Genomic DNA, 144,179 nt, shown 5'->3' on the forward strand with positions numbered 1-144,179 from the left:
TGTCTCCAAGGGCGGGAAAGCTCTGGAACGGCTGTGCGTAATATTTTGTGGAACAAAACCCTGCATTAGTGGATGCAAAGGTATGCAACAAAGAAAACAACATGCAGCAGAAATAGACGCTGCCACTCTGTACAACTGCGCCATTGAATGACGCTGTTGTGCCGTCCAAGAAGCTGCAATCCTCCTGGAGAGTACACTCTAAAAGTCACTGGAACCTGCAGAGGGGTACAGACAGAATGTTGGTTGTGATGCAGTGGCAAGAGACCACCTGGACCCCCCCCCCCCCTACGCTCTTTAGCGCTAGAGAGGCTAAAGGGCATTAAATTCCTGAACAGGAACTGTGCGAACATGAGCACAAACTACCTCCCGTCGGAGAAACGTTACACAAAATGAAGAGGCACAAGAATGATAAACCGCAATCCCTGTATTAGTGGGATGCAGTCACCAACCGTAAGAACCAATAGTGCCTCGTTCAACGCTCCACTAATTTTCTGGGAAATAAAATGAGTGAGAGCCATACACACTCTCGCTCCGGATTCCCTGCGAGATGTGAAATCCAAGGGAGCACCAACTCACTGAACCAACAACTCAATCCACTCGGTGATATCCAAAGGAGCACCATATACACTGAACTAACAGCTTAACTAACTCAGCGATATCTGAGGGAGCACTTATACAGAGAGCTAACAACTTAAATAATTCAGAGAGTCACCAGAGACCAAAGCAAGCCCCCTGATGACGAGAACTAGACTCCCTGGAAATACACGACCAACCAAAGGTGGGCTGAGCCTGAAGAAACCCCTAAAGCAAGACAACCTTCCGCTGAGCTAGACGGAGAGCCACGGGAGATGCCACTGAAGGGAGTAGGGCGGAGACCCCTATCAGAGCCAGCTCGTAAAGAAAACACTTTAGAGATTCCTGAATGGGACGTGAAATTAAAGGAATTTACACCAACTGAATATCGTTTCTAGCCCAAAGAGAACAGCTGAAGAAGAAGCTCTACGGCTGTATTGGAAGTAGTAACCATTGCCTGCAAAGTTTCTCTGGCCGTAAGGGTTAGGCGTCCGACACCACAGCGTCAAAATAAATGATGAAGAACAAAAAGGCCCAAACTAAAAGATGAGGCCGCTCTGGAAAGCGGAAAAGGAGGAACGTCGATCCTAGTCCCCCAAACCAGGAGAACCCTGCCTTGCGAGACACACGGCGAGCCACCAGACTATCTGGGATGCGCCCCCTCCTAGAAACTCTTTAGCACCCACAAGGAAATGGAACCTGTAATTAGCATGTACACCCCCTAAGTTCTAGGGAGACCCGACTTGGCTATGGAAAAAACCACTTGAGGGTCATTAAATTGAGAGCCGAGACAGAAAACAGGTTAAGATGTGAAAGGAACCTGGGCTCCCTCTTGGAGTGCCCCATAACCTAACCAGGAAGGCACAAAGGAATTAACCTGGAGTGACCCACTTTCCCTGGTAAATGGCTGATTGCTAAGGCATTCGGCCCTTAATAATAATACGTCAGAGTAACTTGGCCCATAGTATGGCACAAGGCTCGCTCCTCCGACCATACACAGGTCGACCCCTATTCTGCAATTAGGATAGGGGTATTCCATAAGTGCTACAGATATGCAACAGCCCTGCATTATGAGACCGAATCTCTACAGGTTTTCTGACCCCCTGTACAAGAAGGACAACTGACCCACTCAAGAATCATTGTGGCTAAGCACCACCCGAAAGGTAAACCAGTGGATCAGGGCAGAGGGATGCTATGCACGTCCAAAACAAGGAAGGCCGCTTCCCTTGATGAGAATCTCCCTGTTGAGACATGGGAGATGTTCCGAATGAGGAGAGCCAATGATACAACTAGAACCTTGGTATCCTATTTTGTAAAACAGAAACTCATGTTACTGAAAAGAAATTCTGCCAGGAGCATTCTGGAACTGTGTAGAAGAGAGATGAGTGTGTTCTTCGGTAGGAAGATACTGAGTGTTCCAGTCTAGAAGATGAGGCACAACGCTTCTGGTGTGGTAGAATGAGCGAAGACCTGGGAAGGTCCAAAGTGACCACCTGCGAACTCAATAATACAGCCCTGCTGCTTGCTGAGAGGCTGCAAATATAATATGCTGGCAGAAAACGTCTAGCTGTAAGCTAAGCGTTGGTTGTAATAAATAACTTCCACCTTCGGGGGATGTCCCCAGACCTATGGGTGTTTACCTGACTGCCACTGTACATGAACTATAAGCACCCTTGTAAGGCTAGGCCTGACTTGGCACTCTGACCTCAGATCAACAAAGAATATGAACGGATTGAACACGTAAACCTCATGGCCTGGTGTTGCTGGCATAAAAAAAAAAAAAAAAAAAAAAAAAAGGAAGCACACCCACCGCCAGAAGCCTATGGATACTCGTTTGTAATAGTGCAAACTGAGAGTTTCGATATTGGAATGTAGTTCTGTGAGCATGTGGCTAAGTAATGGTATCATAGCTGGATGGCTTTATGAAAACCAGCTATGACTCTGCTGGGTGAATACAAAACACCCCATTAACCCTTAATGTGAATAAAGGCTAGAGAACTTCTTCTGTCAGAGAGCCTCTAGATAAAACCCTTTACCAGCTCCTGCTCTGTGTAAGAGGACTTCTTTGTCTGCTCCCGCCGGGGATAGCAGAATAAGAGAACTGAAAAGCCACAAGGTTGTCACCAGAAGGGATTACTTCCCTTGTATTCACTCTAGCGGGAGAGGGAGGGGAGTTGAAAATTTGGCCAGTCTATTACTGTTTACCTGTTTTTTGTCAAAAGACAGACACTGACACAGACATGAGGAAAAACATATTTTCTCAACTAGGGTTTCACTAAGGCTTAGGTTGAGAATTGAAAAATAGACTGGTGTTTTGCAAATGCGAAAACTGTGTAAAGTTTAAGTTGGGATTATCCACCCCGTGAGTGTAATCAGAGGGAATAATGTTCTTGTTAGTAAAACAAGATGGCGATAGACATCCTCTGGTGAGGAATGAACTAATCCTTATTCTGACTGTGACAACAGTGAAAGATAAAATCCTGTCCCTCTGTGGAAGATGGTGAACAACAGTGTCTTTGTCCGGATGGTTTTATACCTGAATAGCGGAATGCCGCTTCTGTGTTAGCGGACAGATATAAGCTGTGTGGGGGCTTAACCAGCACATGACTTTAAAATCACCTTAATGAGTTCGGCCACCAGAAGCGACAGTGATTTAGGCCAGACCTTTTTCTGCAAAACTGCTGACACCGAAATGGGAGCACCCTGTTGACATTCGGGCTAGGCTGTGGAAAGGATAATTTAAAAATTACATTTCGCACCTATATAATGCCACTCAGACTTCCCAGTGGATTTGTCTGAAAACATAAGGAAATGGCAGGCAAGGTGACGGGAAATAAGTTCTTATAACAATTATTTGGAACACACACATATATAAACCAGCGAGTAATCTACTCCTGGAAGAGTCACCTATTTGTAGTCTGATACAATAGCAAGAAAGAAGACACAGAATAAATCTGTTCTATCTTTTTAACTAGTAATATATATGTGCTCTTAGGGGGATTGAACCCACAACACTATGTAATCAGAACAGTGTATATATCAGTTGAGCACACAGCTCCTGATGTACACATACATATATACATTTACACACACATATACATTGCTATACAGACCAACCAGCCTACCACAGGATAACACTGTATATTAATTTTGCGCCACTTAAATAGTGTAGAGCATATAAAACAGTGTGTTTATTACCCCTTGGGTAATTCCTGAGACATACCGCATATTTGGAAAACTGTATAAAAGTTAACCACCCACTGTACTTGGGAACACAGGCTAAGCGTAGCAAAAGGAATTTTATATATACGGAACTCCCTTTACTAGACTTATGGAAAATGTCCATCCACAGTCACCATATGGAATATTATACATATATATATATTTCCATATCAATATATATCTGCTTGAAAAGCAAAATATGTCACAGGAGGATAGGAAACTACCAATATTGTATAATAGGTAATCCTATGATATATATACATCAGTCACAGGACCCTGAAACAAAAGTCCCGACTGTCTGGTAAACAGGCTGACAATCGTTTAAAAAGAGAATTAAAAATCATACAACATTACCAGGTGAAGAGGGGCAGAGTTGGCAACAGCATGCACTGAATGTGTGTGCTCCGGAGTCCCAAGATGTCCGCCATCCGCACCAGGAAGCTGATGGGGAGAGAGAGGGGGGGGGAGGTGTACTCTCCTCCCTTAACATGGCCGCCTCTGATTACCGCCGCTCAGCCCATATCTTTATTATGGCTGCAGCCGGTGAAAGTGAGAACCGCTGCGATTCCGTGCCCAGGATTCATGCGGTCTCACTGACAACTGCATCGCCTCCACAGAGGGCGATTGTTGTCCTTCTCCCCCGCTGCTCGTTGTCTAGGGGCGGAGGAGGGGAGGGAGGCTGCCGGCAAGTCGGCGGGCAGAGAGGAGAGGCTGATACAGCTTCACTCCCGCCCGCCATGTCTAAATGCGGCCGCTATATGGCCGATTATACTAAAAATATGCCCCAAATAAAAGCAGCCCCTAAAGGCATACTTCAAAAACATGGCCCATTTGCTCTTTTTTTCTAGGGGAAGACTGCGGCAGAGTTGCGAGGGGAGCGAGCTAAAGAGCTGCTTACCTGCGCTAGGACTCGGAGTGAAGAAATCCCCGGGACTATTCACTCCTCTGGGTCTTTGCATGGAGTCCAGCGCTGCACCTGAAAGGGAAAACAAAATAAAAACCTGAAACCTAATACTAAACTAAGTATAGGCAGGAGCCTATACAGAAGTGACCTATCTCCTGAAGGCACTTACAACAACTGAAATCAGCTACAGAGGAGGGGCATAGTGGGGGAGGAGTCAGGGGAACAAACAAGTTTTATAAGTGCCTAACTCCAGTCCCACCTACTATACCCCAATGTATCGCAGTGTCCCCCAGTGGTAGGACAGAGAAATTTATTTTTCCTACATTATCTGATTACTGCTTTTTATTTAGTGCTTTACAGTGTTTTAAAATGCATTTGTTAATATGCTTACCATCAGTGGTCGAAGTAGACATTTAGAACTGGCAGTATGGAAATTCCTGTGGGAATGAAAATGAATGGAATGTGATGTTGCAATGAAGGCAGTAGGAGAAGTGGTGGTATGTTGTGGTAAGTGGTGGGGCAGCACGGTGGCGTAGTGGTTAGCACTTCTGCCTCACAGCACTGGGGTCATGAGTTCAATTCCCGACCATGGCCTTATCTGTGAGGAGTTTGTATGTTCTCCCCGTTTTTGCGTGGGTTTCCTCCCACACTCCAAAAACATACTGGTAGGTTAATTGGCTGCTAACAAATTGACCCTAGTCTGTGTGTGTCTGTCTGTGTGTGTGTTAGGGAATTTAGACTGTAAGCCCCAATGGGGCAGGGACTGATGTGAGTGAGTTCTCTGTACAGCGCTGCGGAATTAGTGGCGCTATATAAATTGATGATGATGATGACATACCACCGTATACACCACTGTGTATATATAATCTAAGTGACTGGAGTGTTACAATGAAGGCAGTAGGAGAAGTGGCGGTATGACATACCACTGTATACACCCCCACTGGTATAAAGTGACCCAAAAAGATTTTTTTCACTTTTATTTAATGTAATATTTGGATATACACATATTCATACAGCACTCTCCACATGGAACCTTGTTTCTCTAGGACAGGTACTTGTATTTATTGGTAAGAATGTGCTGTGCCCTGTTATTTGCCTGGTGAGGTAATATGTTTTTGTTTCTAATATGTTGTTCCAAGTAATAGTTTCCAAACTAAAAATCTCTCCAACACTGTTCTACTTTTGTTATTCAACTAAAAATGTCACAATACAGATCTTTTTTGCAGTTACAAGTTATGCACTTACATTTCATCCCATTTACCATAATGCTCTAGGCAACTTCTGTCTTCAGCTGTTGGGGATCTAAATGTCCCAGCATGCTCCCAAACATTGTTGGGACTTGTAGTGCCACAACAGCTGGAGAGCCTCAGTTTGCATACGTCTGTTCTAATACAGTCACAGGAAGATGATAAATTATAAGTAGTATAATCTACCTATGCGAAAAGAACTTGGGTTTAGCTGAATAGTGATTAGACAACGCACCCATTTCTTTCCTTCTGTTCCCCTACCTCACAGGTCCCCGGGACAGCAGAGAACGCCCGCTCTTGTGTCCGGGCGTATTTTTCAGATCTGCATGAAACGCTCTGCCGCCAGGAAGAGATGGCGCTCAGTGTGGTTGACGCACATGTGAGAGAGCAGCTCATCTGGCTGCGGCAGCAACAAGAGAATATGACTATCCTGTTATCGGAGGTTTCCACCGCTTGTCTCCATTGTGAGAAGGCTCTGCAGCAGGTATACTGTGGGGAGTGTGATTGGCCTTTATCTGACAACCTTTCAAACAATCGAAAATCACTTTAATATTGTGTATTGTGCTTATGTGGCCAGTATTCTACTCCCAATTGTTAAAAACTTTCACAAGAAAGATACTGTCCACAATTTTGTAGACTGTATAGGGCACACTGTAAATCCCGATCACTGAATAGAGAAATTGTAGTACAAAGAATTCTCTTGATTATCATCTAAGATGATTGTTCTTTAGAACATTCACTTAATTTCAACAGAAACAAATAATGTGTATGACCGGGACAAGGGATGAGCATAATGTTGCTTTAGGGTGCAGGCCGAGCACTGGAAACATGTGGATTATCCAAACAGGAAAATCACAGACTAAGAGCTGTGGTTTCCATGTGACGTCAGAAAGGCATATTCTCTACTGTTACATGGTTGTCATAACCAATTAGGACCATCAGAACATATGGAAGGAAAAATCATAATGCAGCAGTCGCGTGATAAGGCCATGTGTTAGTGTGGTGGCATCATTGTCCTGGGTGCTGAAACCCATTGGTCCACCACCACTTGTGTGACTTGGTTGTGTTCTCGCACAGGATGACTGCCGAGTGGTGCTGGCCAAGCAAGAGATCACACGTCTACTGGAGACTCTTCAGAAGCAGCAGCAGCAGTTCACTGAGCTAGCAGATCACATGCAGCTGGACGCCAGTATTCCTGTTACATTCACAAAGGTAATTCTGCAGATCTGGTGTCCTGTTGCCTGTAGATAGGCTCTACATAGAGCTTTACCTATGAATGTTTCCAGCCTAGCATAGACAATGCCTAACACAAAGGTGAAGAATGACGACCAGTGATTATGTTTTAGATACATTTGAGCAGAAGAGAATAAACTTGATACAAGATTATGTGGGTAACACGGTTGCTAAGTGGTTAGCACTTCTGCCTTACAGCACTGGGGTCATGAGTTCAATTCCCGACCATGGTCTTATCTGTGTGGAGGTTGTATGTTCTCCCCGTGTTGGCGTGGGTTTCCTTCGGGTGCTCCGGTTTCCTCCCACACTCCCAAAAAAACATACTGGTAGGTTAATTGACTGCTATTAAATTGACCCATGTGTGTGTCTGTTAGTTAAGGAATTTAGACTGTAATGGATGGATTGCGTTATCCTGCCCAGTGATGGGGTTTCCTTATAGGGGGTGGTGTTTAGTGAGAATCAGGATACAGTAGAGGAGCTTTCACTATTTCACATATCATTTTGCTGTTCTTAAGTGACTACGGAACGGCAGTCTTCTAGTGAATGTAGAGGAACCAGATAGAGAGAGCACAGCCCTAATAATGGTGCATTTCAGTCCAACTGTTCCTCTAAGAAAACTAGTAATTGGTTTGTTAAAATTCAACATAATAAAGAAAAACTAATAATTAAGGTCAATAAGATCATTTTTTATTGAATGTGACAAAGCACTGAAATAAGAATGATTACAGAGCCAAACTAAAAGGATTTAAAGGTGTAAAAAGAACTGTCTGACAGTGGGAAGCATACACATTACTGCTTGAGAAAAAACAAATGTAACAATATAACATTTAATATTCTTGGCACAGGGAGGGATGTCCTCTGTCACGGTTTGGTCACTTAGTAACAGCGATCTGCCCATACAGCTGGGTGACCCTGGCCCAACATCTCCTGGAATGAAGAGTAGACAACACAAGTGGAGATAGATTATCTGATGTGTCATTATGGAAACATGGGTCCTTCTGGATTAATGTAGGATATATACACTACAATAGTTTAATTCTGATAGAACTACAGTAGTGTTTTTGTTTTACAGGACAATAGAGTTCACATTGGTCCTAAAATGGAAATCCGTGTAGTAACACTCGGCCTTGATGGGGCAGGAAAAACAACAATTTTATTTAAGCTGAAACAGGATGAGTTCATGCAACCAATTCCTACAATTGGTGAGTATACAAATACCTTTAAATCCCATAGTGATGCTTTGAAGACATTGACTGTCATTCGGTGTACGGTGACTATACAGTTACGTAATTAGTAAGGTTGACAAAAGACACCGTTCCATTAACAGTTGCTGCTTCTAAGAGGAGGTGTGACTGTGCTGGACCTAACGAGGCACAAAGTGCCTACATCTCCCGCATGTTACTGAGAAACGTCCAACGCACACAGTGTTTCCCTTACTGAGACTGCGACTTTGACGTAAGGTCTTGTAAGGTTTTTTTTTCTCTCTTTCTTTTAACTTCCAAAGGTTTTAATGTTGAAACTGTTGAATATAAAAACTTGAAGTTTACCATTTGGGACGTTGGAGGCAAGCACAAGCTGAGACCCCTGTGGAAACATTATTACCTTAACACACAAGGTGAGTGTGACATATTTCAGTAAATGGCAGGTATATGATATGTAGCCATGTTACTGCCTGGTACCACATACCTCCAGGAATTTGGTTAGGGTTCTGGGCATCGGGCATGAGTTTGATCAATGTATGTACTAAAAAAAAATGGCATCAGAGCCCAATGACAATTGTCCATTTAATTTTAATCAATTTTATTGACTATATCAATGGCCCAACACATGGCTCAGATAATTATGGGACATTTTGGAAGATGACTGCTATTGGCTCGTGTGTGTGGTCCTGTTCCTACCACATTTGAGTCCCAGGGGTAAATGTATGATCCTTTGATTTCTGCACGTCGCCGGAAATGACTTTGCAGTGTAAATTTAAAGCGGCGATGGTTTGTAAAGGAGAGTTTGCCTTTACAAGCCATCTTGTCGCTTTAAATGTTCACTGCAAAGTCACCGATGACTTGCAGGAATTGGAGGACCATACATTTATTTCCCAGTGTTCGATAGAATTGATCCGGCCACTGAGATTATCTAATGTGCATCCTATATCAACTGATCAGCAATTGGCTTTCATTAATTTATAGACAGCCCGACAAAGAAAGCAAACATCTGGTTGTTATTGGTTACTGCACATTTGCCCCCTTTTTGTCACTAGCGCCCTCTAGTGTAGCTACTTTCCCTCATCTCACACCTTTTGAAACTCCGGTCTGCAGAAGGCAGCAGCTGACCTTATAATTGCGTCTGTCTTTTCCAGCTGTAGTATATGTAATAGACAGCAGTCACCGAGATCGAGTCACAGAAGCTCACAGTGAACTTGCCAAGCTGCTCACTGAGAAGGAACTGCGTGATGCCCTGCTCTTAATATTTGCCAATAAACAGGTAACGTAGATCAGTGAGAGCAGAATTTCTCTTGTTTCACAATTCCAGTTCTGCCACCTCTATGATTTTACTGCTCTTTACTATATGTTGCCAAATTGGTGGCCTCCACCGTGTGTATCTGCCATAAATGACATTCCAGCCATCAGAATGTACAAAGATATCCATAGGACCTTTTATGGATTAGAAGGGGGATACCCTATTTTACATTTGTATTTAGCTGAGCTCTCCTGTCTCATTCTATAGTTGTTTAATCTAAAACCGTACTGTGCAATGCCTTTTCTTTTATATGTGTTTCCAAGCCAAAGCATCTACATATATAGTACAATACAATGGAGAGCCTGACAAAATGAAGGTTAAACAGCACTGATTTTAAAAATAAAATATATGCTTCCTGGTTACTCAAGAATATTACTCTTATTGGAACATTACTACTCCTCCAAAGTTCCATCTTAGAAGATTTAATTTGTGCAAAACTGGTGCACTGCAAAAAAAGGGGATCCACATTCCAACCAATCAGATTATGTCATATCTAGTAGTTTATAAGCACCACTTTTAGTAACTTTTATATTTGAAGAATAACACATTGTCTCAGACTCTGTTATTACTACCCTTTAATAAATGATTTACATACTTTCGACATAACCATATGCACAAATGACATTTTTGTGTCTTTGCAGGACGTCGCAGGTGCTCTCTCAGTGGAAGAAATGACTGAGCTACTGAGCCTTCACAAACTGTGCTGTGGCCGCAGTTGGTATATCCAGGGGTGCGATGCCCGCAGTGGCATGGGGTTATACGATGGCCTTGACTGGCTATCCAGGCAGCTGGTAGCAGCCGGTGTGCTGGATGTTGCTTAAATGTGAGAGACCGTTCTTAAGTCAGTGAATTTCTCTGTTTATCTGTTACTTGCTCCTTACAGAATGTTTAACATAAACCTTGGCTAATGTCACATGGACTTGTGATAGTCCCCATATCATGAGCCCCAAGTACACTCATCCTCCTTATTTTAGCTTTAAAAGCTCCGCACAAAGCCCTATTCACCTGAGCAGAATGGGACGTTTAAGCTCAAGCTGCTGTCACACAAGCACTGATACGCTCTAGGAATGCTGCAGGCAGCATTAATAAGGTATATCAAAACCTGTGATATTATGTGCAGGTAAAGTAGAGTGGATAAGCGTCGAGTTCCTATTGCTGAGCTAACACAAAGCTTCTGTGTGACATCCTAAAACATATTTACAGTTTGAAATAAGCTCTCTAACATCACTCAATAAGTAACACAAATTATCGCTACAATCAACTAATATCTGTGAAGATTGAAATTCTAACACTCGTGTCCATCCTTAATATATTACAGTCTAATGTTTACACTACAGGCACAGTATTAATTTATTTCATTAGCAATGGGTAGAAATGTGAGCCCCAACAAACTCTGTCACCTAAACAGAGTGGAGGCGGACGCTTTGTGGGCCAAAACAGTGTTCAGCCTATCCATTCTATAGCAACTAGTTATATCTCTGAAGCATAAGGGTCTAAAGGTGTCACTAGTTCCTAGTGAGTGGATAGTCCGGTGTTCTCCTGAATTGGCCCAAAACATGGCTGCCTCCAATGTAAGTAGGCAAAAGGTACACTTTAACAATAGGTTTGGATCCAACCATTCACTGCTAGAAGGGGCCTTTTTGAGCACTGCGAAGGTAAAACATTTATGCTAGTGTATTACTAAAACTTGTTTTTGGGAAAAGGGTGTCTCTGTGCACAGTACAAGTTTAATCATGAAAGCAGTGTGCAATCAAGGTTTCCGTTTTCTTAGTGGGGTAGTGAAAATGTGATGTTACAGTATGTTGTGCAATTTACCAGCTGCATAAGACACAGGTGGAGTCTCCTCCTCCTGTCCAATGATTGGCTTCTGTATGTTGTGCAATTTACCAGCTGCATAAGACACAGGTGGAGTCTCCTCCTCCTGCCCAATGATTGGCTTCTGGTGAAATAACTGTTCTGCAGGGTTTTTGTTAGATAATTTCCTGTGGAGTATTTCTACCAAAAGTGCTTTATACAGTATTTTTATAGAGCGACTTTGTGGTATGACTTACAGATAATTTGGCCATAGCTGTAGTTGCATAACTTTACAATCTTACACCCGCAAACAGGTTCAGTTCACAAAATAACACATCGATGCACAAAGACCCAGCGCCTCATGAATATTTGGTCATTAAGTGCCTCTGTGATGTCAAGGGTTCTTGGTGATTTGAGAGGCTGCACGATCATGAATATTACTTCAATTCAAAAAAATGTCTGCTTCCACTGTGTGAAGGCAACAGGGGTCTTTAAAAGCTCTAAATAAAGCTAGTATGGTAATATCAATACACATGCTGTAACCCTTAGCAACCATATATTAGCTGTGATCAGCCTTATGCGGGCTTGTCCATCTCTTAAGCTGGCCATGAATGTGCGGATTCTGTTGTTTGTTGTCCAGTGCACAGTGTGGGGTCTCATCCTGACAAATTATAGGAATTGATCTGTCAGCCTAGAAAATGGGTCAGCTGACACCGACCCCATTGAGGTATTTAGATGAATTTTCACCAACGGTGGAAGAGTGGCCTGATTGCCTACAAAGCTGGGTAATAGGGCCAAAACGACCAAATTGCACCATGCATGGGTTGCTTTATGTCTGGAGGACCAGAGACAGAGCAGGACTTTTAGGACACATGCCAGCTTTTTGTGTAGTGATCTGTGTAACGGCTAATTGATTGCCTGTTAGTTCCAGAACTTGTAGAACACTGAAAGGAAGCTGGAGTGGACATCCTGGTCTTGTGCAGATTAGTGTTATTAATAAGTCATATATAATTTAAGGCACGTGAATTAACTTTATTAAAAACATTGACCATGTGCAATGTGGACACTACCAATGATAATGTGTATGTTTCTATATATATATATTATAGTGAAAACTGGATGTTAACATATTGTAAACCACGGGGTAACAACATTCGTGACTTTAGGCTCCATCACACGCCAGTCAGTTCTTAAAGCATTATGATTACAGATGTGTATTCCAGCAACAGTTACGTTTGAAGCAGATGGCAAGTAAACTTTGAAACCTCCAATAATGAACCGTCTTTTCCTTAATATCCTTTTGGCAGCAGGCATTACCATTGAACATTGCATAATCACATCCTTGCATTTAGTTAGACCTGTATGTGCTAAGCCAGGCCGATCCATTCACAGATGCTCTAAGTGGGGCTGATTCCATTCTTCAAAGTGACCCGTGGAATGTTCTGTACCCAAAGCGTTGCTGATTTTTCCTCACACCCTATAGAAATCGGATGTTTTGTGTACTATAATACTGCCGCAGATTGAGAGTCTCCTAGGGGACCTCGCGCTGAATTGCATTCTCCCCCATTGAATGTTAAAAACAGGGATTAATTATAGTATATGGTTTCAGTGCTTTTTTTTATGATACACATCTTCACTTTGTGGCACCTTAATTGTACCCACTCCCACATCCCCTCTTTGATATTCACAAGATAACACAAGTGATGGAGGATATAACATTAACACAAGGTGGTAAGAAAGACATTGTAACTTGTCGTAATAGTACATTTATTTGTTTTGCTGTGGCAGGGGCTTCTGATCGTCAATAATGCCTTAGTCAAGCACTGGTCATGTTGTAGAGTGTGAATGTCTTCTTAAGGTTGCATGGTCTGTGAAGCGATACGATCCTGGTACTGGTATTGTGTTTTTCATAAGCTTTGAAACCGTGTGTCTGACTTTTGTAAGCATATAAACACTTCCTGCTTATCATTACAAATTAAAATAAACTAATTGTCTTAACTTTGCGTGGTGGAATGATTTTTTGGGGGGGGAGGGTTGTAAGAAGTATTCTTAAAAAGTTCACTGGAATTGTTTGAAGAGCAAGAACTTCAAGACCAAATATGGCATCTTTTAATGACGCACCTGGAGCCGAGTTTTATATGGGTTAGAGGGGGGAAAAAAACACATAACAAGTGTTTACTAAATGTTTTCCAAATATTTTACCGACTTGATCGAAGCTTTTATCATTTTTCAAAATAAAGTAAATAAATTAATGTTTACGCCTGTAAGATAAATATACAATTTGCTTTTTGAAACTACATCCCATTACATGTGCCTAATAAATACCGTTCATATAGTACAAATGTTCAGGCTTAAATAAGATAACTGAAATGCGTACAATGCCATTGTCTCTCTGATTGTGATACGTGGACGTTAACGCCAACCAAGGAAAAGCAGCGTTTGTATAACTAAACCTTAGAACAGTGCCGATACAAACCGAAATCAATACACCTAACAGATGTATAATATTGAGCAAAATTAAATATAAAACTAGTAACCAGATACAAATGTAGCACAATATAATCATAAGTGAAGTATAATCTTAAAAAAGTACATATAAATCATACAAGTGGATGTTGGTGCTATAAAAATAACTTAATAAATAATGTAGCTGTAGATTTGAGAATAGTAGTAAGTATGAAACCTTATCTAAACAGCAAATTACATGTAATCTCTTAATACTAAAGTATTTTTGCAATACCTTAATGTCCAGTATGCCGGCTAGTGTTACAAAATTGTTATTGCAAAGTAAGCGAGTCATTTGGGAATATTTCTTTGTGCACTCACCATTTTTAAGGGTTTTGTGAAAGGTCAGCAGCTCTCTGTAATTAGGAAAATTACCCTTCATGTTTGTCACATAACTAATTTTGAAAGTGCTCCATAGTTGTGTTTTTGGTAAAGCTTTTAGCCATGTTGATATTGTAATAGAGAGTGACTATTACTTTGTTAATACTATGAATTATTGGTAGAGGAGGATTACTGGAAATGAGGAGAGGGCAGCTGCTAATACATTTTTTTTTTTATATATTATATAATATTGTTTCTACAGATTCCATTCTTCTGAATGTGTACATTTTTAAATATGCAATTACCTAATAATTTCCAAGTCCGTAAAATGTCCCAGGAATCTATATAGTGCAGTGGTTCCCAAACTTTTTCAGTTCGCGGCACCCTTAGAGTCTCCATAATCTTTTCAAGGCACCCCTCCAAAATCATTATCGAGCAGTAACGTGTTTTTTTTTAAGTATTTGAGTCAAAATAACGTAATAAGTATTTAGGTCAGGACAGAAATACTTAGTAAGTTGTTTGCAAAAATAATACACATAAATCCAAGAGAAAATATATTTATATATATTTTTCAATTATTCCGTTTATTAGCTGTAAATTATTCTTTGACAGAAATATAAGATCAAACAAAATAAAACGTACAAAAATCATCACACTGTCTGCCCCCTCTTCATCCTCACACACACACACACACACACACACACACACACACTGTCTGCCCCCTCTTCATCCTCACACACACACACACACTGTCTGCCCCCTCTTCATCCTCACACACACACTGTCTGCCCCCTCTTCATCCTCACACACACACACTGTCTGCCCCCTCTTCATACACACACACACACACACACACACACACACACACACACTGTCTGCCCCCTCTTCATCCTCACACATACACACACTGTCTGCCCCCTCTTCATCCTCACACACACACACACACACTGTCTGCCCCCTCTTCATCCTCACACACACACACACACTGTCTGCCCCCTCTTCATCCTCACACACACTGTCTGCCCCCTCTTCATCCTCACACACACACACTGTCTGCCCCCTCTTCATCCACACACACACACACACACACACACACACACACACACACACACACACACACACTGTCTGCCCCCTCTTCATCCTCACACACACACACACTGTCTGCCCCCTCTTCATCCTCACACATACACACACTGTCTGCCCCCTCTTCATCCTCACACATACACACACTGTCTGCCCCCTCTTCATCCTCACACATACACACACTGTCTGCCCCCTCTTCATCCTCACACACACACACACACACTGTCTGCCCCCTCTTCATCCTCACACACACACTGTCTGCCCCCTCTTCATCCTCACACACACACACACACTGTCTGCCCCCTCTTCATCCTCACACACACACACACTGTCTGCCCCCTCTTCATCCTCACACACACACACTGTCTGCCCCGTCTTCATCCTCACACACACACACACACACTGTCTGCCCCCTCTTCATCCTCACACACACACACACACACACACACACTGTCTGCCCCCTCTTCATCCTCACACACACACACACACTGTCTGCCCCCTCTTCATCCTCACACACACACACACACTGTCTGCCCCCTCTTCATCCTCACACACACACACACACTGTCTGCCCCTTTTCATTCTTTTGCCCCTCCATTGCTGTTTCCTTTCACCTTCCCCTCAGTTTCTCTACTTACCATACTTGGCCTTCTCTCTTCTATTTCTTCTGCCTTCTCTGCACTATGAGAACCTGTGCTAACAGTTTCATATAATCGGTTATAAGGACATCAGTCCCATAGTAAAAAAAATGCTTATTTTAATATGCTAAACAGTGTTATGCTCATTAATCTGACCGAGGAAAGCAAACTTCTGATTTTTATTGATGGCATATTGCACCAATGAGCAACTTGCCCTGCTTATTTCATTCATTTATACCAGTTATTTTGTAGAGAATTTCTTTCTTATAATAGTCATTTAGTATCGCAAAAAGTAACCTATTACACCACAGAGCGACAAATATTGAAAGCATAATTTTTGGGTTCTAAACAAGTGTTTGACTGCTGGAAGGAAACCTCGCCACAACAGGACCTAACGATAACTTGACAAAGCAACAAATCTTATTTTCTAATTAGCATTTTTGATCTGTTAACCAAATAATTTGCTAATATATAAAAACTGCTACATTTTACAAATTGGACTGCACAACGCTGGGTAACACTGCTAGTATTCACTTAATACAGTCATGTAACAAGCTATATCTGTGCAGACTGACACCTCTTTATTAGGGAGCTGAAATCTGTTTCATGATGCCGTCACATGAACACGTGCAAGGCAGACAGTAAAAGCTTGTAGCACCCACTACACTCATCTGCTTATATACACACATAATATATATAATTTTTTTTTTTTTTCACTCAACTGACCAGACACCTGTTTGGTCATTTTATTTCTGCTATGACAAACTTCGTGTAGTTTTCCAGGAACAAAGAAGAAGTTTCCTCATGTGCTAGATGATCTGACCAAATTGATAAGCACAAGATAATAAGGAGCAAAAAGTTTTGTTTTAACCTCAATGTGTAGTGAGGTTTGCTTCTGAGGCCACATGCACAGTAGGGTGCTGTATAAGCACCCTTAATTCTGGTAAACCATTGATGCTGTGCAACTTGTCTAAGTAGGCACAGAAGTCCATCACAACTCATACAGTATATGCTTCTTAAAAACTAGATCTTGGCTCTTTATCACCCAATTGTATCGCATTCGCTATCTGGGACCGAGCAAATACGAAGTTTAATCTTGCCCCGGCTCCTAGTCCAATTGTTCCTCTTTTTTTTTTTTTTTTTTTTTGCATCAATATTTTTATTGAACATTTTCAAAGATATATGGGGTACAGAAAAAAAAAATAAAAGAGGGGAAGAGAAAAATAGAAACAAAGGAAAACACATAGGGGGTCCCTACGCAGGGGGAAAGGAATCACTAGATTAAAATAAGGCACACTATATAAACAATGTACATTTAACATTTACTGATAAAAGAATAATTGTTCCTCTTTTTGATAACCCAGATTTTCCTCCAGGTCGTATAGTCTCGTCCTTTGAATTTTGGAAAAGGAACGATGTTTACTATCTTAATGATATGACTATAGACGCTTCTTTTCCCTCATTCGAAGACATGAAAACCAAATTCAATATTCCTAACACTTTTTTTTTTTCAATACCTACAACTAAGAAACTTTCATTCCACCACTAAGTTATCTTTAAGAATCAGGCCGTTGACCTCATTCGAGTCACTTTTTCTCCGGCGATCTTCTACCAATGGCCTTACATCTCTGCTATACGGAGAGCTGAGAGTCCCTGACTCAGACACCCAAGAGTCCCATGAGCGAGCCTGGGAGGAGGATCTGGGAGGTCCCTTGGATGGGGAAGATTGGGATGAAATAAAGGCCAACACGGCTTCTAGTTCAATCTGTGTGAAGCTGAAAGAAAATGCCTATAAGCTTCTTTATCGATGGTATTTGGTCCCGACCAGATTACAAAAATTTTTCGGACTCATCCAGCCCATGTTGGAGAGGATGCTCGTCGGAAGGGTCCTTCCTCCATATTTGGTGGCAATGCCCCAAGCTTGCCCCATTCTGGTTGGAACTACGGAACTTCGCATCTCAGGATGTGTGTGTGTGCGTGTTCACATTTTAAAATGACAAACAATACAACGGAAAACAAAACAAAACATAGATTAGTTAGCTGTCACATAAAACCCTGCTGTCTATTTGACAGCTATGTTCGCCCTGGTGTGACAGCCATGTATGGTTGTGTGTGTAAGTGTGGACTTTACTAGCAGCTACTTCAGTTGGTAACTGTGTCACTGTATAAAGTCCTCTATGTAGTGTCCTACTCATGTGCTGGTATTGTTAGAAAACGATTTCTCAGTCACCTCAACATCGCCCCCTATACTAGAAAAATTCTGACGGCCAATGTATATCAATCGATTTTCCCTCTGCCAACTCACATGCCATTCTCAGTACCTCACATTCAGCTACTTGACTAAGTGAGAAAGACAAAGGGGTCTATTTCTATAACACTTTCTTCAAATATAACAGTACCCAGTACATGTCTGTCTAACAGTAAAAAAATATAAAACACAAAAATTCTACATTTTCTAGGGTTTCACATTATGTCGTATCTTGTGGCACAAATCCTACTCCAATGTTCTATACAGAGATGCATCTCTGTATGCCTATCCTCTAGCAATCTCCTGTCCCCACCCTTTGTGCATCCATATAAAGGCACATTTTTGTACAGGAGGCACGAACCAAAACAAAAAAAAACCAAAACAGATATGCAATCTATAAAACATGAATCGTATTTCCACAACAGAACCTTTCTGCTTAAAATCAGCAGTTTCTATACACATGAAAACAAAACCCCTGACTGTTTCTGTAACTCATGCCAATCTAGTGTGTGTATCTCTGAATTTGTCTTATGTAAAAAAAAAAAAAAAAAAAAAAATATGTCTTAGCCCCATTGATGAGACTGTGTCTGTTTTTATCTCTACCAGAGCAGAGCAGAGAGAGAGAGAGAGAGAGAGAGAGAGAGAAAAGAAATATAGAGGGGTACTAGCATTTGTGTAAAGAATGAGAAATAAGAAAGCAATGAATAATGGGAATACAAAGATTTGAATACAAACATACATGTAGAAAGGGAGATTTTACAACACAAATGACAGCTGGATTGGACTCTATGGGAAAAGGGCTTTATTCATTCCACTAATCCCCTTAGCTATTTGCTAACTATGACCCCACCCCATACTTGACTAGGGGGGTCTTAACCGTGCAATCCAGTGTCGTCCGTCATTTGTTCATTAAGAACTCGGTATCACATTGACTACATACCTTTTCGACAGACTTTCCTAACTTATGATAGAGAAATGTAAAAATTAACTGTTGATGACTCATCTGAGATACATAAAACGATGAGCAAAATATGTACATACTTCATTGTTGGATAATGATTCTCAGCCAAACAAATTATCATGAGACACTGCAGCTTAAAACAAAGAGAGTTCCAATTGTCTATTGTTAATTTGTCTTTCAAGAGTTATTTTTTCTATTTTTCTATCCCACCCTTGTAAACACTAAGTCTATATTTCTTTCGTGTACCATTTATCTGTAAGAGGGAAACAAGATAGTTATCTCAAAATAGCAAACAAAACAAACATTTCCATTCTTTACTATCGGCCAGCGATTAGGAAAACAAGCATTTGACAACATAAAACAAACAAACAAAATCAACAAAGTATACCTTTTAAATCAGTTTTTTTTTCTTTCTAAACCTGCTCACCAATAATTACCACAGATTAACTCTAGAGTCGGCTATAGTTCTCCCCCCCAAAGTATTAGTTGCTATGGGGTGTGCAATCAATTGTTGGGGAACCTCTGAGACTTGTGTACGTCTCCTTTGTGGGTGTCTATATGATTTCCAACCCAGGTATCCCTTTTTCTCTCTACACAGTTCCTACTCCTGTGTCCCTTCTTAAGGCAGTAAAAACACGTCCTTGTCATGTCTGCACAATCTTTTGCTAGGTGTCCTATTTTATTGCATTGAAAACACTTCCTCAACTCATGTTGTTTCTTTGTGTTATTACACTGTGGTCGTGTGTGCAGAGGACTATTTCTGATGTGATTACTGAGTCCAGCTGCATGTTGGTGAGCCAGAATCCAGGAATATGTTGGTGAGCCTTCATTGATGTTCTCAGTGTCTAGGCTGTATACAAAGATACCCAGATAAGATCTTTTTGAAGTGTTTTATGTAAGTTTACACCTATATTGTTTTACAAAATAAATGTGTGGATATACAATATCACACTATGTGAGTCTCCTCTATTTTACAAATTGGTTACTGTGGACATATGAAGTGCCAGCTCTGTACCCCTATCGCTGTGTGAGATAACACCGACTTGTGAGAAAAATCTGAGCTCCTGACGACACAGGATAATAACAGATAAGCCTTAAAGATTTTATATCTGGTACGCATATTACATTTGTATGGTGCCGGTACCTTTGAGTGCACTTATTCTTTGATTCACCTCAACCTGTGTGTCTGTACCCACGTGGTGATCCTTATTTCTACTATTTGGTACATCAGTCTGTATTTTTACATACAGTATTATGCTATGTGGCGCCCCCTCTCGCTTATTTTGTTTTAGATTTTATCCAGTACACCATCTGGCCTTGTGAGGATTTGGCAGCCGCCTGAACATAGGACTTTCGCTTACCCAAAGAGACATTAAATCCATTCTTAATTGTCTACCTAGAGTTACGCGCTGTATTATCTATTGTATTTTGTTATATATATATATATATAGACTAATAATAAACCAAATACTATCTGCTCATAAATTACAGTGTAACGGAACCAATATAAATATGAATTATATAAATAACTAAATGTTGTAATGCGAGTGTGTGCGTGCGTATTTTACCGTGCGATCGCACCATGCCACGTGTTACATGGGGTACGGATCACAATCGCACGGCAAAACAATATTAACCAATATACTTTCGTTCATCCAATTATACGACTTCGACAACTGGAACAGAGATTGGGAGCCAGACCTTCTCGTCCAACATCAGTGCATGACCTTATATATGCTCTACAGAATGAATGGGCACAAATTCCCACAGAAACACTCCAACATCTTGTGGAAAGTCTTCCAAGAAGAGTGGAAGCTGTTATCGCTGTAAAAATGGGACCAACTCCATATTAAAGTATATGTATTTGAATACAATACAGACATCTAAGAAAAGTGTCTAGATTATACAAGTATCTTGCACAAAAAAAGTGTGAATTATGATTACCAATGATTATTTTCTTCAAAAGTCTACAGACAGGTTATATCTATATCATCATCATCAGCAGCTATTTATATAGCTGTTAGGAACCCCTCTAGCCGGTACAGCACAACCCGGAGTCTGCTCTGCCAGTCAGGTGTTCACTGGAGCCCCTAGTGGTGGGGACAGACTTGGCTGCAGACTAGCAGAGGGTCGTGAAGTGCGTACCGACTAGGGGGAACCCAGGTAAGCGGAGTGGAGTCAGAGCAGAGGTCAAGGGCCGGCAGCAGATAGCAGATCCGATAAACAAGCCGGGGTCAGGGGTCACGAGCAGACAGGATGGTCGGTATACAAGCCAGAGGTCAAGGTCACGAGAAACACAGGCAGGGTCCAAATCCAGGCAAGGGGTCATACACGGGTAGTCAATAGGATTTCCAAGAGACAGGAACAAGGCACAGAGCAGGTCAGCAGACTGGAACAGAAGCTATAACCGGCAGTGAGGCTGCAGACCTCACTGCCTTAAGAACTGAAGACCACCAATCAGAGCCTAGCTCTGAATCATGCACCGCCCCTGTATTGCTAATCAATCAGCCCACAGACTGATCTATTACACTTGCGCCCGGCTACTCAGCCTGCCGGAGCGCCTACAGCCTATTTTCGTCGTCCGGCCGTTGCCCTGGCAACGGTCGGCTCGAAAAACCGGAAGTGACGCCCCGGTCGTCATGGCGACGGCCGGGATGTCGAAAGAAGGTAATGACTGTCTAACAATAGCGGTACTAATTCCGCAGCGTTGTACAGAGAACTCCCTCACATCAGTCACTGCCCCATTGGAGCTTACAGTCTAAATTCCATAACATACGTACACACAGAGAGATAGCAGCCGATTAACCTGCTAATATGTTTTTGGATTGTGGGAGGAAACCGGAGTAAACACGGGGAGTACATACAAACTAAACACAGATAAGGCCATGGTCAGGAATCAAACTCATGACCCCAGTGTTGAGGCCCCTTCCCCAGCTATAATATATATATATATATATATATATATATATATATATACACATACACACACCTCTGGTGTGGAGTCTTTTGAGGAAAAGTTATTATTGGTAAGCATAATTTGCACTTTTTCTTTTCAGTCCTCCATGGCAGCCTTTACTCTGGAATATACTAAACCAATACAGTAGGGAAGGACACTCAAGTAAAACAAAACCAGCCATAGATGCTGCAAACGAAAAATTTATTTTGTGGCTGAGCTGAGAACATGTCTCCCAAACTGAGAATCTGTGGCGATTAAGACATCCAGATGATAAAGATTAGCGGAATTATGTATAGACAACCATTCAGCTGCATGGCACAGCTCTGCTGCAGAACCCTGATCCGTGCTTGTCCAAGATGTTGCCACTGTTGCACCTTACGCCCATTACTCTTGTATGCCTGTATAATAACTTCTCTGATCCATCTGGAGATTGTTTCGTTTTTTTTTTTTAGAGAGGGAGCAGATCCTTCCCAGCCAAAGGTGGATTCACGACAAGTTGTTCTGTGTTTCTGAATCCTTCTAACCTAGACAGATATATGAAAGTTTCTCTGACCAAGTGCAGCAAATGCAGTTTTCTTTAAGTTTCATGCTTTGGCTGAGGACAGAAAGATGGCAGTACAACATCGTGATTAATGTGGAATGTGGACACTACCTTAGTTACTGATTCTGGATGTGCTCTAAGCATCACTTTATTCATGTAGACATTGGTACAAGAAGCCATTTTTCGCAGTGCCTGTAATTCTCCAACTCTGCGAGCAGACGTTATTGCTACTAAGAAAATCACCTTCGTTATTAGTCATCTCAATGAAACCTGTTGCAATGGTTCAAAAGGGTCAGACAGCAGAGTGTTTAGAACTAAATTAATTCCCCACACCTGTCTGAATTATACCTTTGAAAAATACGGTGTTATAAACATCTTTAAGGATTATATGCTTACCACGGAAAAGGACTGTGACTAGTACTTTATCTCTAGCGGGTACGCTAAGCTATTAAGCATATGTGACAGCTGCCGATGGAGTTATTCATATCCTAGCACAGCACCTCCTACGTTGGAAACTTATTATCTTACAATCTTCCCGGACATGAACCGCTATCCACAGGCTGGATCTGAATGAAATTATTTCTTGTCCGGAGCGCTACACCTTCTTAAAGGAGTACACACATCCCGATATCTCCGTGTGTTGCTAAGGATTCATGAGGGGCATATCACTGCCAACAATCCGGGTATTGTATTAAGTGACTATACATTAGAGATGAGCGCACTCAGATTTTGTGAATCCGAGCCCACCCGAACCTTTCCGATCCGAGTCGGATCCGAGACAGATCCGGGTATTGGCGCCAAATGAAAACTTGAAACCGAGGCTCTGAGTCATAATCCCGCTGTCGGATCTTGCGATACTCGGATCCTATAAATTCCCCGCTAGTCGCCGCCATCTTCACTCGGGCATTGATCAGGGTAGAGGGAGGGTGTGTTAGGTGGTCCTCTGTCCTGGTAGATCTCGTGCTATGCTGTTTAGTTCTGTGCTGTGCTGTGCTGTGCTGTGCTGTGTTCTGCAGTATCAGTCCAGTGGTGCTGTGTGCTGTGCTCTGTCAATTTTGAGTTCAGTGGTGCTGCTGGGTCCTGTGCTGTGTCCTGTTCAGTCCAGTGGTGCTGTGTCCTGTGCTCTGTGCTTTTAAGGGCATAGTTATTTCCCCATTATTCCCAAGTGTTTTAAAAAATAAAATAAAGTTATAAAAAAAAATACAAAAAAATAATTACAAAAAAAATTAATTACAACAAAATTTGCAAAACCAATCCTGTAGTATAAGCCCATTGGTACTGCAATATTACCAAGTTCACACATTCAACAGTAAAAGTCCAGTGGTGCTGTGTGCTGTGCTCTGTCAATTTTGAGTTCAGTGGTGCTGCTGGGTCCTGTGCTGTGTCCTGTTCAGTCCAGTGGTGCTGTGTCCTGTGCTCTGTGCTTCTAAGGGCATAGTTATTTCCCCATTATTCCCAAGTGTTTTAAAAAATAAAATAAAGTTATAAAAAAAAATACCAAAAAATAATTACAAAAAAAGTTAATTACAACAAAATTTGCAAAACCAATCCTGCAGTATAAGCCAATTGGTACTGCAATATTACCAAGTTCACACATTCAACAGTAAAAGTCCAGTGGTGCTGTGTGCTGTGCTCTGTCAATTTTGAGTTCAGTGCTGCTGCTGGGTCCTGTGCTGTGTCCTGTTCAGTCCAGTGGTGCTGTGTCCTGTGCTCTGTGCTTCTAAGGGCATAGTTATTTCCCCATTATTCCCAAGTGTTTTAAAAAATAAAAAAAAGTTATAAAAAAAAAATAAAAAAAATAATTACAAAAAAAATTAATTACAACAAAATTTGCAAAACCAATCCTGCAGTATAAGCCCATTGGTACTGCAATATTACCAAGTTCACACATTCAACAGTAAAAGTCCAGTGGTGCTGTGTGCTGTGCTCTGTCAATTTTGAGTTCAGTGGTGCTGCTGGGTCCTGTGCTGTGTCCTGTTCAGTCCAGTGGTGCTGTGTCCTGTGCTCTGTGCTTCTGAGGGCATAGTTATTTCCCCACTATTCCCAAGTGTTTTTAAAAAATAAAAAAAAGTTATAAAAAAAAAATACAAAAAAATAATTACAAAAAAAATTAATTACAACAAAATTTGCAAAACCAATCCTTCACTGATTCAGCAGTATAAGTCCAGTGGTACTGCTATTACAAAGTTCACTGATTCAGCAGTATAAGTCCAGTGGTACTGATATTACAAAGTTCACTGATTCAGCAGTATAAGTCCAGTGGTACTGATATATTACAAAGTTCACTGATTCAGCAGTGTATAAGTCCAGTGGTACTGCTATTACAAAGTTCACTGATTCAGCAGTATAAGTCCAGTAGTACTGCTATTACAAAGTTCACTGATTCAGCAGTGTATAAGTCCAGTGGTACTGCTATTACAAAGTTCACTGATTCAGCAGTATAAGTCCAGTGGTACTGCTATTACAAAGTTCACTGATTCAGCAGTATAAGTCCAGTGGTACTGCTATTACAAAGTTCACTGATTCAGCAGTGTATAAGTCCAGTGGAACTGCTATTACAAAGTTCACTGATTCAGCAGTGTATAAGTCCAGTGGTACTGCTATTACAAAGTTCACTGATTCAGCAGTGTATAAGTCCAGTGGTACTGCTATTACAAAGTTCACTGATTCAGCAGTATAAGTCCAGTAGTACTGCTATTACAAAGTTCACTGATACAGCAGTGTATAAGTCCAGTGGTACTGCTATTACAAAGTTCACTGATTCAGCAGTATAAGTCCAGTGGTACTGCTATTACAAAGTTCACTGATTCAGCAGTATAAGTCCAGTAGTACTGCTATTACAAAGTTCACTGATTCAGCAGTGTATAAGTCCAGTGGTACTGCTATTACAAAGTTCACTGATTCAGCAGTATAAGTCCAGTGGTACTGCTATTACAAAGTTCACTGATTCAGCAGTGTATAAGTCCAGTGGTACTGCTATTACAAAGTTCACTGATTCAGCAGTATAAGTCCAGTGGTACTGCTATTACAAAGTTCACTGATTCAGCAGTATAAGTCCAGTGGTACTGCTATTACAAAGTTCACTGATTCAGCAGTATAAGTCCAGTGCTACTCTCCTGTGCCGCATATAATTTTTAAAGGCTTTGCCGAGTGTGTGTGGCTTAGGGGTACGCTCTCTTGTGCTACATATAATGGAAAACCAAAATTTGGAGGATAAAGTAGGGAAAGATCAAGACCCACTTCCTCCTAATGCTGAAGCTGCTGCCACTAGTCATGACATAGACGATGAAATGCCATCAACGTCGTCTGGCAAGCCCGATGCCCAATCTCCTAGTACAGGGCATGTAAAATCCAAAGAGCCCAAGTTCTCAAAAAATAGCAAAAAGAGAAACTTAAAATCATCTGAGGAGAAACGTAAAGTTGGCAATATGCCATTTACGACACGTAGTGGCAAGGAACGGCTTAGGCCCTGGCCCGTGTTCATGACTAGTGGTCCAGCTAAACCCAAGGATCTAAGCCCTCCTCCTCCCCCCCCCCTACAAAAAATTTAAGAGAGTTATGCTGTCAGCAACAACAAAACAGCAAAGAACTCTGCCTTCTAAACAGATGACATCACAAATCCCCAAGGCGAGTCCAAGGGTGTTGTTGGTTGTGAACCCTGACCTTCCCATCACTGTACGGGAAGAGGTGACTCCATCCAGCATTTGCAGCACGCCCTCTGCATATGCTGGAAGGATCACCCACAGGCCAGTTACAGATTTGGCTAATGAAGGTGTGAATGTTGTACACCGGGAGGAGGATATTGATGTTGCTGGCGCTGAGGAGGATGTTGATGATTATGATGCAGACAGATACCAAATTGCCTTTCTCAATTTCTATTTATATTCTAGATTATATAATGGCTGAAAAGTTTTCTGTTTTACTCCTAGTGGAGAGGGGATCTGATGCAGACAGATACCAAACTGCCTTTGTCCATTTCTTTGTATATTTGAACTTCTAGTTCTACAGTCTATGCAGGCTGCTTTATTTATATTCAACTACAAGTGTAGGGCGGGGGGGCATAGATAGCCACCAAAGTACCGTGGTCCATTTAAGTACACTTTCTAGCTCCACAGTCTGTGCAGCCTGCTTTTTTTATCTTCAAAGTATTTATATTTACAAGCCTTGCAATCTAAATTAACTAGAGGTAGTGACGTGGTAGAACTCCAAAAGGCAGTTTGGAAGCCCCTGTACAAACTGGCTCTATTTTTTAACTGAGTTGTCCCCCCTCCAGTGTGTACTCGGAAAGAGTTTTTAGTGCAGCGGGGAACCTGGTCAGTGAGCGGCGAAGGAGGTTGCTTCCTCACAACGTTGAAAAAATGATGTTTATAAAAATGAATAATCAATTCCAGCACTGCCCTCCAGACAGTACAGAAGGACCTGTGGTTGTGGAGTCCAGCGGGGACGAATTGATAATGTGTGAGGAGGAGGAAGTACACACTGTAGGGGGAGAGGAATCAGAGGTTGAGGATGAGGACGACATCTTTCCTCAGTAGAGCCTGTTTAGTTTGTACAGGGAGAGATGAATTGTTTTATTGGTGTGGGGGCCCAAACAAACCAATCATTTCAGCCACAGTTGTTTGGTAGGCCCTGTCGCTGAAATGATTGGTTTGTTAAAGTGTGCATGTCCTATTTCAACAACATAAAGGTGGGTGGGAGGGCCCAAGGACAATTCCATCTTGCAACTATTTTTTTGGCATTATGTGACCATTCAACAGTCGTTTGCCATGTTCAAAAAGTAAAAGAAAATGCCAACAAATTCAATAAATTAAATCAAAAGTTAAATGCCCTGTCATTATTTAAAACAAGAGGTTTTGACGTGCTAGAATTAGTGTAGTGTTAAGATGTTATAAACACTACACTTGGAACTTGGAGGAGGTATTGTGGCCCCAGTATCAAATTGGGTACCGGGGCCACCCCACTACGCAGTCCAGATACTTGTTTGGTGGAATTCTGACCAGTTGAGGGTGTATTTATTTTATTGTGGCCCCGGTATCAAATTGGGTACCGGGGCCACCCCACTACGCAGTCCAGATACTTGTTTGGTGGAATTCAGACCAGTTGAGGGTGTATTTATTTTATTGTGGCCCCGGTATCAAATTGGGTACCGCGGCCACCCCACTACGCAGTCCAGATACTTGTTTGGTGGAATTCAGACCAGTTGAGGGTGTATTTATTTTATTGTGGCCCCGGTATCAAATTGGGTACCGGGGCCACCCCAATACGCAGTCCAGATACTTGTTTGGTGGAATTCTGACCAGTTGAGGGTTTTATTATTATATTGTGGGGACCACTCTATACCACACTACCACTCTATTTAATACTTTAATTCTATTACTAATTCCCATAAAGAGGAACTCCCGCCTCTATTTAATACTTTAATTCTATTAGTAGTTACCATAAAGAGGAACAAATTAAACAAATTTTACCAAAAGTATAATATGACTTACAAACACTACACTTGAAAGATGGTGCCTTTAAATGAAAAAGTCAGTCTTCATTGCACGACTATGTGCAACAGGGACAGTTTTTTGGTTTACAAAGTCAACCAATAACACTTCGACCCTGTCTGTCTTTAACATACTTGATGGGATCTCAATGATGAATGGTCTGTACCATGGTTGGAGGAGGTATTGTGGCCCCGGTACCAAATTGGGTACCGGGGCCACTCCACTATGCAGTCCAGATAGAGGTGTATCAGATATTAAACGTTGACTGTTGCTGCAAAATTTTTAAATAATATTGTGGGGAACACTACACTACGCAGTCCATAAACGTTTTGGGTGGAATTCAGACCCGTGTAGGGTTTTTTATTAATATTGTGGTGACCACTCCTCTACGCAGTCCAGGTACATTATTGGTGCGAATCATACAAGTTCAGGGTTTTTAATTTATATTGTGGTGACCCACTCCTCTACGCAGTCCAGGTACATTATTCGGTGCGATTCATACCAGTTGATGGTTTTCTTATTATATATATTGTGGTGACCCACTCCTCTACGCAGTTCAGGTACATTATTGGTGCGAATCATACAAGTTCAGGGTTTTTAATTTATATTGTGGTGACCCACTCCTCTACGCAGTCCAGGTACATTATTCGGTGCGATTCATACCAGTTGATGGTTTTTTTATTATATATATTGTGGTGACCCACTCCTCTACACAGTCCAGGTACATTATTGGTGCGAATCATACAAGTTCAGGGTTTTTAATTTATATTGTGGTGACCCACTCCTCTACGCAGTCCAGGTACATTATTGGTGCGAATCATACAAGTTCAGGGTTTTTAATTTATATTGTGGTGACCCACTCCTCTACGCAGTCCAGGTACATTATTCGGTGCGATTCATACCAGTTGATGGTTTTCTTATTATATATATTGTGGTGATCCACTCCTCTACGCAGTCCAGGTACATTATTGGTGCGAATCATACAAGTTCAGGGTTTTTAATTTATATTGTGGTGACCCACTCCTCTACGCAGTCCAGGTACATTATTCGGTGCGATTCATACCAGTTGATGGTTTTCCTATTATATATATATTGTGGTGACCCACTCCTCTACGCAGTCCAGGTACATTATTGGTGCGAATCATACAAGTTCAGGGTTTTTAATTTATATTGTGGTGACCCACTCTACGCAGTCCAGGTACATTATTCGGTGCGATTCATACCAGTCGATGGTTTTCTTATTATATATATTGTGGTGACCCACTCCTCTACGCAGTCCAGGTACATTATTGGTGCGAATCATACAAGTTCAGGGTTTTTAATTTATATTGTGGTGACCCACTCCTCTACGCAGTCCAGGTACATTATTCGGTGCGATTCATACCAGTTGATGGTTTTCTTATTATATATATTGTGGTGATCCACTCCTCTACGCAGTCCAGGTACATTATTGGTGCGAATCATACAAGTTCAGGGTTTTTAATTTATATTGTGGTGACCCACTCCTCTACGCAGTCCAGGTACATTATTCGGTGCGATTCATACCAGTTGATGGTTTTCCTATTATATATATATTGTGGTGACCCACTCCTCTACGCAGTCCAGGTACATTATTGGTGCGAATCATACAAGTTCAGGGTTTTTAATTTATATTGTGGTGACCCACTCTACGCAGTCCAGGTACATTATTCGGTGCAATTCATACCAGTCGATGGTTTTCTTATTATATATATTGTGGTGACCCACTCCTCTACGCAGTCCAGGTACATTATTGGTGCGAATCATACAAGTTCAGGGTTTTTAATTTATATTGTGGTGACCCACTCCTCTACGCAGTCCAGGTACATTATTCGGTGCGATTCATACCAGTTGATGGTTTTCTTATTATATATATTGTGGTGACCCACTCCTCTACGCAGTCCAGGTACATTATTGGTGCGAATCATACAAGTTCAGGGTTTTTAATTTATATTGTGGTGACCCACTCCTCTACGCAGTCCAGGTACATTATTTGGTGCGATTCATACCAGTTGATGGTTTTCCTATTATATATATATTGTGGTGACCCACTCCTCTACGCAGTCCAGGTACATTATTGGTGCGAATCATACAAGTTCAGGGTTTTTAATTTATATTGTGGTGACCCACTCCTCTACGCAGTCCAGGTACATTATTCGGTGCGATTCATACCAGTTGATGGTTTTCTTATTATATATATTGTGGTGACCCACTCCTCTACGCAGTCCAGGTACATTTTTTGGTGCGATTAAGACCAGTTGATGGTTTTCTTATTATATTGTGGGGACCACTCCACTACGCAGTCCAGAAAGATACCTTTTTGCAACGTTTTTGACTAATAACTATATTGTGAGGTGTTCAGAATACACGGTAAATTAGTGGAAATGCTTGTTATTGAGGTTAATAATAGCGTAGGAGTGAAAATAAGCCCAAAAACTTGATTTTTAAACTTTTTATGCTTTTTTCAAAAAAAATCCGAAACAAAAACCTTTCGGCAGGTGTTTTGCGAAACAAATCCGAACCCAAAACATCGCGGAAATCCGAATCCAAAACACGAGACACCAAAAGTCGCCGGTGCACATCTCTACTATACATGAATATATCCTGGATAATACAATTGCCTTATATGGATTAGGAGTTACTAGAGGCACTTTACTATTGGGTGAGATCTTTCCCGTTACACATCACACACAGCTGTGGTTTTCTGAATACATCTAGACTCTGGCCTATTGGTGTACTGGCCAGACACCTATTCTGTTATAGCAAATAGAGTCATCTTTGTACAACCATAGGATGTTATTTATCCTACTACATTGTTATATGTTGTGATTATATGATGTACATGTGAGTTCAGTTGTTTTTAAATTGATTATTTCCAATTAAATATTTTATCCTTTTGTGCGCACCTTGTATTTCTGTTTGTTTATATCTAGAGACTGGCAATCTCACACAAGTGGTGCAACATTAGGATAAGGAATCCAATATATATGGTTATTTACATGGTTGTAGCAGCATTAGCTCTTTTGTTTTCTATAAAACTAAATTAAGGTCCCATGGAGCCACAAAAGATCTGATGGAAGGACAAATAATCTTCACTGTTTGAAAGAGGCAATAATACAATCTTCTGATGCTAACTTGGTATCTAAGAATACACTCAACACCGACACTTATTTATAGGTGTAAATGTCAGATGTTGGGGGTTTATGAGGAACATGTGGGCAGTGGAGGGTAAAAAAAAATAGGGTGACATAAGTAGGTTACTCAGGAACAAATTACATACTATTATAAGATAGGAAAAGGATGGAAAAGGCACAGAGCATATAAAGGGGAAGTACATATCTATTCGGTATCTACCAGTATCACATTATTACAACTAAACCATACAATGCAGAAATTATCAGGAACATATAAAGCAATTATCAGCAATATAGTTAAGAAAAACAGCCCATAACTACTGTTAAACATTTAATAGACCTCTGTTCAGGGTGGAACATCAATGGCTACATCTGGGCATTCACCATTAATGCGACTGATGTGCTGGCGCAAAAAAAAAAAAGAAAAGATATCTTGTGCTAAATATGTTTCGCACCACTAAATATAATATACTGCAAACTGTACAGTAGGCCCACCAAAAAGGCTCCTCCTGAAATGGTATAGCTTGATATTTAATACTTGCAGCAATTGTCTTACACCCATGGTCCTCATTTTTGCCCATACTTGCCACCTCTTCTGAAATGTCCAGGAAGCTCCTGATTTTCAGCATACTTGCCAACTCTCCCTGAATGTCAGGGAGACTCCCTGAAATAGGGGTGATCTCCCTCACTCCCTGAAGAGTCCGGCATTCTCCCTGATGCTGAACCAGTACAAGACATGGTTGGCTTCGCCATCTGTGGCATGACAGTTCAGAAATTGTGTCCTATGTCCATGTATTGATGCCTGTGGAGGTGGCCATTTTCATGGAGACCAAGATTTAATCAAAGACTGACAGATAAGACAACATGACTTCAGTAATGGAGACAGAAATGTAAGAGACACTTCAGTCTATAGAGATTCATTAGCTGCTTTTCTTTAATGCATAGTTGACTCCCGCATTTCTGGGAGACCTTCCGGGAGAGCAGAGCAACCTCCCGATTCGCGCCCCCGCAATAGATAAGTGGCTTAATGATGCAAATATCATCTTAGCCCCGCCCCTGCTGTAATTGGGCAAAATTACATTACTGTGTTCAAAGTTTTTCCCTTCACCCATTTGTAGTCGAGGTTTGCCATTCCCATTTCGAACTTTAGTTCCGATTTTAGAAACAGTATAATAAAAATTGAGCATCCCTACTATTAGATCACTGAAGAACAGAAGATTCTCAATGGATTTAGGAGAAAAATGAAATGGAACATTGGGAAAGATTTGCATGAGTATGTATTTTAAATAAAGGACACCTGGGGTTTATATTTGCTAAACTTTAACTTGTCGTTTTTGTCTATCTTCCTGACGGACTCTATCTCTTCTTTTTATACAAAAATGGGGCCCTGTAATCAGGTTTTGCCCAATGCATAATCATAGGCGTCTCCATTGCCTAATGGCTCCTTGTCCTCCCTTGGTGGTTTATATAAGCAACAACCGTGGCATTATCCGATTGGATTCAAATGGGTCTGCCCCTTAGAAGAGACTAGGGAAAATTTACTAAACTGCGGGTTTGAAAAAGTGGAGATGTTGCCTATAGCAACCAATCAGATCCTAGCTTTCATTTGTTTAGTGCATTCTACAAAATAACAGCTAGAATCTGATTGGTTGCTATAGGCAACATCTCCACGTTTTCAAACCCGCAGTTTAGTAAATATACCCCTAAGCATTCAAAACTGCTTTGAGCTCCAGAATGTTTAATGGGAAACTTTACCTCCTCTTGGGACCAAAATACCTGTAATCGAAGGCCATCGCTCCCAGTCCCTGCAAGCTGGCATCCATGGTTATGTTGGTCCAGTCCCAGATGGAAAAAAGGAAGCCCCTTGCTGAGATTTTCAGCTGTCACAGAAGAGACTGAGGATTCTGTGGTGAAAATCTCAAAATTTGTGCTGCAAAATGAGGGTTGGACTTTCCAAAATGAAATTCTAGCCCAGTGGTCAGAGAGTGGAGGTGATAAAATTTAACCATCTCTAAGCAAGATTCCATTCTCCCCATCAGCTTTATGCAACAGAGCATTGAGACCAGTTTATGAGATAACAGAGCTTTCACTGCTAGAATATTCTCCGCTGTTAAAAGGACTGACAACTGGAGTTGAAGAGGAGCCCCATAAAAATCATGCGCTGTTCTGGGACAAGACAGGACAGCATTTCCTATGTCAAACGAAATTGAATTAGTAAAAGAGGGACAGAGCTTGCCATTATCAAAAGGTTATTCACCTACAGGATGGGAGATCTATCAAATACCATGACAGCCATAACTTTTGTAAATACCTTTGGTGCTGTGGCCAGACCTGAACTAGTAACGGGATTTTCCACCATAAGCCTGAGAAGGCTGTGATGTCATTCCCAGATAGAGGTATGGAGATACGCATGCTTTACATCCATGGAAGAAATTTGTCTCCATGGTGTTGATGACCAACGGACTCCATCCTAAATTTGGCCACCTGCATGTGCAAGTTTAGGGACTTCAGGTTCAGAAAAAGCTGTAATGTCAAGTGTAATTACTCAATAGGTTTGAGTAATAACCCAAAACCTCCTGCTCCTTCACGTTTGGAACAAACTTGGACCAGTTTCCAGGTTTTGTCTCGCATGAGAGGTGTGGAGAAAAACAGCTTGGGTGGAGGCTCCAAGCATTCCAAGATGTAACCTTTTTTTATGATGCCTGCAACCCACTAGTCTGAAGACATGATCCACTGGTCCTGAAAGAGCAAGAGATGGGCCCCCCACAAGAGATCTTTCTGGGTCGGGAGGGTCCACATCATGCAGACGGATTTCTAGCGTTTTTTGAACCAGGACCCCTCTCCAACCAAGCCTGCTTACCACTTTTGTAAACACCCAGTATGGCAAAGGACAGGCCCCTCGCAGAAGTTCCTCTTTCTTTCCACAAGAAAGGACAGAACCGAAATCTCTGGTCTTTCGGTTTAGCAGGATTTAGGAGTTTGTTTTTTTTTAATTAAGAAATATCTGGAACCTCGGTTTCCTCCACATCCAGAATGTTAAGGGCCTGTCTAACCATTAAAATTGTAGTTTTGCCTGGCATTTCAGACAGGTGAAGTATAGAACATATTTTCCCCTAGCACTCTTGAATCTGGAAGTAGTTCATTTTTTCCCCAGACATGATGACAAGAAAAAGCCGAAAGAGATAGAGAAACCATAAAACACAATTTAATCCAAGAAAGTAAAGTAGAAGGCTAGAAGACTATCTATATAGTTTGTCACGATCCAGCACTCACCTGCGTGCACGACAGGAGGATAAACAAAAATAACCAACTGCTCTGTTTAAATCTCTCCCTGTCTATCCCACACACAAACTTTGTCTTACCAATCATGCCAACACAAAGGTTTTTTTTGTGAAGAGCTGACACTCTCAGTAAGCCTTCAGTTCCCTTTAAATCAATCTATCACAATTTACTTGCATCAGAATTATCATAAACCAAATGATCTCCCCTGACCCAGAGTTATCATAAACCGGATGATCTCCATTTCTGTAGCGTTCTAAAACCAAGTCGACATGCGAATTCCTAACAGAGACATGAACTTATTAAGTGTAATTTAATATGGAAAGTAAGTCCACAATGATTAAGATGAAAACAATTAACAAAATGATATACAAAGATAACATTTAATAGTTTCTGGCAAAATAAATGGGAATAAACATAAAATAGTAAACTCATAAATGAACAAGTTTTCTGCTTTCTGGGAGAACCGGAATATGAAATAGACGGATAAAAGTGACTCCCATAGACTAAATATGCAGGCAGGGCTTTCTTATCTCTGTCTGCATTACCCAGTATTGTTTAATTACGGTGTTTGCGTCCAAAGTGCTACAGAATTTGCTGGCGCTATATAAATAAATGAGGATATGTAGTATAATAGTGTTAATGCAGTTAGATACCTACAGCTTTTCTAAATGAAATTAGTACTCAATGTGAAATGAACAAGAGTACCATGACATAACAGAGTGCTAAATAAAGCCAACACTCAATACATAAAGCAGGTGAGAATATAGTGACAGGATAGAGTGACAATATTGCAGAAGGACAGCACAGACACAGACCACAAGGGGGAGGTGCTATTTGGGCAAAGCACCTCCCCAAGATGGCCCAGTCCAAGTATGGCATAGTCTTGCAGACAGACCCCCTGTACATGCTTGTGCCTCTTGCAGAGTTCATCTAACTGTAGTTCCCACCTGGCATGGCCCTGGACACCTTAGATCTGTATGTTCTCCTGCAGACATGGCAGCTGGGTTGGAACACTGGTAGCCCTGTCTCATTAATCACTGAAGAAACTAGAGGGCTTACTTGAACTGCTGCGACTCCCACAATCCGGTCCAGTGTGGTAGTATTACTTCCCAATGTCACCGGGTGCCTCTCAACCAGAGGACCCCTCCGGGGGCCATGTAGTGAGGAGGCAGCAGGGGTGGCAAAGAGGCGCATAAACAGCAACCATACCCACTCTCTATACAATGAGATTTTCACAGAAACCACCACATCTACATCTAACTACAGAAAAAAAAAACAAAAAAAAAACACGACTACATTTGCTACTCAAGCAGCTCAAAAGAAAAATTCCCTACTTTGTAGACACAAAATACAACAGATTTACAATGGAAAGGCATAGAGGGGTAGGTGTCAAGTACAAACAAGTTTCGGTGTAGATTTAGTGACCTTACTCCTGCACAGCGCACTTTATACCTATGGTTAAGCAGTACCCCCTAATAGGATGAATGAGAAATAAACATTAATAAAAGAAATAGAAGCAGAAAGGGAGTATTGTAACAGTTATGTAATACGGTCTCACTCCACGATTCATTACTGTTGCATAACAGCTTATCTTCTCTAAAGTCATTCATAACCATAAAATAAAAAATAATGTAGTACATAATCTGTAGACCTGGTCACATTGCAGATATCCCACTATCTAAAATGAATACAATACAGTATACAAACACGAGTACACAGATTTACTTTTATTTTTTTTTATAAAATACATAATTAACACTGTCAATAATTGAATGGGTACTCACCAATATATAAAACCACAATCACGTATGTACATATACCACATTATTAAACACAACAAAAGTTATTTGACAGTGATGCTAATGATACTGATGTCTTCATAAGGCTTATCTGTCTTCGGGTTAACCTTCATGTTTGAGATCCTCTGGACTACTTCCATTCCTTTGGTTACTCGCCCAAACACTGTGTGTTTGTTGTCTAGCCAAGGCTGCGAGAGAAGAGAAAACAGATTATGAGCAAGAACTTGTGCCCAGCTACTCTGTCAGAAGTGACACCACATTACTTTCTACACAGGGAGAAAGCAGCATCAAATTACCATAATGAACAACTAGAAGCACCTGGTGTTTGAACACTATTTGCCAACAAGCAGTGAAGAAATCACATACATACGGAATTATGGTTCAGGGAAGACTAAGCTGGTTAGGAGAAAGACATTCTGTGAGGCTTTTAAACTTAGAGATCATTAACAGTTGATATAGCTTAATGCAATCTGTTTTTAACATGAATCAAACAATCTCTCCCTCACGATATCACCACGAAGCTGCCTAAACCAGATAATGTTTATATGCTGAGAACTAACACCTGCAGAGAAGCTAACACAAAATGTTATCTAAAGTGGGAGAGGGCAAGCCAGATGTGTGTTAAGCTGGGTATACACCGCACAGTTTTCGTCCAATAATCGGCTCAATCAGCCGACATACGACCGCTCGTTCAAAAGTCGGGTCAGTGTGTGCAGTGACACGATGGTCAAAAGTCTGCCCAAATGGACGATTGTCGCCTCATTTGGTTGGTCGTACCGTTTAATATTTTCGGTCCAATCTCGTTTCCGTTGTGTAGTGTGTACAAACTTCCGACCGATCCACAACACTGAGTACGAAATTACAGTCATTGTTCACGACAACATGGCTGTAAAAAGTCGCTAAAGGGACGTCCACTCTTCCCTTTATCGTCCTAAACAAGGCTAGTGTGTATGCAGTTCAGCAATCGCATGTAAAATCGATCGGCATAAAAAGTTGGTGGAAAATTCTGTAGTGTGTACCTAGCTTTACACAGACAAACCAAACCAAACATTACTACAGAGGAGGGCAGGCAGTGCTGTGTTTTGCAAAATAAATTTCACAGGTAGCACATTGTACTGGCAAATATGTATGTTTGGAACGAAGATAGTTAATGAAAGACATTACTGAAAGTGGAATTATTCGTTTAAAGATTGATTTAAAACATTTCTATGAGTCAATGTTACGTTACAACAATTAAATCACTTTAGCTATCCTGTGCACATCACAGTACAAGTTGCAGAAAGAAACACATTACATTATAGACACATCAAAGTATAAAGTGTTCTTACAGTTGGCACCACTGTCACGAAGAACTGGGAGCCATTGGTACCGGCGCCAGCATTAGCCATACTGACAGTGTAGGGACGGTCATGCCTTAGTGTGGAGTGGAACTCGTCTTCAAACTCTCCACCCCAAATACTTTCTCCACCCATTCCTGTGCCAGTAGGGTCTCCTGTCTGAATCATGAATCCCTATGTGAATAAAAAAAACATGGTTATTTATTATACGCTTCTAAGCCAACAGAAGACAAAAAAACATTAGTCCTGCATCCAGTAAACATAAAGTTTCCAATACAACTGACCCACTACAGAGCATGTACAGCTAGGGCCGGAAATATTTGCACAGTGAGACTGTTTTCAGAATTTTTGCTGTGTACGCCACCACAATGGATTTGAAATTAAACAATGGAGATGCAACTGAAGTGCAGACTTTCAGCTTTAATTCAAGGGGTTGAACAAAAATATCATGAAACATTTAGGAATTGCAACCTTTAATACTCAGTACCCTATTTTCAGGGGTTCAAAAGTAATTGAACAAAGTAACAATCATAAATAAAATGTTTGTTTCTAATACTTTGATGCGAATCTTTTGCAGACAATCACTGCCTGAAGTCTGGAACCCTTGGACATCACCAAATGCTGAGTTTCCTCTTTGTAATGCTTTGTTAGACCTTTACTGTAGCTGTCTTCACTTGTTGTTTGTTCGTGGGTCTTTCTGTCTTTAGTTTTGTCTATAGCAAGTGAAAGGCATGCTCGATCGGGTTGAGATCAGGTCATTGACTCGGCCATTGCAGAATATTCAACTTCTTTGCTTTAAACACCTGAATTGCTTTCCAGTATTTTTTGGGTAATTGTGCATATGTACTGTGAAGCGCCGTCCAATCAACTTTTCTAATTTTGAGCAGGCATCCCTATACACTTTAGTGTTTATTGATTATGTGACAAAAGCAGCCAGAATAATTCTAGAGACCCAGTGTCACTGGAAGCCATGCATGCCCATGAAATGACACTGTCTCCATTATACAGGTGATGTGGTATGCTTCAGATCATGAGCCATTCCAAGCCTTCTCCATACGGTTTTCTTCCGATCATTCTGGTATAGGTTGATTTTAGTTTAATCTGCCCAAACAATGCTGTTCCAGCCCCAGTCTGATCAGGCCTGTCTATTCTTGAGGCTTATGAATGGTTTGCACCTTTTGGTGAACCCTCTGTATTTCTCTAGTGAAGGCTTCTCTTTACGGTAGACTTGGATAATGATATGTCTATCTTCTGGAGAGAGTTTTTCACTTGGCTGGGTTTTGTTAAGGGGTTTTTCTTTACCATTAAAAGGATCAACCACCACCATTGTCTTCTGCCGACGTCCTGGCCTTTTTGTGTTGCCGAGCTCATCAGTACATTCTTCTTTTCCACCCCTCAGAATGTACCAAACTGTTGATTTGGCCACTTGGAAGGTCCCTGCTGTCTATGATGGATTTCTTTTGTTTACGCAGCCTAAGGATGACCTGTTTCACTTGCATTGAGAGCTTGTTTGACCGCATGTTGTTGGGTCACAGCAACAGCTTCCAAATACAAATGCCACACTTGGAATCAATGCCAGACTTTTTCCCTGCTTAATTGATAAAGTAGTAACAAAAGCTGTATCATAGACAGTGTGGGCTATTCCTTTGAATCAGTTGTCAGTTGTAGTAAGTTATCGGAGGCCTTCATCTTCATCAGTTGTCCAATAACTTTTAGTTACTTGAAAAAGTGGGGGTTACATATTAAATAGCTGTAAATCCTAAACCCTTCCTCCAATTTGTATGTGTATACTCTCAAATTAAAGCTGATAGGGGCCTAAAGTGCAGACTATTATATTACTGTAACTTGAATGTTTTGGCAAACCACTAAAATAACAAAAATTATAGGGACCTAACTGTATATTATTCTTTCACAATAAAAATATATTTCCGCAATACACAGTAAATATTACACTATATCATTTGGTTTGTTGCTAATGGGAACTGCGCCAAGTGTTTTAGCAAATAGATTAAACTGTCCATGCAAATAGCCTATTGAAATAAAACCATTACATGACAGTTACCAAAGTGAATGTATCCACTGCATTATTTTGGTCACTAAGGTTTTTCAATTGAGGCCTAGCCTACAAATATAAACTTTAATTGTGTAATTACATTTATTACCTCTCACACCTGCACAGTGGCATCTATCATGGCAGCATTGTTTTGCAAGTGTGCAATATATATTAGAGGTTTTCAATAAACTGGAGGTTGTGCGTCCATACAGGTTGTAGCAACATGGATATACAAAGGCCAATGCATATCCACGACTTGCAGTAGCAGAGGGATTAAAGGAGATGCGCCCTAAATATATCACGTATGATTAATCCTCCTACCCCAGCAACTATGCACAACGGTAGGGTCCTACACCATTCATAGGGGGGGAGATTTACCTGCCCTCGGACCCATGCTTCACCAATGGCCAATTCTCCTGTAGCAGTTCGTAGCCACATAGGCACCAGGAATGGGGTGGGTGAATCTTGGGTGATGAAGTTAATAACTTAATGACCATACCAATTTTAACAACTTCTAAATGCACTGGTTAAAATGTGAACAACTTTAATTGTGGTCTAGCGCAATATTTAGGGAAACACAAGGCATCACATGACAATATTTTTTTTTTTTTTTAAAAAACAAATAAAATTTTTCACCCCTAAGTTTCACTCAATAAAAAGAACTTTGCAAGTAACACATACCTTGTCAAGGCATAATAATGCAGCCTTTATTACCAGGTCTGACAATACTACAGATATAGATTTACTACACAGGACACTGCCACACACTTACCTTTATGAGTCGGTGAAATACGTGACTGTTGTAATAACCATTGCGGCTGTGCACACAGAAGTTCTCCACAGTCTTAGGACATCTGCAATAAAGGATTCATTTTATGTAGTTAACCAGCTTGCAATATTGATGTTTGCCCCAGCCCCACAACGCTACACACTGATCCAGTATATTTAGAAGGAGAATGAATCCCCCCGATTGCAGCTGTATTTTCTGGGACCATCTAAAATTAAGAGAGCACAGAACTGACCCTATAACAAAGGTGACAGCTTTATAAAAAGCAAATTGCTATCCGCCCTCTCCCATTCCCTCTTTATTCCCTTCCCTTTAAACACTTGTCGGTCTGTCTTCTCCCCAGTTGATTGTATTATGCTCACGGATACGAAAAAAAACTTTGTTACAATATTTTGACACATGTTCTCTGCGACATGCTGATATTAATTAATGTGTAACGTAATTTATATATACATATACACACACATACATCAAATTGAAAATCTATGAAAATAACTAAAGATCAGAGTTCATAGAAGAAGCACACAAAACCTTTAAGATTTGAAAACAATTTGTGTTGAAGAATGGGGCAAAAAAAAAAATCACTCCTGAGCATGCGACTAGTTTCTCCACACAGGAGGTGTCTTGAAGCTGTCATTACCAACAAAGGCTTTTGTACAAAAGTATTAAATACATTTCAGGAAGCTTGTTCAATACTTTTCCCCCTGTGTCATTTCACATTATTACACAAAACTTAATTTATGGACATCTATGGTTTGATTTCTTTGCATGTGTTGATTGCAAGGGTTGTTGCTGACATCTGGGGTAAATTTCATTACAATAGCCACATTAAATATTTACTGAGAAAAATGTTGGTGTTCAATACTTATTTCACTCGCTCTATCGAGAGAAATTATATATATATATATATATATATATATATATATATATATATATATATATATATATATATATATATATATATATATATATATATATATATATATATATATATATATATATATATATATATTTCTCTATACCATATAAAAGCACCAAGCTGTAGCCAGAGTGTTTTTATAGATCCCACAGAAAACAAAGGTGATTTCTAACATCTGTAATTTACAGTAGGGGAGGCTGCATTACTCCTTATAATAAACAGGTTTGTCTTATGAACACTGGAGTGATGATATTGGAACACAATTATACAGATATTTACAGGTTTTCATACTTGTGTATTATAATATTCAGGATCATCAATTGACCTACATAGAAACCTTGTCAGTGCCATAAACTAAATTCTGGCGTAGGGAAAACGCTTGTGCATATAGAACACTTAATAACACTTACTCAACAGGAAACAGCTTGACATGAATGTCCCCCATGCTGGTGTGAATAGTGGCGCTGTCAGAAACCCGCTTTGGCCCTTCGGCCTGAGTGGCTGCCATCACTTCTTCTTTCGATGGTTTCTCATTAAAAACATCTCTATCGGAGTCGGCACTTTTTGTGTCTTCTGGATCTCGCTTACTGAACTACAATCCAAAATTACACACAGTATTATTGGGCTGGTTTTTGTAAAGAACGAGTAAAACCAACATTTGATATTAATATATATCAATGGTGTATATTATGTAGCTTTAAATGAATGAAATAACGGATTTGTTTATAATTAACTAAATAAGTCCCTCAATTCTCACATTTACTCCTCTACGGCAGGATGACATGATGAGGGGGAGATAGTGGAAGGAAGAGCTTCAAGAGACCTCATTGTTGGTATCACTTTCCAGAGTTGTACTAAATTCATAGTTTGGGAAAGATCATGGGAAAGTATATATGTTTTCTATTTTTTTCCTTTATTGTAGAAAACATTTCTATTAGAGTAAGTTTTTTTTGTAGACGTGTTCCTTTAACACCTGAGAGTTTTGGTATTATGGAACAGAGTTGGCTTACATCTATTCACTAACTTTAGGCAGGATTACCTGCAGCTCAGCTCTGCTCATTACTTTGTTATGTTTGGCTGAGAAGATGATCTAATAGTTGTTTGAGCTGCTAAGTATTTGATGCATTTACTAAGCTACAATATCTAAGTACTTTGGTGGACATTAAAATTTGCGGTGTAGACGGCACCAACCATATAAAAGCGATTCTTTTTGAAGGAGGTGCACACGATGGTGGGATCAGGCTGAATGCTCAGGAGAACGGGATTATCGGAGGCCTTCATCTCCACTGTGGTAGCAGCGCGGTGCTTCTTGGCCACCCCCTGGAACAAAGCAAGCTGCATCACCCTGATGTTTTCCTGTTTGCCGAGGATACGCACGCACCTGCAGAAGGAACAGATACAGACTTATAGAAGTGGCTGACACAGAAAGGCCTCACCCGCTGAGTCAGAAAAATCAAAGTAAATCTACAGTAGCACAGACTAATCTCCTTCTAATCCCTGAATAATGGACATTACACGTTACTCAGGAAGTCTCAGGATGCTCTTAATATCTGGCCTCTGGCAGCATGTTCTGTTTCCCCTTGTAAAGAACACATGGATCTTTTCCTAATGTTAATATAGTGTTTTATGCTCCTGAGGGCTTCAAATGTTGCCAGGAGGAAAGAAAAAGTCTTAACTTGCTTGATGCTGTAAAGCAAAAAAATCTGTTCTGTTCTGCTTTGAAGCTGGCAGAAAAAGTAGGTTTAATAAAATTTGTATAACTGGTATTGTTGATGTTTTAATTATACAATTTATTCTGTGCACTCTGAAAGCACTTTGCTTTAGTTCTGCTCTGAAAGTCTAAGAAGGAGACAGACCTAATGGCCAAACTCTTTAAACACTGCTGGCCTTAAATGCAGCACATAAAATTGAGGTCATCTTATGGTGCCAGAGCAAAGTCTTGTAACATTCATTTTCGGGTACAGAATGCCAAATTGTGTGTGTGTCTGTGCATTGCTTCAAACAACAACTCTCTCAATTTTAAGAACAAAATACAGATACAAAAAAACCTGTCAGTCTTAAATGTTTTTTTTTTTCAGTCTACAAGTATGAAGAACCACACATTATTGGCTAGATTTACTAAACTGCGGGTTTGAAAAAGTGGAGATGTTGCCTATAGCAACCAATCAGATTCTAGCTGTCATTTATTTAGTACATTCTACAAGATGACAGCTAGAATCTGATTGGTTGCTATAGGCAACATCTCCACTTTTTCAAACCCGCAGTTTAGTAAATATATCCCTATGTATCCGGGTTAATAGACAAATACATTGTCTCCCCAAAAGGAAAAAAAGGCACTAATCACACATACGTATTCCTCTAATTAGCTTCCTCTAGGTTTCCTCACAAAAAAGGAACATTGATATGCATCAGCGATGGGAACCTATGCCTCTCCTGCTCTTCTAGAGACACACATTACTAGGACTTGTGCCTCCACAACACCTAGAGAGCCAAAGGCTGTCCAATTCGGATTTACTTAGATCGCATATTACAAAACAAACTTTAGTGAATATCGACGCCAATAATTGTGGGCATTACCACTTGGCGACTTATTATTGCTACGGTTCCCATCAATTGGCATTCCTATTGACGACATATTGAGCACTACAACTAGCAGCTTATTAATCAGCATTACTGTCATACAGACACTGCAGCTGGCTTAACACTGGACACTAGATTTACTTGTGGCTCATTAACTGGCATTACTGTTACTCCAAGCATATTAATGGGAATTATTACTGAACTACTAGACTCTACTCTTGCTGTTGGCTTATTAGCATAACTGCTGCTGCTGGCATACAATTGGGCACTATAACTATTGCATGGATTTGTTTAAGCAGGACTACTATTGGTGACTTATTAATGGGTATCACTTTACTGCTGGTATATTATTGGGCACCAATTCTATGTGAGGTTTATTAGTGGACATTACTGTTACACATTAGTGGGCACTATTACATTACTAGGTATTAATACCGCTGGTGGTTTCTTACTTGGCCAGTAACATGTACAATAGTAGCAGGGATTCCATTATTGCTTTTAATTACATATTTGTAGGCGTTACTAATGTTGGTAGTTTATTATTGGACATTACTATTAGTGAGGCACGTCTACTGGTGGAGGGAGTGGATTACTATGACCGCATTAGGAGCACACGTGCTGTGATTGATGACATTCTACATGACAGCGAGCCTGCACCGCCAGAACAAAACCTTGGCTATGATTATTTGCTATGTGCTTTCTGGGATGTGCTTTCCTACAGAAAAAAAACAAGATTGGAAAATAAATAGTTAACAAATTATGAGAACTTAGAAGAAAATTAGCAGCAATGACCCCCACTGCACAATAGTAACAACCCATAACTATTTCTCCCATAGTAATCAATGAAATGTAAAATCAATACATAAAATACCATTTGATGACACTTCATTCTGACCAAATCCCTGTGGGGGGGGGGGGGGGGGTCAGGTACACTGGGAGCACCCATTAGCGTTCTTAGTGGATTGCAGATGAAAAGCAAAAGTACTCATTTTACTTGTGCTAAACATAACTCACATTATCACTGCAGCTACCAAAGCCACTATGCTCCAGCACAGTGAATATGAATTTCCACTATAGACTCCTGCTTTAAATTCTCGCCCATGTGGAACTTACCTTCATATATTCTGTACCGTTTATGATGTATTACATTCAAGATATTGCTAAAATCTAACTCTTTAAGCACCTTCTTTGATTTTTTTGGGAAGGATGTTAATGCTGCCCCTTCCACATTACAGACTTCTCCAAGGAGGGGATGCCTGGAAAGTTTGACAATATGTGGAGTTTGTGTTCTAATTCTCCTGGCCTTGTTAATATTTTATTTACCCTGAGGTGGGTTTTATAACTGAAGGGCTGGTGACTTGTATGACTGTGGATGTGATCCAGCATTGTGTTTTGTTTATGTATTGCTCATATACTTGAAGATGATGTACAATAAATACCTTTCAGAGCAACAGACCATGGCACAATTCTACAAGAATTAGTACCCAGCTCACAATGTACAAGGTAAAAGTTATAACATGTCTAAAGAACATTTCCAGAATCCGCACATCTCACGCAAGACACTGCTAAAACCTTAATTCATGCACTTATCTCCCGCATTGACTATTGCAATTCCCTCCTTACTGGTCTTCCCAAAAATAGACTCAAACCCCTACAATCTATTTTGCATGCTGCGGCAAGACTGATTTTCCTTGCAAATCGCTATTCCTCTGTTGAATCACTCTGTATGTCTCTACACTGGCTGCCTGTCTTCTACCGAATCCAATATAAAATACTTTTACTAACCTACAAGGCCATCAACAAAGCTGTACCAACATACATCTCCTCTCGTCTCAAAATATCTCCCAACTCGGCAACTCCGTTCTGCAAAAGATCTGCGTCTCTCATCCACCCTCATTACAGCCTCCCATTCCCGGTTACAGGACTTTTTTCGGGCTGCACCCACTCTATGGAACTCTCTCCCTCGCACAATAAGACTCTCCTCTGGTCTACAAACTTTCAAGCGTTCTCTGAAAACCTACCTATTCAGACAAGTTTATAATATTCCTCAACCACCCTCTTAACCTCACTACCTTTAGCCTGTTACACAATTTCACACAAGACAACTACCCCCTGACCAACATTGTTGTGTGACAGGATCATTTAGCTTATGAGTCACTTTTACCTTTGCAGTCTGGCTGGGCCAAGATGCAAAATGTATACTTAACCTCATGTGTCAATCTCCCATTGTCCCATAGATTGTAAGATTGGGAGCAGGCCTTCTCACCTCTTTGTCTGTTTTACCCAGTCTGTTTATTAGTTTATAATGTTTGTCCCCAATTGTAAAGCGCTACGGAATATGTTGGCGCTATATAAAGAAAAGATGATGATGATTATAACATCCAGCCATTAACAAATTTAAAGTATCTTAAGGGCTCAAGTGTAGAATACTAATGACTTCTTTATCAATAGCACCAACACTAGATTCAATATCAAACCCAAAGCTTCACTAATGTTCTAGGAAAGCCATAACCCACACAAAAGTAGACTATCATTGGAAACAGTGAAAAGTATAATATTCACCTGTTGGTTTCTATATTAATAACTTTAATGCCAAGCATTGTCCCATACAACACAAAGTGGCCAGTCTCGTCAAAGATGACGTTGATTAACTTAATGGCGTCCACTTTCTCCAGCTCCCGCTCCACCGCCATGCGTCTCCCAAATTCCATGTCCGGAAGCTGTTGCCTCATCTGCTGCAACTCTGTAAACATCTGTCAAGACAAAAGACCCCAAAGAGAAGTGAGAGCTGGTCTTCTGTACTTAAGACATACAGGCTTTAGATAGAATATCTGAGAACTTTACAAGAACCTGTTTTATTTATATCAGGAACTTTTACCCCTGATCTTTTAAAATGTTTAACTAACATGGACCAGTTTCAATATTTAATATGTTATCAATGTTTCATGTAAACATCCTCTTTCATTGTTTAGCTATATACCTTTCATCTACCTCGGTCCTCATTGTTTATGAAAGTTTGCTTCTAGTGCCAATAGTTTTAGGAGATCAACTTTTTTTTTTCTCCACAAATAAAGAAAAAGACAAACTGAACAGTAATAGTGTCATATGTTAGCAAGTCATACAAAGAGAAGTCAAGGAATTATTCTAAGACCCTAGCAGAGAACACATGCGAGAAATTAATTGCTAGATTGAAACCAAAAACATAACACAAGATAAAAATGCATCACACTGTCCAGACAGCCATGAAATATGTATTAGGCACAGAGCTGAGTCACAGGGAAGAGAGGGAACTATAGATCAGCTTCAGCTAGCATATGGGGGAACCACAGATGAGAACAACAATGCCGGGGTCTTAGTTGAGAAGTTATATTCACAGTTACCATTAAGAATATGAATTTTACTGTGCATTGTCTGTTTATGTTTGCAAGGGGAGGTGGTAACTAAAACCTTTCAAATGCAGGTCTTGACAAATTTCTCCAAAAGTTAGTGGTCGGCAAATTTGTAAAAAAAAACCCAAAAAAAAAACGTTTTCACCCAGTAGTGCCCAAAGTGTCTGAAGCAATTCCAATACATTCACCCAGCATTCCCCAGCATGTGCCTGTAGCCGCCAGAATCCCTGCTACTTCTAGCACCCAGCACCTGTGCCTGCAGTGGTCATCACATAACAGATGTCTACTCAATTCCCCTTTGCTCTGCTTGGTGCTAGAGCAGCAGCTGGAGGGGCATTGCACTGAAACAGCAGTTACCATTCGTGGCTGCTGGCACTGTGAGGAAAATATAGAGACGAATGCTGAGCTTTGTTCTGGCCCAGCGAGACTGCGATTGTGATAACTGGCCCAAAATCAGTTGTGCTCCAGCCTCATCAGACTGTAGTAACTTGTTCCTATTACAAGCTAGAAGTCACCATCTGATTGAATTAGAAGTAGACTGGCAATTTTTCAATCCCAGGTGTTCCAGTTATACAAAATAATATATATTGATTGGGCGAAGTATTCTAGCATACAGTGGTACGCCATACCGCCACTACTGCTTTGTTGGTAAAACTATCACTTACACTTTCCATACCGTCACTACTAAACTTCAACCAGTGTGTGGATAAGAAGATTTTAACTTACTGTAAAATAGATTCCTCTTACTTTATTGGGGTATAGTAGTGGGACTAGGAGTTTAGGCACTTATCAACTTCCTTGTTCTTCACTCTCCTCCCCTCTCCTGTAGATACTTCAGTTTTGACTAACCTAGCGTAGGAGGAAGGGGAGCCCTATAGGACAAAGAATATAAGCATAAAACTCAGACAACAGAACTATTTACAGAGCAAGGGAGGGTGCGCAGTGTCCCTCAATGGAGTAAGAGAAATTGATTTTTACGGTGAGTAAAAAGCTTCTTTCCTCTTTCCTACCATTGGGGGACACTGCGACACAATGGGGACATACCAAAGCTACCTCTAAGGGAGGGAATGCTCTGGAATGGCTGCACAATACCTTGCGCCCAAAACTCACAGAGGATGCAATGCCTTACAACGTGTAGAATTTAGAGAATGTATGGACAGATGACCATGTAGCCGCTCTGCATAGCTGCTCCACCGAAACCTCATGACGCGCCGCCCAATAAGCGCCAACAGCTCTCGTAGAGTGAGCCTTCAACGATACTGGGACAGGCAGAGGTGCTCAAGCATAAGCCAGTCTAATAGTGGAAGTGGTCCAGCAGGCAAGTAACTGTTTGGAGGCCAGCATCATAAAGAACAAAAAGATCCTTGGTCTTACGGACAGAGGTCGAGCAGTCAACATAACACAGAAGAGCGCGAACCACATCCAGCAACAGTAACTTGTCATTTGAAGAGGAGGAAGAAGAGGAAGAAGGCGGCGAAGGACAGAAAGCCAGGACCACAATCTCTTGATTTAAGTGGAACCTACACACAACCTTCTGAACAAAGGAGGGTTTGGTGCGAGGAACTGCTCTATCGTCGTGAAATATCAGGAAAGGCGAAGTGCAGCAGAGCATTGCTAATTCCGCTACTCTACGAGCCGACGAGATAACCAAGAGGAATACGTCTTCCAGGCGAGATGGCGCAAATCCACCGAATCTAGAGGTTCAAATGGAGTATGCATTGAGCACCAGGTCGAGGTCCCAAGGCTCTACTGGATGAACGAAGGGGGGGCTGCACATGAAGGAACCCCTGCAGGAAGGTCTGAACATCCCTGATGGCCGCCAGCTTCCGCTGAAAGTAAATAGAGAGCTTAGAGACCTAAACCTTAAGGGACCCCAGACGAAGCCCCTTATCTAGGCCAGCCTGCAGGAAAGCCGGCAACCTTGGAAGGCTAAATTTGGATGTGTGGAAACGCTGGGCCTCACACCAAAGGATGTATGTCCTCCAGACTCAATGATATATGGCAGAGGAGTACAATTTCCTGGCCTTGATCAGAGTACCAATAACCTAACCCTTGGCCCTGAGAATTAAGGTCTCAGCAGCCACGTCGTCAAAGCTAGCCAATCTAAATCGTGGCAGAGAAGAGGACCTTCAACGAGAAGATGCGGCCGCATCAGCAGACGGAAGGGGGGACCTGCTGCCAGTCTCAGAATGTCTGAAAACCATGCCCTGTGGGGCCAATGAGGGGCTACCAGGATTGCAGGAACCCGTTCTATCTAACTTTTTTAGTACCCGCGAGAGCATGGATATTGGTGGGAACAGGTACACTAGCTGGAAGTGTCATGGCATCCGTGAAATGTAGCTTGAGGGTCTCAAGACTTTAAGCAGCACAGGGGGACTTGATGGTTTAGTCTGGATGCCCTGAGATTGATCTCCAGCATGCCCTAGCGTTCTACTAGGAGAGCAAAGACTGGCTTGTTGAGAGCCTATTCGCCTGCATGAACCCTCTGCTTCCTGAAGAAGTCGGCTTCCCAATTTTCTACGCCAGGACTGTAAACGGCAGATATCCAGGATATGTGGCGCTCCGCCCAAACCATGATCCTGGCTGTCTCCCACATGGCCCCTACTCACTGCGAGTTCCCCATTGGTGATTCAGATATGCAATGGCCGTGGCATTGTCTGACTTAATCTGAAGAGGCTTCCCTGCCAGAAACCTCTGTGCTTGCGTCAACGTCCTGTACACTGCTCTGAGTTCTAGGATGTTGATCGGGAGTGTGGCCTCTTGGGGGAACCAGAGGCCCTGAAATCTCAGGAACCCAGTTACCCCTCCCCAGCCCAGCAGACTTGCGTCTGCCGTCACTAAGGTCCATGGACCGGTCTGAAGGGGCTGACCCTTGTTCAGATTTTGTCTGGATGACCGCCACGCCAGGGAAAGATGAGTGGGATTTGACAGGCGAATGATCTGCCTGTCTAAATGCTCCCGAGAGCCCGACCACTTTCGGAGAATCTCCAGTTGAAGAAGGCGGGAGTGGAATTGTGCAAAGGGCACGGCCTCTAACACTGAAACCATCATTCCCAGAAGTTTCATGCAACTGCGAGATACCTTTTTCCGCACAAGAAGGGTCGTGGCTCTGCGCAAGAGAGCGAGGACCTTGGTTTTCCGGTAAAAATGCTCTCTGGGTCACCGTGTTGAATATAAGATCGAGGTGGCACATTCGCTGTGCCAGAATGAGAGATGATTTGGGTAAATTCAGAATCCACCCATGAGCTTCCAGAAACTGAACAGTGGTATGGATGTACTGAGTCAAGAGCGATATCGACGGTGCTCTAGATAGGGATCTATTGTGACTTCCTTCTGCCGCAGGAGCCCCACCATGATCTTGGCGAGGGCTCTTAACTGAAAGTGGGAGTTTTCTACCGCAAAGGGACTCCATTCTGAACTTTTGAGTTTTTACCTGCTTGGTCAGACTGCAGATATAAAATTGGACATAATGATCCGTCCTATTTTGGAACTAGGAAGATACTGGAGTAAAACATCTGACTTCTTTCCTGTGTTGGAACGGGAGCACCACCGGCGGCCAGCAAATTCTGGATTGCTTCCTGAAATGCATTGCTCCTGAGGTGACAGAGGGGGGTTGCTTTGGTGAAGAACCTTGGTGGTGGATGCCTGCCACTGGCACTGGAAACGAAGAAGGCATGCCCCCACAACAGATTTCTGTGGCGAAAGACTTAAGATGCGGGCTTATCACCCAGTCTTGAGGTTCCCCGCCTAACAACACCTCTTCTGCTATACCCTAACCCTAGGGGCAGAGGATTGGCTTCTCGACAGGGTGCCCCAGGCAAAGGAACGAAACGACCGAAAACGTCCTTGTCGCGGTCTACTGGAACCCATGGGAAGAGCGTTGCTCTTTCCTCCTGTGGCCACCTGATTGACCTTCTCTAGCTCTGATCCGAACAGGGTAACCCCATCAAAGGGCAAACCCTCTAGAGTTCGCCTTGAATCAGCGTCTGCTGTCCAAGAGCGTAACCATAAGGTACGACGAGCTGCAGTAATGAGGGCCGATAATCTAGAATTGATGGACACAGCGTCCATGGCTGCCGGCCTACATAATCAGACGACTCCTGAATATGCTCGGCCAAGGAAAGAAGTTCCGCACGTGGGGCGTTATCCTGAATGCCTCTAACTGCTCAGCCCATAGCTGAATAGCCTTGTTGGCCCAGGCCACCGCCATAGTGGGTCTAAACATACTGCCTGATGACACATAAGCTGGGCGGAGGGCCTGATCGCACTTTTTATCTGTAGGAGCCCTCAGTGAAACCCGCTCCTGGATGGGCATCGCTGAAGAGGAGGACAAACGTGCTACAGGGATGTGAACTCTGGGAGAGGCCTCCCATTTAACGGAATCCTCTGCCGGGAGAGGGTAAAGAGACCTAAATCTGTCCGTCATCATAAACCGCTTATTTGGCTTCAGCCACGCGTCGGCTACCATTTCCATCATCTGGGCAGATGGTGGGAAAGCCGCCACCTGCACCTTGGTTTCTTTAAACAAAGAACCCCGAGGGGGCTGTGGGTTCTGAATTCACAAAACCAAGAGTACGTCCGATACCCAAAATGATATTCTCAACATTATGGGCAGGGCCAGAGTCTACAGAAGTAAGAGAGTCATCTTTCAGCAGATCAGTGTCTAATTCACCCTCTTCTTCTGAGGAATGGTCTGAGATATGATCGCGACCCTGAAACGCAAAAATGATTATTTTGGCCTCATGAGAAACTGAAAGCAGGCGCTCCTCTTACTGAACTGAATCGGACTGAAGAGATGTGCCAGCGACCGCTAGTGGTTGTCTAGAAGTGTGGGAAACAAATCTCACGTACCTCTGCGTACTGTATCTTCACCCGGGTGAGCTCCGCCATGGCTGCTGTTAGTGACTTCGCCCAGGGCAGTTCTTTGATAGCTGCTGCACCTTGAGCTGGGGCTCGTCGCTACTGGATCTCGGCCTCGCAAGCCGCACAGCGAGCATCCTGGTTAGGTTGTGCAACAGATAATTTGGCATTACATTTGGCACAAGTATAATGCAATGCAGACATACCAGAGGGAGCCTTATTTTTGGGCATCACCTTCTCAGACATATTTAAAATATGTACAGATTAAATACAATATAAAATTAAAATATTGTTTTCTTTAAGTTAGGTCTAAGAGCTAGAGTCTGACAACAAAAGAAAAATATTCTACCAGATCTCAATACCAGTTAAATCTTTGCAAATACACCAGTCTCAAGCCACTGAAACAATAGTTCTGATTGTGTAAACAGCCTAGAAGGTATTACAATCGTTTCTAAATATTACAATTAGAATTCAAACGATACCAGTAGAAGAGAGGCAGAGCAGAGGAGCAGCGTGCAGCACAATGATCTCCGTGTTCCAACAATGAAAGATGGCCGCTTCCGAGCAAGGAAGTAGGGAGGCCGTCCTTCTTAGAGACCTCCCTAAAAATGATTGTCTCCATGAATCGCTGATGCCTTTGTCTGGCAGTCAGCATGTTTCACCCGCGTCATATATGGCTGTTTTGAGAGTCCCCACGCGAGAGAGTGATTGACCAGGCTGCGTGTACTCTATAAATAAACGGTATTGCTTCTTAATGAGCGCGATCGCTGTTTCCGTTCCCCTGCTGCACCTGTCTAGGGGCGGGGAAATACTGCCTGCATTTAGAGCGGATGGGCGGGTGGGGAGGAGAGGCTGATACAGCTTCACTCCCGTCCGTCTTAAAGTAATGGGGCCGCAGCCTTTTATATGGCCGATGAAATAATTATCTGCCTCTTGTACTGGAGGTGGCAGATCTGCAAAAAATATGGCCCTTTAGCTCGTTTCTAGGGGAGACTGCCGACAAAGGTGCCAAGGAAGTGAGACTAGGCTGCCTCTTACCTGCGCCGGGACCCAGAGTGAACAGAGCTGCAGTCCTATTCACTCCTCTGGGTCTTGAGATCGAGACCCGCGCTGCACCTGAATAGGGAATAAAATAAAAACATAAAGAACCTACAACTAATACAAGTATAGGCAGGAGCCTATATCGAAGTGACCTATCTTCTAGGCACTTAAAAAAAACCTGAGGTGTCTATAGGAGAGGGGCATAGTAGGGGAGGAGAGTGAAGATCAAAGAAATTGATAAGTGCCTAAACGCCTAGTCCCACTACTATACCCCAATGTCTCGCAGTGTCCCCCAATGGAATGAAAAATATAATTATTTCTTATTTTATCACGCTAATATCATGATAATATTAATCGTAATGGGACCAACAAATAAACATTCATGTTATGCCACACAACACTGCCCCCAGCTCATATTATGCCTCAATTACCTGGAGTCAGCATTTTTCGTTCCACAATGGAACCTGAGAGCTGCTTCACTAAAGCAGCCGAAGAGGACAGAAACGGAGCTGATGCACATGCGCAGCAGCTCTGTTTTGGCCACGTCTGGCTTGCGTGCCTGGGGTTGCCGAGCCCTGGCTTAGATATTGGACTGCTGGTCTCCTCACCCCAGCTGCCGTTGGCAGAGGACCTCTCCACTACGTTCAGACAGCCTTGATTTTCAGAAATGCACTCTGTGGATTGATGGATTCATACACAGGGGCAGGACCTGTGATGCTCCAGCAACACAGTCCGCTATCTGACGGTCCTAAAGATGTAGCAGTGGTTTGAGCTGTCTGCAATGCAGAGAGAAGGCTATACTTTTTTTTTTTTTTTTTTTTTAAAACAAAGCCGCAGTGCAATGTCAGGTTGACACTCAATTTATTTTAGATTCATGGTTTATATCTGAAAACTCAGGCTTAGTGGCTTAACTACACAGCATTATAGATTTTTTTTTTTATCTCTATATGCATATTACATACATACATACACACACCTCTATGCAGGCTATGGCTCACTTAGGAAGCCATGTCTGCCAGACCTTTGTTGCTCTCTCTCATGCATAGATCAGGACTACTCAGACCAGACATATGTTTATAACAGACTCCCAATACGCAGAATAAATGTGGTAAAAAAACAACAGGTTGAATTCATTAACAGCAAGGAAAATCACATCCATACCAGGAATTGTCTAACATCTGGCAGGAATCAGGGGCAATTGTCTAAAGACCACAGATTTTTACTAACAGCTGTCAAACGGCCCCCACTGCAGAACATGAAAAGATAGTGGCTCACTTGTGACCTTCTAGATTGTATTTGTACACGAAGCTGAACAATGTAAACTAAACTATTCTTATTAGTGACTGCGGAGGCTCTCTCAGAAACGCTTCATTCATACATGCTAGAGATTTGTGTTTTACAGATCATTGTCCATCACATGAGATCTACTAGCTACACATGGACCCAGAGCGTGTAAACAGCAGGAAACCTGAGCACTGCTGACAGTAACACACGGAAAGACATCTTGCTACAATAGCCATATGCCAGCCTCATTAATATAGGAAATTAGAAGCAAAATACAAGGAATATTAATATATAAGACATTAAACATGTATATTTATAAAAAGGTACACTGCAAATCAAAACGACTACTACAGAAATAAATACTTAAACTATTTTCAAAGTAAGTGTTCAGTCTTATGAGTGGCTTCTTCCGCTTCCCCATGTTTGGGCTTTTATTTAGTTCTCCTAACTTCTTTCCTCTCAGTCTCATCCCTTCCCCTTCTCATCTCTCCATTCCTATGTTAATATCCATTATTGCATGCTGCTATTGTACACTGCCTGTAGAAGTTTAACTGTTTGGATAGTGAATCTTTAATTGAACGTCGCTAACCCGGAAAATGATACTGTATTGGCTGTGGTCAGCACACAGTAGAACGGTATGGGTATGACTCTTTCCCACTTGACGTTCATTGTCGGCACATCCCTTCATTTCCAGCACCTGGTCCTCAATGTGCAAGCCAGCACAGCTAGATGGACTACATCTTGCTGCCCTACTCGGTCTGAACGTGGCCTGGAGAGGTGGCAGCGAGGGTGAATAACTTTTCCTTATATACTGCCTATATGCTAGCTTTAGGTGAATAACCACTTTAATTATCCTTGGGTAAATGAAATATCTCTAAACGTAGACGCTGTCAACATCAAAGAATATTCATATATGCATGCAAGCAGTGGATGTTCAATCAGTATGTTACAATATAAACCAGGTCAATTAGGATCAGCCATCCCTGGTTTTACCAGTCCATACATTATCTACTTTTAGCTAAGTCAGAATAATGCAAGGACATGATTCTTTGCACTTTGATTTTTTTTTTTTTTTTTATTCCTTATACAAATTTCATTTAAATCAGTAATCTCACATAGGTTTTCTTTTCTTTAAATAGAAAGTACCTTTTAAGCATGCATGTCATTTTTCTTAGCTGTACAAATTATCTCATTTTGAAAATCACTCTGGAGTTGCAAAAAAAATATGGCTGCCACAGAGCTCAGAGGGGGCATTCCAAAGCCTCTCTGCTCACTACATCATGTGCCATGTGACTGTGGATGTCATGGTAGTCAACATCACTGAACAGAACCAGAACTGAAGAGACAAACCAAGGGAAAAATCGTACATACCAATCTTCTTATTGTAACCTGCCACAGTGATTTATCTTACAAGTCAGAAAACCAAGAAAGACACCTCATTTTTTCTTGGGGTTGCTGTCATATTGCCTTAGTGTTAAGGCCTGCATATCATATCACTTGTATTGATAGTATTGTCCTTACACAGTATATTGTACCTCAATAAAATTTTACAGGAGTTAAACGGCGTTTCAAAAAAAAATAAAAAAATTCAAAATGAGGGGCGGCGGGGGGGCTATTGGATGGATAGGACTTTACGCAAGAAAACAAAAAAAATGTACTTCTAATTTAAATAAAGTTTTCCGACACTTTTTTGGTGTACGACTTCAAGTCCCTGACAGTTAACAAAAGCACAAAAAATAAAATAGAAAAGAAATGGCTGGACATCACGCTTTGCTGCAAACCTCAACTACAGTATTTGGTTTAGGACTGGGGAGAACGGGCTGCCAGCCATTCTAAAACAACATTCTCAAAACAAAGTTAGACAGAAATGTGGCAAATAAGATAAGGTTGCAGCTATGAAGACTCTGGCAATAATCCCCCCCCAAAAAAAAACCCAACTCATGTTATAGCTCCACTTTCAGAAGCTAATCAGCAATAAATCACTATTATACAAACAGGTCGCAAAATTGAAACATTTAGTCAGTTTACTTACACTCAGAGACTCATCAAAAACTCTCATCAGCTTCCCAGTTAAAAAGCGAAAGATCCGAACTTTCCTATCAGATCCAATTGTGGCTATCTTTTTACCATCTGGGGAAAAATTGATGCCTGTGAGGCATGTTTTGCACTTGGCAAATTCGTATAGGTCTGTGTCTGTTTTGAATTCCCAGTTGACATTATTGGGGAATTTATACCCCTGAGGAGGCCCAGTCCAGTACTCAATCATTCCGCTCTTGTCTGAAGACACGACTACTTTGTACACAGGGTTCAGTCGGATTGCTGTTAGGGGAGAGGAGTGCAGCTTCTCAAACACATGCATCGGTTTATTATCTCCCCGGCCGTCATACACAAAAATCTTCCCTGTGCTCTTCTCAGAACAGGCCACTGCAGAGATGGCATCTCCGGGGCAGTAGACCCACTCTGACTGACCAGGATGATAGCTGGAATAAATAACAGGAATTATAAAGCTAAAAGAATATCAAATAGAAAAATAGACAGCACAATAATAGAGACTGCTTATTTAAAAGTGTATAATGCATAAAATATTCTCAACCAAAGTGTCAGGGTACATTTCTGTGCCACCAATTATTTATTTCCATTACATACATGTAATAGGGAAAACTGTTACAGTCCCTGAAATTATGCAATGGATACACATAGGAATATATATATATATATATATATATATATATATATATATATATATATATATATATATATATATATATATATATATATATATATATTCCTAACGGTAACACAACTTTGTTACTTCACATATTATCTCAAGCTGACAAAATGACTGATACAATATGACTGTGGTCCACATCATGCAGAAGAATCTCTACACAGATTAAATACTTTAATGGTATGTAAACGATAGCGACTCAATGTCACAACCCCCAGGCCTATACAGAAGCTCATGTTGAAACAAGTAAACTCAAGCCCAGTTGTTAAATAGGCTGTCCACCTTCTTTAGTAGGCAAGCCCCCATCTCACCTATACATGAATTTGGTGGGGGTTGCCTCCTCTAAGACCCCCAGAGTTACTTTGTATTTTACAGCAGTTCTTACAGTCAAAGAGAGCATCTAATGTGAAAGTTCATAGAAAACACGAAATTGAACAGTGGGAGGTAGAAAATGCAGCACCTGGCTGGACAGGAGATGTTACCAATCCAAGTCAGATGCCCCATTCACACAGCTCCACTCCACAGTACAAATAATGCTACAAATAATTTGTGGTCCTCCAGCAAAAAATAACAGCAGAGACCACCACCACCGCTTCTCAAAAGGTGCACCTACTAAAGAGTAGTTGTCTTAATGCGGACAACCCATTTAAACTGCAAAACACAATATGGTCTACAATCTGCTGTCTTATGGCTGAAACGCAGCATTTACAAAAGCCAGTTCATGAAATCTGCTTTTTTGAAGCAGAATTGAGCAGTTTCTTATCAAACGGAACAGCAAAAATATAGCCCAGAATTGGACATCCCTGATAATCTAGAGCAGGCCTGTCCAACCTGTGGCCCTCCAAGTGTTGTAAAACTACAAGTCCCAGCATGCCCTTCTAGCTATCATCTGGTTGTCTACTGGCAAAGCATGCTGGGGCTTGTAGTTTCCCAACACCTGGAGGGCCGCAGGTTGGACAGGCCTGATCTAGAGTATCTTCGACTTCTTTATTAAAACATACCTATTACAGACCTGAATGGCAAGGGCTGGGTTCCTACAAACTAATCTTAAAACAGTTAAACCTTAATGCTATAAAAATGCAATGTTTCCATACAACAATAAGATAGCAAAAAATATTAGCTGCAAATCAACAACTTAATAATTTAGGACAGAAGGAAAAAAAAAAAAACACAACTGTTTGCCTGTATAAAGCATTATATGCAAACTACATGGAGTATGCAAATTATTACTTTGGTATGAAAAGGAACTGTTATTGTATGAACATTTCATCATCTATTGAACTGCAATATAATGATATGAAGGAGAATACATACCCAAGCTTCAACATGTTGATCATGTCAAAGTTGACCACATCAAAGACTTTCATTGCTTGGTCCTCTCCTACTGTGCAGAGAAGTGCTCCCTCAGTACTAGCTGCAATGCTCTCTATCACTCCTGCAACATTCAACATAAATACAGAAAATCAACTCCATTGCGAAAAAGGAGAAAGACCTTTGGACATCTTAAATGAATACATACTGCATAAAGGAAGGAGGCTGACTGAAATCAGGAGCCACCTAGTGCAGAATCCTGAAAACATGACCTGCTGGTAGCTCTTAAGGACTGGGTTTGGGAAGCTCTGTTCTAGAGAATGCTGTTGAAGTGTGCATAGTGTAAAATACATTCTCTTGTATGAGTTAAATGGTCTAATTTCTTCTTCAACTGCCTTGAAATGTTATGCAATTCACTTGTTTTTTTGCACCATATGTTCTGGAAAACTTTCTAATAAAGATACAAAATTTAAAAAACAAACAACAAAAAAAAGAAAACAAAAAAAAGAAAACAAAACACATCATCTGCTCTATAAACTAAAATACATACTACCTATGTCAAATCATAGTTAAGCTTAGTTTCTCACTTTTTGCTGTCTTTTTTAATATTTGATTGATACAATCCAAATTGACTTTTTTTTTTTCTTTTAAGCTGCAGGTTATGTTTGGACGATTGCTTTGTAAACCTTGTTTCGTAGTGTTAGTTCAGTCAATAATGTTCTATTACACACACATCAAAATGTTAATTTTCATCCCACCCGATCATTGTGCTTAGCAATATTGACAAGTACAATCATTTGTTTTTCCCCAACACGGACCAACAATTAAAAAATTTGGTTGGATTGCATGGCAGGAGACCAAGAAGAGTGGTGTGCACATCCCAGAAACAAAATTAATGAATCACTGCACTAGATTCATGGGAAGTTATCACGACTGAAGTTATATTTTCCCTGAGGAAGCCCCTATCTGGGCGAAACGTGTAGGGTATCTTCAGCTTTTTTTTGTTCTTAATACCGTAATTTTTGCCTACACACACACAATCCCTAGATCGGAGGAACTTTCCATACAGATGGTGCGCATGTGCACTATATATCTTATCTAAAAACTGCTCGCGACGACAAGGAGCCAAGAAAGAACGTGAGGTCACGCCTGGAGGATTTGACCCAGGACCGGAAGATCCGGACTTGTTACTCTGGAAGTAGGGTAAGTATACTACCAATTCCTTATATTGCCGCCCACGGACTATATGGATCACCCTCTCTCTGCAGCATTTTTGGCTTGACAAATCAACTTACTTATGTCCACTATCAGTTATTCCGTTTTACTTGCAAATGTTCTGGACAGACTTTTTTACATTTTATAGCAAGTTTGTTATAAACTTTTTTTTTAACCAACTTTGAAGGACTCTCCATCGTTAATTAACTTTTTTTTTTTTACTGTGCTGGTGGAAACGGACATTTCATACCATTGTGTACAACAACTCTTTATTTTGCTTATGTGTTTTTACCTTGACAGAGTTATTAACTACGTTATCATTTATTGTTGTTTCAATACATATTTCTTTACATATTCATTGTTCCATATATCATTATTTTATATATTCTTTTCTTTTTTTCACTTATCAATCCATTCCCTGCTGCCGGGGAATACATGTTTTATTACTAGATTCATGGGAGCACGTAACAAAGACATACTTTGAGGCCCAAAACTGCCACAAAAATGCTATACATAAATTATAATACAGCAAGACAAAAAGAAAATTTCCCTTCAATTAAAGACATTATTATAAGGTGATTCACTTAATTTCTGTAACCCATTTGTTAATAAAGATGATCTACAACCCATGTCAATTGAGTTTGAAAATATAGTACTGTGAGCGTTCACCTCTTGGTAGCCAGCTCTAACTACTGTTTTTATTTTTAGCATTTTTCACTTTGTGACAAAGCTACAGAAAAACGGATTGAAAAATAATATTTTGGTTAAGGCAGGAGAAAATAAATATTTTTTTTATTTTGTTTTGCGCATCACCTTATCAGTATATCCTTTAAGTCACAAAAATTATACTATACCAATAAAATGTATTATATTTGTGTTTTATAAGTGTATAATCTTTGTATTGTATATTTTGTGGCAACGATAGATGGCTAGTGGTGTTTTTTAGGTTCGCTCAACTGTTCTATGGCGAGATTTGAAAAAAATGACAGCATATTGATGTAAATTACCGAGTACTTAAACATGTCTTCTATCCTACTATAAGTAGAGTACGTACATAACTTGCATAGGATGAAAAAAAAAAAAAAAAAAAAATTACCTAAATGACTGCGAAAATGTTTTACAAATTCAATTCCTTCCTCAACTTTCTTCCAGAATTTGACATGTCCATCATGGCTTGCAGTTATGATGAAGTCTGTCCTGTTGTAAGAGAAAAGCAGTAGTATCACAGCTACAATCATTCATCACTAATGGTGTTATGCAGTATAATACAGATCTGCACATTCAGATATTCCATAATATTTCTATAAGGTTCCCACTGCTGCCTTCCAATGCTCACACACATACCATAGAACAGAGTCTAAACACTTTAGGTGGAATTTAAAAAAAAAAAAAAAAAAGCCTTTCATAATGGCGCCCTGAAGAAATAATAAATAAACACTTCTCTTATACAGCCAAAAAGTCAAGCAGCTGCAATATACAACCTGAGAGTAAAACACCACAAAAACCTGAATGAATTGCAGCGCTAAAAACCTAAATGGCTGGCAATGAAACAGTGATTACTAATTATATACTAAATAAAAGACTGTCACAAATCACCATAAAAAGGTTTATTAACATTAAAACATGCTAATATGGTAGTGTGATATACAATTTAGGTACCCGCACCATCAAAAATAAGATAGAAGGGGTGTTCTGTCTCCTGGGAATATTGCCTTTACCTTACTATTGCTGCTGATCTGCTCAGTTTAGAAGAATGGTGAAAATACTGGAGGACTCAAATAGCAAGGAAAGGAAGAGGCGTTTAGGGAGTCTCACATGTGATTTGATAGACGCAGCACATGGTGTTACATTCACTGAATACACCTCCTGTACCACTCAGTGTGAAGTATCCATATACGCCATTCTTCCAGTGCCAGATTTTTGGGTCACACAAGGGGGAGGGGACTGAACGTGAGATACCCGGGAAAAATAAAATAAGAAAAGCTTTAAAGTGTTGTAGAGTTAATCTTTAGTGCTTTAACACAGGGGAGTGTAACCTGATTTATGAGTGAGCACCAGTCAGTCATTAGGCTGCTGCATGGTGACTGGTGAAAAGAGGGGCATTCCAAAGCCTCTTAGCTCACTACTTAATGTGTCATGCGACTGTGGGTGTCATGATAGACGCATGACGCTGTTAGCCGGTGTTTAGCAAGTGTTGATTTGTGTGGGATGGTGACAAGCATATATAGATTTATATAGCATAGTGAGAGTTACATAAGAGTTGGACAAGAGGTGAACAGAAGGGGAACATTCTACCGAGAAATACAGCTACATGGGGACAACATTCAACAATCACCTGTGAGCCCTGTTATCCTCTACCTCATGCACCTGCATTGTGCACTGCCTGGACACTCCCCCTGCTGAGCCGTTTCTAAACCTTGCTTCTTACAGCTGGAATTTTATTATGACTTGTTGGTTTTATATCTGCTGTTGCTTGTAATCTCACCTTCAAACCACACTCGCTACTCAACTTTCCCCGACTCTCTAAACTGGCTCCCCAGCTACCCTTAGCCTAGTGATCATACACGGCCGCCTCACTCAAGCTTCCATTTTGCCTAATGTTACATAGGCCCTCTCCACTCCTGCCAAGTGTCACTGTTAAATAGAACTATGTTTTACTCATCCATCCCTCATCTCTACTGTCCCAACTACTTTTCGTTCCCTTCCTGACCCTATCACCTCTTACATCAGTTCTCTCCTGCTGCCTCTGCATTCTCTCCCTTCGCTTTTTCGATTATCTCACCTCACTTTTAACCTCTCACCATCCTTTCTTTCTGTCATACTTCCATTCTCTATTTCATGATTTTCGGTACCACTATCATGATTTGTTTCTCTCTTCTGTCCTCTCCCTGTATCCCTGTTTTTCTTGTCCAACCTTCCTATGTTCTCCCTTCTTCTTCCCTATCCTTCTCTGCTCCAGATCTGACTCACTGCCCCCTCCCTCACCTTTCCCTCTCCCCTCTCATCGCCCTGCACCCCCCTCTCCCTTTAGTCCCCCTCGCTGCTCTTCTCTATGCTTCCTTCTGTTCCTAACTATCTCCAACCTCTTCTATCCCCTGAAATCTTTTCCTTGGCACTTTCCATCTCCTGCCTCTCCCTCACCCATACCCCCAAAATCAGCACCATCTCCCCACCCACCAGCTATTTATCTCCCCCCACTCGTCGATGGTTCCCCATCTAGTTCTGATTCTCGTCCAATTCCAACACTCTCTCCATCACGCCTCACACTCAAAATCATACTCACGCTTGCAGTAAAGCAACCCCAGAAACCTCATCCATATCTCTTCTCTTCCGCTACCCTGTGGTCTCTGGAATGCCAGGTCAGTCTTAACAAATTGGCCTCCATCCATGAGCTCTATCTGTAGATACTTCAATCTGCTTGCCATCACTGAAACCTGGCTATCCTCTAAAGACTAACTCTCCCGTTGCTCTCTTTTTCAGGGGCTTGTCCTTCTCCCACGAGTCCAGACCTGGAGGCCGGCAAGGTGGTGCTGTAATGCTTTTTACCTCTGCTGCTTTTTCTGGGATCTTCCCCCTGAACCCTCCCACTTTTTCTCCTTCTCTGAGGTATACTCCACCTTTTCCACCCAACCCACCTTTGTGTTGACGTTACCTACCGTCTTCTGATCCATTCTCTCAGTTCCTCAAGCACTTCACCACCTGGCTCACACACTTTCTCTCCTCTAATCTTCCCTCCCTCGTCTTGGGGGGAACTTCCCATTTCGGTACAGTCTCAGATCTCAACAATTCACAAACTCTGACCAACATATCCTCTCCTTTAGCAACTCCCCACGCCACGCTCATCTTCCCCATCCTCTAAAGTTAATCTCACAAGACACCATTGATCCCATCATGTTCTCCTCCTCCCTGGTCTCACTCCTCTCCCCCATTACCACTTTTTCTTGCCCCGATCAGGCTGTCTCCTTCTATAATCACACCCTTACCACTGCACCATCAAGCATCATCAGTCCCCAACTCAACCGTGGCACTCCAAACTTACCAGCTATCTTCAAATATGCTCCCATAGTGCAAAACAGCTCCAGAGAAAGTCACACACTCGTGCTGACTTCCATCACTTCAAGTTCATATTCACCTCTTAAAGTTCTGTCCTATCACTCTCTAAACAACCCTACCTTAAGTCTCATTTGTTCCCAATCCTGCAACCCCAGTCACCTTTTTGCCCAATTCACCAATTGAATCAATACGCCATGACATCTCCTCCCATCACTCCCTTCTCGTCCCACCCTCTAACCTTTCCCTAACCACTTTGTTCCCCCTTCTCTGTGGATGATATCTCCATACCCTGCACCCCACTGCCACACACACACTTTATAGCCTACCCTCCTTCACTCCAGTAGCTGCAGGTGAAATCTGCACCCTTCTCTCCTCCAACACCATCCCCCCAATTCCTTCCACCTCACTCAACCTACACCTCTCCTTTGGAACCTTCCCCTCCTCCACTAAACATGTTTGTCTCCCTCATGCTCAAAAAAACATCCATTCACTGTCTATCTGTCTAATTACAGCCCTATCTCCTTCCTTCCTTTTGCCTCCCAGCTTTTTGTATGGGTCTTCTATAACCGTCTCACTTCCTTTCTTCTCACTCACTCACTCCTTGACCCACTCCAATCCAGTTTTCGCTCCCTCCACTCCACCAAAACTGCCTTCACTGATGTCACTAACGGCCTTCTCTTTGCCAAGTCTAAAGGACACTTCTACCTTCTTATCCTTCGACCTCTCTGCTGCCTTCGATACAGTTGATCACTCCCTGATTTTGAAAACTCTAAAATCTATTGGCCTCAAACACTGTCATCTCCTGGTTTTCCTCTAACCTCATCAACAGCTCCGTTTCAGCCTCTACACATGACGCCACATTCCCCAATGTTCCCAGACCTGTTGGGGTTCATCAAGGATCCATGCTTGGCACCCTGCTCTTCTCCCTCTACACCTCCACCCTTGGTGACCTCATCAGCTCCTTTGTCCTCCAGTACCACCTGCATGCTGACACCGAAATCTAGCTTTCCTCCACTGACCTCTCCCCTTCCGTTATGTGTCATGTCTCCTACTGCCATCTCATCTTGGATGTCACAACACGTTCTTAAACTCAATATTTCAAAGATTGAACTAATCATCTTCGAGGGCTCCCTCACCTCCACTCTTTATTTTAATAACACTACCTTCCTTTCTGTCCCTCAAGTCCACTGCCCAGGAGTCATCTTCGACACCTCCCTCTCCTTCAAACCTCACATTCTGGCCCTCTCAAGATCCTGCTACTTCCACCTCTGGAATATATCCAAGATACGGCACATTCTCACTACGGAAGCCAGCAAAACTCTTATTCACTCACTTGTAATCTCATGCCTTGATGTACTGTAACCTCCTTCTTCCTGACCTACCCGATTCCCACCTTGCCCCTCTTAAGTCTATCCCACAGCTCTATCTCTACCATCCCACTCTTCCAGTTGCTATATTGGCTCACCGAATTACACTCTTTACCTTTAAAACTCTCAACCAATTCTCCGCCCTACATCTCCAACCTCATCTATACCCACACTTTTTGCTGACCCCCTCCGCTCTACCAATGACCCCCGCCTCACTACTTCACCGATTACCTCTTCCCACTCCCGCCTCCAGAGCTTCGTCTGGGCTGCTCCCCTGCTGTGGAAGGAACTCCCAGGCCTTATCAAATTTGCCTTTACTCCTCAATGTTTCAAGCATAGCCTTAAGACCCATTTCTTTATTCAACCCTCCTAACTCCCTTTCTTGGTTTTCACCCCCACTCCTTCAATCGATATCACCCTATTTGTGTCTCCCCCTTTCCTTTACGATGTAATCTCTCTCAAGCAGGGCCCACTTTCCTTGTGTTCTTCTTCTACTATTCCATCAGCCTCTGTACCTTTTGGCCTGCTTCCCTAGACCTGTTTTCTTTAGCTCAGGCCTACTTCACTCTGGACATTACCATCCCTCTGAATCATTGTCCAATAAATAATTGGATCTGCACTACAAATTTATCTGTTTATTCAGTATGTCTGATCGTATATTTTGATTTTCATGTATTATGGATCATTACATTCTGCATGTGTCATGTATTACACTGTTGACCTTTTATGGCAACTTATAAATAAAAGATAATAGAGTCACTATTAACAGCTTGATTGACAACTCAAATGAACCCAACAAGTTCAATTCTTACAGGCAATCAGTGTTATTTGTTTTAAAAGAAAAGCACTTTTTTTAGATGCAACTGCAACTTTACGAAAGTATTTTTTGCTATATGCAGCACACTGCAAATATCTTGAACTGCACAACAATTAAGTATAAGGAGAAAAGGAACAAATGTAACATACTTACTTGGTACATACAATGTGGGTGATAATATCTCTGTGCATATAGCTACGCTCATACATTGAAGCACTTGGAAGATTGTTCAAGTAAACTCGCTCAAACTCAAGAACTTGCGACAAAGAAGAAAAAAAAATTAAAATATTAACATTGTTTTATAGTAAGGTCCATCAAGGACTGTATATAGTAATAATTCACATAAGCAGAAAACAGAACACCATACATACATGCTACTATGTACTGGATAATACTGTATACCACTCAGTCACCACAATCAATAAATACTATTACCTTAAAGTAAAGCTTATGTGAAAAAAGGGAATAAAAAGAAGCAAAAATCATTATGATACTTCCACCTCTTCAAACAAAAGAAAAGCCAGAGTTAAGTTTCTTAAAGCAGCATTACCACCTAGGAAAATATTTATTAATGTGGAGCCTTCCCCCAGGGTCTGCTACATGTAGCTGTTTTTCCCAGGGCTCTGCTGGTTCTGTAATACAGACCCAGCAAATTAAATTTGTTAACAGAAAGTCGAAGCAGCCTCATGAAATCTGATAAGCGGCAGGGATCATCTTAGGAAAACAATTTCATAGGTTGTAGTGCAGCTTCAAGCTCAGTTAATAGACCAAGGAATCCGCACTCTTGGGGGGGGGGGGCAGAATAATGACACTTTTTCAAAAATAATTTCAGTAACGCCATAATTGCCACAGCAGCCGTAAGTGGAGCCCATGCATCACACTTGACCTAAGTGCATATAAAGCTTCAGAATTATATGTATTAGATGACACGGTCACTAAATCATACACTATGAAGTAGCAACGTCACATATTATCTTTAATTTATAAGGCGCCACAACATACCTCCCAACATTTCGAATAGTCAAAAAAATGGATGCATGTGTGTGACCTGCTTAATACAACTTACTATACCCAGCTAAAAGGACCAAATGATCTAGAGATTCAAATACATATAAATAGATCCCTATTACCTTTTGAAGCCAAACAATAAGAGTTTTTTTCAACATATGTCTAATAATCACCCCACCAGAGGGACAATTCGGCAATGCAGGGGGACAGTATGAGGATAATACATAGAGTGACCACTATTACACATGTAGAAGCCAACAGGTTACATTTGGGACGCAGAGAAGGAGTTTCCTCAACACATGTCCATACATAACCATGGGGACGGATGAGCAGTGGAGACATAACATAAAGATGAGCCAGGTACCTCTCCGCTTCTTGCTCTGTGATGCCTCAGTCGGGAGCGGCCCAATCCAGCCCTCATCCTCTTCCTGCACATCCCGCTTCACCCGCTTCTCGTCCTCACCGCTAGAGCTAGAACTACTGCTGGAACTACTGCTAGAACTGCTACTGCTGCTGCTTCTCCTCGCTCGCCGCTTCCTCTCCGCCATGTTTCCGTGCCTACGTCACAGGTCTGCGACCGCCACCTGCGCGACTCTGAGAATGACATCATCTCTGCCCATCACCCAATCCCTAGCCTGCGCGCTCGATCTGTTTATGTTCGTCTGGGCGGCTGAGACCCGACATCTCTCCGTAGCGGGCAGAGGCTGGAGATCGCTGGGGTCGCGGAATACCCGGATCTGCTGTTACCATGGTAACGTGCGAGCGTAGTGCTCAGAGACCTGTGGCTGCCATGCCGGCAGCTACACAGCAGCTGTAGTGCCACAGGCTGCCAGAGCCTGGCATAGGTTGTGCAAGTGGCTTAGTTTTACTAGATGTAAGGGCAGCACGGTGGCTAAGTGGTTAGCACTTCTGCCTCACAGCACTGGGGTCCTGAGTTCAATTCCCGACCATGGCCTTATCTGTGAAGAGTTTGTATGTTCTCCCTGTGTTTGCATGGGTTTCCTCCGGGTGCTCCGGTTTCCTCTCACACTACAAAAATATACTGGTAGGTTAATTGATTGCTAACAAATTGACCCTAGTCTCTCTGTCTGTCTGTCTGTCTGTCTGTGTGTATGTTAGGGAATTTAGACTGTAAGCCCCATTGGGGCAGGGACTGATGTGAGTGAGTTCTCTGTACAGCGCTGCGGAATTAGTGGCGCTATATAAATAAATGGTGGGGATGATGATAGATGTACTGAGTCTGTGTCATCGGGTACGTTAACAATTGCCATAACTTTAAGGTTTCCATGATATGTCTTTAGCCACAATATTTATTAGAATTATTATTGTTTTGAAAGAATTGCATTGAGTTAATTGTGGTGCTATATAAAATGCATTGCAACAATTACACAAATATGAAGTAAGATTGAGACTGTGGACCCTGTTCACAAGAGTTTACAATCTAAGGGGGTGTGTCTTTGAGCCAGTGATGTAACACACAGATATCTTCCTGCAGTTATGTAAATGATAATTAGCCAGTAATGTAGTTATTGGTCTCGTAGCTCTGTTAAGTCTATGCCGCAGAATAGCTTTTTTGTTTTTACTGATGTCATGTTCCATGAGCTGCCAGTGAGTTGCTGCAGATCAAATAATCCATATGTTGTGCACTCAAGGGTTCATTTTGTCAAAAGTCAATATAGCTAGCAATATGTTTTTGGTAGGAGGTCGGAGTACCCACAGAAAGCCCACTCATTCACAGTAAAAACATATTAAAAAAATATGTTACACCCTACATATGCTTATTTCTAGTAGCACATTAGTTCCCTCAACACATGTTAATCTGCTGATTTCCAAACAAGAAGTCTCAAGAATATGAATATTTTCTCCCTTTTATGTAAATGTAATAAAAAATTAACTTGCATAAAGAAAGAAATGAAAGGCCATGCTTAAATGACAGCATTTTTTCTGACATATGCATTATTTTATTGTAATTCATTGTTACAGTGAATAAAAATGATAATTCTGTTGTCCTGTACTAATGTTCTTATTATGATGTTTGCTTGCAGGACAATTTGGATGACCTTCTAAGAGAGGTAGGTGTCAACATCAATATAAAACTTGTACCTACTTCCATGTCACAAATTGTATGTTCTTAATGTGAAGCATTTAACACACATCCATATGTTCCAAATGCCCAGTCTGTTTGTCTATACAGATCTAAACTGCTTTGGTTCCAAAAATAAGAACCTTCCCTGTTTACAATTAATTGTATTTATTGCATTTTTTAAAATAAATTGTAAGACTTGTGCACAAAAATCTATCTCGGTTCTGTTTTTTGCAGGAGAACGAGGTGGGAAAGAAGTTCACATAGAGCTAAATTATCTCTATTAAGAGATGACATGCAGTGCACCCGTACATCTTAGCAATTGCAGAGGCAGCAAAGCATGTACTGCCTTCAGTTGCCTTATTAAGATGGCTATGTGCAATGCACCATCTCTCTCTCTTAGCTCCTCTGTCCACCTGTCCACAAGGGAACAGAGATGGGGCAGATTAAGATAACACTGGAATGCGCATGGTCTTAAAGTTGCACTACCACCTTGTAAAAGATTTTATTAAGGTGACCCATCCCTTAGCTGGAGCTCTAGAAGCTGGTTCTTGCATCCATTTTTCTTGGGGCTCTTCTTTGTCTTTTACAGCCCCTGTCAAAATCCAGGGAAAGGTATGATTGATCCTCCCACTCACACCTTCCTCTGCCGCTATTTTAACTTGATTACCCCAGTTGATTTAACTTGCATGTAGCAGTCCCCGTCTGTGGCTGGGGCTAAGGGCACCTTAGTAAAGTTTTTTTGTACTTTGTTGAAAGTACAGCTTTAAAAAAGTACTCCACCTAAGCTTTAAGAAAAAATAGTGACAATGTACTGCTTGGGCGTTATGCATAGTCCTCATCATCACTTATGTAGTGTCACAGATTCTGTAGCATCTGACAGAAACAAACAGATTTGTCAGACATAGTACAATTGAGTAGAATAGTAAATGCATGGAAGCAATTAACAACATATTGCATGGCGTGCAGAATAAATTCAGCATCAGACGCGGCAAGGGACATAATATTGAGCAGAATAATAAGTGCATGGATGTCATTAACAGAAAAAGTTGGAGTTATATAGAAAGATTTAGCATCAGATATGACAAGGGAGGTAGACGGTTAGACCCTGCCTGTGAGAGCTGTGAGGGGGAAGACAGTAGGATCAAGTGGGACATTTTAGTTTGGGGTATGGAATGGGTGATGGAGCAGTGTTGGAAAACAGCGAAGTAGGTGTACATGGTAGCAATATGATAAGGCAGTAGGGCAGACTTCACATAAGAGGAGACATATCATCATCACCATTTATTTATATAGCGCCAATGATTCCGCAGTGCTGTACAGAGAACTCATTTACATCAGTCCCTGCCCTATAGAAGCTTACAGTCTTAATTCCCTAACACACAGAGAGAGAGAGAGACACTAGGGTAAAATTTTTTAGCAGCCAATTAACGTACTAGTATGTTTTTGGAGTGTGGGAGGAAACCGGAGCACCTGGAGAAAACCCACGCAAACACGGGGAGAACATACAAACTCCTCACAGATAAGGCCATGGTCGGGAATTAAACTCATGACCCCAGCACTGTGAGGCAGAAATGCTAACCACTAAGCAACCGTGCTGCCCAACATATAAGACCAAGTGCCAGTGGCATAAATACTAGGCCGCAGGCAGTAGTGAACAGATGCCAGCAGTTGTGAGATGGTCCACGGTATAAGTGCTTCAATAGTATGGTGGGAGGCATCTCCATGTCCGGCAGTAGATGGTGCTTAGGTAGCTGTGGATGGTGCTTTGAGCCTTACCTAGATAGTAAAATATGGCACAACTCCATCAGTGAATCCAGAAAGAACACCAGAATTCACATGAAATTATTTGAAAGAGCCTTAGGAGACTAAACAGATATCGGGTACATCCAGATGTGGCAGGCTGGTGAGAAAAAATATTACTTTTTATTAATGAATCCAGCAATCCTGTGAAAAGCGATCAGCTGTGCAGCAGTGCGGGACTGCCATTGTTAAGCAGGCTCCCCTCTCTGTTTACACTTGTGAATGACATCCTGCTCCGTCCTGGATTGAACTGCATTATCTGAGCTACATTCAGAGGCGGTGTGACATCAAATCCAAGTTTACGCTGAGAGGGGAGTTTGCTTATTTGGCTTTGGCAGCCCTGCACTGTTACACCTCGGATGGGAGTCTGAGCAGGCGCTGGGTTTCACAGGACTGCGGGATGCAAGTAGGGGTGAGAACCCCTACTTTACTGTGTACTGATATAAAAAGTAAACTGCATGTTATAGATTATTAGTTTAAATTCTTTGAAACATGAAGGGAAAAAATATGAAAATTACTTTTTACTGCCCACAGAATGTTATGTCCATGTCCGTAATAATATTAGTGTGAGCTGGCAGTGATTGTTTTGGAAGTAAAATTCTCATCCCTAACCACATCATCATCATCATCACCATTTATTTATATAGCGCCACCAATTCCGCAGCGCTATACAGAGAACTCACTCACATCAGTCCCTGCCCCATTGTAGCTTACAGTCTACATTCCCTAACATACACACACACAGACAGATAGACAGACTAGGGTCAATTTGTTAGCAGCCAATTAACCTACTAGTATGTTTTTGGAGTGTGGGAGGAAACTGGAGCACCCGGAGGAAACCCACGTAAACACGGGTAGAACATACAAACTGCTCACAGATAAGGCAATGGTCGGGAATTGAACTCATGACCCAAGTACTGTAAGGCAGAAGTGCTAACCACTACGCCACCGTGCTGCAACCACAGAAAAGTGTTACCATTGACCACATTATAATGAACATATATGACCATTAGTGTACGATGCTGAACATTTGCTTTCCTTTATTAAACTGTAGTAGAAGAATGATGGTGTTTAATAATATCACTTGCTATGGGCTACAATACATTTTTCCTCTTGTAAAATAATAATAAGGCTCCATCTGTCAGTGGAATCCCACTAACTCAGACATCATTAGTTATGAGGGATTTCTTGGCACTACTCACTTCCAGCAAACCATCACAGGTTACGTAAGGGTTATGCTGCCGTATCTCTTATGTCTGGAGAACCAACTGTTAGAGAAGCTTTCCGGCATCGGTGCAGCTTCTTGGCATCTTGGATAATAACAAGCTATATGTTTAAGAGCAATAGCAATGTGAGGCATCTTGATAGAAGGGGAATGGTACTGCAGCCAGGTAAAAGAGCAGACAGTAGTCGGTGCGCCATAGAAAATTATAACGGGGACCACTAGTTGTAGAATAATCATGCAGCCTCCTATTTAAGAGTAAGGCTAGTGTCAGACTAGAGCATTTCAGCTGCTTGAAAAGCGTTGAAGTAGATTTGCTTGTATTGTATTTGCTCTGAGCGTTTTTTTCTTTGACAAACTTGGCAGAGAAAACACCTGCTAAAAATGTATCGGCACTTTCCGCTCTGAACCTAGTCCAGAAGATTAAATGCTAACTACTTTAGCCTGGCAGAAAATTGCTCAGAGTGTTGAAAATACTTTTGTGACACTTACAAAAGAGTTGATATTATTTTTAATGCAACATTGTTGCATTTTGCTCTAGAGTAGAACTCCAAACTATAAACAAACAGCTTTTTGAGCGATTGGAGCCGTGAAAATACACATTTATTTTCTCCACATTACTGTATTTATTCTTATTGGTTGCGTTTAATCTCTAGGTTACTGTTGTTTATGCTGATTTATTTTTCAAAGTCTGTGCTGTAAAACTATAATATACTTGCAGCAATTGAAGTGCTTATAGCTGGCGAAATGGTCTGAGAGACCTCCTGGTGGAAAGCATCTTGGGGAATGTATCTTTATTGTTTTGCATCATGATTGGCTTACAGTTTTCTACATAACAGAAATGCCTTATAAAGACTGAAGGTTAGGGAGATTAGCAACACTGGTGCTTTTTGTCCTATCTCAGAACCACTTTAGACAAGGGGATCATTTACATACAGCACATCTTACACAGGGCAGCGTTGGTGAATATGTATAATCGTGACTATGGTTATGGATGAACACATTGAGCAAGTCCATTTGCACTATAAATGTGCGTGATTATAGCAATGTTAAAGTGGGACATAAAAGCACTCGTCTTGCACAAGTGAAACTAAGCACATCCTACAATCACATTCATCTTTAGATTTTACTCTTCCAGTATAGTCTCTGGGATCTGACAGGTAAATCTAGCCAGAAGTGTCTGATTATGTCTTTTGGAGGAGAAGACTTGACTGTATTGTTTGACAAATAGTTCGCACACTCTAATTTCAGAAGATATCATAAAAGAACTAGCGCCAATCATAGTGTAATGGACACAAATAATTTAGGTAGCAATAAGTGAATCCAATTAAAAGCCGCGTACCAAAACAAATCAAAAGCGTAGCTTATCTGAGAAGTAAAGGTTTAGATGTCCTCTCCATAAATCCATATAGGACATAAGATAAAGCTTGAAGGAAAACGTAGTAATCCAAACGCCAGATTTTCATATAAAACAAAAGATTTAGGGTCTGAGTCATTAAGTAAAGTAAAAAAAAAAAGGAGTAAATGTCCTACGGGACAAACCATGCAAGGGGTGCAATTAAGTTTTATTATTTTGCACATAAGGAAAATACTGGCTGCTTTTTCATGCAGCACACATATACTTGATAGCTTTATTTTTACACTGAAATGTAAAGTTGATCTAGGACATTCCCTATCCCAACTATAAATCTGTCACCACATTTTAAATGTACCTCCCCCTCCAGTGTAACATGGTTTTGCCGAGGTGCAAAGTTACTTCTTTTTTGTGCTTTGCTCTCCTTAATGACTCAGGCCGTTAATATCCACATACAATCATTAGTACATCATCCGTAATATTGAATATAAAAACATCAAGGTGTATCTGTATGGAGTCCATAGTGAAGCTGTTAACAACAGGGAGATAATAACGATAAGTCCAAGGGACTATATTCGAGACTTATCGTTATTTGTTGCTTGGACCTCTCCATAGTGGTTCTAGGATTCGATGTCTTCATGGACTTGAGTTTTCTGAAGAGGACATCTGAAGCTTAAATTCTCAGATAAGCTACACTTTTGATTTGTTTTGATACGTGGACATTAATTGGATTCACTTATTGTTACTTAAATTATTTGTGTTTACTACACTCTGTTTGGCACTTCTTCTTTTCTGATTTCTTCTAGATACACACTTGGAACCAGTGTTTAAGAAAGGAGCAGCCTTTCTGTGTGATGTATTTGTTTTTGTATTATTGTATTTTTTTAGCACAAATATTGTACGCTAACCACTTTAGTGCTACAAGTTTTATATTACGTTTACACTCAAATTTCAATTACATTTTCCAGACGGAGCACCTCGCAAGACATATGTCCTCATACCAGCATGATCTGCCTCCTGACCTTCATCCTGCCACAGAAATCAGTGAGGAATCTAAGAGCGAATTGTTACAGCAGTGTGAAGATCTATGGGCACAAGTCGGACAGGTATGTAATAAATTGTAATACATGGGAAGACTTTATCTGCTAAAAATATAATGGACACGTTATTATACATCTTACAACAACCTTTGATGTGTTTTTTTTCTTTTTCTTTTTCTTTTTTTATGGCAATCGAGTAAAAGCAGATTTATTTTAATTCCCCATACATATTTTTGTTTGATTTATCCTATAATTTAAATATGATTCAACTAAGAAATTGCAATAACAAATAAAAGAGGACTCTACAAGTAGAAAAAAATAATATCCCAAACAAATAAGCTTTATTATAGTCTTGTAAGCTGGAGATTGCAGGCGACTTGTATTAATTCAGTTCTAAAATGATACTGGTCTGAGCTCTTACAAGCCCCCCCCCCTCTCTATTCACTATCCACTAATATTGGGCTTGGCAAGCAGCCAAAACAACTTTGAGTTGGTTATTGTTTTGTTTTTTGAAACAAAACCAGAGAAAAATAAGCCAGCGCTCGGTATATCCCACATTATATATGGTACCAGCTGCTTGCCAATAAGCCCGCGCTCGGTATATCCCATATTGTATGTGGTACCAGCAGCGTGGCAATATAAATGCCCATATATGTATACAAAATGTAAAAAGACAGTTGTCAGCGCTTATCCTTTAAACTGCATATTTGTGTGTGTCTAGCAAAATGAAAAAATGAGGTATTAGTTCATATTTTGATCAAAAGACTTAAGCCTGCATCCCAACGTCAAGGGTACCTCATTATATGCAGGTCCTACACTGACCTATATGCTTTAAACACTATTAAAATGCAGTTAAAATCAGATGCACTAACCTCCCAGGTATAGGGGTTTACATCTAGCAAATGTGCCTTAAATAGGCTTGATGGACAGCTGCTATGACAAAGCATATAGGTCAGTGTAGGACCTGCATATAATGAGGTACCCTTGATGTTGGGATGCAGGCTTAAGTCTTTTGATTAAAATATGAACTAATACCTCATTTTTTCATTTTGCTAGACACACACAGATATGCAGTTTAAAGGATAAGCGCTGACAACTGTCTTTTTTTGATTTTGTCTTTTGCTTTCTTGCAGTCATGTTGCTGCACTGTACAAAATAGTGAACCCATAGTGCTGGAGAAAACCTTGTAAGTCTAAATGTTTAGTTTCAATCACAAGAGAGCACACAAGTTTAATGAAAATGGGCCTGATTCATTAAGGAAAGGAAAGCAAAAAACAAAACGAGTAACTTTGCACCTTGGCAAAACCATGTTGCATTGGAGGGGGATGTAAATTTAAAATGTGGGGACAGATTTATAGTTGGGGTAGGGCATGTAATAGATCAACTTTAAATGTCAGTGTAAAAATAAAGCTATCAAGTATTTGTGCGCTAGATGAAAAAACAGCCAGTATTTAACTTATGTGCAAAATAATAAACTAATTTGCATCCCTTGCATTGTAACATGGTTTGTCCAGGAGATAACTTATTTTGGTTTGCCTTACTTTCCTTAATGACTCAGGCCCAATATATGTAAGTCATCTTAATGAACTTGAGGAATGTGCTTTTTTTTAATTGAGGGAACACCTCTTGGCAAAATGTTTCTTTCCCTCCATGTTCAAGTAATGTCTTTATACAACCATTTTCTTTTCAGCCAGTTTATAAATGAACATATTCTACCCATAAATAAATAAATACATATCAGGCAGACGATATAAGTGATTGCATTAAATTGGGATATAATCTGTCTTCCAGGCTGGGCCTTCCAGTGCATTGTATAAGCTGAGCGTGAAAGTAGTGTTCTTGTGGTTAGAGTACTCCATCAATCTGTTATTTTATGTGTCTGGGTATAGAATATTTTATAGCGGTAGAATTGATGCTGAGACCAAATGTATCTATGTTGTAGTTTTTAAAGGGGCCCTAACCCTATATTGTTATTTTCACTTCATATTTTTACAATGCAAATAATAACATGCACATGTATCAAAGTATTCTTGTTCTAGGACTTTACCTAATTTCTGTGATGGTGCTTCTAGAGCTCAACATTCAGTAAAGTTGCTATTAATTGCCTTCCATAATCATGTTACCTTGTACCAGAGCTCTCCTATCAATCTTATTGAGGTGTGATAATCTATTAATAATACAGTAGCTTTTTGGGCATGGCCTAGTGACCGAGGTTATGTGTGTCATTATGAGCAGGCCATGTCCTCTTAAAGGGCGCCCCAGATACAGACAATAATATACATGGCAGACACAACCCCCTGAAGTTTCCTAATATCCTGTGCAGTGGGAGACCAGGAAACTACATTCACCTGGCGTAGGCACAAGTAAGCTATAACATTTTTCGAGTTGAGACATTTTGCTCTGTGTTACCACATTGAAAACTATTGCTCTACGGTAATTATTAGTTAAAGAGAAACTCAACGCACCCCTTCCTTCTATATCAAAATTTTGATGTAAAGGGCATTCTGCTAAGCTCACATCCATCCCCTGGTATGGCTAACGCTGCAATCGTCAACCACAGCTGGAAAAAACAGCTTACAAAAAATCACTCAACAAATATGTGATATTAGAATTATTATTCTTTAGTTATGTAGCACCAACAAATTCCATAACCCTGTACAGAGAACTTAATTCAGGCACACCTGTCCCGGCCCAGTTGGAGCTTACGATCTAAAGGGTATTAGGAATATAAGGATAAAAGAGCGATGCCTTTTTCTCTCGCCCACTTTCTGCGTACATCCACCAGATGTGTGCATGGGAGAGGAGTGGGGTTAGCGTGAGGGAGTACATGCATGGCAAAGAGGTTAATCATTACCATGCAGCATATTGTGCCCCTAGATCCCTTCCTCTGTGAATGAAATACTTTGTTGCCTCCGCTCCGTTTTTAATTGTAGGGCACCACGGTGGCTTAGTGGTTAGCACTTCTGCCTCACAGCACTGGGGTCATTACTTCGATTCCCGACCATGGCCTTATCTGTGTAGAGTTTGTATGTTCTCCCCGTGTTTGCATGAGTTTTCTCCAGGTGCTCCGGTTTCCTCCCACAATCCAAAACATACTAGTAAGTTAATTGGCTGGTATCAAATTGACCCTAGTCTCTCTCCATCTATCTGTGTCTATGTATGTGTATGTTAGGGAACTTAGACTGTAAGCACCAATGGAGCAGAGACTGATGCGAGTGAGTTCTCTGTACAGCGCTGCGGAATTAGTGGCGCTATATACATAGATGATGATGACGATTAGAGCTGCGCTATATGCAAAAAATAAATATTACATATGGTGCCCTCTGCTCCTAAGAAACCAAATGAGCCGTAGGAAACCCAAGAAAGATGGGGAGATGAATGTGCAACCTCCATTCAGCCCGCACCCTGGGTTGGAGTCTAACCTATGATACCAGTGTTGCAAGGCAGCAATTCCAACCACTGTACTGCGCAATCTAACCACAGTAACGTAAGAAGCTGCATTGATTGACAGATTAAAGGAATAAAACGACACATTGTTTTCATGTGTCAGTCTGGTTTATTATTTATTTTTAACTCCAGTTCAGATTTATACTTTTTAATATCCTATATATTTTTTTAATTTGTTTGTTTTATATGAAGCAATATGACGATTAATGACCTATTTTATTTATTTTTTCACTACATGGTGACAGTAGTTCATAACTTCTTCTCCGGTACCTCTATTTGTATCCTCCATGGTATACTTTGGTGCACACACTTTTCTTCTCCGGTACCTCTATTTGTATCCTCCATGGTATACTTTGGTGCACACACTTTTCTTCTCCGGTACCTCTATTTGTATCCTCCATGGTATACTTTGGTGCACACATTTTCTCCTAGCACAGGAGTTTGTACACATTTACACAGACCTGTAAGTAAAAGATTTGTAGAAGAAAAACACCTGCCTTGATAAGACTGTAAACTTGTCATCACATTGGGAATCTGCCTGAAATAGAATAAGGCTTCTGGCTCGTGTATGAGATCTATATCCAGCACTTTGCTGTCCAGTTTCCTTCATGGAATCATTTTTTTTGTAGAAATAAGTAATTGCAGCCAAATACTATAAAAATGATGTAATGTAATAAAATCTATGGTGTTCTTAACCGAATCTGAACTATGTTATTCTGGTTGAATAACTGTTATAATAGAATTTCTGGCATTTAAGCGGAAATCCATTGCTATATTTTCAAGACTACAATAAATGTGTTGTAAGGAAAAATGAATTATTTTTCTAGGTTTAAGTTACCTTTGGCCCTAGAACTATTGTTGAGCAACACTTTAGCAGTTTAATAATATATTTCATTGTTATGTTTCTGATTGTGAAAATGGGGAGGTCAGCAAGTATTGAAATGACATTATACTGAAAATTGTTTTTTTGTTTTTTTTTAAATCTGTTTATATCAACAACATTGAGTACAAAAAAAGAAAAAAAAACTACAGAGTAAACAATCCAAGCTACACAGCAGAGCACACAATACACCTAGTGTAAACAGTAATGAAAATAGTACAAATATTTTTGGGGGATATTAAATAGCAATAAAACAGCAATAAAAACAATAAAAGATAAAGTAGCAAATATGACCGAAAATATGACATGAATTGTTGAGTTTTTAGTGTGGAGAGGGAAGTGTTAGGAATGGGAGGAAAATTTAGGGAGCAGAAGGCGAAGAGAGACAAGGGAACTGATTCATTAAGAAAAGTTAAGCAAAAAATTGAGTACGTTTTCTGGACAAAACCATGTTGCAGTGCAAGGGGTGCAAATTAGTTTATTCTTTTGCACATAAGATAAATGCTGGCTGTTTTTTCATGTAGCAGACAATACTCGATAGCTTATTTGTACACTGAAATTTAAAGTTAATCTAGGACATGCCCTACCCCAACTATAAATCTGCCATCACATTTTAAATTTACCTCCCCCTCCAATGCAAAATGGTTTTGCCTTACATGCTTACTTTTGCTTAACTTTCCTTAATGAATCAGGTCCAAGGAGAGGAAAAAAAGGTGGGGTGGGGGAGACAAGGGGTGGATAGACATTCCAGATCGTGGCTTGGCCAGCCCAACCACTACCTAGCAAGGGATGAAAATTATTTAGTTACAAATTTACAAAAGGCTTTCTAGCTCATTGGTGTTCAACTGGTTTTATGGCCTCCTGTCCAGAGTAATTTCCCTTAATTGGTCGTCTTTCTAATGTTTCTGATATCAGAATGAGCACCGTGCATTCACACAGCCTTTGTACCAGACTAGTCCATGATTGGGCTGTGTGAACACTACATGTTGGTGTTCTGCGGTCATAATGGGATCTGATATTACCAACTTGAGGGAATGAGGAACACTTATGATCTTATTGCCACCAGTGTTCTATCTAGAGAACTTTTGGGGACATTTATGAAAATTAGTGAGAAGGAATAAGTTGATGATGCCCATAGCATCCAATCACATTTTATCTATCATTTTGAGAGTGTGGTTTATAATATGTAAGCTAACTTAGCGGTAGCTGTGGGCAGCACTATTTCTCTTTCATCCGGTCTGGGGGACACTGCTTACCATGGGTTGTGGAGGGGAGCACGGGGAGTTGGCACCTAGCTAGTTAATCTTTAGCACTGCTGACAGACCCCTCCCCTCTACAATCCCCCTGACTCTTCCTCTTCAGGTTTTTTTAGGTGCCCTAGGAGTTGGGCAGGTTTTCTTTTAGCTAGTGATTTTACTCAGTTTTATTTATTTTTTATTATTAATTTTAATTTGAATTTACTTTTATTTAACTTTTCTTTTAGTTAGACAGTGGTAGGTTAGATGGCAGAGCTGGGAGTGTGTTCTATTATAGAGAACACACTCCCATGGAAAGAAATAGCAGCATGACAGGGCTCTGTCAGAGAGAGCAGACAGCTCTCAATGACAGAGCAGAGGCGGTCAAATGTAGAATGACAAGCGGTCTCACGGACCGCTGTCATTCTCGGAGGCTCCCCCGATAACCGGTGCTGCCACTGCTGGCATAGAGCGCCTGTTATCGGAAGAATATTTCCGGCGCCCATGGGTTTTTTTTAAGCACCGGTCCGCGGAGGATTTCTGGGAAGGAAGAGATGTCAGGGGCCATACCAAGATCCCCCCGCAGAAAAAAGGAAGGGGTATCTAATGCTGCAGGAGACCTCCTTTTTTTTTTTTTTTTAGGTCTCCACTACTCTGCCAATAAAGTTCCTTTTATAAAAAAAATAAAAAAAAGGAGAGAGGAGACAAGACGTCGGAAGAGGGGGAGCTAGACCACAGAGAGCTCCCCTGCTCTTCAGTGCAGTTGGAACAGTCCAGGTCCTCTGGCGCTAGAGAAGCCCGGGAAAAGACCTCATCTTGGAGGGAGCAGGCACAGAACACTGCTGCTGGACTTCTCCCCTGTGTGACCCTTTTGGCTAAGTACCGCAGTTTTCTTTAAACATTTACAGAAAACTGTATTTTGTGGTTTATAAAGGGGGACTAGTAAGGGTTTTATGGTGATTCTCTTACTTGCCTAATCATCACACTGTCTGTTTCATACTCGTACAAGTACAACTTTTATTATAGATTAGTTGATTACTTGTTTATTGCTCTGTGTCTTTCTCTCTCAGATCTAACAATCAATCTCTCTTTATCTGGCGTGTTTGGTGTTCCTTTCCTTTGTGAAATGTCAGATAAAGGGAAAGGCCCTATGGCTAAATATTTTACATGTTCTAGATGTAAGGTTAAATTACCATGTGGGCAGAAGGACCCGTTGGCGCTCTGCTCTGACTGCGAAGGGGGAGCCCCCTCTGCGCAAACCCAACACACTCCAGCCCCGCTAACGGAGGAACCGGCCTGGGTGGCTTCTCTGACACAGTCGTTTTCCTCTATAGCACAAATTATCACTCAGTCTACTCAGTTACTGACAAGTGTGGCAGCCCTTCCTGCTGTGTCAAATAATGCTGTTGCAGCTTTGGGGCTCCCTGCTGCAACAGTTTCTCCTGAAACGGCTATAGCAGGACCTTCCTCTTTAGTAACGGATCAGCCCTCTGGTCCTCCAGAACCGGCATGGTCCTCAACGTTTATAAAGGGCTTAGACACACTGAATCAGTTGCTTGAATCCCCAGATTTACCCCCTTCTAAAAGAAGGCGGCTTAGATCCAAATCCTTTACTGGTCCTTTCGGATGCTGAGGAGTTTTCTGAAGAGGAAGGCGACATAAACGTTGATCCTGACCAAATTCAGCTGTTGGAACAGGAAGAAATCGCTAGATACCAGGGTGTTCATGATTTGGTTTTAGCGGTGAGGCAGGCTCTGGACCTCCCAGAAACGGAGGATCCTAGTTATACAGACAAAAGTCTCTTTAAGAAAGCCAAAAGAAGAGTTATTCGGTTTCCTCCTTCTGTAGAGCTCAAAGATATTGCTGAGGGAGCCTGGAAACAGCCTGGTAAAAGATTCTCTGTACCAAAGAGGTTCTCCTCCTTGTATCCGTTGCAGGAAGAGGACGTGGCTCGATGGGAAGGGATTCCCAAAGTAGATACTCCCGTTTAGCCCGACACACTATCCTGCAAGTCCCGGGCACAGCAACTCTGCAGGATCCCACTGACCGAAAAGTTGAATCTCAGCTAAAATCTATTTTTGTAGCAGCGGGTTCTTCCTTTAGACCCACCTTTGCTTCGGCTTGGGTTGCTAGGGCCATGGAAGCATGGGCAGATCAACTGGCAGAGGCCTTACAGGACTCAGATTTACTTCCCCTAGCTTTACATTTGAAAGAGGCATCGGGGTACCTTTATGAGGTGGCTAGGAGCACAGCATCTGTGTCCTCCTCTATTCAAGCTGCGTCAATTTCAGCTAGAAGAACGTTATGGCTGAAATCCTGGGAGGGGGATTCGGAATCTAAAAAAATCCCTGGAAACCATTCCCTTTTCAGCAGCAGGTTTGTTCGGCCCGCAATTAGATACTATGATTTCCCAGGCAACGGGGGGCAAAAGCACTTTTTTGCCAGTACGCTCAAGTAGAGGCTGGGCCCCGCGCTTCAGCTCCTTTAGGCAGTCCTTTCGAGGGACCTCCTTTCCTAGGGGCCAGTCATTTAGGGGCAGACAACCGAATGCTAGAGGCTTCTCATTCAGAGGTAGGTCCTCGTTTGCAGCTAGGCGCCAGGCCTCCAAGGCTCAGGACAAGCCTACGTCCTGACTGCCACTCTACTCCAGGAGGCGGCGATAGTGGGGGGATGTCTGTCGCTTTTTCAGGAACAGTGGACAGCGTCATCTCAGGATCCTTGGATTCGGGGTATTATATCAAGGGGGTACATGATAGACCTGCTGGGTCCGGTACCACATTGGTTCTTCGTAACCCCGCTACCCCGAGATCCACAAAGAAGACAGGCAATACAGGGTTGTGTCGCCTCTCTTCTTTCGCAAAGAGTTATTTGCAGGGTCCCAGACAGCAAGAAAGGAAAGGGGTTTTATTCAAACCTTTTTCTGGTCAGGAAGCCGGACGGGTCTTTTCGACCCATCTTAAACCTAAAGAACCTCAATGTACACTTACGAGTGGACAAATTTCGGATGGAGTTCCTAAGGTCGGTAATAAACGGCCTAGAGAAGAATCAGTTTATGGCTTCCATAGACATAAAGGACGCATACCTCCACGTTCCCATTTGGAGCGGTCATCAACCTCTCCTGAGATTTACAGTGGGGGCCTCCCACTATCAGTTTCGGGCTCTCCCCTTCGGCCTTTCCACAGCGCCAAGGGTCTTCACGAAGATCATGTCAGTGATGGCAGCATGCCTTCACTTAAAAGGAATTCAGGTTGTCCCTTACTTAGACGATCTGCTCATCAAATCTTCCTCAGAGATTTGCTTGCGTCAGCACTTATCCCTCACCATAACTTTCCTCGAGAGCCGTGGGTGGCTGATAAACTTGAAGAAATCCCAGTTAGTTCCGTGCCAACGCATGGTCTTCCTGGAACTCATCATGGACACCAGTCAGCAGAAGGTGTTCTTGCCTGCGGAGAAGATCAGCTCGATTCAGAGTATAACATCTCAGGTCTTGTCCTCTCCCAGTCCCTCAATTCTTTTGTGCATGCGTCTTCTAGGAAAGATGGTAGCCTCCTTTTGAGACAATTCCCTTCGGTCGGGCACATTCACGATGCTTCCAGTGGGATCTGTTGACGAAATGGTCAGGATCCCACCTACAGTTGGATCGCCAGAAGATCTCGCTGTCTCCGGAGGCGAGAGCATCGCTTCAATGGTGGCTGATTCAGGATCACATGTTGGTGGGCAGGTCCTTTGCTCCGTGGTCATGGATCATTGCCACGACAGACGCCAGCCTAAAAGGTTGGGGGGCTGTAGTACTGCATCTCCGGCTCCAGGGGCTTTGGTCTGTTCGAGAATCAGCCCTATCCATCAACATGTTAGAGTTGAAGGCAATTCTTTTGGCTCTTCGGGGGGCCCAGACTCTTCTTCAGGGCCATCCAGTCAGACTTCAGTCCAACAATGCCACGGCTGTGGCATATGTCAACAGACAAGGAGGAACGAGGAGTGCAGCTGCAATGCAAGTAGCAGCTAAAATATTTCTTTGGGCGGAACAGTATGTTCCAGCAATCTCGGCAGTTTTCATCCCAGGAATAAAGAATTGGGAGGCCGATTATCTCAGTCGCAGTGCATGATGCCGGGGGAGTGGTCCCTCCATCCGGAAGTATTTCAGTCATTAGTTCACAGGTGGGGTCCTCTGGATATAGATCTCATTGCCTCCAGACACAACAAAAAGGTTCCAAGGTTTGGGCAAGGGGCCCCCTAGCGGTAGCAGTGGATGTCATGACCATGGAATGGGATTTCAGGTTCGGAAATCTGTTCCCCCCCGATTGCCATGCTTCCTCGAGCATTCAAACGAGTGAGGCAGGGCGGTCTGCCAGTAATTTTAGTAGCTCCCTCATGGCCGCGTCGAGTGTGGTAAGCGGACATAATCTCCATGGCGGTAGGACGGGACCTTCGTCTTCCGTCGCGAGACGATCTTCTTCTACAAGGTCCTTTTCGTCACCAGAACTTACCTTAGCTCAGTTTAACGGCATGGCTGTTGAAGCCAGGCTCTGGAGGGCTAGGAGTTTTTTCCCCAGCGTAGTGAACACTCTGCTGCGAGCGCGAAAGCCAGTTTCAGCTCGTATCTATCATCGTATTTGGAGAGCCTATATCAGATGGTGTGAAGACAGGTCCTGCCACACGTCCTTTTTTCGTCTCCCTAGGTTATTGGCTTTTCTTCAGGATGGGCTGGAAGCGGGTCTCTGTTTAGGTTCCTTAAGAGTTCAGGTATCAGCCCTTTCAGTTTTCTTTCACCTGAAGTTAGCAGATTTGCCAGACATCAAGACTTTTCTTCAGGGAGTCTTACATATTCAGCCTCCCAACGTTCCGCCTACAGCACCATGGGATCTTATACTTGATATGCTTAAAGGGCCTCCTTTTGAGCCTTTACTTGCGGCATATTTTAGGTATTTGACCTGGAAAGTCGTCTTTCTTTTAGCAATTGCTTCTGCACGCAGGGTTTCAGAATTGGGAGCTCTGTCTTGCCGGGAACCATATCTGGTTTTTCACGAGGACAGAGCGGTATTAAGAACTCTCCCTTCTTTTGTTCCAAAAGTTATTTTGGCATTCCATTTGAACCAAGAAATTGTGGTTCCAGTCTTTTCAGCAGCTTCAGTCTGATCAGAAGTCTATGGAAAAATTAGATGTGGTTAGGGCTCTCCGTATTTATGTTAAGAGAACTTCCCAGATTAGACGTACAGATTCTCTGTTTGTACTTTTTGATGATAATAAAAGAGGCTGGCCAGCCTCAAAACAGTCTATTGCTAGATGGATTACGGCAACCATTAAGCAGGCTTACATAAGGGCTAACCGTCCTGTGCCAGAGAGACTTACGGCCCATTTCACCAGATTGGTAGGGGCGTCGTGAGCAGCGAAAAATGGGGCTTCTGCCGACCAGCTTTTCAGGGCAGCCACCTGGTCTTCTGTCCACACATTTACCAAATTCTATCAGTTTAATGTATTCGCATCAGCGGATGCAAATTTCGCTCGTAGTGCATTACGAGCGGGGCTTTCAGAGCGGTCCCACCCTTAGGGGGCTGCTTTAGAACGTCCCCATGGTAAGCAGTGTCCCCCAGACCGGATGAAAGAGTATAGAGGATTTATGTACTTACGTTAAATCCGTTTCTCTGATTCCGTCTGGGGGACACTGCGATCCCTCCCTTCTGCGTTTCCTCTGTGTGCTCTTGGTTGATTGGCCTTTTCTCCTTGGGGCTTTTTAATTAACTGAAGAGGAAGAGGCAGGGGAATTGTAGAGGGGGGGGGGGGGGTCTCTCAGCAGTGCTAAAGATTAACTAGCTAGGTACCAACTCCCAGTGCTCCCCTCCACAACCCATGGTAAGCAGTGTCCCCCAGACGGAATCAGAGAAACGGATTTAACGTAAGTACATAAATCCTCTTTTTCTGCTAAGGCTCATTAATCCCCTCCTTTCTTTGCCTATTTGCATTTATTAACACAATTAGGAGCTGCCACGCTGCTTTCTTGTGTGAGGAAAAATAAAATATTGGCCTTAAAATTCAATGGAACAGTTGACCAAATATCATTAAAAAAAAAAAAGAAGCAATAATCCTTCAATTTTCAAAGGGCATCCAGTTTATTATAAATTGTCAACCTTTTTTTGCCTTTGGTAACATTTGAATGCTAGAGCCACGGACATTAAACAGGAGATGGAGGAGGCAGGAAGAAAGAAATAACCAAAAAAAAGAAAACCTTGGTATACACTAAATAAATATTTTTATTAAAAAAATGAATGTAACATTGGCTTGTTTGTCTCCTGTTTTCTGACCAGTGCCAGAAGCAGATTATGGCCCTAGAAACGGACACGTTGCCTGAAACTGACGTGCAGGTGAGACAACGTCTTCCATGGTTATGTAGAAATATGATTACTCAATTATAATCCTGTTTCATCTTTTTATGCCATGGTGCAGCAATTTTAATCGTTTGCATCTTTTTCTTACACTTATTATCCCACATTATCCTGCAGTAAAATATATAGCACATTCTGTTTGTTTTTTACTGTCCATTTAGCTGGTTGTTTCTGTTTTCTCTCTAGCTGTATCTGCTCATGACGAAAGTAAAGGCCCTAACCGCGGAATATGAGCAGTGGCAGGAGCGGGTGCCTGACGGTAGGTCTCTTGCTGGAATAACCAAAACCTGTCTCTAAGAAGACCACAAATAAGGCCTGTAGATCTCTTCACGATTAATATTTCGAGGATAATAGGAAGGGAAGGATTTTGTCTAACCTGTAGGTTTAGGTTGGCCAGCAATATTAAAGGCACTTTAACCAGTTTTCCTTTTTTATCTATCTAACGGAAATAGTAAGAGGTGACTATATAAATATTCATGCTGCAGGACATTATCTAGCTTGTATAAAGTTACTACTGAGCCAGCTGGGAGCATACCTTGCACTGGAGAGTCATTGTTTTTTCTCCGTCCTTTAGTCACCTTTTCTCCTCCCAAAGCCATCCTGCCAGTATTGAAGTGTGTTAACTCTCTGACAATACTCTGACTTGTGTGAGTGGCCTAGAGACAGGGGGTGTCTGGCAGAATTAGGGGTGTGGTCTGTCAGCATTGAGGACAGCGCCACCTGCAGGCAGTCACAAACCTGCTAATAACCCGTACAAAGAGATCGCATAAAGCTATGCTTAGTATATGCATTACCCTGTACTAAACATAGTTAAGAAACTACACTGAGATTGCAGTTCCATTAACAGAGATTAATTTAAATACAGATAAAGAAGAAAATAATTGGAAAACGTGTATGTTGTACATTGTTCTACAGAAATATAACTTGTGCTGTATAATAATATCCCTGTACAATGATAATGAGTTATTTGGACCATAATTTGGGTAACACATGCAAGATAACCTGCCATGGTCAGTTTACATGACAAATGCAGGTACAGCTATGTATTACAGAGCAATAAAATGCAGCTACAATGATGTCTACTTACCCTTCACAACTAAGGAAACTTGTCAGAGTTTACAATCTGGTGACATTGGACATCTAATAGAAGGAAACCCTCCGCACTGAATGAAACCACTAAATTAACAATTATTATTGTGTGTAATCCCTTTGGAATATTAGTATATATCATATATATGAGCAGCACGGTGGCTTAGAGGTTAGCACTTCTGCCTCACAGCACTGGGGTCATGAGTTCAATTCTCAACCATGGCCTTACCTTACCTGTGTGGAATTTGTTTGTTCTCCCCGTGTTTGCGTGGGTTTCCCCCGGGTGTTCGGTTTCCTCCCACACTGCAGAAATATACTCGTAGGTTACGTGGCTGCTATTAAATTGACCTTAGTCTCTCTCAGGCTGTGTGTGTATGTTAGGAAATTTAGACTGTAAGCTCCAGTGGGGCAGGGACTGGTGTGAGTGAGTTCTCTGTACAGCGCTGCAGAATTAGTGGCGCTATATAAATAGCTGATGATGATCTATAGGATGGACATGTACCAGACTAAAGGAATACAATCTTTTTAAGGTTTCCTGGGGAATGGACTGAACCCTACATTATAGATAGTACTGGCAAACACTGCGTATCACCAGATGTCACCTCTAAGATCACCAGGCCTTGAACATGCAGCTGCCAAACCATTTATATACATGAGAAGTTGGATGGGGGGGGGAGAGGGGCTGAATATTTTTCCTTTCCGAAAGGTTGAAACTTTCATCCATGGAGTCTATGTAGCAGGCTGTCATTGATGATGATGGGTGAGGTTAAGGTTAATTACATTTATAATCTCTCAGCAATTTTTGGCACCAGACATATACGGGGAACTAATCTACTACTCAACACCAGTAGTGCTCCCCCAGTGCAAAGCTAGCTTCTGATACTTTGTTGCTCAACTCCACTTGGCACCACAAGGGGGTAGACAGGGTCAGTATTGTTTTCTTTCTGGAAAAGGGTCTGGTTGGGCATCCTCAGGCTGTAAAGGTTGGTGGTCTGGCCTGGTTGTTAGTATTGCACTGGACGATCACAGCACCAACACCATATTTGAAAAAATCTGAGAGTAACATTAGTCATTACTAGTTTTAAGACCAGGGGGTAAATGTATCAAGCTGAGAGTTCTCCGGCGGGTTTGAAAAGTGGAGATGTTGACTGTAACAACCAATCAGATTCTAGCTGTCATTTTGAAGAATGTACTAAATAAATGATAGCTAGAATCTGATTGGTTTTCCAAACCCGCTGGAAAACTCTCAGCTTGATACATTTACCCCCAGATTTGTCATTTTGACTGTAGCGATCTTCAAATGAACACTGTTATGAATTTGGGCCGTAGTCTTATTGTTCTCTAGGCCTTATCCACTAGCCAGAACCAAGACTGGCTGTATCTGAAGTCATTGCATTCACCAAGAGGTGTAGACAAATACTATAGTCTGTTCACAGAGACCGATATACTAATCTGCAAGTATTACATCTCATCTTCTTACCTGTTCCAAGAATTGCACCCATAAACTGAATTGCAAAAAATTATGGATTGTAAATGCACACATTGGGCCTTATTCACTAAGAACAGTTAAGCAAAAAAAATTGAGTAAGTTTTCTTATATAAAAAAGAAGAGATAAATGCACATCTCTGTTGACTCTAATTACAGTATAAAAATTCCATAATGAGATAACATAGCAAGAAATAAAAAGTGATAATAAAAAAAGAGGAAAATACAAATAATGGTGTATAACCCTCGGTAGGCCTATGAGCTCAATAATTAAAGTTACAATTGCACAAGGTGGATAATCAACACAAAACCAATAATAAGGAAGATAAATCGTAAATATCTGCAAATAGGAGACTCCATAGATGTTAAGGATGTGTAAAACACAATCTTACTGTTTTGCAAGAAGTCCTCCGATATTTGTGAATGAAATGGGTTGAGTCCAGGTAAATCTTCACTCTGATGTTGAGTCTGGGAACTTGTTGTTTTCACAATCCAAACTTGCCTTAGATGTTAAAAAGGTTGCAGCTTTCTATAAGTGTTGGTCGCGGCATGCCAGTTTAATAGCTCCGCTGTAGAAAGATAAGTAGAAACAGGTGCGCACCTGAAGTTGGTCCGTAGAAATCAGGATAGCCGGAGTGTTCTTAATATGTCCTTAGTTAGCGTACTCGCATGAATAGATAGGACTAGGTCACTCCTCGGCTGTTCGTGAATGTAGATTCAGAACAAATGCCTAACGGCATGTGCTGGTGTGGTAACCAATGACTATCAGTCAGTGTAAAACAAAATAGAAGCCAGAGTGTTCCTAGTGCGTCCTTAGGTCAGCGTACTCGCATCAACGGATAGGACTGGGTCACTTCTCGGCTAGTCAGATTGTAAACAAGCACAGATAGCTTGCAGCATGTGCTGGTATGATAACAAATGGCAACGCGTTTTGTCCACCGTGCTGTGGACTTTCTCAAGCCTTAATGTCAATTGTCTAAAACAGTGATCTTTAAATAGCCCTTGTAGAGTGGGCTTAATTGGTGGAATCACACCTTGTGCATAATGATCATATGTATGCGATAACTTACTATATGTAATGTTTTTATTTTTATTTTTATATTTATTTTTATTTTTATATTCATTTTTTCTATTATAGTAAGTTATCGCATACAACAGTATAAGTATATATATATATATATCTGTTTTATTATTATACCATCATCTTAAAGGTAATGCTAATATGATCATTATGCACAAGGTGTGATTCCACCAATTAAGCCTAAGGACGCACTAGGAACACTCTGGCTTCTATTTTGTTTTACACTGATTGATAGTCATTGGTTACCACACCAGCACATGCCGTTAGGCATTTGTTCTGAATCTACATTCACGAACAGCCGAGGAGTGACCTAGTCCTATCTATTCATGCGAGTACGCTAACTAAGGACATATTAAGAACACTCCGGCTATCCTGATTTCTACGGACCAACTTCAGGTGAGCACCTGTTTCTACTTATCTTTCTACAGCGGAGCTATTAAACTGGCATGCCGCGACCAACACTTATAGAAAGCTGCAACCTTTTTAACATCTAAGGCAAGTTTGGATTGTGAAAACAACAAGTTCCCAGACTCAACATCAGAGTGAAGATTTACCTGGACTCAACCCATTTCATTCACAAATATCGGAGGACTTCTTGCAAAACAGTAAGATTGTGTTTTACACATCCTTAACATCTATGGAGTCTCCTATTTGCAGATATTTACGATTTATCTTCCTTATTATTGGTTTTGTGTTGATGATCCACCTTGTGCAATTGTAACTTTAATTATTGAGCTCATAGGCCTACCGAGGGTTATACACCATTATTTGTATTTTCCTCTTTTTTTATTATCACTTTTTATTTCTTGCTATGTTATCTCATTATGGAATTTTTATACTGTAATTAGAGTCAACAGAGATGTGCATTTATCTCTTCTTTTTTATATGTGATTAAATTATTGGTCTATAATCTCCAGATTCTTTTTTGGCTGTTTGACTTGGAGATTATTGTATTGACTGACATCGCACCTGTGATGTATGTCTTGGTCTGAGATTATCCCAGCGCTGTCTCCATTTTTTTGTATCTTATATATATTTTAGGGGTGTCAGCACCATCCCATGATAGCTGCAGGGTTTATCTCTTTCCATATGTGACAATTATTCAGCGCCAAGGTTACTGTATTTCGATATAAGTTTTCTTACTCAAGTTTTCTGGACAAAACCATGTTGCACTGCAAGGGGTGCAAATTAGTTTATTATTTTGCACATAAGTTAAATACTGACTGTTTTTCCATGTAGCACACAAATACTTGATGGCTTATTTTTACACTGAAATTTAAAATTGATCTAGGACATGCTCTACACCAACTATAAATCTGCCATCACATTTTAAATGTACCTCCCCCTCCAATGCAACATGGTTTTGCCTTACTTGCTTACTTTTGCTTAACGTTCCTTAATGAATCAGGCCTGTTATAACTACATAAATCTAGTTATGTTTTTCTACACGGCCCCATGTGTATCTATTTGTCCTATCCTTCTGGAGCTCTTTATGTCTCCTCTGTCTTTCCCCCTTAGATTTTGGTTATTAATTAAAACAAAGAACCTCTGCTCTAAGTAAATAAACTGGAATTTTTAATCATAAAATTGACGGCAATAGAGAACCAGTTGACATTACAACCTTACCGTTTTGGTTTCACTTATTATTCCACCGCAAAGTTATGTTTGATTAATATAAAATAGTGACATATATCTGTATTAAGCACTCCTTTGTGTAATAATCATCATCATCAGCTATTTTTATAGCGCCACTGTACATATAATGTTAAATTTGTATGTTTACTATTGAGCAGCCAGAGCCCTGTTGTATCACACTTTTGCTCCTTACATAAAAAATATTCTCTATTTCAAAGTTGAATTTTCACTTTATTTTTCTATTAATATGCAGTAAACTCTCTGCAACTGGTTCCTCATTGCTACTTAAATGGGGGGCTGTCAATCTGCTTTTTCTTAGGACAAATTAAAATTAAATAATATCCATGGATGCTACTGGAAAAGCGCCCAAGTGGGTCAGTTTATTATGGATGCTTTTAATTTAGATATACTCTAGACAGGTGTAATAACGTTGCACTGAATTTATGCATATCACTTTAAAAATAGGAGTAGCTCTTTAGGAAATTGGTCTGTATCGTCAGTGCAACAACTCCTGATTAAGTCTGAGAGGCTTGCTCTGGGACCCATGCTGTCCACCATTAAATGAATTGTAGTGTAATACCTCTATCCCTCCAGCTAGTAGAACCACAGGTGTCCAGGACACCCGACATTTGAAAAAATATTCACCCTCACCGTTCACCATGTCTCCTGCTGGAGGAAGTATTAGTTGTTTGAACTTGAAGTGCTTTGATAACTCTATTGTTAAGTACTGAGTGGATGTCTAGGCAGTCGTCCAATCAGATGCTTCGACACAAAATGTTGGCGCACTTGCATTCTCTGCAAACGTGATTGCTGATCATGCCCTCTAGGGCTTAGTATCTAAGAAATGATGGACATTGGGGAAGGAGGTGTTTTGTCTCTGTGAAGCCTATTAATTAAAAGTACAGTTTTCGTGAACAAAAGGCATCATGGTACCCATCCTAAACAAAATAGTTACATTTTTTGTATTGCAGCCTACAGGTAAACTTCTCTTAACCTTCCTGTGTGTGTGTGTGTGTATGTATGTATGTATGTATGTATGTATGTATGTATGTATGTATATATATATATATATATTGCTCTTTTGCTACTGCCTGGCTCTAAGGTTAACTGCTCGCTTCTGCCCGCTCTTAAAATCTATTTTCTTAGTGTTTCCCATGAGAATTGACCTCAGTCAGTGTGGATCTGTTCAACATATACATGATTTTATGCAGACAGATGAATACCCGCCATCTAAAAGATCACAGGAATAAATCACATGAATCAATTTTTCCTTGTTAATCGTGCAATGTGGTTTGGAAAATACCAGCTACCTACCAATTAGAAGGCCTCCGTGATTGAACTCCTTAATTTATATGTCACGTCCCACATTGTGGCTAGTGCTGTGTCATTCTTGGCACCAAATCCTTGTCTTGATTTCATAGACAGTGAGGAAATTGAGATGTCGTCTTCTGTCAATATGTTGCCATGGAAACAAAAACATTAACTGCAATTTATTTTATGTTTCTTAGTAATCTCCTACAAGCAGGATGTTCTGCTAGCGGCTGGAAAAGAAGAGGTAACCATCTCATTGGATTTCCCATAAGCAGTATATTTTATTGGCAGACTTGTATTAGGAAGAATATGAACCATTTTTTTTTTCTGTTAAAATACTTATTGATTAGGTTGTCTTTTCCACAGGATCATTTCTATAAGTAGAACTCTACACAACTTGCTCCTTTTACTACTCCAGCTGTAAATTTACCAGAAAACATACTGTGCTGGTTAATTTCAATTTTAAAGCTGTATTGTAACGGTGCAATACGACACATTTCTACCCTATTTTCATGAGCTCATGTCACAGTTCATAAAAATAGATTTTTCTTTTATTATCCCTGGAAATAACCGAATGAAACGTGTGAGCTGTCAAAGACTATGATATCATGCTTTTTTTTATGCACCACCTTCTATCTCAGATTTTTCCATGTTTACGTGGAATTCGTTATGACCTACAATCACCTTACTTCCACATAGGCTGGTGTCAAATTTTGCTGGAGAACGCCATCGTTTTTCAACTAATAAAACATGGCGTTCAGAATTTTTTCTGAAGCTTCTCCACTGAACACTATACTTAAAAGGAAATAATTGGAATTGTGTCAAAAGAGGGCGTTATGGCGAAGTGCGTTATGCTTAAAACCCATGGGGGTATATTTTCTAAACTGCCAGTTTGAAACAGTGGAGATGTTGTCTATAGCAACCAATCAGATTATTGCTGTCATTTTGTAGACTACTAAATAAATGAGACTAGAATCTGATTGGTTGCTATAGGCAACACATCCACCTTTTCAAACCTGCAGTTTAGTAAATATACTTATAGTATATTTACAAGCCTTGTTTAATGTACAAGGCTTGTAAAGCACATTGTACCACCGGCGCCTCCTTAAATTACGACCTTAAGAGCACCAATAATACAGTAGCCCTTGAAAGTGACATAATTGCAGGCGCCTGGCATCTTTATTGTTCGGAATTCTTTCAAGTGTGTATTTCATGCCTTCGGTATGAAGAGTCTGTCGTGGGTGACACCTTCGGTGTCATGATGTCGGGGTTTAGAGCGTCGCTTTGAAGACTACCATTGCCGACAACCGTATTGGTTACTTTTCTAGGCAAAAGAGCCTGAAGAAATTTGTAAATCCGCAAGCTGAAATGAACAGATGTTGATGCAGCTGGACAAGCCGTCATAGCTATTCAGTCAGATACCTTTACAGACATTCAGTTCAGCCTGTGTACTTTCAGAATATAGGAGATCAGCATACTGAAAAATAATGCAGTGGAAAAAAAAATATATTTTTTGTCAACGTTTTTTAGAGTTGCAGTGCCCCTTTGATCGCGTTTTTCCTCATTGCAATATATTTTGCCGTATGGATAGTCTATTTTCTGGATTTTGGCTATTACATATGTCTTAGAGCCAGGTGTTACCTATTGACTGTGTTCTGCATACCTTCAAACTCTTCCAGATATTTGTACCTGGAGAAGCAACTGTTGCCATGTTGCCATCAATGTGTGTGTGTGTGTGTGCATGATAGATATATAGATAGATATATATATATATATATATATATATATATATATATATATATATATATATATATATTATACACACTCACAATTAACCCAATAGTGCAAGATAGAGTCAAGTTCGACCACTATTCTTGCAGTAGATGTGCGGTTTACCCTTCATCATACCCACTGTATTAATTATAAAGTCTTGAGATCAAATAGCCCTTGTTTATTTACTTTTAAGTATTTAGTCATACTGCTTGTTTCCCTACTTCTCCCTGTGGTATACTAAGCTACATTATATCATTTTCACAGCATGTTTTCTTTGCAGTTGCAAAATGTTGACCAAGACGTTGAGAAAATGCTCTCCATCTCACGGGCCGAGAGGAAGAAGCTAAAGAATGATTTGGAAAGGTATGCTCTCCATATTGTAATAATTCTGGGAAAAGTAAGTTTACAGTATTTCCCCATAGTAATATAAAATATATCACAGGCCTCCCTGCCAGCAGGGTGGTTGTGAGAAGACCGTGAAGTCCACTAGGCTCATTTGATGTATGGGTTCTCCTTTGAGATACATTTTCACTTCTGTGGAATGCTAAGAACATATGGCCACCACACTCTGTCCATGGAACCAATGATGTTCCTCTGGGCACCGACCTGCATTTATATAAACCAGGATCTTTACATCAATCGTAAACTCCTCCACATGAATAAAGGTTTTAATTAGACAGATGCTGGGACTTCCACTGTGTATGAAGTCAGAAAAAAGCTCCACTTCCTTTGGTGGATTTCAGATTCAGAACTGCTGACAATATAATACTTCTGTATATTTTACCATCATCGGTCTTCTAAAAACAAGTGTTCAGCCACAAATGCTTTTTGGCGGTTCCAACCTACAGTTTGTCTGTACAGTGTTATCACCTTCAGATGACCGTGAATTGTTGGCTTGATTTTTCTTTGTGGGTTTAGTCTGTGGTTTTCAGCCTTGACTTATAAACAGATAGATTTGTTATCTGGTGTTAGTATTTTATTATACTTGGATACAGCATAACTTATTATTGTTAAAGATTCACATCAGTCCCTGCTGAATTGGAGCTTACAACTCTTTAAACTTGTGTGTCATAAAGGTGGTAAGCTAGGGAATCTGTAGTTTAATGAAGACCACTTTTCCCCACCATTTCATCTGAAAGAAAGTCTAAGGTTTATGTCTCTGCCTGTTTAAACTCAGTGTTTATAGATCATGCAGATGTCAGAATTCTTCACAAGTTATCTATATACTGTCTTCTCTTTATTGACATAGACAGATATTCTTCATTAAGTGTCCAATGGCAGCAGATGCACACTACACTTTTCTAGTTAGAGAGCTGAATCTTTGAACATATTTTTTCCAGAGGTCACACTGGCAATCTGCTGCATGCAGTGTTTTTAGAGTTGCCTTGCTCCCGCAGGGCGAGAAAGGTGCCATCATGGCATATATACTTTTGTAGCTGGCAATGTACGGTGTTCAAACTCTGCCTACAGTAACTGTGGTATCACTGTGCAGCCAGTAGGGGGCATATTGTAGGCATACATTTTAAATGAACCAGTCTCTCCAGAATGACGTCATTCCTAGGCACAGAGTACCACTGTTGGGTAAAGCTCAAGAGGAGAAAGAAAAAACACCCACTTGCCTGGCCATTGCTTACCTTCTTTACCCTCTTATTAGTGGAACAAGCTGAGATATGTGCCCCTTGTAGTACACACAAAACATAGTAATTTTCATAAGTGACTACTAGAGAAAATGTAGTAACATTGTATTTTATTTTAGTCATGGTGCCCCCCGCAGTGGTGATATTCAGATATTCTGGTTACCACCTTTTACATGCATATCTGTAGATGGTAAGCAGGGTTACAGTAATATCAGACTTGGGTAAACCTACCATGTATTGCTGTAGAGGCAAATTTAAACCTAGAAGCAAAACAATGTTTATTTTCTGCTGAGAAATCTCCTCTGTTGTGTTCCCCCTAGAGAGCAGCAGAGGTTGGGTGAACAGCAGAGACTGGTGGACGCACTCGGCACCAAGCTGAAGGAGTTCGAAAATAAACGCTCAAGTATTACTGAGAAAAGGTATTCTCAAAATTTGATGTCAAAGCCGTACAGTATGTAGACTGTACAGTACGTAGACTGTATTTTATGCCACCCTTATTAGCCTATTTCTCAGAAATGTTTGTTTTATTTGATTAAAGTTAGCTCAGTCCACAGAACTAGCAGAAGTAATTAAATTGCATAACAACTCCATGTGCCCTTTTCTTACCCAAGATGCAACCAAAACTTATATATATCCTCAATTGTTCACATAAAATGAACTGAACAGCCCAGCACCAGCAAGCCAGAGTACAAAAGAATTTTAATAAAGATATAGAAAAAAACAAAAAAATTACAAAAAAAAAGTCCAAAACGAATCAAAGAAAAAGAAACATTTCCTTTTGTAATGTATCTTTTTTTTTTTTTTTTCCCCTTTGATTCTTTTTGAACTTTTTTGTAATTTTTTGGTATTTTTCTATTTCTTTATTACAATTGTTTTATTTTTTTGTACTCTGGCATGCTGGTGCTGGTCTGTTAATTTTATTTGAACAATTGAGGATATGCAGTTTACTATATGGACTATGTACACCACTTCTGTGCTACTTTTTTAGTAGTTAATTGAGTGCACACACACACAGCGCTAGCAGATTGTACGCATAATATACGATGTACATTATACATCTATACATACATATGTGTGTATGTATGTATGTGTGTATATATACATATATATATATATATATATATATATATATATATATATATATATATATATATATATATATATATATATATACACAAAAAAACAGGGATACTCTGCACTCTCCAAACACATAATTAATGCTGTACAAAATACTGTTCTATATTAAAAACAGGGAATGTTAGTTCCACATATTGCAATATATGTTAAGCTGACCAACTAACTCCAAAGTCTTCCCAATCTGGTCAGTCCTAACATGATCAAATGCTATGCTATTTATCTGGGCTTAAGGTTTACCTGCACACAGCTCTCAAAGGCAAGTCTTTCCCTAGCACTAGCAGCCATGGGAGACCTGGGACTCACCTGACACAAGTTGGAATTAATTAATGTAAAGAATGGGGTGCAAGAGTCATGGGACTTACATTGTATAAACAGAAACCCCAGTCTGTACATGGTGAGTGCAGAGGATCTATGTCTGTTTCTGTATATATATATATATATATATATATATATATATATATATATATATATATATATATATATATATATATATATTATAGGACAGAAGCAGGAAGGTTGGAATGTTGGGGATGTGGTGAATGTATAGAGCTGGTGCGACATTTGCATAGATTTTGTGCAGAACGTATGGAGTAATACTGTATACTGTTTTAGTGTCAGTGTTGTACCCCATTGAGATGAGAGAACGTGTGTGTGTGTGTGTGTGTGTGTGAACATGGGAGCATTGCTGTGCACTGATTTATAGTGTTACCAGCAGTTCTGTACATACGGCCCTCGGGATGCTTACCTGAGAGGAAACAATGTGGCAGCCTGGTGCTTTCCTGTAGCCTGCCCTTTGTCTCTTCTCACCCTGTGATCTGCATTACTAGCCTGTAGGAACTTCTTGCACTGATGGTGTGATGTCAGTGTGCTACAGCTGTTGGAGGTGAAAGCTCCAATTTGTCTCTATAAGTGACCTTGTGCCACATATAAGGCTTTGCAATCTATCATGTTATAATCACAGTTCTAGATCTAAAGGAACAACTTTCAGTGATGATTAAACTGTTAAATTAAAGACATATGTCCAACTAGTAATCCAAATGCAGACAATGAACCTAGGACATCTACAATAGCCGTTTCAATCAGCATCTATTCTGGAATGCATTTGTTATTGAATTGCTATTACAAGGGTCAACAAAACATTGTTACTATGGACACATTTCTACCTATACCTGCTGAGCGGTGTTTAACCCACAGGGTAATTAAATGGGTTTCCACTCTCCCTTGCATTTAAATGTTTGGCTGATATGTGCCCTCCGGTAATTTTTACCACATGCATGTTTTATCTTTCTAGCTTTGCTTTCTAGCCATGCCTTTATTACATCATGTACAGTTGTTTACGGAGATGTGTTGTATCCAAGGACACGAAACATAAGCAACGTCTTTTAATAATGCAGGACTGAGGAGCACATAAGAGATGCAATAAAGTAGAACAATGTATTCAGTAAAAAGTAGTTGAAGGAAGAGCATGTATAATCATTTAAGTCCTACGAGGGTGAAATGACAAGATGGTTTTATACCTCACCATAGAGGTTTAAGAGTCTCTCCTGAGTGTCCTCCACATCTCCCACAGTTGCAGTAACTGTTGTGGGTTGCTGTGATAGAGCCAGGAATTGTTTTGTTCTTTTCTTTCTGGCCGACCGATATGAACTAACAGTGTTCAGATCTGTACAATGTAAACTGTGCAATGCATTGGTAACACTGCCACATGTCATCCCAGTGATGTTAACCAGTGATCCTCCTGGTAAGCAGGCCTGGAACTTTACTTTGGACATAGCTGAATCCGTTATACCCATTCAAGACATTACTATGGTGATATGGACCTCACAGTAGTTGCTCCTGTAGTTTTTAATGGATGTAGTTTACATTGGATGGAAAAGTAATAAAAAGATAAGGTAAAAGAAAAAAATTGTAAAAAATAAACATGCATGTTTCTGCCCCTTGTCTTCTGAAGACTGTAAATAAGAATACACATATTTGGTATCCCTACACTTGGGGAATTGGATGATTACTTTTCCTGGCAAAGTAACCATAGGAATATGATGGAAAATTATAATATTATTTTTATTATACCTCACTTCTAACTATAGCCACTGGAATGATTGCAAAGGGTTGAAGTAGAGAGAGCAGTGTGTTGCAATTCATTTCATTCGTCACTTAATGTAATGTATGGCTGCGCCCGCTGCCTTCTGATCAGCCACTGCAATGACCAGTTAGTAGCCGACAGCGCTGCTGTCAGATCACGTGTCAGAGTGAGTGCAGCTGGGGAAGAGGCACAGCCGACTGGCTAGAAGGAAGAGAGCACTGGTTAGCATTACTGTAATTAAGTTGTATCCTGGAGTGCAATGCTGCAACTAATGGGGCATCCTGGTGGGAAATACTGCAACTAATGGGGCATCCTGGAGGGCAATACTGCAACTAATGGGGCATCCTGGTGGGCAATACTGCAACTAATGGGGCATCCTGGAGGGAAATACTGCAACTAACGGGGCACCCTGGAGGGAAATACTGCAACTAACGGGGCACCCTGGAGGGAAATACTGCAACTAACGGGGCACCCTGGAGGGAAATACTGCAACTAACGGGGCACCCTGGAGGGAAATACTGCAACTAACGGGGCATCCTGGAGGGAAATACTGCAACTAACGGGGCATCCTGGAGGGAAATACTGCAACTAACGGGGCACCCTGGAGGGAAATACTGCAACTAATTGGGCATCCTGGAGGGAAATACTGCAACTAACGGGGCATCCTGGAGGGAAATACTGCAACTAACGGGGCATCCTGGAGGGAAATACTGCAACTAACGGGGCATCCTGGAGGGAAATACTGCAACTAACGGGGCATCCTGGAGGGAAATACTGCAACTAACGGGGCATCCTGGAGGGAAATACTGCAACTAACGGGGCATCCTGGAGGGAAATACTGCAACTAACGGGGCATCCTGGAGGGAAATACTGCAACTAACGGGGCATCCTGGAGGGAAATACTGCAACGAACGGGGCATCCTGGAGTGAAATATTGCAACTAATTGGGCATCCTGGAGGGAAATACTGCAACTAATTGGGCATCCTGGAGGGAAATACTGCAACTAATGGGCATCCTGGAGGGAAATACTGCAACTAATGGGGCATCATGGAGAGAAATATTGCAATTAACGGGAACCCTGGTAAGCAGTATTGCAACAAAAGGGCATCTAACTTGGCATTACAGCTATTTCTGGGCACACTGGTGGGCATTACTGAATCACTGGTATAGTACATCTAGCTGACACTGTCGTTAGTATATTATAGCTTAATCAAGTTCATAGACATTATCAATATATTTTAGATGTTATTGGGCATTATCACTGACATGTGAGTTTTGGGAATTTTGTTATTCTTAACCACAGACACTCAATGGCAATCATTACCGGGCACTGCCATCAAACCAGATAGGTGCCACTCAATGGTCATCTTCGTACACCTGTCTGGATGGTGTAATCTGTATTTGTTTACTTTTTCTTTTATGGGAATGTGTTTCTGTTTGTAAGAGGCTTTAAAGATTTGTAACCGAACTACTGTTTTGTGTAGACACTATTACTCTTTTATTAATCATAGATGTGGCCAGGTTTCTGACAGGACTAAAATGAGAGCAATTTGTGGGTAGAGTTAAAACAGGAGTAGTAAATTTGAGACCATTCTGTATCTATGAATAGCTATATTCATAAATACATCCCTTTTGTGATGAACACTATCTGGTTGTAATAGAGACCTGCTGTTTTACTCAGTACACTTAAAGGTCAGAGCATGCGTCGGACAGTGTCATTGTGTATTATCGAAGTGATCATGGTGCGCTCTGGAGACCAAGGGGTAAATGTATCAAACTGCGAGTGTCCATCGGATTTGAAAAGTGGAGATGTTGCCTATAGCAACCAATCAGATTCTAGTTATCATTTATTTAGTACATTTTACAAAATGACAGCTAGAATCTGATTGGTTGGTATAGGCAACATCTCCACTTTTCAAATCCGATGGACACTCGCAGTTTGATACATTTACCCCTAGGAATGTCTGGATTATATGTAGTATGTATTAGTATATATGTAGTAAACAACACCTTTAAAATATTTCTATTATTTTTTTATTTAACATAGGATGTCAATGTAAAGTTTGAAGACTTTGGGTCAAAGAAAAATATAATCAAATTTAATATCTGTACTTCTCTGAAATAGAAATGATTAAAATGTTCTGAATGATTGTGTTAGAAAACCTACCTTCTCATTGCTATACTCATTACTCATTTATTTTAAATAAGCACAGCCTCTTACTATTACTTGAGCACCAAATGTTTATTTATTAACCGTTACTTACTGTTGCCACGCTCGCCATATCTTGTGAAAATAAATTCAGTAACTCATAAAAGTAACCATGGGAATATCATGGAACGTGTATTTTACTTACATTTTGTGATTTTGCTGAACCACCGCTACCCAGTCCCAGAAAGGAATTTTTTCCCCATGTTTTCCAAAGCTGATGAACATGACATAACAAACTATCTATAGCATACCAAAAGAAACTCCCGTCAAAACTAGTGCAGCACAAAATCCTAGAGCTATTAACCACTCCAGGGGGCAAGTGTGTCAAGCTGCAAGTTTCTGGCGGGTTTGAAAAGTGAAGATGTTGCCTATAGCAACCAATCAGATTCTAGCTATCATTTTGTAGAATGTACTAAATACATGATAACTAGAATCTGATTGGTTACTATAGGCAACATCTTCACTTTTCATACCTGCTGGAAACTCGCAGCTTGATACATATACTCCCCCCCACCCCCAGTCTTCAAGGGTTGTTATTGGTTTTATTTTGCAAAATAAACCAATCCTGATGAAGACCTCATTCTACATTGCACCATATGTACATGCTGTTTATTCGAAAAGAAAAAAGAGTAACAGCAGTTTCTGAACTGATCCCGTCTGTCCCTTTACTTGAAACTCACAGAGAAGATGTTGCTGTCAATAGATTGATATATTGATGGCAGTGCCCATGCATTTCTGTTAATGACATTTGTTTTTTCTGTTCTTGATCAAAGTGCAATTCAGGAGCTGAAACGTAAACTTAAAAAAGAGAAAGCCTACAGTGATGACCTATTAGTCACATTTGGATCTTTTTTAGAGAAGCACTTCCCCCTTCCCGGGGAGCACGATCAGCATGTAAAGAAGAAAAAGGTATGTTTTTACTGAATTTTGGCAGAAAAATAGGGAAAATCATTGCTAAATCAAATAGTGTCTATGTAAAAATATTACTTAATCATTCTTTCAGTCCACCAGAGAGGTTGCGCCAGTTCTCTGTTTATGTTACATATTCTTTCCTCTCCCTATTCCTTGGATAAATAAATATATATTAACATTAAGTAAATTAAAGGGTTGCAATGACTGTTGCTTATATATCTATATTTTACCACTGTTTTGCTTCTCATTGTGCATTACTGCTACATATAGGCATCTTACAGGACACTAGTCTGAATTACTGTTTGGGTGGGGGTCTGAAAGTGTGTAATAGAGGCACACCGACAGACTCGGCTGGTGTGAGTTATCGCCCAGGCTTGGCCACTATCTCAGAGATCTCTTGTCCTCCTCCTGTGATTGTAGCTATGAGATGAAACACTACTGGTGGCAGGGGTGGGAGTTGTCGAAATGTGGTTTACCCCCTTTGAAGAATGTGGGGTGTGAATTTGTGTTCTATGTCTTATCAACACTAATATTGATAATAGACATCTGTCTGTGAATAAGTATTTTCCCTCCTCAGTTTCCCCATGTGTTTGAGATGCAATAGAGTCAACTTTTCTATATTTTCTGGCACTGCCTTGTAATGAAACCTTTCTAGTGTGAAGTCATCTTCATCATCCAAGAAGGGACTTGTGTCCAGCTTCCAGAAGGTTTTGCCCTTTACCTGCTCCACCATAACCACTTCAGAACTGGCAGTTAGATGCTCATCGTCAGTGTACGTACTGGACCTGATTCATTAAGGAGAGCAAAGCAAAACAAAGGAGTAACTTTGTACCTGGGCAAAACCATGTTGCATTGGAGGGGGAGGTAAATGTAAAATGTTATGATAGGGCATGTCCTAGATCAATCTTAAATTTCGGGGTTAAAAACTTCATTGTAGTGAACAATATTATCCTCTCTGCCCAGGGGCACCCTGGTAGTGCTTATGGTACCATAATGGTACATGGTACCTGTGGTTAGAATACATAGAATTTACAATATCAAATATAAAATACTGGGCAAGGTTTTATTTTATAGTGTCATTGAACTTATGAGGTGAATTTATACTCTATTTCTCTCTCGTTCATTTTCTTGTATACTTTTGTTATTTCTGTCTTTTTAGGGTCCCCCTGAAGCCCCCCCTGTGCAATGGATACCATTACAGGACATTTTAGAGGTAAATATGAATTTGATTGCACATCGCACCCCAATTAAGTCTCACTTTTCACAATAAATGAGCAACTTTTTTTTCCCCCCTTTCTTATCTTGTGGTACTTCAGTATAATGCTGGTAAAACAAGGTTTAAAGTAGTTGACATATTTAACTTACACTGCATAGATTGGTAAATTAACATAAGCCACAATGGACCAGTCAAGGTTTTAGGTTTCCTGTTTTAATTGAACTAATTAAGGTATTGTACTTTTAAAATGCAATAGATCGGTTTGATCTTCAAATATTCAAGGCATAGCGTCCAAGTGTTGTAATAACATGATGAAATAAACAGGGATTCTTCTTCCTAATGGAGTATGATTGTCCCATAAAGACTTTTGACTCCAAGCTGTTGTAATAGTGAATGTATTTTGTGCAAACATTTGGTTCCTTTTAATGGCTAGCATGCTTGGGTCACTGTGACATTGGCTAAGATAAGAACATGAGATGTCTATTTATGTCAGTACACCGGAGCCTTGTTATAGTTAATCTCTTGATCTAGAGAATATCTCAAATCACATGTAATATAATCTTCCAGGGGAATGCAGTTTAATGGTACTATAATTTTAAAAAAAGGCATTTATCTTTTCCAGGATTAAGCTATTGAACTATGTAAATCATTTACCCATTGAAAAGGGCACAAGTACAAAGATACTTTAAGCTCTATGATGAATCACTAAGCCATTGGCTGGTCTAACTTATTGGACTCTTCTGCTCTTTAAGCCTCATTCTTAAGCATAATATGAAGACTAACTTTATTTTTTTGTAGACATTCTGAATTAATTTACTACTTCAGAGATTGTGAGTTCTGTATAGAGGAGCATATAAACCTCCCTTCCTGGGCAGTTTACCATGGTATTCTAGAGTGAAATAGGATCATAGGTAACCCCAAAGTAAAGAAGAGAATGTCTGTTACAGTCTATATGTTCCATAATTGTTTTGTTGAACACAGTACATGTTTACATTTAGACTTCAGTAATGGCCCAATCTATAAGTCTTCCTAAATACACACTCAGTGACGATGGGGTACCTGGTGTAACATTAATAGGGCACTTGTAGATTTCACAAAGGAACACCTTTGAATCACCATGGTGCAATCCACAACATCCATCTTATAGCACAGGAATACAAATTGGAAGGGAAGAAGTAACACACACACACACACACACACAAACACCACTACCCAGGCAACTTTCTGTTATTTTGTGATGTGATACTGTTTTGTTATCCAAGGTGTATGAGAAGTACTGGGACACTTGTGGTTGTTGTATATGGATGTCCCAGATTTCTGTTTTATTATTTAATTTAGTATGAGTTGGAAAGTTGTCTTTCCATTGTGTTTGGCTCAAGTAAAAGCTGGTGTGACTGTCCCTGGAGTGAATAGAGGAGAGAGGGTGGGCCTCCATTCCATTGGGCCAGGTCGGGACTTGTGGCATATCAGCCAGGTAACAGGCTAATTAGAAGGCTATACCTGTGAGCCATAAATAATAGAGTGTGACAACCTCCGAGCTGGGTCTCACTACCTGGAGAGAAAAACAGACAAGCTAATCCAGGTTTAGGATTTATTTTGTTGTTTATTTATTTATGTTACATTTACTACCCAATAAAACTAGCTGGAGTTTTTATTTTGTCTCTTTTACTTACTGCTTTGTTACAATGTCTTACAATGTACCCCAGGAGACAGCAGTCACCACAGAGGATAAACCATGGATACATTTTCAGTTGGCAATAGGCCCAGCTATTCACCACTTTTGGAAATAATGACTCTGAGCAGTTATTTCATTAGTAGTTCTCCTTGTTCCACTAGGATGCACAGCTACTTCTGCTTAACTGAAGAGCAGCTCATCCTTTGTCTTAGAATCACTATAATGCACGGGTTTCAATGGGTCTGCACCCGGAACAGGGACCAACTCCTACAAATACAATACTAACTTGACTACTAAATCACTAGTGATGTAGGTTGTTACTAGCAATTGACACAAATATTAGTGCACTTCCATACATAGCAGTTTTGTTTATATACTTGCAGTTCATGTGTAATGCTTATGAATAATACTGCCTGTAATTGTTATAAATAAATTTAAGCAGTTAGTTATGTAAAATGGTAGTTTCATGAGCTCCACACCATGGGGACTGTTTCCTTTCTTGTTTAATTCCTATCCGCATGCTCCATTGCTGATATTTCCAGCTTATGTTCTGTTCATAATAGAGAATGGCTCTCTAGCTCAATAATTTTGAAACCATGATTGTGGTATTGTTTTTATTATTATCGTAGATTTGTAAGGCCCCACCGTGCTCCGCAGCGCCGTACAGTAGGGAAAACAGTATATACATAAACCAAGGACATACAAGGTAGACAAAATAAATGCAGACATGAAAACAAAGGGTATGCAGGACTCTGCTCATAAGAGAGCTCACATTCTAAGTGGAAGAGGCACAGCTGAACAAGAGGAGCGAGTGTGGTTCAGAGTGGAGATTGGGATAGTTGTGAGGGTGCATAAGTGTGAATAGTGTTATCGAGGATAAGGTCACCCCTAAAAAAAAGAGATGTGTTTTCAAAGAGCTTCTTAAGATTTGAAGGCTGTGGTAGGGAATTCCATAAGTGGAATAAAAGGGAGAAGTCTTGTAGGCGGGAGTGATAGGTGGTTACCAGAGGCGAGACAAATAATAATAATATAATAACAACAAATAATAGTGGTAATAGGAAAATCTCTGATTTTAATAAACCAAAGCTTTTTATGAGACTAAATAACTGTTATTTTACAAAAAGTAGTGTATCAGTAATCTGAATGACTTCATAGAATGTTAAGATGTTCCCATTGTTGCTTCAACACTGGTGCTGTGGGTTAGATTCTGACCATGCCATATCTGGGTGGAGTTAGTATGTTCTCCCAATATTTGTGTAGGTTTCCTCTGGGTGCTCCGGTTTCCTCCCACAGTCCAAAAACATGCTGGTAGGTTAATTGTTTACTGCAAAAATAGATGTGAATGATGCAGTATTCTCTGCAATGTCCCTTAGCAAATCCACATTTCATATAGTATTGGCGGTATGCCTTGGTAATCACAGCCAGTGATTTCTCTGTCCTCAGAAACAATTTTGGATCATTTGAATTTTTAGCCATTTCTTCCATGTTATGAAGCTTTACACAGTACTGATGCACATGTAATCAGTCTGTGAGATTAATAAAAATACACCCTGTGCTAAAGTTTGAAGATTACCATTAGTTTTGCTATACTGTTTCAGTTCAGGTATCCTGCGTCGGCAATTATTTGCCAGTAAAGAAGTAGCAATTTCTGATGTGCCATTTATAATTTGAATAACTCTAATTCTTTATTTTTTTTAGATGCTCATCAACAAACTGCTTAACACACCCCATGACCCTTACATTGAAATTAAAGATGAGCACTGGCCTCCTTATATTGAACTGTTACTCCGATATGGAATTGCGTTGCGGCACTCCGAAGATGCAAACAGAATACGCCTAGAAGCTTTTCACCGGTGACCTTACGGGCGACAGTGTACAGACACGCAATGATTTTAATAATCACAATAGCCTGGCCACTCTTTAAATATGTTATTCTTCTCAGAGTTGAGCCACACAAACTGTGATGTAAATAACTTTTATGGAAATGCAGATTTTTTTTTTTAACACATTTAAGGGGGTATTTAATTGTTTCTTTTAACGCGCTAAAACAAAAAAAAACGAGCGCTCTAAAAAAACTTCATATTATACGGTAATTTTGCGCGCGTAAACAGTTAATACGGTACTTACTCGCTGCCAGCGGGCTGAATTTCAGCTCGCTGCTCAGGGAGCTGCGAGATGAAATTTAGCGAGTAATTACCGTATTAACGGTAATATTTTTAGAGCGCTCGTTTTTTTTGTTTTAGCGCGTTAAAAGAAACAATTGAATACCCCCCTTAGAAATTAACCAATGCCTGTGGGTTACCGTGACCTGAAGCAGCTTCGTGTACAACAAAAATTCTTCAGATTTAAGAGCCCGTCGCCTACACCGAGTGGAGGAGTCATTATCTAAACCGATATTCAAGATAATGCAGAATATCAATGCATTAAGGAGGGAAAAGGCATTTATGGTAGAAAATTCTACTCAATTTTCCTCTCATCTCTATGGGTAACAAAGAAAAATGAGCAGAGATTTCTGTCAAATCTCTGCCATGAAGTGTCTCGCGTGTGTTCTGGAGACAATTTGCGGCTAATTAAATTGCCCCCTAAGTGTCTGAGTGATGTCACTGTTTCCTAGGCTGCATTATTATGAATATTAGAGTACAAAATGGCTGCCTCCACGATGTGTAGATTATAGCTGCACCTTACACAGGTTGCTAGAAAAGACTCTTCTATATGACACTTGTTGATCTCACAATATCACAGGCAAACGCCTGTCTAGTAACCTTTTAAAAGCCGTTTGTTTGATGTGTAAAATAAAATAAATTACATTTATATTATGTGGGCATCTGTTTAATTTTGGAATATGCCACACTAGAAGCCCAGACATGTATAAGGATCAGAAAGTACCAAACGGCAGGTACTGGAAACCTCATTTTCCAGAAAAACAGTTTGGTGCACTACTTACAGGAAGTCTATCCAAGGTGTAGTGGAAAACAGCAAGGCTGAAAATACATGTCTGGAATTGCCTGTGTCTAGTAATTCCAGCTTGTATGTGCTGAAAAATAGGTCCCACAATATGTATTACCTTCTTGCTCTGCACATTTGGGAGAAAATGTATCAAACCTTCTAAAAAGGAAAAGTGGAGTTGTTGCCCATAGCAACAAGCCAGATCTTCTAGAATGCACTAGATAATTGATAGCTAGAATCTGATTGGTTGTAATGGGCAATTCCTCCACTGTTCCTTTTTAGATGGTTTGATACATTATGACTCCTTTAAAGCTTTAAATATCATTGCAATAATCAAGCAATTTATTCAAATTATTTCATAGCAGTAATCCTTTTTTTCTATGTCTCTAACTTGGTTTGTAATATATTTACCAATTCACTATTTTTAGTGTAGTACGGATGATTAATTTCTCACCTACAAATATAAGATTGAGGAGGTTTAAGAGTAAATTGCAGTTTTTAATCTAGAAGACTTTTAAAAATACATATTTTAGAAGTGCTTTTAATGTACTACAGTCATTTCAAGCAACTGCTGTAAATTTGCATTGTTTGTACTTTGGTCTTGCAGTGATCTGTTTTAGTTTACAAAAAAAACAATACATAACTCACCTTGTCATTACCATGGCCTGTGTTTATTCTGCCTTCAGGTATGATTATTACAGTGTCAATTTATAAACTACTTTTATCCTCTCGCATTATAATCTTGGCTGCATTTGTTGTAAGATTAACAATGCTTCCCCTTACAAGAATGCATTTACTTTGTCTCCACATGTTCTGTTTTTACAGTTTTATCATGTTTTGTTCTCATGTGTAAATAAATGTTTTAATTCAAACACTGTCATTAAAATACTTTTTTTTTATTATTATTGTATTTTCTATAATAATTAGTTTGTCAGGGATGGCGGCCTTGTGGCCTCCCATACGAGATGCTTCATCTGTGAGATTGAGGAAGAAAAATGTCTGGCTGGTCCAACCTCAGTGTAATTCTGATGAGGAAGCACCATGTCATCGATCCACTATTGTGAGGTGGGGGAGCCCAGGGCTATTAGAGATCTAGATGCCTTTGTTGTGGCCTCATGACCAGTCCAAGAGATGGGGGTAAGACCAGCAACCAGAGTTTTTTGCGTTATGGTAGAACTCATGAATATGTTGTCTATTCTAGAATACACGTTGTGTGGTGTTGAGTAATATTTCAAGCGGTCGGTATTCTAACCATATGATGTGAGTGAAGCAGTTAAACATATTGCTAACCCCCTGGTGGCTGTGAGAGTTATGTGAAAATAATTTGGGGTCTACAGTTCTGCTAGAAAGTTTGAACCATTTATACTTTTCTGCATGTCACCTTAAATGTGTTCAGACATTCATCTAAATCATACAAATACAACCCAATACATAAATGACAAAAGAATATACTTTTTCATTAATTTTTTGATCAAATGATGAAATTTTAAAATTCTTTGTCAGAAAAAGTGTGTGAACCTCTAGTATGATCAGTTGAGTTAAGGGGATCATTAAAGACAGGAGTGTCAATCAATGGGATGACAGTCAGGTGTGAGTCTTCCCTTTCAAAGGTTGGTCTTCACCACACAGGATTGTGAATGCCTCGATCAAAGGAGATTTCTGAGGACCTCGGAAAAGAGTTGTCGATGTTCATCAGGCTGTAAAAGGTTACAAAACAATTTCTAATGACTGGGCAAATTACAAAGAACTGCAGGGTAACATCAGGATCTGCAGGCGTCTCTTGCACTGGTTAATGTCAGTGTTCACGAGTCCGCCATCAGGCAAAGCCTGAATAAAAACAATGTGCAAGGGAGGAAGCCACTATTCTCCAAGAAGAACATCGCTGTCTGTGTAAAGGTACTAAAGAGAGCCTGGACAAGCCAGGAGACTACTGGGAGAATGTTCTGTGGCTGGATAAGTCTAAAATAGAACTTTTTGGCTTAAATGAAAAAAGTTATGTTTGGAGAAAACCAAAGTCTTCATCCTAGTCGTGAAACATGGTGGTGGCAGTCTCAAGGTTTGGGGCTGTTTAGCTGCCATGGGACCAGGAAAGATGAACAAGTATTCTAACCAGCACCACCCAAGTAGTCCTTTTCACAAAATTTCCACGTGCTCCCAGGAAGGAACAGGAGGATCCCTGGAGTCACTCTCCCAAGAATACAAGTGAGTAAGTATAGCCTTAATAATGAAACCTTTTCCCGTCTGCAGTCCGGGAGCAGTAGTCTCCAGTCTTTGTAGACTGCTCTTGGACTGCAAACTGGAAAAAGAACTTTGTTCGCACTACAAGCAGTTTGACTTTTGATACCGAGTAAGTGCTTTTTGTATATTTATTTTGGTTTGTATGATTTATAATTGTTTTCTCTTTCCTACCACTGGGGGACACTGCGACACATTGGGGTTTAGTAGTGGGTATGGGAGTTCAACTACTATACCCAATGTGTCGCAGTGTCCCCCAGTGGAGCAAGAGAAATTGATTTTACGGTGAGTAAAAATCTTCTTTTTTGTTTTTAGAATCAAATTCTGTCTCTGGCTTATTCCAGGAGACCTAACTGGTTATTTCAGAGGCACACATTGGATATGCAAAGCGTGTTAAAAAGACCTAGACCAGACTATTGCCCTCACATTGCATGGAATATTAATGGTGTATGCCAGTGGTTCCCAAACTTTCTATGTTCAAAGCACCCTTAGGGTCACCATAATTTTTCCAAGGCACTCCTAAGCCAAAATAATTACCGGGTAGTCTTGTTTTTTAAGTAGTTGGGTAAAAATAATGTAAGATGTATTTAGGTCCCTTCTTCATATCACTGCGCCCCTTCACCATATCACTTTGTGTCCCCCTTCGCCATCTCAAACTCTGTGCCCCCCTCTTCATCAGCTCACACTCTGTCCCCCCCTCTTCATCAGCTCACACTCTGTCCCCCCTCTTCATCAGCTCATACTCTGTCCCCCCTCTTCATCAGCTCACACTCTGTCCCCCCTCTTCATCAGCTCATACTCTGTCCCCCCTCTTCATCAGCTCACACTCTGTCCCCCCTCTTCATCAGCTTATACTCTGTCCCCCCTCTTCATCAGCTCATACTCTGTCCCCCCTCTTCATTAGCGCACACTCTGTCCCCCCTCTTCATCAGCTCATACTCTGTCCCCCCTCTTCATCAGTTATACTCTGTCCCCCCTCTTCATCAGCTCACATTCTGTCCCCCCTCTTCATCAGCTCACACTCTGTCCCCCCTCTTCATCAGCTCACACTCTGTCCCCCTTCTTCATCAGCTCACACTCTGTCCCCCCCTTCAGCATCTCACTCTGTCCCCTCCCTTCAGCATCTCACTCTGTCCCCCCCTTCAGCATCTCACTCTGTCCCCCCCTTCAGCATCTCTCTCTGTCCCCCTCCTTCAGCATCTCTCTCTGCCCCCTTCACTCTCCATTCCTTTACTTACCTTCTTTTTTGATGTCCTCTCTGCTGCTGCTCCTCACTGACACTGTTGGACGTGATGACGTCATGCCCATCATTCAGTGAGAACAGTCAGGAGGAGGATCCGGCGCTGGATTGGTAAGTTATTTTTTTTTTCCTTCTTGTTTTGCAAGGGCGGCTGCGGCACCCCTGTGATAGCGCCACGGCACCCCAGGGAGCCACGGTGCGCACTTTGGGAACCGCTGGGTATGCAGTACACACTATGCTGTAGTTTTCTTGTTTTATATAAGAACATGAGGGATTAACAGTCAAGTGGCTGCAGAGATAATCGTCAGAATATTCCATGTCCAAAGAAAAAATGGATTGGTTCAGATTCAATGCATGTAATAGTATTGCAAAAGTCGAGCAGGATTTATTATTATGTTTATACCTACTCACTTTATAGAACGGTACATTCTGTTGTTATCATTTTCTTTCTTCGGTTTGGTTTGATTTGCGCCAGAGGTTTTTCCACTATGCAGAGCTTGGATTTTTGATGGGAGTATGAATTCTGGATTGTACCAGCAAATTCTACAGGAAAATATCAGGGTATCCGTCTGCGATACTCTGAAACTCAACATAAGCTAGGCCGTGTAGTAAGGTAACGACCTTAAAGTCAGTCTGCTAAAAATGGTTGTAAAAGCCCAGACCTTAATTCAATCAAATGAAGCAGGACCTGAAGCAGGATATTCATGCAAGAAAGCCTACTAACATCCATGAGTTGAAGCAGCTCTGTAAAGAGGAATGGGGCAAGATTCCGCCAAGACTGTGTGGGACTGATCAACAATTACCGTAACCTTTTGATTGAAATCATTGCTGCTCAAGGGGGTCACATCAGTTACCGAAACCAGGTTCACAAATAAATTTAATGTTGGATCATTTTGATCAATAAATGAATGAAACATATATATTTTTGTATGCTATTTGTTTTATTGGGTTCTCTTTATTTTTATCACATGCAGGAATTCAGAACATTCTAATGCGCTCGCAATCTTTCTTGCACCTGTTTAGAGCTACCTTGAAGTCATCGCTCAGAATCGCCTGCCCATCTGCCACCCTCAACAGTACCATAAAAAACATTAGTGCAGGGCATCATTGGGTGCATATTCTAGTTGTTATAGTGACCTTCATTTGGTTGAAGGAGTCTACCTGTATAAGGTACCATTCATTTTTGTCTGCTACAATCTTGATTTGTGAAAAGGGAACATTTCTGCAAATGAGGATGCTGACATGATGCTTTCTGCTGAGGCAAACAAGTCTGATTAAACTACTTGTCTTTCAGAGAACAGTGTGATCCACATAAGTGAGCTTCTTATGAAAACAAGGTAAGCCCTAGCATACCATGGCTTTACACGTCTGTATAATATAGTATGGAATATTGTTGGTGTGACAGGATGGACTGCCTATGCCACCCTGTCTGTTGTTGCTGGGAACCGGTTGGACTTACTTTGCCACCATTCCCTTTCGTTATCACAAATGCGCCCTCTTGCCGCAGTAGGAGGGGCTTACAATGCTGCCACCACTGACCTCCTTTATGGCGCTCAGAACCACGTTCCTTCTGGCTAAATGTCACTGCTAGTGTACTCCTGGGTTGGTAACTCCGGACCTCTTACTATGGATCTGGGTTGCTGTGGATGGATCCTCCCTGACCTATCACACTGACCAAAGCTGCATGGGTAGCAGGGGTGGTACAAGAGAAGTTCAGACAGCCGGAGGATGGATTCGATTTTAGGGTCTAATCTGCAGGTCACAGGATTACAGCAGTATTGAAGAAGTTGTCAAGCAGGTCTTTGAAGCAGAGTGATGTTTATTGCTCAAGTGTCCTGACAAGGACAGTTCCACTGATTAAAGGTATTATTGGTCAGGTCAGATGAAACATCAGAATGATACATTACATGCTCACACAGCTCACCTGTTATACAGTTCTGACATAACTCCTAGCAGAGGCAAGCCAGCCCCTGTTTCCCTCAGATCTCAGCATGTAATCTAATTTTGCATCTAATAATTGAACTTCCATATCAACTTGATTTCCATCAGATCTCAGGATGTAATCTAGTTTTGCATTTAACACAATTTTACTTCCACATCCCGTTTACCATAACATGGATTTACATGCACTGCAAAGCTAACAATATTTAAATTTATCTGTGAAATTCTAGAAACGCTGTGATGTCCGGCATCTTTGTTTTAGACGCAGGAAATGTAGCAGCGCGTTTTAAATTAAACCTTCCTGTCTCCAACTGAAACCTCACACATCAAAAGACCTGATTAGCATTAGACCTTTTTGTTCCAACAGTTGCAGAATATACATTCCCAAAAACAGATTTAAACTTCCAACAAGTCTTTTACCCACATCACAATACACAGCAGAGTATTATTACTAAACAAAGGCTCATTGTATTAGGTATATACATCAGAAATAAGGTACTTCATTTAGCAAGGGTAAACAGAAAAACCAACTTTTCTACCCTGGTCTCAGAGATAAGGATTTCCTATCTCACAATATACACTATATCAAAAATAAGTGCACGTGCAATTACATGAATAAGTGCCCTGCGCTATTTGCTTTAAATAAATTTTTACCAAAAGTTATTTAATAGTGATCCAGTCACAGTTAGATTGCTACCTTCTCCCAGATTAAAAATTGGTAGGGGAGAGTGCATGTGAAAAATGGAAGAGAGGACGGTTAGCGTCCAGAACCATTATGGATCCACTAGGAGGGTGCAGACGTATCCAGTGAGTAAACAGTAACATTTCAAATTTAATGAGAAAACATGATATGTGGAATTGTAACTATAGATCATGCTACAGTAGAAATTAATTTGCTAACAAGGCTGATCGTCATCTCTAAGAGGGGCCAAGGCAGAGATGAGACACGGGCGCATCATTATCATTTATGTATATAGCACCACCGATTCTGCAACACTGCAGAGAATATTTGTCACTCACATCAGTCCCTGCCCATTGGAGCTTACAGTCTAAGTTCGCTAATGCACACATACATCACCATGCTCCCCGCATCCTGTTAAAGTAAATTAGGACACCTTGGTCCAGATTTGGACCAAGGTCAGGGGACTTGGGTTTAGTGGAGTATGTGTTGTGGGCAACTCCTCTCCATGGGTGTCTAGTAGACCTGGTTGGTCAAGTAAGCAAGTCCTTTCCCTGCTCTGGTGTTGTCATTGCAGTTGTTTTTCGATCAGTGACCATGAGTTGGCAAAGAAGCCCCAATGATACTATATATTAACATTACGGAGGGCTTTGGTAACAGGTAATCTCCCTGCTCTTCTTGAGGGCAGAGGGTGACAGGTTTGAGGATTTCTGCAAGTGTGTACTTTGGAATGGAACCAATTGAACATTAAATAGGGATGCCATGAGTTTCTCTTTTATAATCATGAAAAAGGACTCAGATGTCTAGTAATGTCTGGTCTTCATCTTCCTGAGGATGAAGTGTGCAATGTGCACAGTCCAGTGTAAGCACTTCATAGTTAGCATCTGGGAGGATTTTGAGGGAGTGCAAATACGTTGGTAGAGCACCCATATCAGTTGACTCCAGAATATATCAGACACAGATGTTGTTGCAGGGTGATCGATATTCCAGATCCACCGGTTTACCTTTCATCCAAGTGATGTCTGTCTTCATAGAAAGGTACAAGATATCTAGGAAATTACAAATTTCATCAATCTCTGCCTCCAGTGTGTTAGTCTGTGACCCAATGGAGGACATTTTGCACTTCAGGTCTGAAACTGCTGGACAGATGCCCTGCTGTATAGATTTCTTAAGATCCTGCACAAGGTCAGTAAAGAAAAATTTCATGGTCAGGGTAACGTATTCTTTGAAGAGCGGCATTGGACTTGAAGGATTATCAGCGTCTTGACTGGAGGATTCTGTGCAATCCTTTAGTTGGCAAAAGATATCTCAATGAGATGTGAGGAATTCTCATTCCTGGATATCATGTTGCTGGCAGTCCAAAGCGAAAAAGCAGAAGAGGGGGAGAGGAGGAGGCCAATCTGGAAGAAGGAACTAATAATTCTCAGGGAAAAGTGTCTTATAGCCTACAAGTGACTGAGGTTAGGGCTTAAATTTCACTGGTAGACTAAGTAGAATGGGCCAGGTTGATGGAGGGGATATATGTAACCCATGCAGAAATATGTAATCTCAAGAGTAGGGCATGTGGGTTGGGAAAGCAGTAAAAAAATGCTAAAGGGGCAGTGGGGCTGAGTGAGAGTGGGTGATCTCAAACCTGAGTATCACTGAAAAGTCGTGGAAATTGGGTGCGCTGCTGCTAGGATGACTTGAAGTTGACAATGGGAAACAGTCCAATGATCACTCCAGTGTCAGATTATGGAATCTGTTGTTGCCTTGTGCAGCCTTGGCCCTGACGATAGACACGCCTTGCTGGTTGGAAGAGGCACTAGGTGCAGAGGTAGGAAATCAACTTGTAAGTGCCAAGGTTGTCAGGAAGTCCTGCCACATGTCAGATGTAGAAAAGTGGTCAGGCTGCTGTAGGAAGTCAAACTACCAGAGGGATGAGGTAATTTTCGGCACTGTCCTGTCTCATTAAATTCCCAATTAGACGGATAATGTGAATGCAGAGGATGCAGATCTAGTGCAGACCATTTCCCGGAGTATAGAACCAGATGAACTGGCTACTTATCAGTGCTGTGGAGGTCCCTTAATGATCCACTTGGAAGCAGAACTTGTGCCTGATTGTTGTGAGTAAAGAGCAGGACCGCGGCCAGTGACAGGCCTCCTGGATGTAGATTAAAAGAAGATTCATAGATGGCAGTGAGAGGACCCCTGTGCAGATTCTGCTTTAGGGTCTGGTTGGGTTAAGGACAGTCTGGCGCTAGACAGAGGAAACTAGGCTGCTACTTAATGGGCAGTTATTTTCTCTTCTGGGTATCTTCCACTGCACAGGCCTCCACAGGTAGTTTGTCACTTAATACCACACAGTAAAACACAGTGGAGCAGGGGGAAGCCTCTGGAGTCGTGTGAGTTTAGATTTAAGCACTGAGCTCTAGCGAGATGCGTCTACCAAGCTAGTCCTACCACACAAACCTTTTAACAGGCTGTTGCTGAATTGCCTGTTGGCTCCATGTGTGTAGTGTAATAAAATACATTTAAGTAACCTCACACATTTAAGAACAGTTTACATTTCCTGTCTGTAACCGCTGATAAAATTCTGTTTCAAACTTTCACTCTCATTCATTCCATTGCAAAATTATATTGATACAGAATCTGATATTATATAGTGTGATATTAATTGGCATTAAGCCGAAGAGCAGCACTGTAGGAAAAGTCCATTGTCAGGAGCAGCAACACTGCTGGGGTAATATGCACACAACAGTGTCACGGGTGTATGGTGAAGGACTACCATCCAACAGCCATTCTGTGTTAAGAAAGAGTGGGGGCTTAATAAAGTACATATTACACCATATGTTGCATTATTGTATATTGTATTATTATAATCTCATAGAACACTGTGGGGAGATCTGATAACAGCAGTCGGGAGTCTGGAGCAGATCGTAATAGAAGAGGGAACCAAATTGTCAATAAAGAGGTGCTGAGAGCTCATCCATGTCTACAGTATAGCAAGCCATTAATTGCAGTTATTATGACCAAAGACTGTGCTACCAAATATTACATTTAGGTTGTCAATAATTTTGTCAATGTCATTTCTTTCTATCTTCTGATCTAAAATAATATGTAGTATTAAATCCATAAACAAAAGAATTTCAGAAACCAAATACTGTTGTTAATTTCAATTTAAGTTTAGAGGAAATTGAGCTATTTATAAAAATTCAAGGGTGCCAATAATTTTTGATATTGAGTATAAATATAAATGTTTCAATACCTTAACAGAACTTGAGATGTTTGATAGATTTTTGTGACTGGATCACTTATAAATAACTTATGGTATAAATGTATGTAAAGGAAATAGCGCAGGGCGCTTATTTATGTAATTGCAAATGTATTTATTTTTGATATTGTGTGTATGTTGATAAAGGAGATATCTTTATTTCTGAGACCCAGTAAAGAAATTCATTTGTTTTAACTTTGCTTGAGTAAATGCATTATTTCTGAGGTATATATCCGATACAATAAGCCTTTATTGAGGAAGTCTTTTGTGTATCTTGCCATAGTGAAATGACTTGTTTGGGGTTTGTAACTTTCTTTGGGAATGTGTATTCTGTCTGAAGAAAGTACCCATATTAATCTCATGTTAATTAGACCTTTTGATGTGTGAGGGTCCAGTACCTGAAGGCACAGAAAAGTTTAATTAGACTTGCTACTACATTTCCTGCGTCTAAAACAAGATGCAGGAAATCACAGCAAGTTTTAGGATATCACAGATAAGTGTAAATATTGTTAGCTTTGCATTGCATGTAAATCCATGTTTGGATAAATAAATTGTATCCTGATTCTAAAAATAGCTCAGACCTCGGGAGGCTGGCTTATCCTGTGAGTTTGTGTCCAAATCTGTATAAAAAGCACTGTCTTGTATTGAAAATTGTTCTTCTTGATTCATCTGACCCGCTCCCTGGTACTTTCAACCAGGGTGAGCAAATAAACATTACTTGCTTCAAAGACCTGCTTGGAAACTTCTCTATCCCTGTGACCTACAGATTTGACTCAAAATCGAATCCGTTCCTGGCTGTTTCTGAGGTTTGGACCCAGCATCCAGTACCACCGCTCTGCCCGCTACTCAGCAGCTCTGGCCAGTGTGATAAGCCAGGGGGGATCCATCCACAGCAACCCTGATCCACAGGAAGAGGTCAGGAGTACCAGCCCAGGTATACTAATAATGGCAGGGACAGGCTGGGCTGGGGGGCAGGGGGGCATCTGCCCCCCGGGCCGGTCCCATAGGCTGGGTCACTGGGCCACCTGCATTTTTTTTCCTTAAAATACACTACGGAGTCGAGTCTTGCCCCCCGGGCTGCAATTTGCCAACCCTCCCCCTGAGCAACAGGGTACACTCACAGCGTCAATTACCCAGAAGAGACCCGGTACTGGATGCCGGTTAGGAGTCCAGTGGTGGCAGCATTTGTAAGCCCCTCCTACTGCAGTTAGAGGGCGCATTTGGGATAACGAAAGGGAACAGTAAGCCCAGCCGGTTCCCAGCAACAACAGACAGGGTGGCATAGGCGGTCCATCCTCTCACAATTTTCACTAGCTATGTAGCTGAGTGCAATTCTTCTTTCAGTTCCCAGACATTTTCAACAAATGTGGCTAAAAAAAATCTAAATGTGGTGTCTTTTGATAAGACTCTCGATTGATAGTCAGCTGGGTATAAAGGAAAAACATCCCCCTCATGATCAAAATATCTCATTTATCTTCAGTTTTTGACACTTTTACATATATATATTTGGTCAAATTTATTAGTAGCTCTTTTGTATAGCCCAACCTGCATTTTAGGTTTAGTAATTCTTTCAGGCTTAAACTATCATACTGTACAACTTATTTAACATAGTTTACCGATTTAGGTAACTATCATATATTGCACGTTTAAGTACAGTAACCTCATGAGGTGTGAGTCCAGTTGATCGTTGTGACAAAAGATAGAATTGGAACTCACACTGTATGTATGGACTGGTCAGTGCACTAAAAACTGCTGGTGAATGTGTTTAGTAAAACAAAATATGGTCAAAAGGATCCAAAAAGCAGATTGTCGTTTTGGTGAGAGCAGTGTTTTGCTGATGTCATGACTCTGATTTAAATCTGATTTTATCACATTCTCCCCGCCAGTACATCAATTCTCAACAGATCTAGCTTTCAGACTCTGTACTGATATGTCTGATTCTTGGTACTGATCCAGATTTGTCTTTGACTTTCTCAGTGTGCATCTATCCCTGACCTGCACTAACTATATAGATTAGATTCCCCTATGACTTGCTGTGAATGGATCACTTCTAAAAAAACTCATTGTATAAATTTATTTAAAGGAAACAGAGCAGGGCACTTATTTATATAATTGCAACTGTACTGATTTTATTATATTGTGTGGCAGTTTGTATAAGAAATGCATTCATTTCTGAGGTATGAATTTCTAAAGAGGAAGTCTGTTTTGCTAATAGCAGGAAATGCTAAGTAAGTCTTTCATGTGAAGTGGCCAACACTGTTTTAGCCTGAAAACACAGCAGGGGGCCATCACCTTTCTTTCCTGAGCGGCCTTTTGTCCTGTGTGTTAGAACCTGTCTGGACGATGTAGACAAATCTGAGGAAGTCACAGATTGACTTTTGTAAGTTCAATTGTGTTAAATGCAAGATAGACAAACCACATGAATAATGCAACCAGCAATTCCTTTAGGAAAGTGATGTAAATTGTGCTATTTCCACGTCTACAGGATATAGTACATCCTGATGGTAATTATTGAAAATATATCAGCCATTATAGAGCCAGGGAGGATCAGTGGGCGGCATTACCCCCTGTTGGCATGTGTGTCAGAATGTGTATAAAAATCTGATCACCGGTACATTAAACCTGTGTGAACTGTCCTTGTTAGGACACACAAGCTAATAAACATCATTTTGCTTCAAGATCCTGCGACTGCTTCCCTGCTGTAATTCCTGTGACCTGCGGATTAGACCCAAATCTAAGCCATTCTCCAGCTATTCTGAGGTTGGATCCCAACATCTAGCATCAATGCTCTCCAGACTTTCTGCAGCAGGTTCCATTGTTAGATATGCTGGTGAATAAGCACCAGGGCCTCTTCCACTATCAGAGACAGATATTTCTATAAGGGTGTTCATTAGATGGTGGCCTGTGAGAGATTCTGTCAGCCACGAGTTCAGATGATCCACTACCAGGTATGCTATTTATTATATAATAAAAGCTGCCAAAAGCAGTGTCTTCTGCTGTGCGCACATATTCTCTGATCAATCCTACCATGGTGGCGGTATGTATAAAATATTAGTATAAAAAAGGACAGCCACCAGGTAAGATGAACCTTCTATGACTATCAGTTAGCTGACTTCTGGAGATTACTTCACCCCACTGACCGTGACTAATCCTTGTTTTCGGAAATACACTCAGTCTACTCAAGACTTGTTACATATTCCTTAGGCATAGACACATACAACTTCATCAACATCATCATCATTTATTTATATGGTGCCAGCAAATTGTGTAGCAATAATTGGTGACCAATACAGTAATAAAACAATACTGGGTAATACAGATAGAGAGGTGAGAAGGCCCTGCTCACAAGCTCACAATTTATGGGACAATGGGAATTTGATACATGAACTTAAAAGCAACATACTTCATATTGGTCCAGCTAGATTGCAAAAGTAACACATGTTTAGTGGGCTATATGGTCCAGTCACACAGCAATGTTGGTCAAAGGGTTATTGTCTTGTGTGAACTATGTAAAGGGTGGTAAAAGGTTGCCCTAGAGAGGTTAGGAGGGTGGTTGAGGAATTTAATAAGCTTGCCTCAAGAGATGCGTTTGCAGAGAACGCTTGACGTTTTGAAGGCTATAGGAAAGTCTTATTACGCAAGGGAAGGAATTCCCCAAAGTGGGTGCAGCCCGAAAAAGTCCTGGAACCGGGAATGGAAGGATGTGATGAGAGTGGAAGAGAGACGCAGATCTTGTGTACAACAGAGCTGTCGAGTTGGGAGATATTTTGGGAAAAGTGAGAAGATGTATGTTGGTGCAGTTTTGTTGATGGCCTTGAATTGTAGAAGTATTTTATGTTGGATTCGGTAAAAAACAGGCAACCAATATAAAGACTGACAGAGTGGATCAGCAGTGGAAGAATGATTTCCAAGGAAAATTAATCTAGCTACTGCGTGCAAAATAGATTGTAGGGGTTATAGTCTAATTTGGGGAAGTCCAGTAAGGAGGGAATTGCAATAGCCAATGCGGGAGATGATGAGTGCATGAATTAAAGTTTTTGCAGCGTCTTATGTAAGATATGTGAATATTCTGGAAATGTTTTTTAGATGTATGTAGCATAATTTAGATATAGAGTCGATGTGGGGAACAAAGGACACTTCTGAGTCAAGCGTCACACCTCGGCAATGAGCTGGCGGGATGAGATATATGGTCATGTTTCCAACAGAAATGGAAATGTCAGGTTCTTGACTTCTGTTGGTGGGTGAGAATATTATTAGCTTGGTTTTTGGAAGATTGAATTTGAGTTGGCGAGAGGACATCCAAGATGAAATTTCATAAAGACAGTCAGTAACTCGGGCCAACACAGATAGTCTGAGACTAAAGTGTGGAAGAACAATTTTGATAAGTATATAATCTTCCCATACAGGACTAATATATTTTGTGCTACTCAGCATTTTACAGTCCATGTTTATGTGGTATAAGTGTAGAGAGTTATATAAGCGCTAACATATCAGAAACAATACTGCAATGACCACAGTTTATTATGCCAATTGTACCTATTGTGTGCACATTAACAAATTGTATTGCTATTTCTAATGATATCATTGTTGCTTAAGATGAATGTGTGTTAAATGTAGTAAGCTTTTATTTTCTATCTTGAGCGACCATTTTTAGTTTTTTTTGGTTTGCGTTTCTGCTCTACTCCTGTCTACTGACGCTGATAACCTCCTAAAATACAAAGCGTGGGTTATACAAAAAAAAATTGTATCATGTGTTTATGTGGATGAAACCGCAGCAGATTAAAGCAAGGCACGTTCCTGTTACTTATCGCTACTATCCATCATTACAGTTTGTCCTCTTACACCAGGAATCCACTAAATCTCTGCTTTCTGGATTTGCATTTATCTTGATTTCTTCAGGATATAATAACTTTATTTATATGGAACAATTCTACCTGTGACACTTGCCAGTACTTCACAATAACGATAGAAGGAAACCATTTAAAACCATAAAATAATTCAAACAGTAGCATATACCGTAAAGAGAATGGAAAGATATGAATAAAATGCTTGTCTGGTGGAGGTACATTAATCAAATGCCTGGGTAAATAGATAAGTCATGAGCTTGTTTTGAAAGGTTTCCAGAGAAGGGGGCCTCTTCCACTATCAGACACAGATATTTCTATAAGGCAATTAAGAGCCTGGGCCCAAGAGGATGTCAGGGAGATTCTGGGAGCTGTTTGTGAGCTCAGCAGAGTTTTTAAGTAAATTCACTTTGAAGCAGCAGCTTCTTGTCATAGTCTAACCTTGGCAAGAGCATAACTGGGGAGAGAAGCAAAACTGCCGCCCCCCCCTAGACCTCAATTTTATCCAAATAAGCCTAAAATCTTCATAAACTGCACCCTCTCTTCAGCATTGCTCCCTGGGTGGTCGCCCCTCTCGCACAGCCCTAGTTACGGCCCTGACCTTGGCTATAAAGTGCATTAAATATCAACAATACAAAATGTGGCAGAAATGTCTGCTTAGGAAATAACCTAAGGTGCAAATGTACATACTGGGCTCTAGTACAGCACCTCAAACTCGTATATATAGAGAGAGAGAGCGAAAGGTGAGTTTTAAATCAAATCAGGCAAAGAAAGAAGACCACCTTGCCTGACGAGAATTTAGGTAGCACGCCTCCCGGAGGTAGATTCAATTTCTGTGATCCGTGAAGACGGTAACCGGGTGCAGGGCTCCTTCGAGAAGGTGGCACCATTCTTTCAGTGCTGACTTGATGGCAAGTAATTCTTTATCCCCGATTCCGTAATGCGTTCAGAGGTGGAGAATTTATTGTAGAAGAATCCACAATGATGAAGAATACCAGAGGGAGATCTCTGGGAAATTACAGCTCCGACCCTGACAGAAGAGATGTCCATCTCTAGGAAGAAAGGTTCCTTTTGGTCCGGTTGAGTTAGGACAGGAGCAGGCAAAAAGGCTTCTTTCAATGAACTGTCTATAATAGTTGGTGAAACCAACGAAACGTTGAACAGCTTTTAGGCTCAGAGGCATAACAAGGTACTCGTAGTGTCCGTCTCGAGTACTAAAAGCAGTCTTCCACTCATCCCCCTCACGAATCCGGATCAAATTATAAGCACCCCAGAAGTCAAGTTTAGAAAAAATCTTTGAGCCACTGATACAATCAAAGAGTTCAGCAATGAGGGGGAGAGAATATCTGTTCTTTACGGTAATGGCATTTAGCTGTCGATAGTCGATGCAGGGGCGTAAGGTTCCATCTTTTTTCTTCACGAAGAAGAAACCTGCTCCAGCCCGAGAATAGGACTTCCTGATGAAACCACATTGCAAATTCGCTGTGATATACTGGGACATGGCCTGATCCTCAGAAAGGGAAAAGGGGTAGATCCTACCCTTAGGAATGGGCTTCCCGGGTTGCAAATCAATAGGGCAGTCTCACGGACAATGTGGAGGAAGAATCTCAGAAGCAGCCTTGGAGAACACGTCCAAAAAAGAAGTATAGGGAGCCGGAACCTCAGGGTGAGAGGGGAGCATCAGGCAAGACGTGGTGGAGAGGCGTAGTTTCTTGGGTTCGACCGTACGTAAACATCTCTTGTGGCATTGAGGACCCCAGGAAGTGACCTGTGCAGAGCTCCAATCGAATTGGGGCACATGTAATCTGAGCCATGGGAGACCTAGGATGACAGAATTTATGGACTGTGGTAGAACCAAAAATTCGATCCACTCAGAATGCAGGACCCCTACCATCACCCGGACTGGAGAGGTAACCTTGGAAATGGAACCGTTAGTGACGCGATTCACGTCCACGGCAGTAAGGAATAATGGCTGAGGTAAGTCACGAGTTGCAATTTGGAGTTGTGATGCCAGGGTGGCGTAGATGAAATTTCCGATGGTGCCGGAATCCATGAAGGCAGAGGCCAGTAGGGGGCCACTAGGAGAGTCTAGTGAGATGGTCATCAAGAAGTCCGGTTTGGAGGTGGAATAGGGAGTGGAAAGTCTAACTCCTAGAACGGCCTTCCTGTCACTGACTAGGAGGGAGCGTTTCCCGGACCTTTGGGACAGAAAACAATAAAGACAGAGATTTTGTCTAAGTCTCCTTTCTCTCTCTTCTGGGGATATCTGGGAGCGACCTATTTGCATGGGCTCGCTTGGAGGGGTTGGGCTCGGGTTCTGGAACCAAGGAGCTAGGCGAGGGGAAAAGCGTCTGGCAGAGGATCTCTCTAGGGTGCATTCCTGAAAGCGAAGATCTACCCTATTACATAGGGAAATGAGGGAATCAAGATCCGCTGGGAGCTCACGGGATACCAACTCATCTTTGATGCGTTCCGAAAGGCCCTGCCTGAAGGTCGCCACGAATGCCTCATCATTCCATTTGAGCTTAGAAGACAGGGTGCTAAATTGTACCGCATATTGGCCAACAGTCTGGGAACCTTGGCATAGAGAGAGGAGCCTGGAGGATGCAGAAGAAACCCGACCTGGCTCATCAAATATTTTCCGAAATGCCGTTATAAAGGAGGAAACATTCAGAAGGAGGGGGTCATCTCATTCCCACAGCGGTGAGGCCCATGCCAGGGCTTGTCCGGAAAAAAGCAAAATAATGAAAGCCACCTTGGAACGTTCAGTAGAAAAGGCCCCCGAGTTGCATTCGAATCCCTGACATCTCTTAGGGTCTCCATCAAACTTCTCTGGCGTGGGCAGCCGCAGAGAGGAGGATACGACTGACACTGGAGCAGGGGCAGGAGGGCTGGCCCCAGATGAAGTGATGACAGCGGATTGAGAAGCTGGTAACGAAGCCTGAAGAGAATCCAGATGGGTAGCTATGCCCTGGATACAGTGAAGCAGCCTGACCCGCTTTGCGTTATGTTGTTCAACCTTTTGAGACAAATGAAGCAACAGATCCCGGGCGGAGGCTTCACCTTGGCCGTCCGAGGTCATGGCCAGAGTATCCTGTCACGAGCTGAGTAGTTGGAAGGCCTCACCTGCTGGAATCAGCGCTGCTACGTTGGGAGTCGCGGAGTCTACCCACGCCTCAGGTTTTCACAGGGGAACCCCGCAAGGAGTTTTGGACTTGGCTGCTGAGACGTGTCGGTCGCGGCCCTCCCAGGTAGCTACCAGCAAAGTCTGGTGAATAATCATAGTCGAACAATCCTGGGTCAAACCGAGCAGGCTAGAAGGTACAGAGGAGTCAGACAGGAGAGTAGTCAGGGAGCCAGGGGTCAAACCAGGAGATCCGAACAAGTACCAGGGAGAATCCGAAGAGAGAGGCCAGGCGAGCAGGGTCAAATACGAGGAAACAGGTAAGTATTCACAGGGGTAAACAGGAGCCAAGAGACTGGAGACTAGACTGGGAGACTAGATACTCTGGTACCCTAGTGATGTCAGAGTCTAGTATAAATACTGGTTTCCCTTCCTCCATTGCTGGAGGTCGGCGGTCAGCTTGCCTAGCAACGGAGACGCAATAATCGGGGCATGCACCCAGACTTCCTCTCCTGGCCGGAAGTGATGTCCCGTTGCAACAGGACGAGTGGCTGGAGAGAAGGCATCCGTCCCCAGCAACAGGTGAGTGTGCGGGATGGCGCCTGACACTTCTAATCTTATGAAGCTCAGTCTTTATAAGAATGGCAGTTAAAGAATAACATTTATTGTACACGGGTAGAGGACTGGATGAAGGATAGAAGATATAAGGTAGTTAATAAAATGGAACATATTCAGATTGGGCTAACTTTACTAAGGGTGTACCACATGGATCAGTATTGGGCCTGGTCCTTTTCAATCCTTTTGCTAATGATCATGTAGGTGATGTATAATTGAAGGTACCATGCTCGCTGATTACAAGCTATGTAGGGTTATGGACAGCAGGAAAGTAGCTTGCAACAGAAAGGTTTAGACAAAATGGAAACTGTGCTGCCACATGGCAGATGAAATGAAATGTAGATAAATGTAAGGTTATATACTTGGGCCCTGGCGATAACTGTCTTACATATTAATACCTTGTACTTTTCTTTGTTCCACTTTCAGAAATATCTTTCAGTATGAAACTGGCCCACTTGCAATACACAACCTGGTCTGGCAACTTCAGCTCCAGACCGTGACTGTGCTTCTTTCGTAGACCTAAGTCAATGGGCCCAACAATGATTAGAAGCTGCCTCCGGTCTCTCTGGCGTCAGGCTAAGGTCAGAAGATCAGAGACAAAAGCAAGGTGGCTGAGGACACCATAGTCTATCCTTACATACAATAACATACAGTACAATAAGGGGATTAATTGATACTTAAAATATGCACATGAAATTCAGTTCAGTACATTTCATGCCACAATCCAAACTAGGTAAACTGTAACCATTCTGCGGCCAGTCCGTCTGATCATAGTAATTTCCATCGTTTTGATCCTCTTCCCAGGCTCAATAAGAGGGAGGGCTTGCCTAGTCTCATGCCTCTGGTGGGCCTGATGGGCCCAAGCTACTCAACTTTTTTTTTATTATTATTATTATTATTATTATTATTATTATTATTTATTTTCTTTTTTTTGGTGTTTCAAAACACACATTAAGAGTTTTTGGCATGCAGTGATAAATAATAAAACAAACTCATTTCGCTTGAATTAAGAAAATAAACGAACAGGAATAAATTTAATAATGTGTAGGAGTTGAGAACCCTATGTACAGGCGCAGCCCCACCTGCCCCACATGTTGCATATATACTAGATGTGACATATGATTAATGGGAGGAGGGTCTGGAAAGTCCTCTGACACCGGGGCCGTAGCATGAACAATTCATCCTGTACTCTGATCTCATAATGGGGTCTTAAGCATATTTGCAGAAGTAATGTGCATCACCTTGTTTGGCCCTTAAAAAAAATGATGTTGTCCATTCCGGACTAGATTTTTCAGTCAAAAAAATTGAATTACATAATTTTTTTGTTAAATAACTAACATAATAATATTAAATTTAAAAAAATATATGATTGTTCACATGACAAAGTAAGAATAGAAACTGCACTTTATTAATATGTAATGTGTTACCTATTTACTTGAATTTCCCTTTTAATTTACTTCAGACCAAAGGCATAACTAAAACCGTAGCAATCCATGAGGCTGCTATGGGGTCCCGTATCCCATGACACTGCTATGGAATCCCGTAGCCCATGAGGCTGCTATGGGGTCCCATAGCCCAAGAGACTGCTATGGGGTCCGGTAGCCCATGACACTACTATGAAGTCCTGCAGCCCATGAGACTGCTATGGGGTCCCGTAGCCCATGACACTGCTATGGAGTCCCAGAGCCCATGAGACTGCTATGGGGTCCCGTAGCCCATGAGACTGCTATGGGGTCCCAGAGCCCATGAGACTGCTATGGCGTCCCGTAGCCCATGAGACTGCTATGGGGTCCCGTAGCCCATGACACTGCTATGGGGTCCCAAAGCCCATAACACTGCAATGGCGTCCCATAGCCCATGACACTGCTATGGGGTCCTGTAGCCCATGACACTGCTATGGATCCCGTAGCCCATGACACTGCTATGGGGTCCCGAAGCCCATGACACTGCAATGGCGTCCCGTAGCCCATGACACTGCTATGGGTTCCCATAGCCCATGACACTGCTATGGCGTCCCGTAGCCCATGACACTGCTATGGCGTCCCGTAGCCCATGACACTGCTTTGGCGTCCCGTAGCCCATGACACTGCTATGGATCCTGTAGCCCATGACACTGCTATGGATCCCGTAGCCCATGACACTGCTATGGGGTCCTGTAGCCCATGACACTGCTATGGATCCCGTAGCCCATGACACTGCTATGGGGTCCCGAAGCCCATGACACTGCAATGGCGTCCCGTAGCCCATGACACTGTTATGGGGTCCTGTAGCCCATGACACTGCTATGGATCCCGTAGCCCATGACACTGCTATGGGGTCCCGTAGCCCATGACACTGCTATGGGTCCTGTAGCCCATGAGACTGCTTTGGATCCTGTAGCCCATGAGACTGCTATGGGGTCCCGTAGCCCATGACACTCCTATGGCGTCATGTAGCCCATGACACTGCTATGGGGTTGAACAGCGCAGGGGGCTCCCTTCCAGGGGACTAAATGGGCCTTAAAGTACAATCTTGATAGAGCTTCATAATAATTTTATCCTGACAGCTACATGATTTGAAAAGTAATGAGGATAAAACGACTGCATATATGTGATGCCAGACCAAATACCCACAAAAAAAAAGCTGTAAAATAGGGGTTCTAAACCTTTTTTGTGCCATGGACCCTTTTGGCAGTCTGATGAAGCCTGTGAACCGCTTCTTGTAGCCAGTGCACCTATGAATGCCACAAATATGATAGGAAAATATCTTTGATCTCTATTGGTGACAAAGTCATAGGTACTGTTAATAAACTGTGGTTTGTTGCCTACATTTATAATTCATTGGAATGCTATTAAGAGATCTGCTGGTGCCCAACCAGAAAAGGTCAATATCCAGGTGAAAGCTCAGGCAGGCAGCAATCGAGAGAATGGTTAGGTCCAAGTGAAAGGTCAGGGCAGGCAGCAAACCCAAGATTGGTCTGTTCCAAGCAAAAGGTAAGGGCAGAAGGCAATCCAGAGAAAAGTCAGAGAGAGACAAAGGGCAGTTGGCAATCCTGAAAATATAGTCAGACAGAGGTCAGAACTGGCACCAAATAAATACTATAATAATTCAGCCCCACAGCAGCAGAAACAACTACTAACACAGACAAGGAACTAAACAACTGTCTGCCCTAACAAGGTATAGTCAGCCAATGAAATGGCTTCCTAGGATCCAAGCAGCCCTGCAGCTTATTCGCTACAGCGTGGTCATGTGACGACAGTTTAAACTACCCACCCAGAAGCTGCACAGGGCTAAAACTTCCAGAAATAGGTGAACTAAGAATCTTCTTGATACTGGCAAACACATAAGACAAAAATTAATTAAAAAAATTGTTTACCTGACATATTTGGCTTAAAAAAGGTGCTTATATATCACCTAATAATGAAATGACTACCAAAGAAAAAAATGTTTATTGCAAGACAAAAAGAACACTTTATAGTGAGGTGAGTGAGGCTTGGTTGTTTTTTTCCCTTATAAAAAAGTTGCATCAAGCAGCTGAATGCTGATGCTGCATGTGATTTCCATATGACCCCAGAATGTCTGTACAGGAAGAGTATAATACTCAGTCATCTTGTAAAAGTCTACTTATAACAACTTTTTTTTCTTACTACTTTTTTTTTTTTTTCTTTGCACAAGTTTTTCTGTTATGAAACACGTTTCCTCTCTACCCTCTTCCAGCCAGCAAACCCAGAGTAATTTTTGGTTCCAAATCCCTTGAGTAAAATTCATGTGATTAAGGCACTAAAACATCAGTTTATTGCATACCTCCGAAAAGCACTAATACGATGACTCGTTTTAAATTGTTTCCAGGTTACACAATGAATATTTCAAAGGGTCTTGCAAACTTACCAAGTCCCATAATTATGATCAGTTGTATGGACAAAAAAGATCTTTGTTCTTTAAATAAAAAAAATAAAAAAATAAAAAAAATTTAAAATTCTATATTAAACAAAATGTATTCGGTGAAAAGTAACTGGATCCTGGCTCCTTTTTGGCACGCCGCACTCTTTGCAGGTGCTGTAAAAGTGCCTTAAGTTGTTGTGGTCCAGAGAAAGCTAAATTTCTTTTATGAGGTTGTCTTTGACGATCTTTCCCCTGGATCATACGTAAAAAATTACAGTCTAAAATATAGGTGTAAAACACCAGATGTTCCTGTAGATCCTTTTGTGTTCATACATATTCAGTGCTATTACTGTCTTGTGCAAGGTTCAATGTATACCTATGTATTCATGTTCTGTGTAAATGTTCAATAATGTTGTAAGTACTTTTGAATAAACATAGAACTGATAATAACTACATATGTTTATTCGCTATCGATCATGATTGTTTCTGCTGAAATACAGTAAAGTATGATGTCCATTTTTAGAAGGGGGAGAAGACGTGATGGTGGTATCTGACTGGCGCATGGCCAGCTAACCAGGTATTATATAGTTAACTGCATTGGGGCATTTGAATGTGTTATCATGAGAGCTTCTACATTATTGGATGCACTCAAATAAAGTTATTCCCAGTAATTACCCCAGTGTCCGCATATCTTGAATTCCCACATAGGAGGGTGAAACTAATGGTTGGGTAATGTACTAAAGTGTGGTTTTATTAAACCACCATTTTTTCAGCACTTTTCTTAGCGGTTTACAAACTGACAGATTTATTAAAGACCAAGGGAGGGAGCAGCAGCACCAACACTGGGGTCCATGGAGACCTGCAGAATCCATATTTTTAGAGTGCAGTTAGCCCTGAACTCAGATCAGGAGGTTGTGTAAATGTTTCACCTCAACAGCACAAACCTCTGGGATCCTTAGGATCAGTTAAGAGATAATTTGGAGCCATCGGCATCACACTCCACTACTGTGTCTGGGCTGCACAGATTATTACCCGCTTTACATTTCATGGCTACAGGTTCATTCCAATCTGTGTGCTCACCAGTGATAGGCATTACACAGGCGATATTTTCAAGACACGTTTCTGAAGTGCAATGTGCACTAAAAAGTCTGTTGCATGCATGTATCTGCTTCCCCAGCTGTCTATAGACTCTCAGTGCTACCTCATGTCTAAGGAGTGGCAAATCTATTAGTCTGAGACCACCTCAACACAGGGCAGACACTTACACCACTACCACTCTCTGAATGTGCCGGTGTTCTGTTATATAAACATGAGTATAATTGTGTTGAGTTGTGGCAGGCCACTGTGGTTCATGCCGTGACTAATGTATCCTGCGCCACTCATCCCTCTGTTCCAAGCTTGACAGATGGAAGTTGCCGGAGGGATGCTACTTGGTTTGTAATAACATCATTACTTTATACATGTACAATAATTTACACACTTCAAATGTGATAACTCCAATATATGTTAACTATATATAAGATGTAGTCTTTGTGTTATTTCAGGTGAATGTAGACATGGAGCAGCACGGTGGTGTAGTGGTTAGCACTTCTGCCTCACAGTGCTGGGGTCATGAGTTCAATTCCCGACCATGGCCTTATCTGTGTGGAGTTTGTATGTTCTCCCCTTGTTTGTGTGGGTTTCCTCTGGGTGCTCCTGTTTCCTCCCACACTCCAAAAACATAATAGTAGGTTAGTTGGCTGCTATTAAAAATTGACCCTAGTCTCTCACTTTCTCTCTGTGTATGTCTGTGTATGTGGAAACTTAGACTGTAAGCTCCAATGGGACAGGGACTGATGTGGGTGAGTTCTCTGTACAGCACTACGGAATCAGTGGCGCTATATAAATAAATGGTGATGATGATGATATGTGTCACTTCGGGCTAATTACATGTCTGCTGAATCCACAAACTTCGGTTTAACATAGCTTTAACGAGGCACATAATTCCACTAGGGGTGTGTAGGACATACCTTTGGACTATTGAAGACCAGGGACATGTGCCCTGATAAATCTGGTGGTGTGCTTATCTATGCCTTAGCTTTACATCAAAATAGGCCATTGACTACCCAGGTGGACAGTGAGGAGGCAGGGGTCCACAGGGGTCCACAGAACCTCAGCTGATGTGAAGAATAGAAGGGGGGGAGGTGGGGACAGGTCAGACCATCCTGATGGCAATAATTGGAAACTACTTGACATGTGTTTTGTAAAAAACTCCTTATTAACAGAAATAAAAAGAAACTATATAATAAACTATTTTCATCCCTTATTTTAGAGCCTGGTGCGAGGAGGTTACTGTGGCTTCTACCACAGCCACCCTTGACATGGTTTGTGTAGGGGAATGTAGATTGTCAGCTCTACTAAGGCATTGACTAATTAGAGTTATAGAAAATGTTGTTGCAATTTAAAACAATGTATTAATAAGTATATGGTATGGTATTCGTCTTTTACATTTTCTGTTGAACCAAAAGCCCAATAGTATTGTTAAAACCATTGTTAAAGGAGATGGACTATTAAACTGAAAAGTAGAATCAAAGCCAATAAAGATTTATGTACAATTTTTCAACTTAAGTTTTTATTACATAAAAAATACATTTTAAAAAATATGTACTTCTGGTAGAGGTCTCTACCTCTCCCACCCATAGTGCGGACACTGCCCCCTGGTGGAGTAGTGGTGGCAGAAGTTGCTATTAAGCTGGCCATAATACTTTCAGTTGAACTGGAGACAACAAGTAAAAGTGAAATCACACTGTGGTTTCATTGTGAAGTTAAACTCCCTCACTGACCCTGTCAAAGTATTTAATGTCACGATTATTTGTACTAAATTACTATCCTTGCGCTCCAATGTATCTTGCATGAAATAGCTCTGTGCATGCTCAAAAACAGACAGCAATGAAAATAAATTGTAAATTGCTCTAAGATACATTATCCTACTAGTACCTTTTATGCACAATACCGGAAGAGGAGGACGAGGACCTCTACTGAGCATGCGTTGGAAGAAGTGATATTCTATTTAAACTATTATGGCTGGTTCAGCTCAAATTTCTGAAAGTTAAAAATGTAATATAACACCAATCCCCTCCTAATAAACCCCTCTTGATTTTTACTTTTCAGGTTGGAGCTGCATCACTGGGATCACCACCAAATCTTGCTTTGGGGCCTGGGACTGTGACATTGGTATGGGCAGCACGGTGGCTCAGTGGTTAGCACTTCTGCCTCTCAGCACTGGGGTCATGAGTCTGATTCCAGACCACGGCCTTATCTGTGTGGCGTTTGTATGTTCTCCCGGTGTTTGCGTGGGTTAATTGGCTGCTATCAAATTGACCCTAGTCCCTCTCGGTTTGTCTGTCTGTGTGTGTGTATGTTAGGGAATTTAGACTGTAAGCTCCAATGGGGCAGGGACTGATGTGAGTGAGTTCTCTGTACAGCGCTGCGGAATTAGTTGCGCTATATAAAATAAATAAATGATAAATGAAAATTGGTACCCAAAATCCAAGAGGTGAAAACGACATAAAGTTTTGGTTACAAATCAATCCGTCTAAATAACACTGATCATTCCACTGACGAATACTTTTAAACTTTCACTCTTGATACCATAAGCAGATCTTTCTGAATATTGTAACTAGAAGTGAAAGCTTTCTGTGAGGGTATCTATTTCAGCAGGCTGTATGTATTGCTCATATATTAATGTGCATAACATATTGCAGACACAAGGAGTATGGATTGATATAAATCTGGAGACAATCTGAAACCTCTGACTTGATTTTTTTTTTTTTTTTAAAACCCTCCGGAAAAGGCTCCTGCAGGTGGGTAACATTTCAGCTCTGTTGAAACTGGGCCCGAGAATCGCAGTTCTGTTTTGTCTGGGATTGTCAAGCTGTGAGTGTTCTGCATTAAGCAAAGCGTAACTGTTGCAGCATCAAGTCGCCTAATGGAGAACAGACTTTGTCTACATGTTGCATATTGCAAGTTAGTGGTTAGCTGTCAAATGTGCTTGCGTACAATCAGCATTCCAACCTAATTGTTCTGCAGCTGGACACCATGAGGAGTTTGCTGCCTTCTTCCCATGGTTTATTAATTTCACATATTTGAAGTCCCATCTTGCACGAGGTGAAAAAAAACACAATAAACCTGAGGGGTTTCCTTTCCAAGGACAGGATTTCCACATGTTGGTCCTCGCTGTGCAGTTAATTTCTCATAGCACCAGGTTTTGTTTTAGTTCTTGGAGACAAAACAAGTTTCACTTTTTTTTTTCTTTATGTTTTATTACTCCAGAGAGGCTTCAGGAGATCTTTCATTTTTAACAAAGTCCAAGACTGCTGTGCTAATCTCACTGACACAGCTGGTTGACTTCTACCTCCATGTGAGGATTCTGGTCCACGTAATACATTAGTGTGGCTGTCATCTTTTCTGGGGGAATAAATGTCTTTTCAATAACATAGTCTATTGTAACCAAAACAGATTTGACCTTCTTTCCACAATATACAGGTACACATGATAATAGTTTAAATAGAATATCACTCCTTCCAAGTTCACTATGGATTTCTAAAGGGTCCATAATCAGGGGCGGGCTGGCCCGGGGGGCAGGGGGGCAGCGGCCCCCCGGACCGCTCGGTCAGGTTGCTATTAGGGCCAGCCGGCCGGCCCCCGGATGCAAAATACAATACTTTCCACCGCGGCCGCATCTGATGACATCAGATGCGGCCACGTCAGCGCACAGGCGGCTGCATCACATGACAGGGGATGCGGCCGCGTCATCAATGACGCGGCCGCATCCCTTTTCATGTGATGTGGCCGCCTGTGTGCCCGCCTCTCCCAGCCCGCACCTGTCCCTAATTGATTTATATGGCTGTGTGCCATCTAATCCGTGTGGTACAGTTATATGGATCAGTGGTAGAACTACCATTGGTGCAGCATTTGCCGTGTACCGGGGTCTATGGCGATAATGGGGCCGCTGCATGGGGAAATAGCGAGCTGTGGGCCCCTGTTCCCTCCTCCCCACTTCCCTGCAGCGGAGCTCGCTAATTCTCAATGTCATATGGATATACTACAAATAGGTTCTTATGAGAAAAGAGTGATGTGACAAAACGAGTGTGATATGTGAATTATAGCAAATACTTTTTATAGCCTTCTTTTGTTTCCCCAGCTCACCAGACTATAACTGCATTGTCCAATAACATGTGGCTAAGGGGACATTGTAGTTCAGTGTACATATGTATATTGTTTATTGTATATTGATAACTTGAAGTAAGGTTGCTATTCATTGTATTTAAAGTAAAGCCAGGGGGATTATGGGTAGGGATCAGGTTGCCATGTGCCTGAGTAGGAAAACTAATTAGTGTCCATTGTTCTCACCAGGCTAGTCAAGACAGGCCATCTAACAGGGGAGGTTCTCTGAAAGGACAGCTCATCTTCACTCCCCTGTCCAACCCCCCCCCCCCCTTTAGTCCAGCACTGACCAATGGTTAAGTAGAATAGACGCAGGGGTTTGCCCAGGGAGGGGAAAGACTGTGGAAATTAGACCTGTGATATATAAGGAACAACTCCAGGGGGGAGGGGTGCTCATGCTTGGATTTCATTCAGGAAGGTGCAAGATGGAGTTTTGAATTGTCGTTTTCTAACTCAAGTCTATATATGCAGCTGAGAGGGATCCATGGGTCATGAAGTCTGGACAGCAGGTGACTATATCTCCTTAAGTTATTGGGGTAAGGGACAGATGATGTGGTAAATCTGACTGGCATTTATTTACTGTGTGTATATAATATTCTAGTGTTGTTTGTATAACAATAAATATACTGTTGTATTTTTATAACTGCATTTTGCCTGAGTGACCATACGAATCCTAGAAGGTACTGGGTAGCACTGGGCCAGATAAACCCGGTATCTTCACATTTTTGGTGGCAAGCAGTGGGGTCACTCAGTCCCAGGTCCTATCTGGGTAGAGCTGCAGGGGAACTGTATCGTGATACATTCCAGGGCTCTGCAAAGCAGTTAGCACTAGAAACCAGTTACCACATTATCCTGAACTTACTCCTAAAGGCTTTAAGGTAGAAAGTGTCACGAAAAGCGTTGTGGGCTTTAGGCGAGGGAAGATGCCGTCTAAGTGCCGATTTGATAAGGGGAAGCGCACCCCGCCAGAGGAGAGCGGAAGATGGAACCGTGTCTCAAAGAGAGGAAATCACAGTGAGGTGATCCCTGGAAGTAAAATGGGTGTGAGCTCTAGGAACAAGAGAGCAGGTCACAGCCCAGTGTTGCAAAAGTTCCCAAAGGAAGGGATGAAGCAGTCCAGTACACCCAGGAGAAAGGCGTACTGGGATGAAGGACTGTGGCAGTGTCTGCAGGATGGGGATATGGATGTGTTGCACCACCCCACCACAATGCAGCACATTTTGGATTATTGGGATGAGGAGTGCCCAAAGATTATTATGTGGGAAGGAGCCAGTCTACAGGAGAAATTGGAGAACCTGTTGGATGTGTTCCTAATGTTGAAAGAGGAGGCAAGTGCCTGTAATTTTCGGGATGAACCAGCATGGGATGATTTTACACATGAAGTTATTTGTACTATGCAGAATCTGGCCAAGGGAGAATCCAGATACAACAATAATCAGCAGTACAAACAAGACGTAAATGGACTATTACAGCACAGGGACATGCCTGATGAATCCCCTGCAAATGTATTAATAGAATCTGTCCCATTAGCAGATTCTACAGATCCACTAGAGACAATGAGTATGGAGGAGCTGATAGTGGAATGCCAGATCCGGGGTGTACCTTACCTGTACAGCACACACATGGATATCCTGAAACGTTTGTTAAAAGATCAGGAGAATCCCATCAATGCCTTTAGTGTTTATAGAAAATGGATGCTCACTTTAGGTCCCCACATACCTCTCTGGGAACAAATGCAATGTCTGCAACAGAGTTTTGAAGAAGCAGAGGATGAGGTATGGCGGCAAGGATTTACGGACACTGAAATGTGGCAGGATCAGTGTTATCGAGTGAATACTGAAAAATGCCAATTGGAATATCTTTTATCACACTCTAAAAAGATGGCTGCTCAGTCTGTTAATCAGGGGGAGGTCCATCCCAGTGGATTAAATACAGTTGCCCAAGCTACTATCTTGGGGGAGACTGGAGAAGAACTGCTTGGTGAGGATGTTGTACCTCTGACTACTCAGAAAGGATTAGGAGAAATTCTCCCATTTGGTGACTTGGATGGAAAAGAGCTACCAAGTAAGTACCATGTAGTAGCATCTTCTGATAATTTGCCAGTGTTATTGGAACCTGAGACTGTGTCTGAGTTAGAACAGAATTACAGAAAAGACCAGTTATCCATCCCTGTTGTGCCTGAAAAGAATTTGTTTAATGAAGTAACGCAGGATACCGCATGTGTGCTCTCCGGGGCAAGTGATGTACAGCTTTACCCAATTGTGACAGAAGAGAATCATAAACTTGCGCAACATATGATCTCAGCAGAAATCATGTTTACAGACTGTAGGACAGAATTAATGGGAGAGGATAAAGGAATTGTCATGTCAGAGGCCACTACCATGGGGCCCTGGGAAAATTACACTTATGCCTTCCCCTATGCAGAATTGGCAGATGAGGAGATGTTGACTGAGTGGGTGTCTGAGAGGGCACCAGTACAGCAAGATTCACCAGCCCCACCAGCTTTGATGCATCGCACTCCAGCTCCAAATCTGGGAATCCAGGACCCAATACCAGAGGCCTGCACTGGACCATCCACTTTGTTTTGCTGCCAGGAGGACAAGTCTGTGTCCAATGAGGATTCACACTACCCCGATGCGCCAGAGGCGAGGGAAGTAGTGCAACAGTTGGATGTGGTAGCAGGGGAGGGGAGATGCACACAAACATACTTACAGGGGCACCCACATGTGGTTTGGGAGGGGGACAGAGGATTCCCCATAAGCAAAGAATTAATGGAGCCCCCACGCTTGCCTGCCACTGGGCAGTTGTCTCTTGAGTGTTTGGGGGAGGGGGGATTGGATCTTTGCCAGAAACAAACGGACAAGGTGCCAGAAAGTTTTCCTGCCACTTGGCAGTTTTCCCTCGGATATGTGGGGGAGGGGAGCATGGCCTCCAGAAACAAAGGACAGGCCAAGGGACTATTTTCAGTTGGGCAATTAAGGGTGGACAAGGCACCCAAGGGATGGTGGACTACAACTCTCCTACCATGGATGTGTGCACCGGAGTGGCCCAGTTTTATTGTTGACTCATCTTATGACACAGGACAGCATAAACCCCCACTCCAGCTGGGTGGGAAGATATGCCTGCAGCCATGGGACCCTGGTGGGAGAAAGAGGAACTGTGTACTGCTATCTACCTTACCATCAGACCCAGGAGAAACCACAGCAGGCCAGAAACTTTGGACTTGTAAGAAATGATTACTTGGGGCTAGGGAGCCACTGGGAAACAAGGGCTAAAAAAAGTAGGGGAGGAATGTGACAAAACGAGTGTGATATGTGAATTATAGCAAATACTTTTTATAGCCTTCTTTTGTTTCCCCAGCTCACCAGACTATAACTGCATTGTCCAATAACATGTGGCTAAGGGGTCATTGTAGTTCAGTGTACATATGTATATTGTTTATTGTATATTGATAACTTGAAGTAAGGTTGCTATTCATTGTATTTAAAGTAAAGCCAGGGGAATTATGGGTAGGGATCAGGTTGCCATGTGCCTGAGTAGGAAAACTAATTAGTGTCCATTGTTCTCACCAGGCTAGTCAAGACAGGCCATCTAACAGGGGAGGTTCTCTGAAAGGACAGCTCATCTTCACTCCCCTGTCCAACCCCCCCCCCCTTTAGTCCAGCACTGACCAATGGTTAAGTAGAATAGACGCAGGGGTTTGCCCAGGGAGGGGAAAGACTGTGGAAATTAGACCTGTGATATATAAGGAACAACTCCAGGGGGGAGGGGTGCTCATGCTTGGATTTCATTCAGGAAGGTGCAAGATGGAGTTTTGAATTGTCGTTTTCTAACTCAAGTCTATATATGCAGCTGAGAGGGATCCATGGGTCATGAAGTCTGGACAGCAGGTGACTATATCTCCTTAAGTTATTGGGGTAAGGGACAGATGATGTGGTAAATCTGACTGGCATTTATTTACTGTGTGTATATAATATTCTAGTGTTGTTTGTATAACAATAAATATACTGTTGTATTTTTATAACTGCATTTTGCCTGAGTGACCATACGAATCCTAGAAGGTACTGGGTAGCACTGGGCCAGATAAACCCGGTATCTTCACAAGTGAACTTACAACACTTTGTGCCACAAAATTATTTGTCCCATTAGCTGAATAGTTCCATTTGTTGGATGTTGTCTGTATCCATTATTAACTACATTGCTTATATAGCGAAGTAGCAAAGCTAAAAGAAATTTCTCTTACTAAATGCCATCTCCATTGGGGCTGAAAAACTCGATAACCGAACTCCAGACAAAAGGTTGGCTTTCTTCATCATCACCATTTATTTATATAGCGCCACTGATTCCGCAGCGCTGTACAGAGAACTCACTCACATCAGTCCCTGCCCCATTGGAACTTAGAGTCTAAATTTCCTAACATACACACACAGACAGACAGACAGACTAGGGTCAATTTGTTAGCAGCCAATTAATCTACCAGTATGTTTTTGGAGTGTGGGAGGAAACCGGAGCACCCGGAGGAAACCCATGCAAACACCGGGAGAACATACAAACTCCACACAGATAAGGATGGTCGGGAATTCAACTCATGACCCCAGTACTGTAAGGCAGAAGTGCTAACCACTTAGCCACCGTGCTGCCCTACCATCCTTTCCCCCTTGGCCAATTTTCAAGGCAATCCTACTATTAGTAGCTTAGAATTGGAAGTCTGACTTGTCAATAGGTCAGGTGTCATCAGCATGGATAGTCATCCAGTGAGATGCCATGGAGTGCTGTGACAGCAGGGCAGGTGGTGCGATGCTGGTAGTGCAGAGGGTGGAGAGCATGAATGTCAGCTCTGGAAATTAATTATATGAGACCTGAAATGTAATTCATGAAACTAAGAACTGTGCTGGAGATAAAGATGTAATAAAGGTGATTATTTAATCACAGAGAGATGGCCTGGTGCATGATTTGTCACCAGGAAATTGTACTACACCACTATGCCTGCATCTGTACTTAGTGCATGCTTTATTATAGTCCAATATGTATGAGCAATAAACACCTACTGTATCCTGAGGCGTAGAGCACAGAGCTGGACCTGGGTCCAGAGAGTCTGTAGATGTGTGTGCTCTGATATATGCACCTCCAACATCCAGCCAGCAAACGGCGTCTACATGATTACCAAGAAACACAACATACAGGATCTTTATTGACAGCAGAATAACTGCAATGAAATGATTGGGTTGTGTAAAGTGTTCATTTTTCTAGAACGTCATAGTTTGTGGTTACATTGTAAACGTTTACATGAACCTGTCATCTTTATGAGGTCAATGCACATTGGTAGCAAACAAGGAGAAAACTTATAAATAAACATTGCTTACACTCTATAACTGGAGAACTGTAATGTAATTATATTATACAGCATTATATTATGATATGCACTAACATGGTTTAAAGCTTGTTATCATGTTATATTCCCATTCACTGGAAAATATTTATTGCTTTTCTGTAACTATTTATTTTTCAAAATGTATTAAATAACAATTAAGTAGTTGCTCTTATGGTGCACACTCAACTAACATTCATAATCAGTCGAATAGCGTTCACATTGGCTTTCCAGATAAGCTACCGTATATACTCGAGTATAAGCCGAGTTTTTCAGCACATTTTTTGTGCTGAAAAAGCTCCCGCTCGGCTTATACTCGAGTGATAGTTAAAGACCACAATGCACGGCCGTAAGGAGGGTGGTGCCTGCCTCCATAGCTTCAGCCCGCTTAAGGGCTGAAGAGAAAGAGAAGGAAAATATTAACTGGAGTTTGGTGGACAAAAAAAATCAACTCACAAGAGTTTGGTGCTTGCCGTTAGTTCCACAGTGGAACGCATATGCGTTCCACAGACAGGAAGCTCGGCACTTGCAATGCAAGTGCCGAACTTCCTGTCTGTGGAACGCACATGCGTTCCACTGCGGAGCTTTCGGCAAGCACCAAACTCTTGTGAGTTGGGAGGAGACATTAATATCTCTGAGGATAAGGCAGTCGGACCTTGGGTATATATCTTTGCATGTGTATTTATATTATGATGAGGTAGCTGAGCATAAAACATTACCTCTGTGTGTGCAATGATGTATTTTTCAGGAAGCGTGGTATTGACGGGAGCCAGGCTGCCCCCCTCTCTCCCTGAATGTCTGTGTAGTTCCGCAGTGGAACGCATGTGCGTTCTGGCACAGACAGTCTTACAGACATTCAGGGAGAGAGGGGGGCAGCCTGGCTCCAGTCAATACCACGCTTCCTGAAAAATACATTATTGCACACACAGAGGTAATGTTTTATGCTCAGCTACCTCACCATAATATAAATACACATGCAAAGATATATACCCACGGTCCCATTGCCTTATCCCCAGAGATATTAATGTCTATAGCAGTGCAGTCCTAGTCAAAAGTTTATATAAATCACTTATAAGAAGATGAACAGGGAGAGATAAATGTGTATTTCTGTGTCATATGGTCTTTAAAAAGATTTGTTGTATTCTTTTTTTGGGGGGGGGGTATTTTTGTAAACTGACAGATATCATCATCATCATCACCATTTACGGTATTTATATAGCGCCATTTCCCACCCTAGGCTTATACTCGAGTCAATAAATTTTCCCAGTTTTTTGTGGTAAAATTAGGTCCCTCGGCTTATATTCGGGTCGACTTATACTCGAGTATATACGGTATATATTAATTTATTGGACTGTGGGATAAGGTTCATATTATGGTTTATGATTTTGGGAAACGACTTTGTTTTGTTTGTTGGTAATTGCAATTTCATTATTTATTTCTTATATGTTTAGTATAATTTGACTAGACTTTTTAAATAACTGTGACTTGGGTATCTTTTTACCCGCTCATAGCAAAATTTGAGGCTAGTTCACCCTCCCGAGGAGCCCTCTCTGGTCTTCTGAGGATGCGTTCTGGCCAGCCAGAGGTGGAGCTAGCAAACTGTGGGCCCTGGTGCAGGGAAACAGGGAGACGGGAACCGGGGCCCACAACTTGCTAGTTCCCTGTGCAGCGGGCCCCATTTTCTCCATGGTGCAATGGTAGTTCCACCACTGCAGCCAGCGTATGTGCTGTTTGGGGCCTCCTGAACATGTTTTATCCATGTGCGTGCTCAGAAGAGGCACCATTCTGCTCTTCTAAACAAGTGCATGTGGAGTGGAGCCCTAAATGGCTTCAGGTGCTCAAAATAGTAGAGGAGGACCTGAGCACAGCGCATATTTAGAAGAGCAGAGAGGTAGCCTGGGCAGGATGGACTGGCATTGCCAGCCTCCCCTCACCTCTGGGCCTCGTAGGGGCTGCACACCTTGCAGTGGGGGTAGTTCGGCCTCTGATGCCTGAAGAACTCGTTACTAGGCCTTTCAACACAATTTTCCAATTAAAAAAAAAATCAGATCTGTCTGCTACAATCTTGATTATATGGCAAATTTATCCGGTCCCAGAGGGTTGGGCTCATGTACATTTGAGCGCATTTGTACCCCAAATGTAATTATAAAGTATACATGAAAAAGTGCATTTACATGTATGCGTGCAGGTGTACGTACGTTAGGAGTAATAAATGTGTAATGAGGAAAAATGCAAAAATACTGGCAGCTTTGGTAGCTGCCACCTTTATGTTTAATATATATATATATATATATATATATATATATATATATATATATATATATATATATATATATATATATATATACAGTTCAACTGTTACTAGAGGCCTTATTTCTGACAGAAACTCACAACTGTTTGTAGTACCCATAATCCACCCACCTAGGTAGGCCCAGTCACAACTGCTCTGGAGCTCCTGCCAATCTATATGTTGTAGTTCCTCCTGAACCCAGCTCTCTGCAAAACTCTGCTGCCCATCAGCCACATGCTGACACCTCCCCTGATCACCACCACAAGCAGCAGTAAGACAAATCAGTGGTGCCTATTCCTCTTTAAGCACATACTTGTTTTATGTATTGTCTCCTCCACACTGTGACAACAGCAGGGACCACCCCTTCCAAAACAGCACCGCACTCAGCAGACCTTAGCACAGGGCATGATCAATGGATTGAACTCTGTTACTAAGGCTGTCTACCCCAGCACCATGTCTCTAGCCTACCTTCTCAACATCACTCTTATCCCCCTCTGCAGCTTCATCATCTTCATAAGTGTCCATTCCTCTACTACATCTAGATCTCCCAACCAGGCACCTAGTGTGAATTAACCTTAATTTATTTCCTTCCATTTGTAGGTGTGATTGACCATAAGAACCTAATCTCTATCCCAGCTCATGTGAGCCATATCTCTTTATTAGTTATCCCCTCGGAAC

At 41.3% G+C, this 144,179-nt stretch overlaps 3 protein-coding genes across 4 annotated transcripts in view; 2 read left to right on the plus strand and 1 right to left on the minus strand.

Moving 5' to 3' along the window:
- The window catches only part of TRIM23 (tripartite motif containing 23), a 26,167-nt gene extending 12,682 nt beyond the window's left edge, over positions 1–13,485 (plus strand). The window contains exons 6-12 of one of the 2 annotated variants that reach the window (XR_012678542.1): positions 6,215–6,430; positions 7,024–7,158; positions 8,252–8,381; positions 8,684–8,794; positions 9,533–9,657; positions 10,335–11,526; positions 11,599–13,485. Coding sequence is in view for 1 of the 2 variants with exons in the window: in XM_075182826.1 (XP_075038927.1) it covers positions 6,215–6,430; positions 7,024–7,158; positions 8,252–8,381; positions 8,684–8,794; positions 9,533–9,657; positions 10,335–10,514 (897 nt within the window). In the remaining variant the exon portion in view is untranslated. Of the gene's footprint in view, positions 1–6,214; positions 6,431–7,023; positions 7,159–8,251; positions 8,382–8,683; positions 8,795–9,532; positions 9,658–10,334 lie in introns of both variants that reach the window. The other variant, XM_075182826.1, reaches the window with a different exon arrangement.
- Positions 13,486–36,375: 22,890 nt separating this feature from the next.
- PPWD1 (peptidylprolyl isomerase domain and WD repeat containing 1) lies at positions 36,376–67,870 on the minus strand. Its single transcript, XM_075182841.1, has 11 exons — positions 67,576–67,870; positions 66,357–66,459; positions 61,063–61,163; positions 58,755–58,875; positions 56,745–57,192; positions 46,701–46,891; positions 42,750–42,939; positions 41,969–42,150; positions 40,625–40,706; positions 37,791–37,973; positions 36,376–36,650 (listed from the first exon to the last, which is right to left on the minus strand). Exons 1-11 carry the CDS (start codon positions 67,757–67,759, stop codon positions 36,507–36,509), a joined length of 1,929 nt encoding a protein of 642 aa, XP_075038942.1. The 5' UTR covers positions 67,760–67,870; the 3' UTR covers positions 36,376–36,506.
- On the plus strand, positions 67,811–107,906 carry CENPK (centromere protein K). Its single transcript, XM_075182855.1, has 11 exons — positions 67,811–67,962; positions 69,257–69,283; positions 74,642–74,779; positions 86,578–86,634; positions 86,842–86,914; positions 93,455–93,501; positions 95,311–95,393; positions 96,988–97,086; positions 102,871–103,006; positions 104,169–104,222; positions 107,599–107,906. Exons 1-11 carry the CDS (start codon positions 67,960–67,962, stop codon positions 107,755–107,757), a joined length of 876 nt encoding a protein of 291 aa, XP_075038956.1. The 5' UTR covers positions 67,811–67,959; the 3' UTR covers positions 107,758–107,906.
- Positions 107,907–144,179: the final 36,273 nt, after the last annotated feature.

Source organism: Mixophyes fleayi, chromosome 1, assembly GCF_038048845.1.
Source record: "Mixophyes fleayi isolate aMixFle1 chromosome 1, aMixFle1.hap1, whole genome shotgun sequence".
NCBI lineage: Eukaryota > Metazoa > Chordata > Amphibia > Anura > Limnodynastidae > Mixophyes > Mixophyes fleayi.

Bases quoted from the DNA above. Each gene is read 5' to 3' on its own strand.
- CENPK (XM_075182855.1), top strand. The intron at 74,780-86,577 runs GTATGTAATAAA...TTTTCTGACCAG, and splicing joins TATGGGCACAAGTCGGACAG to TGCCAGAAGCAGATTATGGC. The intron at 86,915-93,454 runs GTAGGTCTCTTG...TATGTTTCTTAG, and splicing joins GCAGGAGCGGGTGCCTGACG to TAATCTCCTACAAGCAGGAT.
- PPWD1 (XM_075182841.1), bottom strand. From the start codon at position 67,759: ATGGCGGAGAGGAAGCGGCGAGCGAGGAGAAGCAGCAGCAGTAGCAGT. The intron at 46,892-56,744 runs GTAAGTAAACTG...TTGTCTTGACAG, and splicing joins TTTTTGATGAGTCTCTGAGT to ATGTTTACAGAGTTGCAGCA. The intron at 36,651-37,790 runs GTAAGAACACTT...CTTCTCTCGCAG, and splicing joins TCGTGACAGTGGTGCCAACT to CCTTGGCTAGACAACAAACA.